This window comes from Euprymna scolopes, chromosome 2 (genome assembly GCF_053919585.1).
Source record: "Euprymna scolopes isolate OS-2025 chromosome 2, ASM5391958v1, whole genome shotgun sequence".
NCBI classification, from domain to species: domain Eukaryota; kingdom Metazoa; phylum Mollusca; class Cephalopoda; order Sepiida; family Sepiolidae; genus Euprymna; species Euprymna scolopes.
In genome coordinates this window covers 202,160,538-202,304,716 of record NC_136483.1, presented here as the reverse complement: position 1 = coordinate 202,304,716, position 144,179 = coordinate 202,160,538, and the positions used below count along the sequence as shown (strand labels likewise).

The 144,179-nt window shown below is 30.8% G+C and overlaps 3 protein-coding genes across 4 annotated transcripts in view; 2 read left to right on the top strand and 1 right to left on the bottom strand.

Annotated features, from left to right (window-relative positions):
- Positions 1-76,858, top strand: part of LOC145302159 (uncharacterized) — a 140,403-nt gene extending 63,545 nt beyond the window's left edge. For both annotated transcript variants that reach the window (XM_080144636.1, XM_080144635.1), the window contains exons 5-11: positions 2,948-3,095; positions 40,872-40,981; positions 52,228-52,341; positions 61,646-61,789; positions 66,699-66,810; positions 68,994-69,255; positions 74,659-76,858. In XM_080144636.1, the coding sequence (XP_080000762.1) occupies positions 2,948-3,095; positions 40,872-40,981; positions 52,228-52,341; positions 61,646-61,789; positions 66,699-66,810; positions 68,994-69,255; positions 74,659-76,536 (2,768 nt within the window). In that variant the 3' untranslated portion in view covers positions 76,537-76,858. The remainder of the gene's footprint in view (positions 1-2,947; positions 3,096-40,871; positions 40,982-52,227; positions 52,342-61,645; positions 61,790-66,698; positions 66,811-68,993; positions 69,256-74,658) is intronic.
- A 3,046-nt stretch (positions 76,859-79,904) lies between these two features.
- On the bottom strand, positions 79,905-117,404 carry LOC145302233 (N-alpha-acetyltransferase 38, NatC auxiliary subunit-like). Its single transcript, XM_080144641.1, has 4 exons — positions 117,276-117,404; positions 102,927-103,044; positions 87,378-87,449; positions 79,905-80,060 (listed from the first exon to the last, which is right to left on the bottom strand). Exons 1-4 carry the CDS (start codon positions 117,291-117,293, stop codon positions 79,948-79,950), a joined length of 321 nt encoding a protein of 106 aa, XP_080000767.1. The 5' UTR covers positions 117,294-117,404; the 3' UTR covers positions 79,905-79,947.
- Positions 117,405-117,523: 119 nt separating this feature from the next.
- On the top strand, positions 117,524-134,979 carry LOC145302217 (cytochrome b5 domain-containing protein 1-like). The gene is made up of 4 exons (XM_080144640.1): positions 117,524-117,772; positions 124,681-124,757; positions 127,022-127,240; positions 134,680-134,979. Exons 1-4 carry the CDS (start codon positions 117,652-117,654, stop codon positions 134,908-134,910), a joined length of 648 nt encoding a protein of 215 aa, XP_080000766.1. The 5' UTR covers positions 117,524-117,651; the 3' UTR covers positions 134,911-134,979.
- Positions 134,980-144,179: the final 9,200 nt, after the last annotated feature.

The window sequence follows — 144,179 nt, the reverse complement described above, 5'->3', positions numbered from 1 at the left end:
GTCATTTTCAAGCTTATCACATTTAATTACTGCCAAGAAAAGACCGAGACTAACAACATCTTATCTGTGAGGAGAAGAATTGCAAAAAGGTTCCTGTGCCCATCAAGATCTCTCTGATGAGACAGATCCATCAGACTCCATACATGGTTTGATATTAGATTTGTAGAGATAGAGAATAGCCTTGGATGTGAGAACGTGTTTAGAGAAAAACGACTTTACAAGAAGCAGAAAGAGCAATGGATCTATGTACTCCAAGAAAGATTTGAAAAGAAAGAAAAACCAAGAAATTTTAGAGTTGATTTTCATCAAGAGCAGAGCCATCCATGAGAATCTCAAGAAGAAAAAGGGACACACCTATGATTGAGAGACATGAGCTCTCTTCACAGGATTAAATGAAACAATTTTCTACCCAAATCTACAACTGAACACAAGTTAACTTCAAATTTCTGAAAAACTTGCGTTGAGAATTGTGGTGACTATGTAGAAAAATAAATTCTGGAGCACAAAAAGGTTTATTTTCATGGAACCGCTCCTGTCTTCATAGCTCTTCAACTTTTTTAGTTAAAACAAAAAAAGTTAGCATTTACCTTTGGAACGATCTTCATAGAACCGTCCTTATAAATAATTAAACTTTGTCTTGACAGTTATTCCATTTCATCAACCTTTGAGTGGCATCTGAATTCAAATGTTGATGCCTAACAATATTACCTTTACTAATATGAGCCGTTAAGCTTTGTGTTGCATTAATTTAGTGTGGAAAGAACTTTTACTTTAGAGCCATTTGTAACTAGTATAAAAGCATATGCCACAGGATGTGTGACAATATGTGTGCATATGTGATGCTTTTTCTGGTCACCTGATGAGTGCTCTACTGATATGATGCAATCCAATACTACCTACTGTAGTATATGATTTTAAATTCCTCTTGGGAGAATGTATCTCAAACAATAACATTTACATTGGCTACATATCTACTACACTTTCGTGAAGGCTTACAGTGCACCTTTCCTTTTCCAGTTCAACCTTTCAGCATTTAAAGGAACACAACTGCCTTCATAAGTGACTTTTCCAGGGTAGTTATCATCAAGCCCAAATATCAGCTGACATGATATTGTAAACAAACACAGATGGAATTTGATGAACGACATTATCATTATTATTTTTTTATTTTGAAAAAAATTTTTTTGCGAATTAGTCCACCGAACAAATTATTCCTCATAATAAATAATAATAATAATCAATAGAGAATTGATTCTATCATCATACATATGCAATCTGCATAAATTAAAATATATAAAATATCATACATAAAAAATATCATAAATAAAATATCATACATATGCAATCTGCATAAATTAAAATATCATGTTTAAATATATTGTATGACCGGGCAACGCTGGGATGCCAACTAGTTCCAAATAATGGCTATGCACCGACTTTTGCAAAGAATGGTACATGTTTTATTACTGACAGCACTTAGCTAGATACTCCATCAGGCCAGATTCAATTCAATTAATTAGTTTGGCAAAAAATAAAACATTTTTTAGTTGCCATATAGGGTGGATAAAGTAGCCAAATTTACTTTGAATTATTGCGTTGTTATTGTATTTAATACTTTTCTTGGAAATCTATTTCACAGTCTATTGATCCTGATTGAGAAAGTTGTTCAATTGAAATCTGTGGTGAAAAAGTTTCTTGTGTTTGTTTAGACCTTTTTTGATGCAGAAATAAATGATAGGTTCTGCAATATATCATAATGAATATTGAGGAGATTGTAGGTTGAATGAGATCATTGTGTAATCGCCTAAGCTCAAGGAAAAAAATTAGACCCTGTAGCATTTGAGCAGCCAATCTTTGAACTTTTTCCTGATTCTGGATATCAGCTATCGGATATGTAGCACACTAACAGCGGTCTAATAGGAGTGACATAAAATCGGAGAAATATTTCAAAAGTTGCAGAAGGAAAGTCAAATATGATTTTGTTTGCAGCTTAAATGCAATGTAAAAATGCAATGTAAAAATGCAATGTAAAGATGCAATGTAAAGATGCAATGTTAAGATGGAATGTTAAGATGGAATGTTAAGATGGAATGTTAAGATGGAAGGACGAAAGCCAAGATCTTTTTCGTTTTTTTTTTTTAACATAGGCATCACCACTTATTAAGGTCCAGAGGCCACTTGAAGATAAGGGTTAGAATATATAATAGTTAATTGGGCAATATAGTAATCATTAGTAATGGAAATTCAGAACGGCTCATCAAGAACTTGTTTACATTGGACTTGAAGACAACCATATTGTAGTCAGCTGGAAAGCAGGCAAACGGAAGGCAGTTCCACAGGCGTGCAGTTCTAAGAAAGAAACTTTGTTCATTGAATCTATGTTTAGGCTTAGGCACAGATAAAGAGTGGGAGGAATTATTGATAGTGTTTTCAGCTAGACGAGTGTTTCTCATGAAAGTTTGGCAAGGAGGGACGATAGATTGGAGCTCAGACGAGTATTTGCCATGAAAAGAGGTTGCAGAGAAGAGAAAAGAGCATCTTCTTTCTCATTCGTCTCCTTGAGCAGAGTTGTGTCACTGCCAAAAGTAAGAATTGAGAATTTATGTCATGAAATTCAGCAAGAACACAAGAAAGATAAATTATAAATTCAGCAAGAACACAAGAAAGATAATTTATAAATTCAGCAAGAACACAAGAAAGATAAATTATAAATTCAGCAAGAACACAAGAAAGATAGATTATAAAATAATAATTGGAAAAGGAAATTATTTGTCTTTGCTGCATTATTTCATTATAGATCTCTACTATTATATAAAAGGAACTTGGTGTCTGTAAGTTTGTTCCTTATGGACTCTAAAACGGGTGAGCTTATTTTTTATGAAATTTCACACAAAGGAACATCATGTGCCTGGCAGTAATAATTCTTTTTTCTTTTCTTTCTCTTTAGCGGACTCTTCACAAGAGGAAGCCCTGCAACTTTACAAGAAAGCCGAAGGAATTCTCCGGGAATTTAATCATTCGTACCAATTTATTATTCTACTCTATAACATGAGTAAAGTCTATTACCAAAGCGGTAAACTCCAGGAAGGTATCAGGTAAGTCATCATCATCGTTGTCATCCTCATCAACATCATCTTCCTCATCATCATTTTCCTCATTATCATCATCATCTTCCTCTTCCTCATCATCTTCCTCTTCCTCATCATCTTCCTCATCATCTTCCTCTTCCTCATCATCTTCCTCTTCCTCATCATCTTCCTCATCATCATCTTCCTCATCATCATCTTCCTCATCATCATCATCTTCCTCATCATCTTCCTCTTCCTCATCATCTTCCTCATCATCTTCCTCATCATCTTCCTCCTCATTATCATCATCATCCTCATCATCGCCATCTTTCTTATCTTCCTCATCATCATCATCACCTTCATTTTTTTCTTAATCTTCTGTTTTACATGCTGGCATGTGTTAAATTGCTTTAAAAAATTGACTTCCAAACTAAGCTATCTCTGACCAGGTCTTTATTTATCCCTCTTTCTCTCAAGTCCATTTTTATCACTTCTTTCCGTGTTTCCCTTAAGGGATGAACCCGCTCCCTTAACTATTCTACATCCACTCACCCAACAACTCTCACCTATTTATTCAACATGATTATACCATCAAAGTCTTTTGCACGCATCTCTCTATATTGCTCAGATCAATATCAAAATCATCAAAACTTGCATTACAAATCCATCAGTTTCTTTTTTTTTTTTTTAAGTCGAAATATTTTTGATATATTTCGGACCGTAACAAGTCCATCTTCAGAACGTGAAAGAAAGAAATTGAATTGTATTTTTCTTCCATCTTTTAATAAAATATTTTGCATTTTTAAGGTGTTTGAAAAACAGTTTTATCTGTTTATTCAATTTTTTAAAATTCTTGATGATGCTTACAAGAGCTTTAATACCAATTTCTATACCTTATGCACTAAAAAAGCTCACTAGAGAGTTTGTTTATACCTCGTGCGTTTTCAACTACTACAACAATAGCAGCAACAACAGCAAGCCTTGAACTTAACACCACAAGGATTTTACTTGCAAGGAAAAAAAAAATAGGCAATAGAACCCTTCCACTCTGAAGATGACCATGTTATGTTCTGAAATATATCAGAAATATTTCAACTATAAAAAAAAAGAAATTGAATCGGATTTTTCTTTCTTATGGACTTTGAAACAGTTCGGTCGATTTTTATGAAATTTCAAACAAATTTAATTTATGTATCTGGTAGTGTTCTTAAATAGGTTTTGTATCAAAATGTTTTTTATAATCATCGATAATCAAAAAAATCTTATGAACGATGGAACAGGCAATCTTGACCAAAGTAAACACCTTATACAGCCTAACATCAAAAGTGCATTTAAGAAGTTCTATTACCACACAAGCCAAAAGGCCCAGCATATAAAATCAGCAGTAGGTTCTTTGATATGACAGAGGCGTGTTCAAAATGAATGCTTCTGGTTAGAGCACAAGTGAACCATGATACTTGACTTTTATTCAAGCATTATATATAAAAATAATTTTATAAAATCAACAGTAGGTTCTCTACAGTGCAATGTAGACTACAATGTGTTGTGGACTAGGTCACTGTGGGGAGGTATGTGAAGCTTCCTCCCAGTGCACCACAATGTATCCCTAACTACAACAATCAAACGATTTGATTAAAAAATAGACAATTTCTCCAATTTCGATGGCAATAAAAATATGGGAGGGTGAAACATTTGTTAATCATCATTTAATTCCAGGCAACATCAGGTTTCCCTGCTAATAAATAAATAAATCATTGTTTGTGTGTCTGTCTTCATTATTTCAAAATGCATTTCCTCTTAATAACAGGGTCACAGTCACACAAGGCCGGTCAAATTATTGCATTTTTTGTTGTTATATAACAAGTAGTTAATAAAACATGTTAAAAATCACTTTGAAAAAGAGTTAAAAAACATATTTAATTTTAAAAAGGAAACACTAAATAAGTGGATAGTCCTTAATCCGCAGAGTTTCGAAGAAATACTTTCCTTCTCATCAGAGGGTAGGATTTAGCAAAATGCGGGATCAGATTTTGCTTGCAAAAGTATTAAATGAAAGTACACGTAAGTTATAGATCTTACTTGGTTAAAAAAGTGAAGCAGAGGGAATAGGGTGAATAAAAAAGTGCTTTCACGTGAATGGATAGTCTGGTGAAGGGTAAAATTTCCAATGATGTTAAAATCTAAAGATGCAGAATCCAAGAAAGTTAGTTAAATTTCCATTCACACAAGTAAAATCCAAGGGAATCGCATAATTGGAAGATATATATCTTATATATATATATACATATATATTGGTAAAAATAGCTGCTAAGGGGGTCAACATTTAAAAAAAACTGGAACTTGTCAAAATTTTTTAAACTTGTCAGGCATAAGTCAACTTAAAGTGCTCTTATACGCATGTGTAAATGTAAATTTATGCATATTTCACGTGAATGGATAGTCTGGTGAAGGGTAAAATTTCCAATGATGTTAAAATCTAAAGATGCAGAATCCAAGAAAGTTAGTTAAATTTCCATTCACACAAGTTGGTTCATTTTCAACTATTTCTTATCCGTCTGACAATAGCTCAAAAGGTTGCGCTTAAAGCTTAAATGTTTTGGTTTCGATTCTAGCTAATGGTACCCAAGTCATACCTTTTTTTTTTTTTTTTTTTTAAATCACTGTGGGGTACAATATAATAATCAATAGAGAACTGGCTCTATAACAATAAATACAAACTCTGCATAAATTAAAATATATATTCATGCAAATTAAAATATATTTATGCATATATTACAACCAGGCAACACCGGGTGGCCTGCTAGTATATATATATATATATATATATATATATATTTTTTTTTTTTTATTACATTTTATTACATATTATATATATATATATATATATATATATATAAAAATTTTTATATATATATTATATATATATATATATAATATATATATAAAAATTTTTATATATATATTATATATATATATATAATATATATATAAAAATTTTTATATATATATTATATATATATATATATATATATATATATAAAATTTTATATATATATTATATATATATATATATATATATATATAAAAATTTTTATATATATATTATATATAGATATATATATAAAAATTTTTATATATATATTATATATATATATAGATATATATATAAAAATTTTTATATATATATTATATATATATATAGATATATATATAAAAATTTTTATATATATATTATATATATATATAGATATATATATATAAAATTTTTTTACCCTTCACCGGACTATCCATTCATGTGAAATCTTTTTATCATTTTTCTTTTACCCTCTATTCCCCTTACCTCACCCCTTTTTTTAACCAAGTAAGATCTGTGACTTACTTGTAGTTTCATTAAATACTTTTATATGCAAAATCCGATCCCGCATTTTGCTAATTCCTGCCCTCTGATGAGAAGGAGAGTATTTCTTCGAAACTCCGCTGATTAAGGACTATCCACTTATCTTGTGCTTCCTTTTTTAAAATTAAATATGTTTTTAACTCTTTTTCAAGATGTCTTTTAACATGTTTTATTAATCATTTGTTCATATATATATATATATATATATATATGAGAGAGAGGAGGGAGAAGTTATAGATAAGTCTTAGAAAAAGTCATATATGAAAGTAACTATTTGTGTGTCATAGAAAGTTCAGTAAAAGTTGAATTTTTGCAAGAAATCTAAAAAAAAACATTATTGAAAAAATCCATTCGGGTTCAGTGTTGCTCATTGGAGGAACTTATTGGTTAGGTCTATGAATTAACTGAAATATATTAGAACATATAAGAAGTACAGTATCTTTTTTTAATGGATTTTCTTCATTTCCTAAAACAGAAATACAATCAAAGAATATATTTAAAAAAGGTTTAATAATTATTTTTAATCTATATGAGTAAAACAGTAGATGTATGTAAGTGTGTGTAAATATTTAACTGATAAACTCTGAAACTACTGGTCACGTAACACTGAAATAAACAGGAATGCATCTAGAGCATTAAATGCTTTGGTTTTGATTCTAAATGATAGCAATAAAGTCATTTTGTTTTTTTTAATTTCTTGAACTCACTACTATATATTATATAGTTATTTCCATGGCAGGTGCTCGTCTGAACTCCAATCTCTGGTCCCCCCTCGCCAATCTTTCATGATAACCACCCGTCTAGCTGAATCCACTGTGAAAAATTTCCCCCACTCTATATCTGTGCCTAAATCAAAACGTGGATTCCATGAACAAAGCTTCTTTCTTAGAACTGCACGCCTGTAGAACTCTGTTCCGTCTGTCTGCTTCCCACCGAACTACAACTTAGATGTCTTCAAGTCCAATGTTAACAAATTCCTAATGAACCGCCCCCTTAAGTAAACACTTCATCAAATCTCCACACTAATGTAATGTACTTGCAATAACCCTTATCCCTGAGTGGCTTCCGGGCCTTGATAAGTGGTGATCACTGGGTTAAAAAAAAAAAAAAAAAAAACTATATATTAGGTATAATATGAAATTCAATAGAGAATTGGACCTAATATGAAATTTGCATGAATTAAAATATATTTAAGCGTGTTTTATGATCGAGCAAGGTCAGGCACCACTGCTAGTATTTAAAATAAATTTGTTTTCATTAAATCCATTTGTCGTTTTACAATAAATATTTTTTTAAATTTATCAAAATATACATAATAAATAATATTAATATTTTTTAATATTTTATTGAATTTTTTGTAAATTTTATAAAATATGCATAAAAAAATATTAATGTTTAATGACACTAAAATAAAACACAAACAAAACATTTGAAACGAATTTTAAATCTTAAATTTATCTAATTTTCTGCCAAATTATTCCCACTGAAAACGGTCTTCCTGCGCACATTTGAACACACATCTGACAGTTAGAAAAGAGTTATATACCATATATTATGACCATTTAATCTCTACAGCCACCTACCTTTAAAATGCTGCTGTCAAGTCTGACATAGTTATATGGAATAAGTCAGAGAGAGTGGCAATCTTGGTTGAAGTGAGTGTCCCTAATAATGGCGGTCTGAACAGAGCTGAAAGAGAGAAACAGACCAAATATCAAGGTCTCATGTATGATATGAAAAGAAACTGAAATCTTAGGGAGATATTAATCATACCAGTTATTATAGGTGCCACAGGGCTTATGAAGAAGAACCTGAAGTCCTACCTAACTAATATTCCTGGTGAACCAAGTGCAAAAGAAATCCAGACAATTGCACTTAAGGAAACAGCAAGGATACTAAAAAGAGCTCTCGGTTGGTTTCAATGATAAGCAATGCAACGTCGGAAGCTGGTTTGGCTGCCTCATACCCAGCATTACAATCTTCAAAGAAAGAAAATGAAAAAAAAAAAAGAAAACTCTATCTACCAAGAGAAACAGGAGGTATCAACACGAAGCCACTATTGTGAGCACTGGGCAATACCTGATAAGCTCCCAGAATCCAAACCTTAAAATGGTATTTGAACACCAAGAAAAGAGAGCCAGTAGAACTACTTCCATCACAAAACTGGCCAAACATTTTGCACGTGACTGTCTTATAAATGAGACATATACAGAAAGCAAGCCTGCAACAGAAATAGCCCAAAAGAGTCAGCAAAAATACACTAAGACTTTCTATTGCAGAAAATTAGAAAAATAGGCCAACCAATAGCATGCCTAATATTTCCTGGATGAACTGACAAGAATATCTAGACAAAGAATATCTAGATAAAGAATATCTAGATAAAGAATATCTAGATAAAGAATATCTAGATAAAGAATATATAGATAAAGAATATATAGATAAAGAATATATAAATAAAGAATATATAGATAAAGAATATATAAATAAAGAATATATAAATAAAGAATATATAGATAAAGAATATATAAATAAAGAATATATAGATAAAGAATATATAAAAAAAGAATATATAGATAAAGAATATATATATAAAGAATATATTAATAAAGAATATATAAATAAAGAATACATAGATAAAGAATATATAAAGAATATATAAATAAGAATATATAAATAAGAATATATAAATAAGAATATATAGATAAAGAATGTATAGATAAAGAATGTATAGATAAAGAATGTATAGATAAAGAATGTATAGATAAAGAATGTATAGATAAAGAATATATAGATAAAGAATATATACATAAAGAATATATAAATAAAGAATATATAAATAAAGAATATATAAATAAAGAATATATAGATAAAGAATATATAAATAAGAATATATAAATAAGAATATATAAATAAAGAATACATAAATAAAGAATATATAAATAAGAATATATAAATACAGAATATATAAATAAAGAATGTATAAATACAGAATATATAAATAAAGAATGTATAAATAAAGAATATATAGATAAAGAATATATAGATAAAGAATATATAGATAAAGAATATATAGATAAAGAATATATAGATAAAGAATATATAAATAAAGAATATATAGATAAAGAATATATAGATAAAGAATATATAAATAAGAATATATAAATAAAGAATATATAAATAAAGAATATATAAAGAATATATAAATAAGAATATATAGATAAAGAATATATAGATAAAGAATATATAGATAAAGAATATATAGATAAAGAATATATAGATAAAGAATATATAGATAAAGAATATCTAAATAAAGAATATATAAATAAGAATATATAAATAAAGAATATATAAATAAAGAATATACAAATAAGAATATATAGATAAAGAATTTATAAAGAATATATAGATAAAGAATGTATAGATAAAGAATATATAGATAAAGAATATATAGATAAAGAATATATAGATAAAGAATATATAAATAAGAATATATAAATAAAGAATATATAAATAAAGAATATACAAATAAAGAATACATAAATAAAGAATACATAAATAAAGAATATATAAATAAAGAATATATAGATAAAGAATATATAAATAAAGAATATATAAAGAATATATAAATAAGAATATATAGATAAAGAATATATAAATAAAGAATATATAGATAAAGAATATATAAATAAAGAATATATAGATAAAGAATATATAGATAAAGAATATATAGATAAAGAATATATAGATAAAGAATATATAAATAAAGAATATATAGATAAAGAATATATGGATAAAGAATATATAAATAAAGAATATATAGATAAAGATTATATAAATAAAGAATACATAGATAAAGAATATACAAATAAAGAATATATAGATAAAGAATATATGAATAAAGAATATATAAATAAAGAATATATAGATAAAGAATATATAAATAAAGAATATATAAATAAGAATATACAGATAAAGAATATATAAATAAAGAATATATAAATAAAGAATATATAAATAAAGAATATATAAATAAAGAATATATAAATAAAGAATATATAAATAAAGAATATATAAATAAAGAATATATAGATAAAGAATATATAAATAAAGAATATATAAATAAAGAATATATAAATAAAGAATATATAAATAAAGAATATATAGATAAAGAATATATCAATAAAGAATATATAGATAAAGAATATATAAATAAAGAATATATAGATAAAGAATATATAGATAAAGAATATATAAATAAAGAATATATAGATAAAGAATATATAGATAAAGAATATATAAATAAAGAATATATAAATAAAGAATATATAGATAAAGAATATATAGATAAAGAATATATAGATAAAGAATTTATAGATAAAGAATATATAGATAAAGAATATATAGATAAAGAATTTATAGATAAAGAATATATAAATAAAGAATATATAAATAAAGAATATATACATAAAGAATATATAAATAAAGAATATATAAATAAAGAATATATAGATAAAGAATGTATAAATAAAGAATATATAAATAAAGAATATATAAATAAAGAATATATAGATAAAGAATATATAAATAAAGAATATATAAAAAAAGAATATATAAAGAATATATAGATAAAGAATATACAAATAAAGAATATATAGATAAAGAATATATAAATAAAGAATATATAGATAAAGAATATATAAATAAGAATATATAAATAGAGAATACATAAATAAAGAATATATAAAGAATATATAAATACAGAATATATAAATAAAGAATATATAGATAAAGAATATATAAATAAAGAATATATAAATAAAGAATATATAAATAAAGAATATATAGATAAAGAATATATAAATAAGAATATATAAATAAGAATATATAAATAAGAATATATAAATAAAGAATATATGAATAAAGAATATATAAATAAAGAATATATAAATAAAGAATGTATAGATAAAGAATATATAGATAAAGAATATATAGATAAAGAATATATAGATAAAGAATATATAGATAAAGAATATATAAATAAGAATATATAAATAAAGAATATATAAATAAAGAATATACAAATAAAGAATATATAGATAAAGAATATATAAATAAAGAATATATAGATAAAGAATATATAGATAAAGAATATATACATAAGAATATATAAATAAGAATATATAAATAAAGAATATATAAATAAAGAATATATATATAAAGAATATATATATAAAGAATACATATATAAATAATATATAGATAAAGAATGTATAGATAAAGAATGTATAGATAAAGAATATATAAATAAAGAATGTATAAATAAAGAATATATAAATAAAGAATATATAGATAAAGAATATATAAATAAAGAATATATAAATAAAGAATATATAAATAAAGAATATACAAATAAAGAATATATAGATAAAGAATATATAGATAAAGAATATATAAATAAAGAATATATAGATAAAGAATATATAGATAAAGCATATATAGATAAAGAATATATAGATAAAGAATATATAGATAAAGAATATATAGATAAAGAATATATAAAGAATATATAGATAAAGAATATATAGATAAAGAATATATACATAAGAATATATAAATAAAGAATATACAAATAAAGAATATATAGATTAAGAATATATAAATAAAGAATATATAGATAAAGAATATATAAATAAAGAATATATAAATAAAGAATATATAAATAAAGAATATACAAATAAAGAATATACAAATAAAGAATACATAGATAAAGAATATATAGATAAAGAATATATAAAGAAAGAATATATAGATAAAGAATATATAGATAAAGAATATATAAATAAAGAATATATAGATAAAGAATATATAGATAAAGAATATATACATAAAGAATATATAGATAAAGAATATATAGATAAAGAATATACAAATAAAGAATACATAGATAAAGAATATATGAATAAAGAATATACAAATAAAGAGTATATAAATAAGGAATATATAAATAAAGAATATATAAATAAAGAATATATAGATAAAGAATATATGAATAAAGAATATATAAATAAAGAATATATAGATAAAGAATATATAGATAAAGAATATATAAATAAAGAATATATAAATAAGAATATACAGATAAAGAATATATAAATAAAGAATATATAAATAAAGAATATATAAATAAGAATATACAGATAAAGAATATATAAATAAAGAATATATAAATACAGAATATATAAATAAAGAATATATAAATAAAGAATATATAAATACAGAATATATAGATAAAGAATATATAAATTAGAATATATAAATAAAGAATATATAGATAAAGAATATATTGATAAAGAATATATAAATAAAGAATATATAGATAAAGAATATAAAAATAAAGAATACATAGATAAAGAATATATAAATAAAGAATATACAAATAAAGAATATATAGATAAAGAATATATAAATAAAGAATATATAAATAAAGAATATATAGATAAAGAATATATAAATAAAGAAAATATGAATAAAGAATATATGAATAAAGAATATATAAATAAAGAATATACAAATAAAGAATACATTAATAAAGAATATATAGATAAAGAATATATAGATAAAGAATATATAAATAAAGAATATATAAATAAAGAATATATAGATAAAGAATATATAAATAAAGAATATATAGATAAAGAATATATAAATAAAGAATATATAGATAAAGAATATATAAATAAAGAATATATAGATAAAGAATATATAGATAAAGAATATATAAATAAAGAATATATAGATAAAGAATATATAGATAAAGAATATACAAATAAAGAATACATAGATAAAGAATATATGAATAAAGAATATACAAATAAAGAATATATGAATAAAGAATATATAAATAAAGAATATATAAATAAAGAATATATAAATAAAGAATATATAAATAAAGAATATATAAATAAAGAATATATAAATAAGAATATACAGATAAAGAATATATAAATAAAGAATATATAAATACAGAATATATAGATAAAGAATATATAGATAAAGAATATATAAATTAGAATGTATAAATAAAGAATATATAAATAAAGAATATATAGATAAAGAATATATTGATAAAGAATATATAGATAAAGAATATAAAGATAAAGAATACATAGATAAAGAATATATAAATAAAGAATATACAAATAAAGAATATATAGATAAAGAATATATAAAGAATACATATATAAATAATATATAAATAAAGAATATATAAAGAATATATAGAATGTATAGATAAAGAATGTATAGATAAAGAATGTATAGATAAAGAATATATAGATAAAGAATATATAGATAAAGAATATATAAATAAGAATATATAAATAAAGAATATATAAATAAGAATATATAAATAAGAATATATAGATAAAGAATATATAAATAAAGAATATATAAATAAAGAATATATAGATAAAGAATATATAAATAAAGAATATATAAATAAAGAATATATAAATAAAGAATATATAAATAAGAATATATAGATAAAGAATATATAAATAAAGAATATATAAATAAAGAATATATAAAGAATATATAAATAAAGAATATATAAATAAAGAATATATAAAGAATATATAAATAAAGAATATATAAATAAAGAATATATAAATAAAGAATATATAAATAAAGAATATATAGATAAAGAATATATAGATAAAGAATATATAGATAAAGAATATATAAATAAAGAATATATAGATAAAGAATATATAAATAAAGAATATATAAATAAGAATATATAGATAAAGAATATATAAATAAAGAATATATAAATAAGAATATATAGATAAAGAATATATAGATAAAGAATATATAGATAAAGAATATATAAATAAAGAATATATAAATAAAGAATATATAGATAAAGAATATATAGATAAAGAATATATAGATAAAGAATATATAGATAAAGAATATATAAATAAGAATATATAAATAAAGAATATATAAATAAGAATATATATATAAAGAATATATAAAGAATATATAGATAAAGAATATATAAATAAAGAATACATATATAAAGAATATATAAATAAAGAATATATAGATAAAGAATATATAAATAAAGAATAGATAAAGAATATATAAATAAAGAATATATAAATAAAGAATATATAAATAAAGAATATATAGATAAAGAATATATAAATAAAGAATATATAGATAAAGAATCTATAAATAAAGAATATATAGATAAAGAATATATAGATAAAGAATATATAGATAAAGAATACATAGATAAAGAATATATAAATAAAGAATATATAAATAAAGAATATATAGATAAAGAATATATAACTAAGAATATATAAATAAAGAATATATAAATAAAGAATATATAAATAAGAATATATAAATAAGAATATATAAATAAAGCATATATAGATAAAGAATATATAAAAAAAGAATATATAGATAAAGAATATATAGATAGGAATATATAAATAAGAATATATAGATAAAGAATATATCGATAAAGAATATATAAATAAAGAATATATAGATAAAGAATATATAAATAGGAATATATAAATAAAGAATATATAAATAAGAATATATAGATAAAGAATATATTGATAAAGAATATATAAATAAAGAATATATAGATAAAGAATATATCGATAAAGAATATATAAATAAAGAATATATAGATAAAGAATATATAAATAGGAATATATAAATAAAGAATATATAAATAAGAATATATAGATAAAGAATATATTGATAAAGAATATATAAATAAAGAATATATAGATAAAGAATATATAGATAAAGAATATATAGATAAGAATATATAAATAAAGAATATATAAATAAGAATATATAGATAAAGAATATATAGATAAAGAATATATAAGTAAAGAATATATAGATAAAGAATATATAGATAAAGAATATATAGATAAAGAATATATAAATAAAGAATATATAGATAAAGAATATATAAAGAATATATAAATAAAGAATATATAGATAAAGAATATATAAATAAAGAATATATAGATAAAGAATATATAAATAAAGAATATATAAATAAAGAATATATAAATAAAGAATATATAAATAAAGAATATATAGATAAAGAATATATAGATAAAGAATATATAAATAAGGAATATATAAATAAAGAATATATAAATAAAGAATACATAGATAAAGAATATATAAATAAAGAATATATAGATAAAGAATATATAGATAAAGAATATATAGATAAAGAATATATAGATAAAGAATATATAGATAAAGAATATATAAATAAGAATATATAAATAAGAATATATAAATAAAGAATATATAGATAAAGAATATATAGATAAAGAATATATAGATAAAGAATATATAGATAAAGAATATATATATAAAGAATATATAAATAAAGAATATATAAATAAAGAATATATAAATAAAGAATATAATGATAAAGAATATATATATAAAGAATATATAGATAAAGAATATATAGATAAAGAATATATAGATAAAGAATATATAGATAAAGAATATATAGATAAAGAATATATAGATAAAGAATATATAAATAAGAATATATAAATAAGAATATATAAATAAAGAATATATAGATAAAGAATATATAAATAAAGAATATATAGATAAAGAATATATAAATAAAGAATATATAGATAAAGAATATATAGATAAAGAATATATAAAGAATATATAAATAAAGAATATGCAAATAAAGAATATATAAATAAAGAATATATAGATAAAGAATATATAGATAAAGAATATATAAATAAAGAATATATAGATAAAGAATACATATATAAATAATATATAGATAAAGAATATATAGATAAAGAATATATAAAGAATATATAGATAAAGAATATATAAATAAAGAATATATAAATAAAGAATATATAGATAAAGAATATATAGATAAAGAATATATAGATAAAGAATATATAGATAAAGAATATATAGATAAAGAATATACAAAGAATATATAAATAAGAATATATAAATAAAGAATATATAGATAAAGAATATATAAATAAAGAATATATAAATAAAGAATATATAGATAAAGAATATATAGATAAAGAATATATAGATAAAGAATATATAAATAAAGAATATATAGATAAAGAATATATAGATAAAGAATATATAAATAAAGAATATATAGATAAAGAATATATAAAGAATATATAAATAAAGAATATATAGATAAAGAATATATAAATAAAGAATATATAGATAAAGAATATATAAATAAAGAATATATAGATAAAGAATATATAAATAAAGAATATATAGATAAAGAATATATAAAGAATATATAAATAAAGAATATATAGATAAAGAATATATAAATAAAGAATATATAGATAAAGAATATATAAATAAAGAATATATAGATAAAGAATATATAAATAAAGAATATATAAATAAAGAATATATAAATAAAGAATATATAAATAAAGAATATATAGATAAAGAATATATAGATAAAGAATATATAGATAAAGAATATATAGATAGAATATATAAATACACAATATATAGATAAAGAATATATAGATAAAGAATATATAGATAAAGAATATATAGGTGGAATATATAAATAAAGAATATATAGATAAAGAATATATAGATAAAGAATATATAGATAAAGAATATATAGATAAAGAATATATAAATAAAGAATATATAGATAAAGAATATATAAATAAAGAATATATAGATAAAGAATATATGAATAAAGAATATATAAATAAAGAATATATAGATAAAGAATATATAAATAAAGAATATATAAATAAAGAATATATAAATAAAGAATATATAGATAAAGAATATATAGATAAAGAATATATAAATAAAGAATATATAGATAAAGAATATATAAATAAGAATATATAAATAAGAATATATAGATAAAGAATATATGAATAAAGAATATATAAATAAAGAATATATAAATAAGAATATATAGATAAAGAATATATAGATAAAGAATATATAGATAGAATATATGAATAAAGAATATATAGATAAAGAATATATAAATAAGAATATATGAATAAAGAATATATAAATAAAGAATATATGAATAAAGAATATATAGATAAAGAATATATAGATAAAGAATATATAGATAAAGAATATATAGATAAAGAATATATAAATAAAGAATATATGAATAAAGAATATATAAATAAAGAATATATAAATAAAGAATATATGAATAAAGAATATATGAATAAAGAATATATAAATAAAGAATATATAGATAAAGAATATATAAATAAAGAATATATAGATAAAGAATATATAGATAAAGAATATATAAATAAAGAATATATAAATAAAGAATATATAAATAAGAATATATAGATAAAGAATATATAAATAAAGAATATATAGATAGAATATATAAATAAAGAATATATAGATAAAGAATATATAAATAAAGAATATATAGATAAAGAATATATGAATAAAGAATATATAAAGAATATATAAATAAAGAATATATAGATAAAGAATATATAAATAAGAATATATAAATAAGGAATATATAAATAAAGAATATATAAATAAGAATATATAGATAAAGAATATATGAATAAAGAATATATAAATAAAGAATATATAAATAAGAATATATAGATAAAGAATATATAGATAAAGAATATATAGATAGAATATATGAATAAAGAATATATAGATAAAGAATATATAAATAAGAATATATGAATAAAGAATATATAAATAAAGAATATATGAATAAAGAATATATAGATAAAGAATATATAGATAAAGAATATATAAATAAAGAATATATGAATAAAGAATATATAAATAAAGAATATATAGATAAAGAATATATAAATAAAGAATATATAGATAAAGAATATATAGATAAAGAATATATAGATAAAGAATATATAAATAAAGAATATATAAATAAAGAATATATAAATAAGAATATATAAATAAAGAATATATAAATAAGAATATATAGATAAAGAATATATAGATAAAGAATATATAGATAAAGAATATATAAATAAAGAATATATAGATAAAGAATATATAGATAAAGAATATATAAATAAAGAATATATAAATAAAGAATATATAAATAAGAATATATAAATAAAGAATATATAAATAAGAATATATAGATAAAGAATGTATAGATAAAGAATATATAAATAAAGAATATATAGATAAAGAATATATAGATAAAGAATATATAAATAAAGAATATATAGATAAAGAATATATAGATAAAGAATATATAGATAAAGAATATATAGATAAAGAATATATAGATAAAGAATATATAAATAAAGAATATATAAATAAGAATATATAAATAAAGAATATATAAATAAGAATATATAGATAAAGAATATATAGATAAAGAATATATAGATAAAGAATATATAGATAAAGAATATATAAATAAAGAATATATAAATAAAGAATATATAAATAAGAATATATAAATAAAGAATATATAAATAAGAATATATAGATAAAGAATATATAGATAAAGAATATATAAATAAAGAATATATAAATAAAGAATATATAAATAAGAATATATAAATAAAGAATATATAGATTAAGAATATATAGATAAAGAATATATAGATAAAGAATATATAGATAAAGAATATCTAGATAAAGAATATATTAAGAATATATAAATAAAGAATATATAAATAAGAATATATAGATAAAGAATATATAGATAAAGAATGTATAAATAAAGAATATATAGATAAAGAATATATAAAGAATATATAAATAAAGAATATATAGATAAAGAATACATATATAAATAATATATAAATAAAGAATATATAAAGAATATATAGATAAAGAATATATAGATAAAGAATATATAAAGAATATATAAAGAATATATAGATAAAGAATATATAAAGAATACATATATAAATAATATATAAATAAAGAATATATAAAGAATATATAGATAAAGAATATATAGATAAAGAATATATAGATAAAGAATATATAAATAAAGAATATATAGATAAAGAATATATAGATAAAGAATATATAAATAAAGAATAGAATATATAGATAAAGAAGGATCTGTAGATTGGCTTAAAAAAGGATCTCTTCACAATGATAAGGAGAGAATGATAATGGCCACTCAAGATTAAGGCTTGATGACAAATGCTTTTAAAAAGGTGAGTGGTCTCAGCAGTAACCACAAGTGCAGGTTCTGCCACACAGAAGTAGAAAGTGTGAGCTACCCAACATCCAGTTGTAAAGTCGTGTTGGGGGACAGCTACTATACAATGCAACAAAAACTTGAATATCCAATGTAGTAGCAAGTCTTGGGAACATGTTTACCAGCAAGAACAGTTGGAAATAAGTCATACACCATCCACTATGACTACAACATTCCTACACTTACATAACTTGAAAACAGTGTTATTAAGCCTGACATAGTGATATGGGACAAGAGGGAGAAAGTAGTAACCCTAGTTGAAGTAAGCGTCCCTAATGATGCTGGCCTTAACAGAGCTGAGAAAATAACAAAATACCAAGGACTTATGACATGAAAAGAAACTGGAATCTTAAGATGGTGTCAATCATACCAGTCATTATTGGAGCAACCAGGCTAATGAAAAAGAATTTTTAAAAAATCTGGCGAATATACCAGGTGAACCAAGTGCAAGAGAAATATAAACAATTGCACTTAAAGGGACGTTTAGAATCTTAAAAAGATCTCTTGGTTGGAGTAACTAAACTAATGAGAGAATGTTTGGCATCCAGTAGAATGCCCCATCCCCAGCAAAAACAAACTGATAAGAAAATGAAAACAAGAGAAACTGTTACAAATGAGACAGAATCAGAAAACAAGTCTGCTATCCGTCATATAACCCTTATCCCTGAGTGGCTTCCGGGCCTTGATAAGTGGTGATCCCCCATGTAAAAAAAAAAAAAAAAAAATTCCAAGTATTTGCCCAACTCTTCCAAGTACTTGTGGAAAAGGCATGCTTCCAGTTCCGGACCCGTATAAAGGCAGTGATTGAAGCTGAAGGTGGCTACATTGAATATATATCAGCTCTGCTACATAATAAAGTTACCTGAATTGATTTTTTTTTTTTTTTTTTTTTTCAATGAAAGTTTTAAAATAAAGCTGTAGTGTTGTTTTCTTTAAGGCGACAATTTTATTGTTTAACCTTGTAGAGATGTGATATGAAAATGCCACCTTAAGTGCTGACTTGAAAACTTGTTGCAAAAAAACTCTTCTGGCCTTCAGCTCAAATAAGTTTTGAATAATTAAAAACCGTTTTTATGAGTAAACAATTTATTGGAGGAAAAGCAAAAAGCTTTAAAATGTAACCGTCATATGATTGATCATATTAGTGGGACATTTTAGTCTCCAATTAAAAATACCCATAAAATACCAAATAAAGAGTGACCCTAAAAATTTATATTTTTATAATATGGCTATGTTCAGTTAACACCGAACGTGGTGATATTGCAAAGACAATATTTAAAAGACGATAAAGTACACAACTAAGAATCTATCTATAAAAGTGAGACTATGTGTGTGTGAAAGAATACTTCTCAACCTATATACTCAACAAAACTTTGATCTACAGACTTGAAATTTGGTATATAGGATATTCACACACGTGGAAAACTTTTTAATCGGTTTTCATCTGGAAAAAAATGTCTGCTAAGGAGTCAAAATTGAAAAATTGATATATGAGGTCGTCATATTTTTATCTATTTGTTAACTGCTTCATGAATGCGCATGCATGAATCATTCACATTGCAGATTACTTATGTTAAGAATAAGTCGGTTTGAAAACACTTTTTAAAGATTGCGTACAGCTGGTCTTATGGTTATCATACTTAACTCACTCTCTTTAGGTTTTCTTTTTAAGGAATTTAACATTACATTTAATATCTACAGTATTTCTGTTTATAATAAATAAGAATTCTGCACTAATTAAAATCTAATATTTATGCATATTTTATGACCGGGCAATGCCAAGCGGCCTTCTAGTATATCTATGAAAATGATAATGTGTGTGTGTGTGTGTGTGAGAGGACAATTCTCAATCTATCAGTACAGGCCAATAAGTCTCCTGTGCGTCATGAGTAAGTTGCTAGAATCTGTGTTAAATACAGAAGTAATCAAACATCTCAACAAAAATAACCTTCTTAGTGACACTCAATATGGTTTCCGTTCTGCTAGATCTACAGCAGATGTCCTTACAGTTATATCGCATAGGATTAGCAAATCTCTCGACGGTGGCAATCTTTCTAGGGCAATTGCTCTTGACATATCTAAAGCCTTTGATAGGGTATGGCATAAAGGTTTACTTCATAAGATCGCTAGCTATGGTATAGCTGGAAAAGTCTTCTCAATTATTAAATCATTTCTTTCTGATAGGTTCATAAGAGTAGTAGTTGAGGGGCAAAAATCAGAAGCTCACAGTATTAATGCCGGTGTCCCTCAGGGATCCATCCTGGGCCCAACTCTTTTCCTGATCTACATTAATGATCTTCCAAATCATATCCTTACATCATTTGTAGACATTTATGCTGACGACACTACCATTTATGGTACCACATCTAAGACAGTAAACGACCAAGTTCTCTCCAATTCGCTCTCCTCTGATCTTGAGCACGTAGTACAATGGGGAAAGGAGTGGCTGGTTACTTTTAATGCATCTAAAACCAAGCTTCTATCTTTACATCATCAACATTCTAATCCACATTTGTCATCAATTGAAATGAATGGCTCTCGTCTTCAGGAGGCCTCAAGTTTTGACAAGCTTCTGGGCTTGACCATTACTCCTGATCTTAAATGGAACACGTATATCAAATCTGTTGCCAAGGCCGCTGGAAAAATGGTGGGATCTTTCTATCGATCCAGTAGATATCTCACTGCTGATGCTATTCTCTATCTATATAAGAGCCAGGTACGTCCAAGGATGGAATACTGTTGCCACATCTGGGCAGGAGCTGCTAGAAAGGACTTGTCCTGCCTTGATAGAGTTCAAAATAGACTTCATAACCTCGTAGGAGATGTCCTTTTCTCCTCCTTGCAACCTCTATCTCACAGAAGAGATGTTGCGAGTTTGTCTCTGATGTATCGTTATTTTCATGGAAAGTGTTCAACTGAGCTTCAATCTATGGTCCCCCCTCGCCAAACTTTCACAAGAAACACTCGTCTAGCTGTAAACACTATCAATAATTTCCCCCACTCTTTATCTGTGCCTAAACCTAAACGTAGATTCCATGAACAAAGCTTCTTTCTTAGAACTGCACGCCTGTGGAATTGTCTTCCGTTTTCCTGCTTTCCGGCTGACTACAATATGGTTGTCTTCAAGTCTAAAGTAAATAAGTTCTTGATGAGCCGTTCCATATAAGTTATTAAATTTACCAAATTTTCATTACTAATGATTACTATATTGACCAATTTCTACTGTTCACTCTTTAACCCTTATCCTTGAGTTGCCTCTGGGCCTTGATAATGTGGTGATGCCTTTGTAAAAAAAAAAAAAAAAATATATATACTCAACAAATTTTTGATGTACAGACTTGAAATTTGGTATATAAGGTATTCAGACATGTGAAACCTAAAGACAGTGAGTCAAGTATGATAACCACTAGGCCAACTTGAGACAATCTTTAAAAAGTGTTTTCAAACTTACTTATTCTTAACGTAAGTAATCTGTCATGGGAACGATTCATGCATGCGCATTTGTGAAACAGTTGACAAACAGATAAAAATCCGATGACCTCCACAGACAATTTTTTTAATTTAGACCCATTTAGCAGCCCCCTTATTTTTTTAAAATAAAAAACCGATTTATAAGTTTTCCACATGTCTGAATATTCTATATATCAAATTTCAAGTCTGTAGATCAAAAATTTGTTGAGAAGTGTCCTCTCACGCACACACATTCTCACTTTTCTAGATATAATAGATGTAGAAACATCTAAACATAGATGGGCAAGTCATCTTTCGAGATATACAGACAACAGGTAGAGACTTAAAGCGGCAGAATGGACGCTGAGGCAATGGAAAATTCAATTGAATTAAGCAAAAAACAAAAATGCATAAAGTATTAATGTACACATAAGAGGACATGATAAGCCAGCATGAAATTCACCTTGAATTGTTACATCGTTAATGCATTTATTACTTAACTTTATTCCAAAATCCAGGAGTTCTGATTGGTTTAATTAAAGTTGAAAGTGAGATAGATTTTTTTTTTTTTTTTTGTAGCATCCACTTAGACTCTCTTACTGGTGCAGGAGAGAAAAATAGATCCTGAGGTTTATGATGATATTCATTGGGGAGATTGTAAGCCAAAATCATAACTCTGCATAAAGGCTAAGAACCAGATTTTCAGGGATACTGTGTAGGGAGTTGGGCAGTAAGATGTCTGTTCACATTAAATTTCTTGAGTTGCTTTTTTTTTTTTTTTTTTTTTTTACTGTTTATTCACCACAAATAAGGGACAGTGCCTAAGTTGCAATAATAAGAACGAGATTTGCAGGGATACTGTGTAAGGAGTTGGGCAGTAAGATGTCTGTTCACATTACACTCAAACTTCTGCATGTGTGTGCAGTTATGGAAGGAGGTACTCGAGAGGGAATTCCAAAAATCAATCAGTTCTTAGCTATTTGAGTAGAAAGCTTGGCATCTAGGGACATAAACTCTAATTTTATCTCTCTAATAATAATAAAGAATGATACGTCTTCATTAATATAAGTGTAATAAAAAAAAGTAAAATAAAAAAAATGTGATGAATTGTATAAAAGATTTATTATTTTTACTACAAAACAAATACCTGTGATATTAGATATGTTCTAGTGCAAAAAAAAAACACCTGATCGAATTGTGTCCGAGATGAGTATATTTGTTGACATGATGCGTTACTCTAAACATGTGGTCAAAACAATGCTTGAATCCTTAAAAAATGATCTTAAGTCTGTAGTGAAATTGAACTGTAAATGCATGGTAACATTAAATGCTACTAAGACAAAGCTTCTTTCTTTTAACAAACCAATCACCAATTGTCATGGCTAATAAAACTTACCTGAGAGTCCAATATTCAAACCCTTGGCTTATCATTGGGGCTAGGACAACAGCATATTCTTTTTATTGTGTGTATCCGTTGATATCTTATATGCTTTTATATAGTGATGTGGTTCTCGGTCGATTGTCTGTGTCGGATATATATTCGAGAGTCAAAACAATGAAAAGAATATGCTGTTGTCATAGCCATAGTTATCATTCACAGGTAACATGAATTAGAACAAATACATAGAAAATACTGCCAAGTCTGCTGCAAAGACGGTGGACTCCATCTATCCAAGGGAGATCTCTTTCTAATGCAGAAGTAAACAATAAATGTTGAACTATATGATAACGACAATCAATAAGATTGTAGGCCAAAATAAGATCAATGTGTAATCATCGGCACTCAATGGAGAAAAAGTTAAGCTTCTTGAGTCAGCTTGATAGACTCTGCATCATTCGAGTCGCTAATATTTGATGCTGGATTACATGTGGATGAAGAAAAGACTAAGATGAAAGTCAAAACCTTGTTGTATAGATGACTTTGACATCCAATTAGGTTCTACTGTTGTATAGTTTGTTCTCTTTGCGCGCTCTTTGTTCCCTTTGTTCGTTGGACCTCTTGCTTTGATTGGCAAATTCTTTCTTTGTTCTATCAGAGGTCAATATGTGTGTACAAGTTCGATCTGGTATTTTCTTTGTTCTACTAACATGGAATTTCTGTGTGTGCACGATCTCCAAATTCCTTTATCCAACACTACATGGTAACACCTAGCTTGGGACAAAGCAAGGTGGAAGGAAACCAGGAAGAGATACATCCATCAAGAGTCATCATAAAATCTTAATGATTATAATGAATTAAGCTGACTACGTTTCAAATTTAGTCACTCTTAACTCAAGGAACAAATGTTGTAAATATTGTCGTTTACTGATGTGTCGCTGCATTACCAATTTCTACATCATAAAAATATTCGATGAGTATGAGGAGTATTAAAGTGTACAAGAGTTACTCTCTCACATCATTCAGAAGTTACCCTTCAAGGTTTTTGGCTAACACTAACACTGTTTAATGTCACAATGTTTTATGCCAAAACTCATGCTTCTAGAACGTTCTTGATATTTGGTATAAAAATCAGAATTTAAATATTCAAGATAAATTGGCAAAATGTTTCGCACAACTCGCTTCTAAAATCCGCACCAAATGATCAAGACTTCTTCAAATGTCCAATCTGAGGATTAGTAATGATCGCACACCATGTTCATAAGTGTTATAACGGTTTCCAACATGGAAATCTGGATGCAACACAGGTTCGTCCTCCTCAACCCAGCTCTTTTAAAGAGTAGATAGAATTGGTTCAGCCAGGAGAGTTCATTCATGAAGCAATAACACCAAAATCACTCTGATTGACGAAAACGCCCAGGAGGCCAGGTGGAATCATGGTTACACATCAGCAAAGCATCCATTGAAATTACCTCTGGTTCACAAGTCGAAGATCAGCTGCCATATTTCTTAAATAAATTAAACAATACAAATCACCCAAATGTAAATATATACAATAGTATTACTAGATTCAAAATATCCAACATTTATTCAATGTAACCATCTTGTACATCAATAACCTACTACAAACGCTTGGTGAATGCTCTACACGAGTCACAAATTATTTTTTTGTGGGATTTTGGCTCATTCTTCACTTAATGTTTTCTTCAGAGCCTCCAAGTTTGTGTGGTGGGTAGCTGAAAAATTATTCTCTAAAATAGATTAAATATTTTGATCTCATCAGTTGATTTCAAACGTTTTAGTGCTCTCCACACTAACATTCGGTTCATATTGAAAGTCCTCGCAATGTCTCCTGCAGACTTTTCGGATTTGAATAGCTCTACAATGGCAATTCGTTTCATTAAATCATATGGCAGATTGTTAAAAGTAAACTTCAAGTTAAACTTTATCCATATTTAAACCAGGACCAAACTCAAAGAAAACCAACCTGCCTCCTCCCGTTAGGCTTGCATTTATGAATATCCATTTACGAATATCCAGTTAGAACTAACTTAGATGATGTTGAATCATTTCTCCTTGTAAACACCCCAGATATCTTAGCATTAAGTGAAACTAACCTTCACTCCTCCATTCCCTCTCACTTTAACATGCCTGGTTATCTCCCACTCTGCCGTAAGGACTCGGATAAACATATGCATGGGCTTGGAGTCTATATTCGCAACACCCTCCTCCTGACTAGAGAAATAAAACTAGAATCAGACGACCAGGCCTTTATGTGCTTAAGACTAAATATGCAACAAAATATTAGCTACTTGTATTTTCTCTACCACGCTCCAGGACTGTACCCTAATAGCATAGATATAGCACTCTCCCTCGATACTAGCGCACAAGTACATGTATTTGGTGGCTTCAATATCCACCACAGTAACTGGCTAGGATTCTCTAATTACACAGACATAGCTGGTAGAGCTGGTAGCACAACACATAGCTTCTCTATATCCCATTCCCTATCCCAGACGGTTACATTTCCGACACGTTTCCCAGACCAGCAAGATTAACATGCCTCACTTCTAGATCTCTTTCTGACAATCGTTCCCGATGATTGTACAACAAATGCCCACAGCCCACTCGTGAATGCTGATCATGCTGTGATAATGGTAGAAATCACCCTAAATTCTCACCCTAAAACTGAAGACCCACTACTCGAAACAGCCATGTATTACAAAAAGGCTGACTGGGAAGCCATCAGGGAACTTATCAGAGATGCCCCATGGCAAAATATCTTTTCTCTTCCAGTGGAACAGTGTGCAAATGAGACCACTGAATGGTTCAAAACTGCAATTGAAGCACATGTTCCCACACGGAAATTCTATAGCAAGCCCCACTCTCCCCAATGGTTTACTTCTGCTTGTGCAGCTGCCATTGCTCAAAGGCAGCATGCGTTCCACAGATTCAACCAACATAAGTCCAGTTCAAACAAACAGAAGTATATAGAAGCTAGAAATAATTGTAAGAAAGTGATAGCGACAGCTAAGACAGATTACTCTGAAACCACCAGAAAACGCATCGAAGCACAGAAATTAGGAACCCGGGATTTTTGGAAAATCTACAACAGTGTAGTAAATAATGGGCAGTCAACGATTCCCCCACTGTCAAACAATCATAAGGTAGCTTGCAACCGGCAAGGCTAATCTGCTTGCCAGTCGGTTTGCCTCAAACTCTACACTGAACCCGGCACACCACTCCCTCCCTGACTTTCCTTTGCGGACAGACACCACACTAGACGATTTGAAAATCACTCCTTCTCAGGTACATGGCATTATAAAAAACCTAGACACCTCAAAAGCATGTGGACCAGATCTCATCCCGGCTGTGCTATTAAAAAAATGCTCTGCCGAGGTTGCGCCAGTTCTCTCCAAACTTAAAATGTCTTAACGAATCTTGCTTTTCCGACTGCTGGAAAACTGCTTCTGTGGTACCAGTGTTTAAGAATTCTGGTGAAAGAACTGACCCACTAAATTATCGCCCCATTAGCCTCCTCCCACTTTTCGCCAAAATATTTGAGTCCTTAGTTAATCAAGCCCTAGTCCAGCACCTAACAGCTGCTAAACTACTGACTGACAAACAATATGGATTCAGGCAAGCCCGTTCAACAGCAGATATCTTAACTGCAGTCTCTGAACGTATATAGCATTCACTGGACAAAACAGGGGAGGGTAGAGCGGTAGCCCTTGATATATCTAAGGCTTTTGACAGGGTATGGCATGATGGTCTTCTAAGGAAAACTATATCATATGGTATCACTGGAAGAATACATAATGTAATTAAATCCTTCTTAAGTAAGAGAAAAATCCAAGTTGTCTTCGACGGTCGTACATCTAAACAATATGACATAAATGCGGGAGTACATCAGGGGTCTATCCTTGGACCTTTATTATTCCTGATATTCATAAATGACCTCCCTGATAAAATTGTTTTGGAGATGGGTATATTTGCCGATGACACCACTCTCTATAACAGATATGAGGGGAAAACAAATGAACACATATCTAAGGAAATGGCAGAAACACTAGAGGATGACCTCCAATCTGTAGTGGAATAGGGACAAAAATGGATGGTCACATTCAATGCTGCCAAGACTAAGCTTGTTTCCTTCAATAACTACAAGAAACCTTCTCTACAAACAATAACAATGACCAAGAACACATTGCCTGAAAGTACTTCTTTTAAACTCCTCGGCCTAACGTTTACGGGGAATATAAACGGGAATAGATACATTGAGAGCATTGCTAAGGCTGCTGCAAAGAAATGGGCTCTCTCTACCGTGCTAGAAAGTTACTTACGCCTGAAAGTATCCTGTATCTCTATAAGGCAACCATTCGCCCATGTATGGAGTACTGTTGTCACATCTGGGCTGGTGCATCTGCTGCTTGTCTCTCGCTCCCGGACAGGGTTCAAAAGAGAGTCGCCAACCTGATAGGTCCTGAACTGTCATCTAGGCTTCAGCCTCTGTCCCATCGACGAAATGTTGCATCCCTCTGCCTGTTCTACAAATACTTTAATGGTGAATGCTCTGACGAACTGCAAACACTTGTACCCCCTCGACGTAATTACTCCTGACAAACCCGACAAGCAACTAAGTTCCACCCCTTTACAGTAGCGATCCTTAGGTGTAAGAAAGCCTTTCACTCCAATAGTTTCTTCCCCAGAACTGCAAGTCTTTGGAACTCCCTGCTGGGATTCTTCTTTCCCAACTGTACTGATATGCAGAAATTCAAGTTTAATGTGAACAAACATCTTTCTACTCATCTCCCTTCATAATGCCCGCACAAATTATGTCCCTGATAGTAGCCCCCTACTTCAAAGTGGCACTGTGCCTTGTTTGGGATGAAAATTGAATTTAAAAAAAATATATATACTCTTGAAAAAGATAAACGTTTATGATAAATATAGACAATAATAAAAAGTTGCATTAATCTGGGATGCTGTGTGTTCTATTCGAAACTCCAGATTAACCCATCATAGATGAATGTCGCCACGTCAAGGCATAAATCATGAAAACACCAACGTATGTGTTAGTGATAGGGCAGTGCCAATATCTTTTCTGATTTCGATACAATACTGATTCCGATTCTTAATAAATCTCTAAATTATAAGGTAAAATTAAAAGCCAAGAACAATGCGAGATTTTTTTTTATATAGAGTAAAATTAAATGAAAACAAAAGAAATAAATTTCTTTTTTTTTGTTGTTTGTTTTTTCTTTTTCACACAAATTTTAACTCTAAACAACAGTAAATTTTTTTTTTCTGTTGTATTTAATGGTGTTATAAATCTCAATATATTTCAGACCTATTAGTCCTTTTTCAAGAGAAGACAACGGAAGAGTGTTCAAAATTTGAAAAGCAGCTACAGAGTTTGCCACGTGATACCGTGAAATATAGAACAAAAAATGACGTTAGGATAACGTTTAAATAAATCAGTTGGTGTTTAAAATACTTGTTGCGTCTGTGAATCAAGGGAGATGACTATTCAATCAAGGGTTGAAGGGAGGCAATTCTGTGAGATTTTATTAATCTTTTAATTATTTTAAAACAATAATTTTTTTTTTTTTATTATTTTAATTATTGTTTTTCTTATGTTTTAAACCTATATTATAAAAGCGGAGCTCAATTCCAGTCTATTGTTTAGTGTGGGAGTATTTTTGGAAATAATTAAAGATTCGAGAATACGAAGTTGACCTACGTTTCTTGAAATCTCTAAATATATAACTATAGAGTTGTTACTTTTCCTGATTACCATAAAAACCACTTGATAAATGTGCACATATTTTCTCAAACGTAAAAACACACTTGTGGGGAATAGTCTATCAATTTTAGTTTTACTGGTGGTTAAAAATAAACAAATATTCATTATTACCAGCAGTGGCAGATTTTGTTTTAAACACAATCAAATAAAAAAGACAATTATAAGAACCGTTTTTTTGCATTAAAAAATGGACACACATTTTTTTCGATTCCGATACCCTAAAAAGTTCTGATTTTTCCGATTCTGATTAATCATCTTAACATTAGTATGCATATAAAAAAAAGCAATTTCAACATTTTATCTTTTCAACGTGAACAATTCATCCCAAAACTAATCTGTCGTCCATCCGACATCATATCTGCATCCCTATATACAGACCCACTCTGATATTTAACATCATTTTATAAAGAACATGAAATAACCAAGTGAATTTCTTCTTTTAAAGTAGATATTATTTTATATGGACATTCGATAATCATGCTCTAAAGATAATAATCCATAATATTATTTTATATGGACATTCGATAATCATGCTCTAAAGATAATAATCAATAATATTATTTTATATGGACATTCGATAATCATGCTCTAAAGATAATAATCAATAATATTATTTTATATGGACATTCGATAATCATGCTCTAAAGATAATAATCAATAATATTATTTTATATGGACATTCGATAATCATGCTCTAAAGATAATAATCAATAATATTATTTTATATGGACATTCGATAATCATGCTCTAAAGATAATAATCAATAAATATTATTTTATATGGACATTCGATAATCATGCTCTAAAGATAATAATCAATAATATTATTTTATATGGACATTCGATAATCATGCTCTAAAGATAATAATCAATAATATTATTTTATATGGACATTCGATAATCATGCTCTAAAGATAATAATCAATAATATTATTTTATATGGACATTCGATAATCATGCTCTAAAGATAATAATCAATAATATTATTTTATATGGACATTCGATAATCATGCTCTAAAGATAATAATCAATAATATTATTTTATATGGACATTCGATAATCATGCTCTAAAGATAATAATCAATAATATTATTTTATATGGACATTCGATAATCATGCTCTAAAGATAATAATCAATAATATTATTTTATATGGACATTCGATAATCATGCTCTAAAGATAATAATCCATAATATTATTTTATATGGACATTCGATAATCATGCTCTAAAGATAATAATCAATAATATTATTTTATATGGACATTCGATAATCATGCTCTAAAGATAATAATCAATAATATTATTTTATATGGACATTCGATAATCATGCTCTAAAGATAATAATCCATAATATTATTTTATATGGACATTCGATAATCATGCTCTAAAGATAATAATCAATAATATTATTTTATATGGACATTCGATAATCATGCTCTAAAGATAATAATCAATAATATTATTTTATATGGACATTCGATAATCATGCTCTAAAGATAATAATCAATAATATTATTTATATGGATATTCGATAATCATGCTCTAAAGATAATAATCAATAATCTTATTTTATATGGACATTCGATAATCATGCTCTAAAGATAATAATCAATAATATTATTTTATATGGACATTCGATAATCATGCTCTAAAGATAATAATCAATAATATTATTTTATATGGATATTCGATAATCATGCTCTAAAGATAATAATCAATAATCTTATTTTATATGGACATTCAATAATCATGCTCTAAAGATAACAATCAATAATCTTATTTTATATGGACATTCAATAATCATGCTCTAAAGATAATAATCAATAATATTATTTTATATGGACATTTGATAATCGTGCTCTAAAGATAATAATCAATAATATCATTTTATATGGACATTCGATAATCATGCTCTAAAGATAATAATCAATAATATCATTTTATATGGACATTCGATAATCATGCTCTAAAGATAATAATCAATAATATCATTTTATATGGACATTAGATAATCATGCTCTAAAGATAATAATCAATAATATTATTTTATATGGACATTAGATAATCATGCTCTAAAGATAATAATCAATAATATTATTTTATATGGACATTAGATAATCATGCTCTAAAGATAATAATCAATAATATTATTTTATATGGACATTAGATAATCATGCTCTAAAGATAATAATCAATAATATTATTTTATATGGACATTAGATAATCATGCTCTAAAGATAATAATCAATAATATTATTTTATATGGACATTAGATAATCATGCTCTAAAGATAATAATCAATAATATTATTTTATATGGACATTAGATAATCATGCTCTAAAGATAATAATCAATAATATTATTTTATATGGACATTAGATAATCATGCTCTAAAGATAATAATCAATAATATTATTTTATATGGACATTAGATAATCATGCTCTAAAGATAATAATCAATAATATTATTTTATATGGACATTAGATAATCATGCTCTAAAGATAATAATCAATAATATTATTTTATATGGACATTAGATAATCATGCTCTAAAGATAATAATCAATAATATTATTTTATATGGACATTCGATAATCATGCTCTAAAGATAATAATCAATAATATTATTTTATATGGACATTAGATAATCATGCTCTAAAGATAATAATCAATAATATTATTTTATATGGACATTAGATAATCATGCTCTAAAGATAATAATCAATAATATTATTTTATATGGACATTCGATAATCATGCTCTAAAGATAATAATCAATAATATTATTTTATATGGACATTAGATAATCATGCTCTAAAGATAATAATCAATAATATTATTTTATATGGACATTTGATAATCGTGCTCTAAAGATAATAATCAATAATATCATTTTATATGGACATTAGATAATCATGCTCTAAAGATAATAATCAATAATATTATTTTATATGGACATTAGATAATCATGCTCTAAAGATAATAATCAATAATATTATTTTATATGGACATTAGATAATCATGCTCTAAAGATAATAATCAATAATATTATTTTATATGGACATTCGATAATCATGCTCTAAAGATAATAATCAATAATATTATTTTATATGGACATTAGATAATCATGCTCTAAAGATAATAATCAATAATATTATTTTATATGGACATTCGATAATCATGCTCTAAAGATAATAATCAATAATATCATTTTATATGGACATTCGATAATCATGCTCTAAAGATAATAATCAATAATATCATTTTATATGGACATTAGATAATCATGCTCTAAAGATAATAATCAATAATATTATTTTATATGGACATTAGATAATCATGCTTTAAAGATAATAATCAATAATATTATTTTATATGGACATTAGATAATCATGCTCTAAAGATAATAATCAATAATATTATTTTATATGGACATTAGATAATCATGCTCTAAAGATAATAATCAATAATATTATTTTATATGGACATTAGATAATCATGCTCTAAAGATAATAATCAATAATATTATTTTATATGGACATTAGATAATCATGCTCTAAAGATAATAATCAATAATATTATTTTATATGGACATTAGATAATCATGCTCTAAAGATAATAATCAATAATATTATTTTATATGGACATTAGATAATCATGCTCTAAAGATAATAATCAATAATATTATTTTATATGGACATTAGATAATCATGCTCTAAAGATAATAATCAATAATATTATTTTATATGGACATTAGATAATCATGCTCTAAAGATAATAATCAATAATATTATTTTATATGGACATTAGATAATCATGCTCTAAAGATAATAATCAATAATATTATTTTATATGGACATTCGATAATCATGCTCTAAAGATAATAATCAATAATATTATTTTATATGGACATTAGATAATCATGCTCTAAAGATAATAATCAATAATATTATTTTATATGGACATTAGATAATCATGCTCTAAAGATAATAATCAATAATATTATTTTATATGGACATTAGATAATCATGCTCTAAAGATAATAATCAATAATATTATTTTATATGGACATTAGATAATCATGCTCTAAAGATAATAATCAATAATATTATTTTATATGGACATTCGATAATCATGCTCTAAAGATAATAATCAATAATATTATTTTATATGGACATTAGATAATCATGCTCTAAAGATAATAATCAATAATATCATTTTATATGGACATTAGATAATCATGCTCTAAAGATAATAATCAATAATATTATTTTATATGGACATTCGATAATCATGCTCTAAAGATAATAATCAATAATATTATTTTATATGGACATTAGATAATCATGCTCTAAAGATAATAATCAATAATATTATTTTATATGGACATTAGATAATCATGCTCTAAAGATAATAATCAATAATATTATTTTATATGGACATTCGATAATCATGCTCTAAAGATAATAATCAATAATATTATTTTATATGGACATTCGATAATCATGCTCTAAAGATAATAATCAATAATATTATTTTATATGGACATTCGATAATCATGCTCTAAAGATAATAATCAATAATATTATTTTATATGGACATTCGATAATCATGCTCTAAAGATAATAATCAATAATATTATTTTATATGGACATTCGATAATCATGCTCTAAAGATAATAATCAATAATATTATTTTATATGGACATTTGATAATCGTGCTCTAAAGATAATAATCAATAATATTATTTTATATGGACATTCGATAATCATGCTGTAAAGATAATAATCAATAATATCATTTTATATGGACATTCGATAATCATGCTCTAAAGATAATAATCAATAATATCATTTTATATGGACATTCGATAATCATGCTCTAAAGATAATAATCAATAATATTATTTTATATGGACATTCGATAATCATGCTCTAAAGATAATAATCAATAATATCATTTTATATGGACATTCGATAATCATGCTCTAAAGATAATAATCAATAATATTATTTTATATGGACATTCGATAATCATGCTCTAAAGATAATAATCAATAATATCATTTTATATGGACATTCGATAATCATGCTCTAAAGATAATAATCAATAATATCATTTTATATGGACATTCGATAATCATGCTCTAAAGATAATAATCAATAATATTATTTTATATGGACATTCGATAATCATGCTCTAAAGATAATAATCAATAATATTATTTTATATGGACATTCGATAATCATGCTCTAAAGATAATAATCAATAATATTATTTTATATGGACATTTGATAATCGTGCTCTAAAGATAATAATCAATAATATTATTTTATATGGACATTCGATAATCATGCTCTAAAGATAATAATCAATAATATTATTTTATATGGACATTCGATAATCATGCTCTAAAGATAATAATCAATAATATTATTTTATATGGACATTCGATAATCATGCTCTAAAGATAATAATCAATAATATTATTTTATATGGACATTCGATAATCATGCTCTAAAGATAATAATCAATAATATTATTTTATATGGACATTCGATAATCATGCTCTAAAGATAATAATCAATAATATTATTTTATATGGACATTCGATAATCATGCTCTAAAGATAATAATTAATAATATTATTTTATATGGACATTTGATAATCGTGCTCTAAAGATAATAATCAATAATATTATTTTATATGGACATTCGATAATCATGCTGTAAAGATAATAATCAATAATATCATTTTATATGGACATTCGATAATCATGCTCTAAAGATAATAATCAATAATATTATTTTATATGGACATTCGATAATCATGCTCTAAAGATAATAATCAATAATATTATTTTATATGGACATTCGATAATCATGCTCTAAAGATAATAATCAATAATATTATTTTATATGGACATTCGATAATCATGCTCTAAAGATAATAATCAATAATATTATTTTATATGGACATTTGATAATCGTGCTCTAAAGATAATAATCAATAATATTATTTTATATGGACATTCGATAATCATGCTCTAAAGATAATAATCAATAATATTATTTTATATGGACATTCGATAATCATGCCTTAAAGATAATAATCAATAATATTATTTTATATGGACATTCGATAATCATGCTCTAAAGATAATAATCAATAATATTATTTTATATGGACATTCGATAATCATGCTCTAAAGATAATAATCAATAATATTATTTTATATGGACATTCGATAATCATGCTCTAAAGATAATAATCAATAATATTATTTTATATGGACATTCGATAATCATGCTCTAAAGATAATAATCAATAATATTATTTTATATGGACATTTGATAATCGTGCTCTAAAGATAATAATCAATAATATTATTTTATATGGACATTCGATAATCATGCTGTAAAGATAATAATCAATAATATCATTTTATATGGACATTCGATAATCATGCTCTAAAGATAATAATCAATAATATCATTTTATATGGACATTCGATAATCATGCTCTAAAGATAATAATCAATAATATCATTTTATATGGACATTCGATAATCATGCTCTAAAGATAATAATCAATAATATTATTTTATATGGACATTCGATAATCATGCTCTAAAGATAATAATCAATAATATTATTTTATATGGACATTCGATAATCATGCTCTAAAGATAATAATCAATAATATCATTTTATATGGACATTCGATAATCATGCTCTAAAGATAATAATCAATAATATCATTTTATATGGACATTCGATAATCATGCTCTAAAGATAATAATCAATAATATTATTTTATATGGACATTCGATAATCATGCTCTAAAGATAATAATCAATAATATCATTTTATATGGACATTCGATAATCATGCTCTAAAGATAATAATCAATAATATCATTTTATATGGACATTCGATAATCATGCTCTAAAGATAATAATCAATAATATTATTTTATATGGACATTCGATAATCATGCTCTAAAGATAATAATCAATAATATTATTTTATATGGACATTCGATAATCATGCTCTAAAGATAATAATCAATAATATCATTTTATATGGACATTCGATAATCATGCTCTAAAGATAATAATCAATAATATCATTTTATATGGACATTCGATAATCATGCTCTAAAGATAATAATCAATAATATTATTTTATATGGACATTCGATAATCATGCTCTAAAGATAATAATCAATAATATTATTTTATATGGACATTCGATAATCATGCTCTAAAGATAATAATCAATAATATTATTTTATATGGACATTCGATAATCATGCTCTAAAGATAATAATCAATAATATCATTTTATATGGACATTCGATAATCATGCTCTAAAGATAATAATCAATAATATTATTTTATATGGACATTCGATAATCATGCTCTAAAGATAATAATCAATAATATTATTTTATATGGACATTCGATAATCATGCTCTAAAGATAATAATCAATAATATCATTTTATATGGACATTCGATAATCATGCTCTAAAGATAATAATCAATAATATCATTTTATATGGACATTTGATAATCATGCTCTAAAGATAATAATCAATAATATTATTTTATATGGACATTCGATAATCATGCTCTAAAGATAATAATCAATAATATTATTTTATATGGACATTCGATAATCATGCTCTAAAGATAATAATCAATAATATCATTTTATATGGACATTCGATAATCATGCTCTAAAGATAATAATCAATAATATTATTTTATATGGACATTCGATAATCATGCTCTAAAGATAATAATCAATAATATCATTTTATATGGACATTCGATAATCATGCTCTAAAGATAATAATCAATAATATTATTTTATATGGACATTCGATAATCATGCTCTAAAGATAATAATCAATAATATTATTTTATATGGACATTCGATAATCATGCTCTAAAGATAATAATCAATAATATCATTTTATATGGACATTCGATAATCATGCTCTAAAGATAATAATCAATAATATCATTTTATATGGACATTTGATAATCATGCTCTAAAGATAATAATCAATAATATTATTTTATATGGACATTCGATAATCATGCTCTAAAGATAATAATCAATAATATCATTTTATATGGACATTCGATAATCATGCTCTAAAGATAATAATCAATAATATTATTTTATATGGACATTCGATAATCATGCTCTAAAGATAATAATCAATAATATTATTTTATATGGACATTCGATAATCATGCTCTAAAGATAATAATCAATAATATCATTTTATATGGACATTCGATAATCATGCTCTAAAGATAATAATCAATAATATTATTTTATATGGACATTCGATAATCAGGCTCTAAAGATAATAATCAATAATATCATTTTATATGGACATTCGATAATCATGCTCTAAAGATAATAATCAATAATATCATTTTATATGGACATTCGATAATCATGCTCTAAAGATAATAATCAATAATATCATTTTATATGGACATTCGATAATCATGCTCTAAAGATAATAATCAATAATATCATTTTATATGGACATTCGATAATCATGCTCTAAAGATAATAATCAATAATATTATTTTATATGGACATTCGATAATCATGCTCTAAAGATAATAATCAATAATATTATTTTATATGGACATTCGATAATCATGCTCTAAAGATAATAATCAATAATATCATTTTATATGGACATTCGATAATCATGCTCTAAAGATAATAATCAATAATATTATTTTATATGGACATTTGATAATCAGGCTCTAAAGATAATAATCAATAATATCATTTTATATGGACATTCGATAATCATGCTCTAAAGATAATAATCAATAATATCATTTTATATGGACATTCGATAATCATGCTCTAAAGATAATAATCAATAATATCATTTTATATGGACATTCGATAATCATGCTCTAAAGATAATAATCAATAATATCATTTTATATGGACATTCGATAATCATGCTCTAAAGATAATAATCAATAATATTATTTTATATGGACATTCGATAATCATGCTCTAAAGATAATAATCAATAATATTATTTTATATGGACATTCGATAATCATGCTCTAAAGATAATAATCAATAATATTATTTTATATGGACATTCGATAATCATGCTCTAAAGATAATAATCAATAATATTATTTTATATGGACATTTGATAATCGTGCTCTAAAGATAATAATCAATAATATTATTTTATATGGACATTCGATAATCATGCTCTAAAGATAATAATCAATAATATTATTTTATATGGACATTCGATAATCATGCTCTAAAGATAATAATCAATAATATTATTTTATATGGACATTTGATAATCGTGCTCTAAAGATAATAATCAATAATATTATTTTATATGGACATTCGATAATCATGCTGTAAAGATAATAATCAATAATATCATTTTATATTGACATTCGATAATCATGCTCTAAAGATAATAATCAATAATATCATTTTATATGGACATTCAATAATCATGCTCTAAAGATAATAATCAATAATATTATTTTATATGGACATTAGATAATCATGATCTTCAGATAATAATCAATAATATCATTTTATATGGATATTAGATAATGATGCTCTAAAGATAATAATCAATAATATTATTTTATATGGACATTCGATAATCATGCTCTAAAGATAATAATCAATAATATTATTTTATATGGACATTAGATAATCATGCTCTAAAGATAATAATCAATAATATTATTTTATATGGACATTAGATAATCATGCTCTAAAGATAATAATCAATAATATTATTTTATATGGACATTCGATAATCATGCTCTAAAGATAATAATCAATAATATTATTTTATATGGACATTAGATAATCATGCTCTAAAGATAATAATCAATAATATTATTTTATATGGACATTCGATAATCATGCTCTAAAGATAATAATCAATAATATTATTTTATATGGACATTCGATAATCATGCTCTAAAGATAATAATCAATAATATTATTTTATATGGGCATTCGATAATCATGCTCTAAAGATAATAATCAATAATATTATTTTATATGGACATTCGATAATCATGCTCTAAAGATAATAATCAATAATATTATTTTATATGGACATTCGATAATCATGCTCTAAAGATAATAATCAATAATAAGCTCCAATTTAAAAAAAAAAAATTTATATCTTTTATTCACTATTCGATACTCATACTCTAAATATAATAATCAGTGATTAGCTCCATTTTTTTTTTTTTTTTTTTTTATTCACCAAAAATACGAAGTGGCCTTTATCTTTTTTAGTTTGAGTAACGCCAGATGTATTTTGCTAGTGAAGTTGAAACGAGACAGTTTTTAGAAATGTTTGATGTATTTGTTTAATCCTTCTATTTCTAATTAGCCTATTCTCATTGACAGGTGTGCAGAAGAGGCCCTCAGTATCCAGGTGGCCGACCGTGATGCGGCCGACGTCCAACATGTGAAAACTTATGCTGCTTCGTATCTTGCCTACAATTTAATATTTGCAAGTAATTTCCATTTTTCTTTCTTTAAACTATTTTTCCTTCATGTGTGTTTTTCCTCCATTTTATGTGTCTTTTTCCTCCATTTTATGTGTGTCTTTTTCTCCATTTTTATGTGTCTTTTTCTCCATTTTTTCATTTTTTCTTTTTTTCTTTTTCTCCATTTTTATGTCTTCTGCTCCATTTTTGTGTGTCTTCTGCTCCATTTTTGTGTGTCTTTTTCTCCATTTTCATGTGTGTCTTTTTCTTCATTTCTACGGGATATTGACAAGTATCATGTGATCCCTTGCATGGTACACAATTCTAAAAAAAAATGTCATCTCTTGAATAAAAACATTATTTTTTATTGGAATCCTTTGAGATGAGTAATTTGTTATTTATTTATTTATCTGTGAACTGTTATTCTCATACATTTATATTTGATCTACCTCTGCATTCCATGTTTAAAAAGGATGTGTCCTCTATAGTATTAGACCTGACCAAATGGTTAATTGTAGGCATAGACCGATTCATTCCATCAAAAATAAATCCAACAAAAACCTAACAGCCAGCCATGCTTCTCCCCAGAATGTGTTGCTGCCATCGCGCACAGAAATCACTTTTTCCATAGCTACCAACGTAATAGATGTACTGAGCCTAAAGCTGCTTTCAGGACTGCCAGCAACCACTGTAAAAAAAGTAATAAAAAATGCAAGAGAGCTATATGCTCAGTCCAAAGTAGCTGAGCAGCGGCTTGGTTCCCACCAGTTTTGGCAAATAGCAAACGGGATCCTGAACAGAAGCGTGCGTTCAATCCCAACCATCATCAATAGACCTGACGAGATCTCGTCAGCATCAGACAAGGCCAAACTATTTGCCAAGAACTTTGCAGCTAATTCTACCCTATGTGACGAAGACCATCAACTCCCTGTATTTTCTTCTATAACAGACAACACGCTATGCAACATACAAATATCTGTTTGTGATGTCACCAAGCTAATCAAGAACCTCAATTCCAGTAAAGCAACTGGCCCTGACGGCATTCCAATTATAGTGTTGAAAAAGCTTCAATCAGAACTTGGCCCCATACTTACAAAACTGTTTAAACATTGTCTTAAGGAAAAGTGCTTTCCAACACCCTGGAAAACCTCATCAGTATGCCCTGTATTTAAGAATTAAGGTGATAAGTCATCTCCCTCTCAGTACAGACCAATAAGTCTCCTGTGTGTCATGAGTAAGTTGCTGGAATCCATATTAAATAAAGAAGTAGTCAATCACCTCAGCAGAAATAACCTTAGTGACATGCAATATGGTTTCCGTTCTGCCAGATCTACAGCAGATGTGCTAACGGTTATATCCCATAGGAGTAGTGAATCTCTCGAGAAAGGCTTCCTTTCTAGGGCAGTTGCTCTTGACATATCAAAGGCCTTCAATAAGGTATGGCATAAAGGCCTATTTCACAAGATTTCCAGCTACGGTATAACTGAAAATGGTCTCTCAATTATTAAATCATTTCTCTCTGATAGGCTCATAAGATGGGCAGAAATCAGAGGCCTGAAGTATTAATGCTGGAGCCCCTCAGGGGTCCATCCTGGGCCCAACTCTCTTCCTGATCTACATCAATGATCTCCCAAAACACATACTTAAATCATTCGTTGACATCTATGCTGATGACACGATCATCTATGGCAACACATCACAGGCCATAAATGACAAAGTTCTCTCTGATTCTCTCTCCTCTGATCTTGAGTGAATGGTACAGTGGGGGAAAAGGTGGCTGGTTACTTTTAATGCATCTAAAACCAAGCTCCTATCTTTACATCATCAATGCTCTAATCCTCATCTGGCATCAATTGAAATGGATGGCTCTCGTCTTGAGGAGGCTCCATGTTTTGACAAGCTCCTTGGATTGACCTTTACTCTTGATCTGAAATGGAACACGTACATCAAGTCTGTTGCCAAGGTTGCTGGAAAAATGGTAGGATCCTTCTATCACTCCAGAAGATATCTCACTGCTGATGCAATTCTGTATCTATATAAAAGCTAAGTATGTCTAAGGATGGATTACTGCTGCCACATGTGGGCAGGAGCTGCTAAAAACAGCCTATCCTGCCTTGACAGAGTACAAAATAGACTTTGTGGCTTAGTGGAGGATGCCCATTTCTCTTCCCTGCAACCTCTCTCCCACAGAAGAGACGTTGCGAGCCTGTCTTTGTTTTATCATTATTTCCATGGCAATTGCTCGTCTGAGCTCCAATCCCTGGTCTCCCCTTGCCAATCTTTCACGATAAACATCTGTCTAGCTTAAACCACTGTCAATAATTTTCCCTACTCTTTATCTGTGCCTAAATCAAAGCGTAGATTCCATGAACAAAGCTTCTTTCTCAGAAGTGCACGCCAGTGGAACTCTCTTCCATTTGCCTGTTTCCCACCTGACTACAACTTGGATGTCTTCAAGTCCAACATAAACAAATTCCTGATAAACCGCCCCCTTAAGTAAGACACTTTATCAAATCTCCATTACTAACGATTACTACGATATTATCCCATTGATTACTGTTGACGCAATAACCCTTATCCCCGAGTGGCTTCCGGGTCTTGATAAGTGGTGACTTCCATGTAAAAAAAAGAAAAAAATTGTTGTTTCACCACGTTTCAACCAACTATTCCTCTGGTCTTCTTCAGGTGGTTAACCACAACAGGATAGGAATGCTGAGTCTCTTAATTGTATCCCCAGTAATTACTGCCTTCCATAGTTGTTGTTGTCTCATTATGTTTTGGCCAACTAATCCTCTGGCCTACTTTTAAGTAGGATTGAAATCGCTATCTTCAGACAACAGGCTCATGGTGCAGTAGATGGAGGCAACAACTATGAAGATGAGGAAAACAGTCCGCAAATAAATAAATAACATCATAATTTGTTCATTTACACAAGAGGTTGGTCATGAGGACAAAGGTCTCACACGGGTTATATATCTCACCACTGCACAACACTAACTGCTACTTAAGCTTAACTATTTAAGACAAACTCTTTTTCCTATTGTGCCATAACCTAATCCAATCAGCATCGTTTGATATCTCTCAGATGCCTCCTTTTCCTGTAACATATATTTGTATTATTCGTAATGTGAAATGTTTTCTCAAAATTAACACCGCTGGTATATATAAAAAGGCTGGTATATAAAAAAAGGAAATGAGTCATTGTCAATTTTCTGAACAGAAGGTTAGAATTACTGAATTAATGTTGGAATTGATAGAAATAACTGACTTCACATGGATCACAGAGAGAGTGAGTGAGCGAAGTCATCAGTTTATTGGAGCATTACACGTGTGAAGCTGTTAATTTAAAATGTTCTGCTAAGATATAATTAAATATTAATAGCTATCATCAATCTCTCTCTACCTCCTCCTCCTCTTCCTCCTACACCACTGGTCAGTGATTTGGAACAAAGACCAATGCGAATAAACCTCCTCTGTCTTCAACCGTTTTGTTTTGACAATGTAATTTCTTGACGTATGAAAAAACTGGAAAGATTGCAGAAAGGATGTGTATAGTATCAAACAACTAACAAACGTTTGATTATGAATTTTCATGAGTTACACACGCGCGGTTGAAAGGTGAAGTTTACGTTTGGCATGTCATTTTAAAGTTTGGTCAAAAGCTGTGAAATCGAGCAATTACTTTAATATTACAAGTTTATGAAAAAAAATTATTGCAAGAAGGATTAAAGCAGAATAGTTTTGAAAAAAAAATGGCTTGGACACTTAAACGGATTAATTAGTAAGAGTAGGTTAAGGAAAACATTGGAAGAAATAATGACAATGGACTTTACAGAAAAGCGGGATAACTAAAGACCTGGTCAGAGATAGTTTTTGTTTTTACTTTAGTTTGCCCCAAATAAAGTACATTGCCACTTAGTTATGAGGGTGCACGGTGAATATTATAGACCATATGGAACATAGTGTGGATGTGCGTATGTGCATGCATGCGAAATCGAAATGTTGTCACTGGTGGCGGAAAAAAAGGATTATAAAAAAAGAGAAAAAGAACGATCGCGGGAGATAAGATAATGTTCAAGATCACGTGAGATGTGGAGAACATTCTAGATCACGTGGGTGACGTCACGGCTTTAACAATGATGAAATAAAAAAACGAGTGAGTTGGGGTTATTTCCTATTCTTTGTCTTGGTCTCGTTTTGTAACTGAAACTGCGTACAAATGTGTGTTGGTCCGCAAACACCGTTACACATGTCCATAGGGATATCTGAAACAGGAAGTTGTGCAGTGAGGTGTTTATTCACATTACATTTAAATTTCTGCATGTTGATACAGTCAGATGGAAGAGAGCAGCGAGGGAATTCCAAAGGCTGACAGTATAACCCTAACGCCCTCTCTCATCCGGGGGTCGGGCACATCTGTTGCTAACCTGGTTCACGGGAGCATACTTAACTGTTTGCTCTTATATATATACTATCGAGGGATACCTGGTGTTGCCCGGGTGTTTGTAGGTGTGTGTTAAAAAAACCCGAAATGTGAAAAAAAACAGGTGCCCGTGAAAAAAAAACAAAGCCTTGACGACGCGCAGTTGGAAAATAGTAAAGTGTGAAAAAAAAACAGGTGCGCATTTTTTATTGATGTGACGGCGATAGCTATTCAGCAGTTAGCATTTTGTGCGGGACAGTTTTTAATGAGGTCAATAAATCGGTTTGTTTGTTTTTAAAAACCCGCTTCCTCGTCTCGAAATGAAAGCTACCGTCTGATATGACGAAGTTGACATTGACCAAACTTATTATATATTCTTCATTATTCAATTGAGAATATCCATCTCAATAAATCTCATCCTCGAATGGTTTTGGCCTTGATGAGTGCCGGTTCATTAATAAATAAATAAAAAATTTAACACTCATAGATAAAGGGTACAATTCTTGGGGTGGTTCCTGTGAACTTCATAGTCTGCCATCTTGGTGTTATGTGCTACGACTGTAGCTCTTTTTCTGTTTTGTTTCAATACAATTTACCTTTTCTAACCATATCTGTGTCTGTGTTTTTCTTTAGTGACTCTTCCAGGCCACAACACATATTTAAGTGTATTTTATGACCGGCAATGCTGGCCGGCCTGCTAGTAAATAATATATAAGATATTTTATTTTGCTAACAAGTATTTATTGAAATATATATATATATATATATATATATATATATATAAAGTAATCTTGTGTGTGTATGAAATAGCGTCTACCAAACTACTGTCAATTTTTGATCTACAAACTAAAAACGATATATAGAGGATTCGGACTTGTGAAACAAATTCGATTTGATTTTTAGCCTGTAAAAATAACTACTAAGGGTTAAAACTAACCGACACTCATAGACTCGACTCTATTTTACTAGGATTTCTTATTCATTTTTTATTCTTTTTCAATCCAAAAGAGGTGTATTGCCTTTTGGATATGAGGATTTACTAATTGGAATCATGCAGGAACTATGTGAGGAGTTGAGCCCCAAAATGTTTGTTCACATTACATTTAAACTGTACAGGTTAGTACAATCAGGGGAAACTAGAAATAGGGAGGGAATTCTAAAGTCTAGGAGTTCATGAGTAGAAATTATTAGAATAGAAGGCTTTCCAGCATCTAGCGACCTCAACAGTAGGGGTTAGGCCTTCGGGACAAGATCAAAGTGTACCATCTGTTCCGGCAGATACTGCACTTAAGATAATTTGTACCAGTCAATGGAGGGGAAACCCTCTATACTGGGACAATCATTATTTTTGGTAACCAGAGTGCCCCCTTTTTGCCTACTTTTAGGGGAGCTGGTTTTTACCTCACATTAAAAACGGCCTTGTGCCTAATTTGCTCAGTGGGGGAGCAAATAAATACCATCTGTTCTTCAGATCTACACTTCAATTTCTTGTTCTCTGTCAGTGGAGAAGAAATCCTTCACGACTGAGACGATTTTTATTTTTGATCCTTTACTCCACATTAAAAAACGACCCTGGTGTCTAACTCTGTCCCGTGGGGAGGCATTGTAAATAGGAACAGTAGGGGTTAGGGGGTTTGTTGCTTGCTGGTTCGTTGAGAATATGTACGTTGAGGAGGCATAAGTGCTACTGCACTATGGGCTAATCTGCTCTCACGTTCCAATGTTTTGCACTGTGACTTTGTTTGGTTTTATTTTTATTTTTTTGTTCAAACCAACTAAAAGAGTGTGAACATCTTAATTATAGCATTTGTATGATTAGAACAGGAAGTGAAATGGCTGAAGTGTGAGAGGAAGACGAGCAAATGCGAGAACAGGCAACAGAAGAATTAGGTTGAGTTTAATCGCTCAAGTTATAAACGGCGAGTTTGTTTTTTGCTAGTCAACCGGAAGTAATTCATCCTCTGCAGAATTAAAAAACTATTCTTTCAAAACCTTCATTTTGTCCCCAAATAAGGCATATTGTCACTGACACGTGTAAGGGACTACTGTAATGGGGGTCATATTAGAAACGGGGGGGGTCAACTTAAGGAGATGCAGAGTTGGGCAATTACATTTTTAGATTATCAATTATTAATTGATTTTAATATGTTTAATATTTATTCATTAACCCTTTATGACCTGAATTATTATGTAGATGATAAAAAAAATATTTATTGTTCATTTTAGTTAGTTTAAAGAGTAATGATACTATGATTATCTTCAAACTGGAAAAATTATGAAGTTCAATAGTTAAACTACCACCGAGGATTTTTATATATGAGAATTTATATATATATATATATATAAACTTACCTTGATTATTATCCATAGTGTTTGAAAAAAGTGTTTATGTCAAACGAAATCTTCCACCCTCTGAGACAGATGGCAGCATACTGAATGCAATCTGGAGGTATTTCACATCTACCCAGATACTGAACTAATATGTACCAGGCGTGTTTGAATCAATTTCCACTTTATTTATGCCGTTATATTCATTTATTTACGATTGAATGAATTAGTTCAACCAGATCATAAAGGGTTAAGCGAGTGTACAACCACCTATCAAAAATGATGGGGGGGGGGGGCAAGCGTTTGTACTGATATTTACTATCCTATAAATAATTATATTATATTGTAATTTATGATCTTTTTTGCCAGGTTTTTAAATGATGTTTCCTTTTTTGAAAAGTGTCGGCTGAAAGACGTCTTAGGAGAGTGTTCTTTTAATCTCTCTGCTCCTCTCTTTTTGTGTGTGATTTTTATTTACTTAAACATTGAATTAGAGTGAAAAAAATTTTTTTGAAGTGTCTTTTAGTTTTCACACTTTTTCCTTTGATGTTGAAATCAGGGATGTGCAGAGGAGGGGGGTGCTAGGGGTGTCCAAGAACCTGCCCCTTTTACTCCGATTTTAAAAGTGTCCTTTTCAGAGGAATATATTATTGGTCTATGCCCTATGTAGTTACCGTTTTTTTTTTTTTTACTTGAGCACCTGCCCTTAAAATGTTCTCTGTAGGTCATTGAATGAAACTAAAAAAAATACCTCAACATTTAATAATAATGGCATGTATTATTCAAATATTTAATAAACTTATAATAACCCTAACCCATAAAATCTTTTCATATAGAATAACGTTTCAACAAGTGAAGTTAGAACAAAAAGAAGACAGAAATAAGAAAGAGAAAGTGGAAATTTTTTAAAAAGAGAGCAAAATGTATCAACCATGTCGGCTTAAATGTCACAAATTTACACATGCTAACTTGCATAATTGGACATACCCCTATGCGTTGTCCTGTTGTTTGTTTTTATTAACAATACCATGTGTACATTTGTAACGTCGGATTTTTTTAACAATACCATGTGTACATGTGTAACGTCATATTTTATTAACAATACCATGTGTAGATTTATAACGTCATATTTTTTCAACAATACCATGTGTACATGTGTAACGTTGGATTTTTTTAACAATAGCATGTGTAGATTTGTAACATAGTATTTTATTAACAATACCATGTGTAACATCGGATTTTTTTAACAATAGCATGCGTAGATTTGTAACGTCAGATTTTATTAACAATACCATGTTTACATTTTGTAACGTCGAATTTTTTTAACAATAGCATGTGTAGATTTCTAGGATCGTATTTTATTAACAATACCATGTGTACATTTGTAACGTTGAATTTTTTTAACAATAGCATGTGTGAATTTGTAACATATTTTATTAACAATACCATGTGTGCATTTGTAACAGCGGATTTTTTTTACAATAGCATGTGTAGATTTGTAACGTCGTATTTTATTAACAAAACGTATACGTATTTGTAATGTCATATTTTATTAATACATTAATAATAAAATTTGTAACATCGTATTTTATTAACAATACAATGTGTACATTTGTAACGTCATATTTTATTAACCATACAATGGGTACACATGTAACATTGTATTTTATTAACAATACCACCATATATTTGTAACGTCGTATTTTGTCAACAATACCATGTGTATATTTGTAACGTCGTATTTTGTCAACAATACCATGTGTACATTTGTGACGGAGTATTTTATTAACAATACCATGTGTACATTTGTAACGTCGTATTTTATTAACAATACCATGGGTACATTTGTAACGTCGTATTTTATTAATAATACCATGTGTATATTTGTAACGTCATATTTTATTAACAATACCACGTGTACATTTGTAACATATTTTATTAACAATACGATGGGTACATTTGTAACGTCATATTTTATTAATAATACCATGTGTATATATGTAACGTCGTATTTTATTAACAATACCATGTGTACATTTGTAACGTCGTATTTTATTAACAACACCATGTGTATATTTGTAACGTCATATTTTATTAACAATACCATGGGTACATTTGTAACGTATTTTATTAATACCACGTGTACATTTGTAACGTATTTTATTAATACCACGTGTACATTTGTAACGTATTTTATTAATACCACGTGTACATTTGTAACGTTGTATTTTATTAATACCATGTGTACATTTTAACGTTGTATTTTATTAATACCATGCGTACATTTGTAACGTCGTATTATATTAACAATACCATGTGTACATTTGTAACGTCGTATTTTATTAATACCATGTGTACATTTGTAACGTCGTATTTTATTAATAATACCATGTGTACATTTGTAACGTTGTATTTTATTAACAATACCATGTGTACATTTGTAACGTTTTATTTTATTAACAATACCATGTGTGCATTTGTAACGTTGTATTTTATTAACAATACCACGTGTGCATTTGTAACGTAATATTTTATTAACAATACCACGTGTGCATTTGTACCGTCATATTTTATTAACAATACCATGTGTACATTTGTAACATCGTATTTTATTAACAATACCATGTGTACATTTGTAACGTCGTATTTTATTATTAATACCATGTGTACATTTGTAACGTATTTTATTAACAATACCATGTGTACATTTGTAACGTTGTATTTTATTAACAATACCATGTGTACATTTGTAACGTATTTTATTAACAATACCATGTGTACATTTGTAACGTTGTATTTTATTGACAATACCATGTGTACATTTGTAACGTTTTATTTTATTAACAATACCATGTGTACATTTGTAACGTTGCATTTTATTAACAATACCATGTGTACATTTGTAACGTTGTATTTTATTAACAATACCATGTGTACATTTGTAACGTTGCATTTTATTAACAATACCATGTGTACATTTGTAACGTTGTATTTTATTAACAATACCATGTGTACATTTGTAACGTTGTATTTTAGTAACAATACCATGTGTACATTTGTAACGTTGCATTTTATTAACAATACCATGTGTACATTTGTAACGTTGCATTTTATTAACAATACCATGTGTACATTTGTAACGTTGCATTTTATTAACAATACCATGTGTACATTTGTAACGTTGCATTTTATTAACAATACCATGTGTACATTTGTAACGTTGTATTTTATGAACAATACCATGTGTACATTTGTAACGTTGCATTTTATTAACAATACCATGTGTACATTTGTAACGTTGTATTTTATTAACAATACCATGTGTACATTTGTAACGTTGCATTTTATTAACAATACCATGTGTACATTTGTAACGTTGCATTTTATTAACAATAACATGTGTACATTTGTAACGTTGTATTTTATTGACAATACCATGTGTAAATTTGTAACGTTGTATTTTATTGACAATACCATGTGTACATTTGTAACGTTGTATTTTATTGACAATACCATGTGTACATTTGTAGCGTATTTTATTAATAATACCATGTGTACATTTGTAACGTTGTATTTTATTAACAATACCATGTGTACATTTGTAACGTTGTATTTTATTAACAATACCATGTGTACATTTGTAACGTTGCATTTTATTAACAATACCATGTGTACATTTGTAACGTTGTATTTTATTAACAATACCATGTGTACATTTGTAACGTTGTATTTTAGTAACAATACCATGTGTACATTTGTAACGTTGCATTTTATTAACAATACCATGTGTACATTTGTAACGTTGCATTTTATTAACAATGCCATGTGTACATTTGTAACGTTGTATTTTATTAACAATACCATGTGTACATTTGTAACGTTGTATTTTATGAACAATACCATGTGTACATTTGTAACGTTGCATTTTATTAACAATACCATGTGTACATTTGTAACGTTGCATTTTATTAACAATACCATGTGTACATTTGTAACGTTGCATTTTATTAACAATACCATGTGTACATTTGTAACGTTGTATTTTATTAACAATACCATGTGTACATTTGTAACGTTGCATTTTATTGACAATAACATGTGTACATTTGTAACGTTGTATTTTATTGACAATACCATGTGTACATTTGTAACGTTGTATTTTATTGACAATACCATGTGTACATTTGTAACGTTGTATTTTATTAACAATACCATGTGTACATTTGTAACGTTGTATTTTATTAACAATACCATGTGTACATTTGTAACGTTGTATTTTATTAACAATACCATGTGTACATTTGTAACGTTGTATTTTATTAACAATACCATGTGTACATTTGTAACGTTGTATTTTATTAACAATACCATGTGTACATTTGTAACGTTTTTTTTTCTTTCCATCTTGACACCAGGCTTTATTGTAAAACAATGGTTGACCAAACGGGTCACATATGTTTTCTAATCAAAATTTGTATTCCAAAAAAAACAAACTCATTTCAGTCCAAACTTTATTTTGCAGCTGAATATAATAAAGCCGAAACAATTCTCAAACGGACACTACAAGAAGTTGGCGAGTCCGGACACCCGACCGTTCCGACCATGTTAAACAGCCTCGGTCTGAAAGAGGAAAGATGTAAGTAAATGCTTTTGCTTTTAATTTTATTTACTGTTTTGCCTCCTTTTATAAATATGTTTTTTTGTTTTTTTTCTTATCATTTTTTGACTGGGGATGGGGCATCCTACCAGATTCCAGACATTCATCTGTTATTCCAGACACTCCAATTGACAGATCATTTTAGAATTCTAACAATCTCTTTATGTGCAATTGTTTGGATTTCCCTTGCGCTTGGTTCACCAAATATATTCGCCAGGTAGTTTTTTAAATTCTTTTTCATGAGTCTGGTTGTTTCTGGAATAAAGGGGATCTTCCTAAGATTCCAGTTTCTTTTCATGTCGTACATAAGACGTTAGTAATTCGTTATCTTCTCAATCTCAGTTCTGTTTAATCCAGCATCATTGGGGACACTGACTTCAACTAGGGTTGCTACTTTTTCTCTCTTGTCTCGTATCACTATGCCAGGTTTAATAACTCTGTTTTCTAGTTACATAGCTGTATGGATTGCATAGTCATAGTTGGTGTATAACTTGTTTCCAACTGTTGTTTCTGGTAAACATGTTCCCATGACTTGCTGTTAAACTGGAAATTCAATTTTTACAGTTGATCTAATCGATAGATTTACACACTCTCTCACATTGTATAGTTGTTGTACTCGAGCAAAGTCTTAATCATCATCAAGCCTCGAGTTTTGGGCAGCCATTATCATCTTTTGATCATAGTGGAGTGATCCTCTTTTCAGACCATTCACAGGATCTTCCTTATCTATATACTTTTGGAATAGTTCATTAGCCCCTATTTAGTTGTAATAGAAAGTCTTGTATTTCTGGCAGCTTTTCTGGCCAATTTCTGTGGCAGGCTTGTTTGCTGTTTGTCTCATAGATGATACCAGTTGTTCTACTGCTTGTTTCTTGATGCTGATTTATGATCTGGATTCTGGAAATCCATCTAACTGGTGCTAACAATAGATGCACTCTGTTAATGGTCAATTTCTAAGAGACCCATACCTTCTGCTTCTCTGGGTAAAATACAACCATGATAGACCTTCATTTCTATACATTACTCTGAAGAGGGTCAAATTTTTTTGTTTTTAATATCTTAGCTGGTTAATAATGCCAAAGAATCTTAGCTGTTCTTTCTTTGACGCTGCCCTATTCAATTTTTTACAAATGGTGGAGATATTTATACATTCTATTGCTTGTTTGTATTTTTTTGTTTCTTGTTTGTTTTATTTTTTGCTTTCCATCTTTTCTTTACTTTTTAGCTAAACTATTATTTTCAGTGTTTGCATGTGTCAAGAGACGTCTTTTTCTTTTCTTTACTTTTTAGCTAAACTATTATTTTCAGTGTTTGCATGTGTCAAGAGACGTTTTTTTCTTTTTTTTACTTTTTAGCTAAACTATTATTTTCAGTGTTTGCATGTGTCAAGAGACGTTTTTTTCTTTTTTTTACTTTTTAGCTAAACTATTATTTTCAGTGTTTGCATGTGTCAAGAGACGTCTTTTTCTTTTTTTTACTTTGGGGTAACATAAAATGCTTCAACAACAAAAGATGAATTTTCGGTTCTTTAAAGATGACGGCAATATATGTAGGGCAAAAAGATGACGTCGCGATAAGTGATTTCAAATCCCGTGCACCATCTGTCGACAGAAATAAAAAAACTTGAATGTGTTTTTTAATAGAGAACGTTGATTCTGTGTTCGTTCATAACTAATTGCTTTAAGTGAGCTTTTATGTAGCTGATAAAAAAATAAAAGCAATCGATCACGAAAATAAGGAGGAAAAACTTTATCTGATATATAAATATTGATAACCGCAACACTCTCTATGAATGGAATAAGCTCGATGGAAGTCCTCTTTCTCTCTTTCTCCCCTGCCTCTCTGTGTCTTCATCTTTTTCTCCGCCAAATGTTGTCATCTGGTTGCTATTTTTGTGGATTCTTTGCAGCTAAAAATTGTTGGGAAGTGCGGAAGTGAAAAAGGAGTATGACAAAAGAGAAGAGAAAATAAGTTCATCAGAAAAAAAGGTATATGAAATAGGGTTTATCAGCAGAACAATGGAGAGAAAGTTGTTCACCAGGGTAGAAAAAAGAAGGCTGAGATGAGATTGTAAGCAAGGTATGGCAATGTTGATAATAAAAGGATCGAACAATAGATGTGGATATATTTAGAGTTGGTTAGCAGACACTTTCGGGAGTGGCTTTTTTTAAATTATTATTACTCGCGTTCACTCCTAACAAAGCATATCACCACTTGGACATAAGGGCTACTATTTGGGACCATGCCTAGAAAAGATTAACAAGATGTTGGTTTACATTACATTTAAACTACTGCATATCAGTACAGTCAGGAGAGCAGGTAGCAAGAAAGGAATTCCAAAGTTTATCTGTTCAAGGAAAGGAACTATTAGAGTAGAAAGCTTTCTAGCATTTAGAGATCTCAATAGTGAAGGGGTAAGATTTTGTTGCTAAGCAGGTTTGTCGGGGATATATACATCGAGCGGCACAATTACAATGAGTTCATCAGAACACATTCCATTAAAATATTTGTAAAACAAGCACAGGGATGCAATATTGCAGCGATGGGACAGGGGTTGGAGCTTAGGGAATTATTAGATTGAAGACTCTTTTTTGGACCAAGAGGCTAGAGTTTTCAACAGTAGAAACAGTTTATAGATGATTTGGAGTTTACAACAGTTTAAACAGTGTCCAGTAGACAACAGCAGTTGCAAGTTTGACACAGTCAAATGCAGGTTGTGGCTTGGGTCAGATCAGGAGAGCCTTGGGAGATCAAAATGAGTTGACATCAACTGATGAAGTAAAATATCAATGTTAGCTTTTAGAGTTTCCCACAATGGTATCACACACACACCCAAAGTGCAATTAAGTTTTACAGAAAATGTTGTGTTTTTCTTTGGAGTTGTGTCTTGTATCTTTTATGCACTTGTGAACTATGCACACTCCCTCGACAGCCAGCAATGTGAGAGATGATGACATGGCCATAAGAAAAGAAATCCACAGAAACAACATTGGGGTTAATGTTGTCCAGCAGAGTTAACATGTGGTCTGTCACAAAAGTATATTGTGGTCATTTTGTTTTATGGCATATCAACCTTTCTGTTACAATTGCTTATTTCCTTCTTTATCGCATTTAACACATATCTAAGGAAATGGTTAAAACTCTAGAGGAAGACTTCCAGTCTGTAGTGAATCATCATCATGACGGGCTTCTTGCCCGGACCAATGTGACTCTTCCTCTCCAGAGTTTCCTGTCTTCCATTAGTTGCTTCAGATCTTCAGGTTCACAGTTGGTGCCGTGTGCTATATGTTGAATGTACGTGGATCTAGGTCATCCTCTGCTTGCGCGTCCGTGTCGTGGAGTTCATAACAATACATCACTCACCAATTCATACTTGCTCCTCAGACAATGACCGGCAAATCGTAGGCGTCTTTCTCTTATGGTATTAGATATGGCAGGTAGATTGCCATAAAGTTGCTGCTTCATGGGATGATTTTGCCAAGATATATTTAATATTGTTCTTAGCATACGGGTGTATGTGCCGTCTAGTTTTCTTTCCAGTCTTTTGGTGAGTGTCCAGGTTGTAGCACCGTAAACAAGGACAGACTCTACCACTGCCCTGAAGAACTGCCTTTTAAGTTTGTCAGTTAGCCTCTAAGTCCATACTGAATGTAGCCCATCCAATGCGGTCCATGCTTTTGAGATGCAAATTCCGATATCTCTCTCTATGGAAACTATGTTGCTGCTCAGATACGTAAACTCAGCAACTTCTTTCAGTGTTGATCCAACCAAAGCCCTGATCTCTCCCTTCACATTGAAAGTCATAAACTTTGTCTTATCCGCATTTATGTAGAGACCAATGTCATTTGCAGACTTTTCTAGCTTACGTAACAGTGTTTGCGCATCAGCAGTGTTGTTCGCAAACAAAGCAATATCGTCTGCGTAATCTGCATCAGTTATGATTGATGACGTCTGTTTCTGGATTCATTTAGGGTGAAGCCTAGCATGTTGTGTATATCAACAGAGGTGCGAAGTACAAAGTCAAGACAAACAATGAAAAGAAAAGAGACAAGAGTATCTCCTTGTAGAACCCTATTGCGGATGTCAAAAAATTCAGCCTCCCCATCTGGGGACCTGACCATTGCTTGAGTGTGCTCATATAGCATCATGATAACATTAATGACTTCATTTGGAATGCCATATGCTTTTAATATGCTGGCCATTTTTCCTCTATGTACAGAGTCGAATGCTTTGGAGATCATGACTGCCTCAATGTTTTTTGCTTTGACTCCTTCAATCAGTCTCCTAACAGTAAGTATTTGACTAGTAGTAGAGCGATTCTTTCTAAATCCATTTTGGTTCTTCCTGAGCACTTCTTCGATTTTTGGTTGGATACAGTTGAGAAGCATGGCATTGTAGATTTTTGCTGCAATTGGAGTGAGTGTTATTCCTCTTTAGTTGCTTGGTATGCTTAGTTCCTCCTTCTTGGGAAAGGGAAGTATGCATCCTTCCCTCCATATATTAATAATTTTTGATTATATACAGAATTGCATGAATTAAGAAGTATGTCATTGAAACCACCTGTCTTCCATACTTCACGAGGTATGTTATCTAAACCTGCAGCTTTACGATTCTTGGTCTTCTTTAGTACATTTAGAAGTTCCTCCATTGTAAAATCACCCTTCTCAATATCGAGTTCCTGTACAACAATCGGCTGAATTGGTTGGTCTGTTACTTCTGGTTTGTTTCCGAGTAGCTTTGCAAAATGTTCTTTCCATTTCGAACACGCATTTTCCGGAGTGTTTGCCTTTAACTTAGCTTTGGCAGATCGTTTGCGCCCAGATATCTCATTTACTACTTGCCTAGCCAGATAGGATTGTTTGTTATCTGCTGCATTCTGGATTTGATCTATTTGTTCTTGAACATACTTCTGTTGTTCTGATATGCCTATCATACTAAGCTCTTGAAGCGCCTGCTTCCTTAATTTTGTATTCTGTCGAGTGGGGTATTTATGTTGCTTTTTGATTATGTTTTAACTTTTCTCCTTTTTAATATTATTTTATCATTTTCCCATGGTACTTTTTGCTTTACCTTGGGTTCCAGAGGTACACATTTCTTTGTTGCTTCTTGGTGCGACCTAACGAAGTTTTCATAGGTGGTATTAGCAGTTGGTTCCTGCTCTTGTGCTTGTAAATTATCAAATCTGTTTCGCAGTTCGAAGATGAATCTCTGTTTCATCTGATTGTCATGTGACAACGTTGACCAGTAGTTGTAAGGCTGTCTAGATGATTTTTTAGTTTTGTTCACTCGTAGGCTTAACTTCAACTTAGAGGTTACAATCCTATGATCAGTAGACACACCATAGAAACTGCTATGAGCTTCACAGTTATGACAGCTATTGATCCACTTCTTATTCATAAAAAGATAGTCCAGTTGTGCCGTGTCTCCATTTTGGGGATTGATGGGTCCAGAGCTTACCGGGTCTTTTCTGAAAACGGGTATTCATGCATTGTACGTCGTTTTCAAGGAGAAAAGTTAATAGATACTCTCCATTTCAGTTTATTCCATCATGGAAAAAGAACTTATGTTTGTTGTCTTCCTGTCCTATACGTGCATTCATGTCACCCCCGATAACCAATAAATTATGTTTGGGGATTGATCGCACTATTGCTGACAGTTCATCGTAGAAATTCAGGATCTCTTGCTTGTCACTGACGTTGGTAGGATTGTAGGAACAAATAACAATAGTAGCAGGATTACCACTGAAGGTAGCAAGAATTATTATCTTCTCAGCACTTTTCAATGATTTCAATGCTCGAGGGCTAAGCAGAAGTCTTACTCCCCCAATGGTACTATTTGTCGAATTTTTCCATGCTGACGCTGATACTAGTGTCCAACTGTTACCAATTTCATGGTACTTTATCTCCATGTCATTGTGGAAGAGACGGTGCTCTTGAATACACACAATATCGATATCGTGTTCTTTGGATGAAGCAACAAGTTCTGATATTTGAGATGTGGGTTGAAGTGTCCGTACATCAAAGGTGGATATTTTGATGGTATGTCTACATTTTGCTAGCTTGGGTTTTGGTGCTGTAGTAAACTTGTCGATAGCTGTGGTCAAGTAGCGACCTTGGTTACCCATGTGGTGGTCGATGCAGTATGGAATTCTGGGTTGATTGAATCTTTCGATAGCTCGGATAATATCACCTGTGTGAGCTACGTCTACAGGTGAATCGCATTGTAGTGAAATGTGGCCATAAATCGATAACATTCAATGCTGCCAAGACTAAGCTTCTTTCCTTTTAATAATTACAAGAAATCGTCTCAACCACTGATTGCCATAATTAATGATCCACTACCTGAAAGTACTTTGTTCAAGTTCCTTGGCTTAATGTTTACAGGGAACATGAATTGGAACAAATACATTGACGTCATTGCCAAGGCTACTGCGAAGAAGGTGGTTTCTCTCTACCGTGCTAGAAGATTATACACATGAGAATACCCTGTGCCTCTAAAAAGCCACTATTCCTTCATGCATGGAATATTGTTGCCATATCTGAGCTGGTGCATCTGCTACTAGTCTCTTGCTCTTAGACAGGTTAAAAAAAAAAAAAGAGTTGCCAACCTAATAGATTCCACACTTACAACCAAACTCCAACCCCTGTCCCATCGCCTCAATGTTGCATCCTGTGCCTGTTCTATAAGGATTTTAATGGAATGTGTTTCGACAAACTCCAAGCATTTTTACCCCTTTGACATAATACCTCCAACTAACCTGACAAGCAGCAAAATTCCACCCCTACACTAGAGAGATCCTGCCTTGACAGAGTTCAAAATAGATTTCGTAGCCTCGTAGGAGAAGTCCTTTTTTCTTCCCTGCAACCTCTTCCTCACAGAAGAGATGTAGCGAGTTTGTTTTTGCTTTATCGTTATTTTCATGGCAAGTGCCCGACTGAACTTCAATCTATCGTCCCCCCCTCGCCAAACTATCACCAGAAATACTCGTCTAGCTGAAAACACTATCAATAATTCCCCTCACTCTTTATCTGTGCCTAAACCTAAATGTAGATTCCATGAACAAAGTTTCCTTCTTAGAACTGCACGCCTGTGGAACTGTCTTCCGTTTTCCTGCTTTCCAGCTGACTACAATATGGTTGTCTTCAAGTCCAATGGAAACAAGTTCTTGCTAAGCCGTTCCCCTTAAGTTAACAAATTTACTGAATTTCCATTACTGACAATTACAATATTGTCCAATTGACTACTGTACACTCTTTAATCCTTATCCTCAAGTGGCCCCTGGGCCTTGATAACTGGTGATGCCTATGTAAAAAAAAAACAAAAAAAAACTCAAATAGTTTCTCCCCTCAAATTGTTAGACTTTAGAATTCTTTCTCAGGTCCCGACTTCCTGTGCTGACATGCAGAAGTTCAAGTGTAATGTGAGTAGATATTTCAATGTTTGACTCCCTGCATAGTATATATAGTACTCCTATATAATTTTGGTCCCAATTAGTAGCCTCTTACGTCCAAGTGGTACTGTGCCTTGTTTAGGATGAAATAACAGAAAAAAAATTAGGAATTCAAAATATATATAGGTGTGTTTCTTTTAGTTAGGATAACGGTTAATGAGTGTACAGTAGTCAATGGGACAAAATCGTAGTAATCGTTAGTAGTTGAAATTTGGTAAATTGGATTACTTAAGGAGATGGCTCATCAAAAACTTGTTTATGTTAAACATGACCATATTGTAGTCAACTGGAAAGTGGGCATGCAGTTATAAAGAAGAAACTTTGTTTAGGTTGAGGCACAGATAAAGAGTGGGGGAAATTATTGATAGTGGTTTCAGATAGATGAGTGTTTTTCATGAAAGTTTGCCATGAAAATAATGATAGAGCAGAGACGGCTCGCAATGTAGTTTCTGTGGGAAAAAGGTTGCAAGGAAGAGAAAAGAGCATCACCAGGATATGAAGTCTATTTTCAACTCTGTCAAGGCAGGATAGGGTGTTCTGAGCAGTTCCCGCCCAGATGTGGCAACAGTACTCCATTCTTGGTTGATCGAGGTGAAAAGACTGCCCCATTTACTAAAACAATCAGTTTTATAAGATCTGTAATCCTGACCCTCATCTCCGTTGTTTTGAAAATTAACATTATTTCTTCCTTTCTTTTTTCTTCTTTTGAATCTCTTTTCTTTCTCTCTCTTTTAATCCATATCTTTTTAATTCTCTTTTCTTTCTCTCTCTTTTAATCCATATCTTTTTAATTCTCTTTTCTTTCTCTCTCTTTTAATCCATATCTTTTTAATTCTCTTTTCTTTCTCTCTCTTTTAATCCATATCTTTTTAATTCTCTTTTCTTTCTCTCTCTTTTAATCCATATCTTTTTAATTCTCTTTTCTTTCTCTCTCTTTTAATCCATATCTTTTTAATTCTCTTTTCTTTCTCTCTCTTTTAATCCATATCTTTTTAATTCTCTTTTCTCTCCTAAATCTTTGTTTTCTTTCTTTTTCTTTCCCCTGAGATATTTTTATTTCTTTATCGCATTGGTATATTTCAATTCCCTTCTAATGTTAAGGTTTTTTTTTTTTCATATCACTAACATCATGGGAGATCTTGCGTTCACATAAAACACATAAGATTTTTCTGGTCACGCTAGACTATTTGTCACCAAAAATGTCTATTTTACTTTGTTGAGAAATTAATCTTTCCCAACAAAAACATACCCTATCCTCCCTCTGAGCATGTGGAACATCTTTGGCTGTGTCAGCACCCCCAGACCACACCTAACCCTTAGCCTGTAAGCAAGATGATTTGGTGCTGTCCGGGTGCATAAAAATGCTGTTACCTTTTTACTGGATCATTGTACATGCGACTGGGGACCACTTGTGAATTTCATACTCCCATGGAACTTCCTCCTTTGGAGTAAACCGGTTTAACCTGCCTAGGGTTAGTGCCGTTTCCTGCATCATTAAATTAAAAGTTCGCTAATCTAAACAGGTATTGATCCAGGATAAAGTGCAAGCCAGGGAAGAATTTGGCTCAACCCGACGAGGATAAACACCATTGCAACAACGGTCTGAACTAAAAAGCAAAAATCGTTTCAATATAATAAACAACACAATTTTGAATGTTGTATTAAATATAATTTTTGTTTTAGTTTTTGTTTTAATTTTTGTTTCGTTCCGAACTTTTGTCCTTATCACCATTTCTATTTCTACAAAGTTTTGACCGGTATGTTCTCCGGTCTTCTGCGGACATATTGTATATTTATAATGATGCTTGATTTTTTTCTTCCTCTTTTTTGTAGCTAAAGGAGACCTCAACAGAGCATTAACATTTTATTTTGCTTCTCTCTCGAAGAAACGGAAAATTGCTAAATTTCAAGAACCTTTGTTGGTGACAACACTCTGCAATGTTGCCGGACAATTGTCAAAGACGAAATACAAACATGGTGAGTTCGACACGATATTGTGCATGCGGATAAGCAAAAAATATATCAACAAGTACATGCATGTATGCACGACAAAACCATCAGCTTATGATCAACGTGTAGTATCTGTTTGTTCATTTTCTCAATCCTTCTGTAAAAATGTGCAGTGCAGCATAATTTTTTGCTAGTATATTTGACATTGCAGATGGAACAGTTATAGATGCTTGACCAGAAGAAGGGGTTGCAGAGAACTGAAAATATCTCTGCCCAGAGTCAGACTACCCAAGAGATGTTCTCTTTGTTTAGAAAATAAATACTTCAGTGAATAAAAAAAAGTTCTGCTGGGATCGTCTTTGTGAGAAAAACGATATCTAGGAATGGAGATAACCCTAGATGTTATCTTAAATGAATGTGTGGAGCAGCTAAACCGGTGCGAACTTCATGAAATCCGCGTTTTGATTTAGGCACAGATATAGAGTGGGGGAAATTTTTAGTAGGGGTCTACGCTGGAAGATGGGGTTCTAGGTTTAATCGAGTTTTTATTCTGGAGATATTTCATGTTGAGGTTTGGGGATTTGTGGAATAGGTCGGCATACTTGGTTAGAGCAGTACAGAGAGGGAAAGTAAGAGAGAAGAAGACAGGAAGATTTTTTTTTATTTGTAGCACACGAAAAGGTAAAGCCGTAACAATTACCCACTAGTATGGCATCGAGAGGCCCCACCAGAGACTACTGCATGGTCCAGATCCACTCACCAAATGGCAATACAGCAGTCCCAGTACTTTGCGCCTGCTGATAGGACAGCCTCCTTAGTGGTTAATCCAAGGTTCGGGTCCCTGACTATCAGGCGGATAACGTCAGCCCAGACAAAACGTTTACCTCCAGCACCCTTACTAGTGACATGGCAACAAGGACAGACAAAGACAGAAAAATATCCGACATCTCAGACTACTGGTCACCAAGTAGTACCGACCTTTAAGCAGCTTTTTCTTCACCCTTTGTCAGAAACATCACTCATTGAATGAGGACTGAATGACAAAATAGGAGAAGCGAGAGTTACTGGAGCTGCCGATAACACATCCACTGTATTATCTACTCTCCATTTAAAAAAAAAAAAAAAAGGGGGGGGGGGCGAGAAAGGGGAATGGGTACAAGTGACTTAAACTGATGAGGTCTTCCAGGGGGTCGGAAAGCACTTCTCCTTAAGGCAGCGCTTAAATAGTTTCGTAATTGGGATGCCATCAGGGCCAGTTGCTTTACTGGAATTTTTGGTGCTCCTTTCAAGCTAAACTGATGTGTTTCAGTTGGTTGGGATCGAAAGGAAAGCATCTCATTTCTGCAGGTCAACCTTGAAGTGAGTCCTGCTTATCCAGAATAATAAACATTATCGATATAAATTTTTAAATTTTTAAGATGAGGAGTGATTATTCGTATAATTTAGATTCTTTCGACTACTGTTCTTGAGTGTTATTTTCACAATGTTTTGATCGGTGTATCTTGTCAAACTCGGGAATTTGAACATAATTTCCAACGGAACCCTTTATTTACTTGACGGGGATAACATGCTTTCGTCCCATCAATCATGGATAGAAGTCCTAAATAATTCGTAATTGTATTTTTCAGTTACCCACACTGAAAATTCAACCTTCAGGAGAATATCACTTTTACAATAAATTTTTCCTAGTACTCTAACCACTACGCGACGAGTCTTTAGATTAGAGTACTTTGAAGAATCAATTGGATTAAATAAAGGGTTCCATGCAAAATTCCATATAGAATCCTGAGTTCATCAAGATGTACTTGAAGAAGGCCAGGGGTTACATTGACTGAAGCACTGTGAGAATAAGAAATAAGATCAGTAGATGCAAATATTACAAATTATCAGTAGATGCAAATATTACAAATTATCAGTAGATGCAAATATTACAAATTATCAATAGATGCAAATATTACAAATTATCAATAGATGCAAATATTACAAATTATCAATAGATGCAAATATTACAAATTATCAATAGATGCAAATATTACAAATTATCAATAGATGCAAATATTACAAATTATCAATAGATGCAAATATTGCAAATTATCAGTAGATGCAAATTATCAATAGATGCAAATATTACAAATTATCAATAGATGAAAATATTACAAATTATCAATAGATGCAAATATTACAAATTATCAGTAGATGCAAATATTACAAATTATCAGTAGATGCAAATATTGCAAATTATCAGTAGATGCAAATATTACAAATTATCAATAGATGCAAATATTACAAATTATCAATAGATGCAAATATTGCAAATTATCAGTAGATGCAAATATTGCAAATTATCAGTAGATGCAAATATTACAAATTATCAGTTGATGCAAATATTACAAATTATCAATAGATGCAAATATTACAAATTATCAATAGATGCAAATATTACAAATTATCAATAGATGCAAATATTGCAAATTATCAGTAGATGCAAATTATCAATAGATGCAAATATTACAAATTATCAGTAGATGCAAATATTACAAATTATCAATAGATGCAAATATTACAAATTATCAATAGATGCAAATATTGCAAATTATCAGTAGATGCAAATATTGCAAATTATCAGTAGATGCAAATATTACAAATTATCAGTAGATGCAAATATTACAAATTATCAGTTGATGCAAATATTACAAATTATCAGTTGATGCAAATATTACAAATTATCAGTTGATGCAAATATTACAAATTATCAGTTGATGCAAATATTACAAATTATCAGTTGATGCAAATATTACAAATTATCAGTTGATGCAAATATTACAAATTATCAGTTGATGCAAATATTACAAATTATCAGTTGATGCAAATATTACAAATTATCAGTTGATGCAAATATTACAAATTATCAGTTGATGCAAATATTACAAATTATCAGTGGATTCAAATATTACAAATTATCCTCATCTCAAAATTCTTATTGAGTCAATCTTTATTTTTGTTCCAAGCCAGAATGCCCTTTTTTAGGGGAGCTAGATTTTCCCTACATTAAAAACCGACTTTCTGTTTCACTTTTCCCTTGTGGTATGGGTAGTTGTATGTCAGTGGACACTAGAACAAGTAACTGGATGTCAGAGGTAACTGAGATAGGTAGATAGATGTCAGTGGAGACTGCAGGAGGTGCTAGAAGCTGCAAGAGATACTGGAAGCCGCAGGAAGATACTGGAGTTCCCTGGTTGTAGGGAGTAGTCTCAGAAAGCAGGCAAGCAGTAGTAGTAGTTTGTATGCAGGTAGTTTGTGGTAGAGTAGATTTAAAAACGGCTGTTTAAACTACTTCTGTAGTGATGCTGAGACCTTTCGACTGCTTGACTGGGTGCGTCAAAGTTACATTTCTGGAGGCTTCCGGCCCCCTAGCCGAGTTGTTGGTATTTATTTGCTTCCCCACGAGAGCAAATTTGTACAGCACAATCACGTTGACACACCGGTTCTCGCCAGATCACCGAAGTTAAGCAACATTGAGCCTGGCCAGTACCAGATGAATGACCATTTGGGAAGCTAGGCACTGTATGTACCTTCTTGGAAGGTTGGGCGTGGGGCCAGCACCCTTACCTTGTAAAAAGAACTGCTCGCTACAAAAACATCTACAAAAACTTGTAGATGGCCTATGCCCCTCCCCCAGGGGCTCAAGGGCTATGGATGGTTGGATGGAGAGCAAATTAGACATAAGGTCGTTTTTTAACGTTGAGCTCCCCTGAGGGTCAAAATTGTCTGGTATGAAGGGTTTCCCCGACATTGACCAAACACTAATTGCTTCAATAGCAATGGTCTGATATGTGGAATTGCTCCGACATATTACTTTCATTGCAGCATCTGCAGAACAAATACTCCCTAGCTCAGTTGTTTTTGTGTTTTTCTTGTGTTTTTCTTCTTTTTTTTTTTTTTTTTTTTTTTTTTTTTTTGGTGAGGAAGTGCTTTCTTTATAAAAGAGTATGATATAACAGGCACACTCTTGGTAAATGACTAAGATTAATTCTCATCGAAATTATCACAATCAAAAGAATTTTAGATGTATATTTTTTTTTTTTTTTTTTTTTTTTTTACATAGGCATCACCACATTATCAAGGCCCAGAGGCCACTCAAGGATAAGGGTTAAAGAGTGTACAGTAGGAATTGGACAATATAGTAATCATTAGTAATGAAAATTTGGTAAATTTGATAACTTATATGGAACGGCTCATCAAGAACTTATTTACTTTAGACTTGAACACAACCATATTGTAGTCAGCCGGAAAGCAGGAAAACGGAAGACAATTCCACAGGCGTGCAGTTCTAAGAAAGAAGCTTTGTTCATGGAATCTACGTTTAGGTTTAGGCACAGATAAAGAGTGGGGGAAATTATTGATTGTGTTTATATTAAGTTGAACCTGAAATCCAAATTATAATTGTTTATTTGGAAAAAGTCAAGTTTTATGTATTTCTTCCTCTCATTTGTGTTGAGACAAAAAGATAGTCATTAGTATGTGTCAGTCATGTGTACTGATTTGTTTTTGTTTGAATCAGTGATTCAATTCACACCACGACACAGTATTTACTTTGATAGAAAATATATATGCCAATTACACTACACAAAATTTTCTGTGTTTCAACCTTGTGAAGATTCGTCAGGTTATTGCCATGAGGATGAAATGCATAAAATTCTGTGTAGCTTAATTGCCATATATATTTTCAAAACTTGCTACCTTGCTTTACTTATGTATTGAGCACTGTTGAAGTAAATACTGAATTAGATTAAATTTTATATAGATACATGGAATAATAAATTCTTATATAATAAATTTAAATGAATATATATATATATATATAATAAATTTTAATTAATATATATATATATATATATATATATATAAAAAGAACAAATATTTTTTTTTCTTTCAGCTTTTGCTTTAAGTTTTTTGTATGAAGCTGAAGGTATTCGCAAACGGGCAGGCTGGGTTCATTCCTATTCTGCTTTGGTTGTCTGGAATATTGGCATGGTTTACATGAGAAAGTAAGTGACTCTCATTTCGGTTTCTATTCTTAAATTCACTTCAGTTTGTTATTATATGTTCATTGCAAAACAGACCCTGTCTTTGTAACCGGTGTAACTTTTTGAAAAGAAACATTGTAAATGATAAGACCGACTACAATGACCCCCCCACCCCCTCCACTGCATAACATTTTGCTTATTTACCAGTAAGAAAACCCCAACATAAAATTACAAATTACTTAGGATTTTTACCCAGTCAGAAGGAACAAGAGATTTCCTACATCTGTGGATTAAATTCCTTGCAGATTCCCGAATTTGATAGAAAGATTCCTGAGTTCAATAAGATACTATGTTGACTTGGTTGATGAGGATACAGTCCTGCGTCGAGTGAGAGCGCTAGAGAAATGCTAAGCAGCTAACACTATGTTGCAGCTTAAGTCTACAGCACATGAAGACCTGGTCATCTGATTCTAATTTTGATTCTCTAATCAAGGGGAAGGTGTTTCGAATATAGACTCCAAGTCTGTGCATATGTTTGTCTGAGTCCTTACGGCAAACTAGGAGATAACCAAACATGTTAAAGTGGTTAGAGAGGATGGGGGAGTGTAGGTTAGTTTCACTTAGCGCCAAGACATCTGGGGTGTTTGTTGTACTATTAAAAAAATGCTCCACTGAGGTTTCTCCAGTCCTCTCCAACATTTGCAACAAATGCCTTCACAAATCTTGCTTTCCTAACTGCTGGAAAACTTGTTTACAAGAATTCTGGCAAAAGAACTGACCCATGAAATTATTGCGCCATTAGCCTCCTCCCTCTTTTTGCCAAAATATTTGAATCCATAATTAATCAAGCTGTAGTCGATAACCTTACATTTGCTAAACTTCTGTCTAACCAACAATATGGATTTCGGCAAGCCCGCTTTACGGCAGATATCCTAACTGTAATCTCTGAATGTATATACCATACACTGGACAAAGCAGGGGAGGGGAGGGCAGTAACCCTAGATATATCTAAGACTTTTGGCAGGGAATGGCATGATGGTCTTCTCAGGAAAATCAGATCATATGGTATCATTGGATGAATACTTAACATAATTAAATCCTTCTTAAATAAGAAAAGAATCCAGGTTGCCTTTGATGGCCGTACATCTAAACAATATGATATAAATGCGGGAGTGCCTCAGGAGTCTATCCTAGGACCTCTTTTATTCTTAATATTCATAAATGACCTCCCTGACAAAATTGCCTGTGAGATGGGTATATTTGCTGATGACACCACGCTCTATAACAGGCATGAGGGGAAAAACAAATGAACACATATCTAAAGAAATGGCAGAAACACTAGAGGAAGACCTCCAATCTGTAGTTGAATGGAGACAAAAATGGATGGTCACATTCAATGCTGCCAAGACTAAACTTGTTTCCTTTAATAATTACAAGAAACCTTCTTTGCCACCAACAGCCATGGCTAAAGATACATTACCTGAAAGTACTTCGTTCAAACTCCTCAGCTTAACGTTCACAGAGAACATGAGTTGGAACAGATACTTTGAGTGCATTGCAACGGCTGCTGCGAGGAAGGTGGGCTTTCTCTATCATGCCAGAAAGTTACTTATGCCTGAAAGTATTCTGTACCTCTACAAGGCCACTATTCGATCATGTTGGAGTATTGTTGTCACATTTGGGCTGCTGCACCTGCTACTAGTCTCTCACTTCTGGGCAGGGTTTAAAGAGAGTCACTAGCCTAATTGGTCCTGAACTGTCAGCTGGGCTTCAGCTTCTGTCCCATTGACGAAATGTTGCATCCCTCTGCCTGTTCTACAAGTATTTTATGGTAGATGCTCCAAAGAACTACAAGCCCTTGTACCCCCTCAACATAAATACCCCCGACAAACCTGACAAGCACAAAATCCTACTCCTACACAGTAGAGATCGCCAGATGCCAGAAATCCTTCTAATCTAATAGTTTCTTCCCCAGAACAGCTAGACCTTGGAATTCCCTTCCGGATTCCTGTTTCCCAATCTGTACTGACATGCAGAAATTCAAGTATAATGTGAATAGACATCTTGCCACAAAACTTCCTAAATAGTGTCTCTGCAATTATGTCCCAGATAGCAGCCATCAGCCATCCTACATCAAATTGGCACTGTGCCTTGTTTGGGGTGAAGATGCAAAAAAAAAATGTAATTTTTCTTTCTTTTTCAAGACGGATGCAAGTTGAAGCTCTCATGAAAATTACGGAAGCTGAACAATTGTATGGTGCCGTGAATCGTGAACATTACGTAAATGCGGAAGTGAAAATCTGGCTTGCCCACTGTCACCTTCTTTTGGATAATGCGGAAGAGGCGAAACGCTTATTTCTGGAAATTATCCGAAATCGTGAGATGTATCAGAAAAACAGGCCACAAGGAGAATTTGTTTTAAACGCCTTCGAACATTTGATTCGACTCAGCATTCAAGACTCAAGCGTAAGTAAAAATTGTGAACGACTGCAGAAGAGAAAGAAATGGCACCTATGCGACAGATTTTGATAATTGTAAATCAAATTAAAATAATCAAACGTGTAAATTACGATAAACAGCTGTCATAAACATAAAAAATATTTTTATTTAAAATTATTGATATTGTGAGGTATCTGTTAGTTGCATTTCATTTTACTTTAATTGAAGTTTTCAGAAATTCGAGGCACTTGGAGCTAAGACTTGATTTTTATACAATATATTTCTATATAGATCAGTGTTTTTCAACCTTTTCGCTGGAGCTGAACCCGATAGAAACCTCCCACTGGCTCATGGAACATCTATGCAATAATTTAGTTGTTTTATGCAAAATAACAGCATTTAAAAAAATAAACAGATTTTTTATGTGAATCTTTTGGTGTTGATTGTATAAGAAGATATAAAAACAAATTTAATAGAAAGACAAATTAATTTTTTTAATGTAATGAGTTTAATTATGTAAAATTTAGTATATTTTGATAAAAAAAAGTTTTTTAAAAAATATGTAATAAAATAGATTTTCAAAATGGAATTTAAAATTCTGTTTATTTGTTCCTCGTTTGAATTTAGAAATTGCGGAACACCTAAATTGTACCGGTGAAACCCTAAGTTAATGTGGAACCCTGGTTGAAAAGCACTAGTATAGATATTTGCGTGTTCCACTAAATTCTACGTTTCAAATGTTGAGTTTTTAAAGAAGTAAAAAATATTAATTTTCACGAATTGACCAGTCAATTGTTTTATACTTTCGTGTGATCTCTTGGTCTTCCATCCATCCTATAGACTCGAGCCCCTGGGGGGGGAGGGGCATAGGCCATCAACAACTTTGTAGATGTTTTTGTCGTGAGGAGTTCTTTTTACGAGGTGAGGGTGCTGGCCTCATGCCCAACCTTCCCAGAAGGTATATACAGCACCTAGCCTTCCCAAATGGTCACCCATCTGGTATTGGCCAGGCTCAACATTGCTTAACTTTAGTGATCTGGTGAGAACGGGTGTGTCAATGTGATCGTGTTATACAATCTTGGTCTTATTGGATTCCAAAGCAAGAATTCATCTAGTCTGGTGGAGTATCCAGTTTTGTGCTGTTATTTGGGCTAACATCACTTGGAGGAGGTGCACCATTCCTCGTATGAGCCAGTGTATAGCTATGTTATAGTATCATATCAAAGAGCCTACTGTTGATTTTATATATATGACGGGCCTTTCTGCTTGTGCAAAAAAAAATTATCAAATACAATTGTAATGGGAATTCGCGCATACACACACACCAAAAAAGTTCCTTTTATATAATAGTAGAGATATTTCCTGTGGTTTCTTTATCTTTGCAGATTTTAAAAGAATTTATCTAGTCTGGTAGTTAACATTTTGCGATTTTGTTTTTTTATTTTCTGTGGATGTGCTCTGTTTGTTTTCCATTGCAATATTCAAGTTACTTGTTAGTTTTCGCATCCTAGAATTTTATTTAAAATTTCAGCTATATCTTTTCAACCTTCCCCCTAATTCCAATTTCTCCCAGTCTTCTTTTTTTATATAGTTTTTGAGGAATGTTCCTAGTGCACCTACGATTATTGGTGTTATCTTTTTTAGTTTTCGAGTTAGTTCTGTATATTTGCTTCACTTCATCTTCTTGATGTTCACCCTGTGGTGTGCTGGGATGATGAAATCTATGATCTCGCAGGACTTTTCTGTAGCTTAATAGTGTTTATGTTACTAAAATTAATAAATGTCCTAAATTTTACATTAAAAAGTCATCATCCGTACATTAAATATATTTACATATAATGTGTTTATGGAATAGTTGATAAGCATGGTAATATGTTAATAAAAATAAGGACACAAACGCAGCATTAAAACTGCATTAGTTACCTGGGTGTTCCAAACATGGTTAGTACCGTGGCGTGTTTCTACACCCCCATACAAAAATGCTTATAGTGTTATTATTTTGTAAAATAAAGTTATCATGCTGGTTCAGGATATATCGACAGCTTGAATCACTTGTACTTTGTTTCTATTAAAATAATAAAATAAATAATAAAACTAAGGAAAAATTAAAAAATCTTTGATTTAGATCACATGTATTTTTAAAAAATACCCACTATGTAGAATAATATTACTTTACATTAATTTATTACTTGTGACTAATTAGTTCCATTAAATTTATTTGATTACTATATTGATATTACAGCGAAAAAATATTTTTGTGATGTTAATAAACACTTATTTGATGTATTTTATTTCTCATCCAGTTTGTTATTTTTTAATATCTATGATGAACACAAAAATGTTTCAATAAATTGAAATAGCAAGAAAAATGAATACGAGTTCATTACATAAACATTACCTTTGAATCTGATTCACTTTCAAGGAAAACTGAGATACAACTGCGCCATACCATGTGTGCTATACCCTCACTGAGTCCAGAAACTACTGGGAGGGAGGAAAAGAAATAAGTTACCAACTAGGAATTATGAGTAAAATTGGGGTGACAAAATACCTCATGGGTCTAATGCAGGGTTAAAATTGAGCCACGATATTTCAGTCAAATGGTCCGACTATATTATTTGATATAGTATACTAATATGCTTCCTTGCTTATCCATTATTCCATAAACTAATTTTCCATTTTCTTTGAAATTATTTCATATTTACTCCCTTTATATATAGAGGGTTCGAGAGTATTTTGCCACTTAAACTCCAGTCTTGCCAGAAAGAGAAGGTTTGCACACTCCTCTAGTAGAGATATTAACAATTTAAATTTTGTGATGCTAGAATTAGCAACACACGTTAAAATTGTATTACATTAAGCATTTAAAAATATTATTACTGGTTTCATAGGTAATATTATTAATTGTTGGTTGTTGAGTTTTAATGAAGATAGCTTGGAGTATTTTTATAGATTTTTAATAAGAAAAATTGAAAAAAGAAAAAGTATAATTAAGCATATGTTTTCTGTTATTTTCAACGATGTTTGCTAAAATGAAAATTACTACCTAACTATACACATACACAATGTAGATATGTTTCATTGAATAGCAAGGATAATTACTCTTTATTTCTCTTGTAATCCGTTTTTTTCCATTTGGCGAGCCAAAGTTCAAACGTTCTGTGCAAGTATAAAAAGAAATTTGCGAAAGTCTCAAACATTTTCGACTTCCATGTCGTCATTCGTATGTCTTCAGGTGAGTGATGAATTAAAAAATTGCGTTTAGTCAATTTATTGAAAAAGTCAATTAAAATCGTTTAAAGCACTTGAGTGTGCCCTCCTCATGAAATTTGCAAAAGTCGCGAACATTTTCGACTTCCAGGAGTCATTTTCAGGCGAGTGATGAATTAAGAACTGTGTTTAGTGAATTTATTAAAGAAGTCAATTAAAATCGCTAAAAGCACTTGAGCGTGCCCACCTCCTCGTATTGAGCCTGATTAATGGTCGGGTTGTTTATTCGAATGAGTAGGGCTTCCATGATTCTCAGGCACAGGTTACAATATGAGACGGCTAAGATGGCGGTGTCTTTTATTAATATGTTCCTCAATTTATTTTTTGGCTTGTCATGTGCTGCAAGGTGTTGGTAAATGGAGTTAAGGGAAGGGGGGTGACACGTTAACCAGTGAGATATACATTGACACAATTAGAATAAATTGTTTTTGGCGACACATTCTCCTATAGGACATTTAAAAAATATGCAGCATTGCTAGTTTTTAGTAAATTGTCGTCAGGTGTCGAGTTATTGCTTATTAGTAAATGAGTTATTTTTAATTTTTATAGTAAATGATGAATCGAAGTTTAGTAGTTTTGTTTTTTTTTCAACGGTGGAAATGTGTTTATGTACGATATTAATTTTTTTTTGTTAATTTTATAATTAGCATGCATCTGGTTACAGTAAAATATGTTAATATTATTATTACTACTACTAACCGGACTCATTAACCAACGTTGTCCGGTGGTAACATGATTCCCCCCACCATCCCTCTCTGTGTAAGAAATTAAAGCATGGCTGTTGTTGTTGTAGCCCAACCATCAAACTCCTCATGTTAAGAACAGCTTTCGGAATGGACCCCCCCCCCCAACCTCCCTATGTTAAGAACGGTTTTCCGAATAGACACCCCATTTTGTGAGTGGGGGTGTGGTTGTCAAAACCTTTGGCCGAAATGTAACTTTGATAATTGCTGTCAGGATTCCTACACGTAAATACGATGAACTAACAAAAAAAATTTGGTGGTTGCTGTGTCGGTCGGCCCGTGTCTGTCAGGCACGGTATAGTTCAGGTTATGGTATTTATGTTGGCAAGGCTGGAGTTTAAGTGGCAAAATACTCTCGAACCCTCTATCACTTAAAACAAACTAAATTCCTGTAATCACCTGTATGTTACCAAACATATAAACAATATTATATAAAAGAAACAATATAAACAGAATGTTTTCTTTAAATAATAAACAATTATTATTTATTTTAAACAATATATACAGAATTTTGTTTATATTATAAAGAATATAAATAGAACAGTTTATAATTTGAAACGACGTAAACCTTTTTAAATTTTAATCTTAGACTACAGAAACAGAAATGTTATTTGTGTAAGGAATATATAACGAAGAATGATTGAATAGGAAAATAATTACAAATAAAAATAGAATTTATCTGGTTTTCTCATGTTTTAATTCGAAAGAGTTGTGTAACTAATTCACTACGACAAACTGACTTATTTCCCTTGGTTTTAATTGCCTTAAATTAAAAGTTCTCCATTTTTTAACAGAACATACTTGTGGATGGGTTTTTGTTTAAATATACACTAGCACATCTACTGCATCGTTTTTTGTAATTGTTTTGGAATTTATACTAATTTCGACATGACATGTAAGTACTAGTGTTGGGACGATAAATCAGAATCAGAAAAATTGGGGGTATCGAAAAAATTGTTGCCTATTTTCCGATGCCAAAAACGATTCTTTCAATTGTCTTTTTTTATTTGATTTTGTTTAAAGTAAAATCTTCCATTGCTGGCAATAATGATAAAATAATATTTATTGATTTTAAATTACCAGTAAAACTAAAATCGATAGATCATTCTTCACAAGTGCATTTTGACGTTTAGGAAAATGGAAAATATCTGCATATTTAACACGTGTTTTTACGAAAATCTGCGAAAATAACAATCTTATAATTAGAGATTTATAAAGAATCGGAATCAGTAATTGTATTGGAATTGGGAAAAATATTGTAATCGTCTCATCACTAATACATACCTATGTATATGCGTGTGTATTTATGTATGTATGTATGTGTGTGAAGTGTTTTTTTTTGTTTTTGGTTTTTTTTTTTTTTTTGTCACATTAAAACGTGATATCTGTTTATAGAGTGTATTTATTTTCTTTTTAGGAGCAACAAAGTTATCTTCAAGAAGTTTTAAAAGAACTTCCTCGGTTAAACAAGAGCCCAGGTGTGTCACCCATCAGTTCAAAGATTTATCGTCAGCTCCTTATTGAATACATGGAACTACTTTTGAAAATTGCAGACAACAATGAAAAGTCCGAACCTCGTTCAGGATTGTTTTTAGAAAGAATCCCACAAACTTGTCTCGCATGTCAAGAAGTTCGTAATTATGCCATGTGTCCAAGAGACATTTATTTGCAGAAACTTAGTTCCCTCACAACACCATGTGAACTGTTTGACCAAAGCGATAACAGCATCACTACGAGTGTTTCCTGCCAATCAGAGACTTTTCAACTGCAACAAAATGAAATGTCCTCACCTGTAAGTATTTGTCACATTCCAAATGCTGTCAACAGTTTGACATCTTCAGCATCTGATGAAAGCTTAAATTCACTTAATCTTCCTTTGCCAGTCAAAGAACTTTGTAAATCGCAAGCAAATTTGGTATCGGTCTATAATGATGCCATGCGCACAGAAGACATTTATTTCCAAAAACAGAATTTACCCACGCTAATTCATAGACCTTTTGACAACAACGATATTGAAAAGTCTCTGATTGGAAGAGGACAAATGCCAAAACTGGAACTTCTTATGTCGTCTTGTAAACCATTTGACCAGGCCAACGACACAGTAAGAGTTGTGGCCTGTGAACAAAAAATGTTTCAGCAAAACCAAAGTGAATGGCTCTCACCTCCAAATATTCCCAACACATCAAATCAATCTAAGAATAATGTTGGTCCTTTGAAATTTGGATGTTCTGATGAAAGTCTTAATTCAATGAATCTTCCTTTGCCAGTCAAAGAACTTTGTAAATCGCAAGCAAATTTGGAATCTGTTAATCATCACAAAGACGTGTCTCAGAAGCTTCCAGACTTTTCTGCCTTATTATCGTTAGAAGGAACTGATGTTGACCATGAAAATAATAGAATTGAGACAAAAAAAGTAGCTGTAACAAAAGTACAACGCAACATCTCAGAAATAATTTCTAAAGACAACCAAACGAAAGATTTCCATAAAACAATTTTTACCAATTCTGCAGAGAAATCTGTAAAATTGCTTGAAAGAAATGGAAACATTTTTGAAAATAAACAATCCTGGCAGATGAAGAATTTGATTAAAGAGCCACAAAATGGCAAGTATCAAGAATTTTATTTCGAAGATAAGCCAGGCAATACTCAAAACATGAATACGAACACTAATATGTTCGGCTTTTCTCTTACCATTAATGATACAGGAATTAACAAGTCGCCAAAAACTCAAAGAGATATTTCTGGTTGTGAGAGAAAACCGAAAGAAATTTTTTCATCCAAACAAACATCAAAAATATGTCAACAGAATGAATTTAAAGAAAACAATTCCAAATTTCCGTTTCAAAACATTTCTGCTGCTGATATGTTACGTACGCGTGATTCTTTCAACAATTTCTATCAACAAAACGGACACTGCTTCCACAGCAATCAGCACAGCAACATCCATACACCGATACAAATGTCGAAATATTCAAAACAATTTTTGGAAAATGATCAAAGTTCTCAACATCTTGACCATTTCAAAAACAATAACTCACTTTCAAAATTCACAGATGTTCATCCAAAACTTTTAACGTCATCTTCACAACAGAATCAGTTGAATGCCGATTCTTATCGGCAGCAAATTTTCCCAAATCGTTGTTCTGCTAATCTAAACATCAATAATAATTCTTCGATAAACCAAAACATTATTTCAGACTCAGGGTTCGCTATGAACAATTTATCTCAAAGTCTTCAAATTTCTGGCAGATTCAGGTCAAGAGAACCTGTACAGCATGAAGAAAAAAATGATTAAAATTTCACAATTTTTTTTATGGCTACTCAAATCATCGAATTTTCATCTCGATTGAAATTTTTTTTTAACGACTTGTGTTCCCTTGCCATCAAAAATCATGGCATACTTTTTCAAATTATTTTCCAACTTGGAAAATATCATGTCTTGTCTGTAAATAATACTAATACTTCAGTCAGCTGCTGCTTATGCTAATGCTCGCTTGAATATATACTGAATTACTTCCCTTAGTTTTACACAACTATTTGAACACTATAAACGCATTTATCGAAACCAATACTCTTTTTGGAGAAGCGTGATTCACATTAAAATCTGATCTCATGTCTAACGTTGTCCTCACCTGTGGTATTTATCATTCTCTGTCAATTATCCAAACTTGTAGAGCATGAAAAAAAATTGATCAAAACTTTGTAGAGCATGAAAAAAAAATTGATCAAAACTTGTAGAGCATAAAAAAAAATTGATCCAAACTTGTAGAGCATGAAAAAAAAATGATCAAAACTTTGTAGAGCATGAAAAAAAATTGATCAAAACTTGTAGAGCATGAAAAAAAAATTGATCAAAACTTTGTAGAGCATGAAAAAAAAATTGATCAAAACTTGTAGAGCATGAAAAAAAATTGATCAAAACTTGTAGAGCATGAAAAAAAAATTGATCAAAACTTTGTAGAGCATGAAAAAAAAATTGATCAAAACTTTGTAGAGCATGAAAAAAAAATTGATCAAAACTTGTAGAGCATGAAAAAAAAATTGATCAAAACTTGTAGAGCATGAAAAAAAATTGATCAAAACTTTGTAGAGCATGAAAAAAAATTGATCAAAACTTGTAGAGCATGAAAAAAAATTGATCCAAACTTGTAGAGCATGAAAAAAAATTGATCAAAACTTTGTAGAGCATGAAAAAAAATTGATCAAAACTTGTAGAGCATGAAAAAAAATTGATCAAAACTTGTAGAGCATGAAAAAAAAATGATCAAAGCTTGTAGAGCATGAAAAAAAATTGATCAAAACTTGTAGAGCATGAAAAAAAATTGATCCAAACTTGTAGAGCATGAAAAAAAAATTGATCCAAACTTGTAGAGCATGAAAAAAAATTGATCCAAACTTTGTAGAGCATGAAAAAAAATTGATCAAAACTTGTAGAGCATGAAAAAAAATTGATCAAAACTTTGTAGAGCATGAAAAAAAAATTGATCAAAACTTTGTAGAGCATGAAAAAAAAATTGATCCAAACTTGTAGAGCATGAAAAAAAATTGATCCAAACTTGTAGAGCATGAAAAAAAATTGATCAAAACTTTGTAGAGCATGAAAAAAAAATTGATCAAAACTTGTAGAGCATGAAAAAAAATTGATCAAAACTTTGTAGAGCATAAAAAAAATTGATCAAAACTTTGTAGAGCATGAAAAAAAATTGATCAAAACTTGTAGAGCATGAAAAAAAATTGATCAAAACTTGTAGAGCATGAAAAAAAATTGATCCAAACTTGTAGAGCATGAAAAAAAATTGATCAAAACTTTGTAGAGCATGAAAAAAAATTGATCAAAACTTGTAGAGCATGAAAAAAAATTGATCCAAACTTGTAGAGCATGAAAAAAAATTGATCAAAACTTGTAGAGCATGAAAAAAAATTGATCAAAACTTTGTAGAGCATGAAAAAAAAATTGATCCAAACTTGTAGAGCATGAAAAAAAATTGATCAAAACTTTGTAGAGCATAAAAAAAATTGATCAAAACTTTGTAGAGCATGAAAAAAAATTGATCAAAACTTGTAGAGCATGAAAAAAAATTGATCAAAACTTGTAGAGCATGAAAAAAAAATTGATCAAAACTTTGTAGAGCATGAAAAAAAATTGATCAAAACTTGTAGAGCATGAAAAAAAAATTGATCAAAACTTGTAGAGCATGAAAAAAAAATTGATCAAAACTTGTAGAGCATGAAAAAAAAATTGATCAAAACTTTGTAGAGCATGAAAAAAAATTGATCAAAACTTTGTAGAGCATAAAAAAAAATTGATCAAAACTTTGTAGAGCATGAAAAAAAATTGATCAAAACTTGTAGAGCATGAAAAAAAAATTGATCAAAACTTTGTAGAGCATGAAAAAAAATTGATCAAAACTTGTAGAGCATGAAAAAAAATTGATCAAAACTTGTAGAGCATGAAAAAAAATTGATCCAAACTTGTAGAGCATGAAAAAAAAATTGATCCAAACTTGTAGAGCATGAAAAAAAATTGATCAAAACTTGTAGAGCATGTAAAAAAAATTGATCCAAACCTGTAGAGCATAAAAAAAATTGATCAAAACTTTGTAGAGCATGAAAAAAAATTGATCAAAACTTGTAGAGCATGAAAAAAAATTGATCCAAACTTGTAGAGCATGAAAAAAAATTGATCCAAACTTGTAGAGCATGAAAAAAAAATTGATCCAAACTTCTCAAATTTTGATGCCTACCTCCTTTTCCAACTCGATCAAATTTTTTTTTTAACTACTTATGTGTCCTTGCCATCAGAAATGATGGCATACTTTTTCACATTCTTTTCCAACTTTTATAATTAAAATCACTTGGAAAATATCATTTGTCTGGTTTACAAATACTTCAGTCAGTTGCTGCTTATGCTAACGTTTGCTTATATATATACTGAATTACTTCCGTTAACTTTTTGTTTCTATGTAAAGCTATTTATACATGATTCACATTAAACTTTATTTTTTTTATTTCTTTGGCGAAATATATCGACGATTCCTTATTAATGTTGGTCTTCAAATTGAAAAGGGGTTGCATCAAAAAATGAAGTTGAAAACAAAAAAAGTTTAATTTATGAAACTTACAATTGCATATAGAATGTTCGTTTTAGCACCCCCTGCTTGTGGTTACAATTATCTTGCTGATCCCAGTTGAGGGGAGCAAAACGTGAAACATCTGCTCATTTTGATTGTTGAATTCTCATGCTTTTATTCTTTGCCAATCTGTAATTGATAATCTTCATTCAACATTTTTTTCGATTCAGCAGCGCACAGAGCCACTAAAACATAAGAGGCCACTCTGAATTAGGATGCCCCTATTAATCTGGCCCCTAAGTGAGGAATTGTGCAGCGAGATGTTTGTTCACATTACATTTATGCATGTTGGTATAGTCGATAGTTTTACACTTTTCGCAAGATTTGCTAATGTTGGCTGGGGGACTGGGCAAAAGTCCATCATATAATAAAAAATTTGAATGGCCAACCAACAATTAAGACCGTGCGACTAACAGACAAAGCCTCTTACAAAAATAAGTGGTTCATCTGAAAAAGAAAAAAAAGGATTCTTCTCTTTGCAATTTACGTAAGAAAAGAAAATCAGGGTTGAGGAACAAGAACAAAAAACAAATTAATTGACAAATATTTTAATACAAAAAAATTTTTTTTTTAATTTAAATAACTTGAGGTGATGGTGGTTTTCCTTCATCAACGTGGAGGCTGACAATATGATGGCCTGGAACCATTGCCAAACCCAAAATACGAGGTTCTTCATGTTCATCGGAATCTGAAACGACAAGTGATTGTTTTTTTTCGATGAATTATCAAAACTGATTTTATGTTCTCATTTAACAAATGAAATAAAATTTGTTCGTTTGAAAAATTGACTACGTTTATGATCCATTGTTTAGCTGATGGGAAAACACTTAAAAAGGAGATTTTGCCAATTGTGCGATAAGTTTTCAAGCTTGTTACAGGGAGCTTGCCTACCTTTGTGGCAGAGTTCACAACATGTTCCATATATTTCTTCCAATTCATGTTGCCTAAAAATGTCAGGCCAAGAAGTTTTGACGTTGAACACAGGAAGAGTACTATTGGTCATGACAGTGTTTATTTTATTTTTTTTTTAAAGAAAGGAGTCACTAGTTAACAAGGCCTAAAAGCCATTCGAAGATAAGGGTTAATATGTACAGTAGTTAATGGGTCAATATCATAGTAATCTGGATTACTTAAGGAGATGGCTCATCAAGAATTTGTTTACATTGGACTTGAAGTCAGCTGGGGAAACAGGCGTGCAGTTCTAAGAAAGAGGTTTTGTTCATAGAATCCACGTTTAGGTTTAGGCACAGATAAAGACTGGGGGAAATTATTGATAGTGATTTCAACTAGACGAGTGTTTTTTGTGAAAGTTTGGTAAGGGGCGGGGGGGGACTATAAATTGGAGCTCACACAAGCACTTGCCATGAAAATAATGATAAAGCAAAGACAGACTTGCAACGTCTCTTCTGTGAGAAAGAGGTTGCAAGGAAGAGAAAAAAGGGCATCCTCCATTAGGTTACAAAGTCTATTTTGAACTCTGTCAAAGCAGCATAAGTCTTTCTAGCAACTCCTGCCCAGATGTGACAACAGTACTCCATTCTTGGACGTACTTGGCTCTTATTTAGGAAGAGAATTGAATCGGGAGTGAGATATCTACTGGAGCAGTAGAATGATCCCACCATTTTCCCAGCGACCTTGGCATGTTGTTCTCCCCACCTTGGCATGTGATTTGATGTACGTGTTCTATTTCAGATCAAAAGTAAAGGTCAGACTCAGAAGCTTGTCAAAACATGAAAATCTTATAGTTGTCAAAGGAAAGGAGCAGAGGTAGAATTAAATGTCACCATTTTTGGTCACAATTCTACAACAAACTGGAAGCCATTTTCCAGGAATTCAGCATTTTATTTGTCTGTCGTGTATAATGATGTTATCAGCATAGAAATCCATCTCTGATGCAATTGCATCAAGGAAATCATTTCTGAAGATTAGCAATAACATGGGTCAAAGTATCAAACACTCACTGATATCATATTGTTTGGTTATATTGCTATTATTTTAGCTAAGAAAGATCTGATCATTTATATAATATTTTGCTTGTTCTTTCCTTAGTTAATCCATACGTTATGTTTTGAAAAAGATCAAATACAATTTTTGAACACCAAACTGCTTCATAAAAGGCTAAATTCGCAAGATTTTTAGCTTTAAAAAGGCTAATCTGACAACTCTGGACAAGGAGTGATCTCCCTCTGATATAGTCTCGTTTTCAAATATCATCATAATAATATAAGATCATTGTTGTAACGGTATGAAAAAGGAACTTGCATTAATTTCCACACGCAGCAGTTCTTTTGCTAAGAAAGAAGTCAGCGAAATATTATGCAAAAAAAGAGAATGTTCGAAAGAAACGGGGGGAGAACAACATTGTCTACCAAGAGATGCTGTATTGAAGAAGTAAGTTCAAGATTTTCTCTTACAATGTGATTTTATTATTTGTATTGAACTATGTAGCACAATATTATTTTGGAGATATTTATTAGTACGTATTATTTACTCGTTGGGGGGCTTTGCCCAGGCATAAAATACGCTTAAATATGATATTTTAATTTGTCCAGACTTCGTATATATTATCGAGTCATGATTTCAAAAGTGAAAAAAAAAGTATTTGAGTGCCATCAGCTAGAATCGAAATCGAAAGCAAAACTTTAGCATTCAAAGCTGGTGATGTTACCACTGTACCAACGTGACACGTATATAAAGTAATTAAAAGATTTTTTAAAAATCAGATGAATGTACAAAATGTTAAACGATTTTTTTAAATTTTGACGCATTAAAATCAATTTTAACTGCTAAAAACCTATAAAAGAACAGTCCATAAAAAATCCAATCATTTGAGCCCCCTCGTACTGCTTTGCCCCTTTCAGTTTCGGAAGAGATAGAGTTTGAAAATATGGAGACAGACAGACATATAGCAGTTTATATATTAGACTAGCAGGGGTACCCAGCATTGCCTAGGTGTGGTGAGGGGGGGGAGTTAAATCAAAACAAAATGGAAAATAAGCGAACGTAATAATCCTGTTTAAATATTATAACAAAAAAAAAAAAAAAAAAAAAAAAACAGCGAACAATTTTAAAACTTCTTTAAAAAAAAAAAAAAAATCGGAAAAACAAAAAAAAACAGTGAACGTGATTAAAAAAAGAAAACAAACAAAAAATGGCATAAATAACCCGTTTCAATATTAAAACTTTAAAAATCGAAAAAAAAAAAATGTCTGACATCTTGGCTCGAACCTGCAATTTTAAGATGACAACGCCACTACTATAACGACTGGTCTATGACCGCGTGAGCGAAATTAGGTAGTTTTTTTTTTTTTTTATTTAAACTAATTCAAGGACATTTTTTTTCGCATGCATGTATGGCTAAATTGTCGTGATGGAATGATTTTTTGTTACCCTCCCTGTAGAAAAGTGCCCTATTGAGGATGAAGGAATTAATGTTTTTAGCCAATTTTTCGTCCGAAGAGTCAAGCTTCAAAATGATACCGATCTCATGAAAATCCGTCGCCTCTGTCGAAAGTTTTTGAGACATGCATACACTTAGACAGGTGAGATTTATATATTAGATTAGTACTTTTTATTTTATTAGTATTTACGTATTAATTTATCTCATTTGGGTCAGTTCTATATTTAAAATACAAGCAACATTATTTAAAATACAAGCAACATTATTTTCAACAAAATGTTCATAAACTAATAGTTGCTGCATGTTATTGGTTTTTTGGGGCAGAAAAACCAATAATTTTTTACGCTACCAAAAAAATATCAGCTTCATTAAAACATTTGTTGATTAAATATATTTCTCATTCCGTGAAATTTCCACAGGTCCTGCTAGTTTTAAATATCTGTCCAGTAATTCAAGAGAAACCATCATTTTATTACAACTAATCTAGTTAGTTTAGAATTATTGTATGTTCACATTTTTTAATAAAAAATTAAGAATCATCCTTTAACATTTATCAGAAATAAATTTTTTTTTAAAAATCAATTTGTTTTTGTCTTCCTTCTCAACACAGGGTTTGGACAAAATCATAGAAACATGAATTTCACATCAATATTAAAACAGGTAAAAAAATTACCAAAATGTTGGTTCCATTTTATTTTTTTTTTATTTTTAAATGGTCATTACTGTCTTGAATTGGTTAAAATTATTTTTTTATATCACATTATGCATATTGGTAAGAAAACGTAAAATGACTGATCGATCAAATTTCAAAAGAAAGCAGATTGTTGGTGCCTGTATGGCAGATGTTGATGTAACGGTAGTGGCTGAGATGGTGGTCGTATCAAGAGGAACTGTCTCGAAGATATGTACGAAAAAGAAAAACATCCTCCTTTAAAACAAAATTCGGACAAAAAAGCCGACTTTGTCTGAAAGAGATCATAGCTGTTTTGTAAGAATTGGGAAGAAAGAACCATGTCATCCAGAAAAAACACCCGTGATTATTTTCTATTATTTTGTCCAATCTGTGTATTTCCATTCTTGCATTGATATAGCCATGACTCCTTTATATACAAGTCAAACAATTTTTATTCATTAAAAAACATTTGAAATTTTTTATCATTTTACAATCGAGAATGAAATGAAATATGTATGTTATATGTTTAAAAGCCAAATTACAACACAAAGATTTTGTAAAACAAACAAACATTTAAAATCTGGGTAGTTTTTTTTGGGGTTTTTTTTTTTTATCTATTAGAAGCGTTGACTGAAATTTGAAATATAAAAAACGTATTGAATACGTTTGAAGCCAAAATTGCAACGCGAAATAACTAAAACAAAAAAGTGTTTATTTTTTAAGAAATATATTTCGGAGTAAAACTTCTTTGTCAATCTTTTATATTTTTTTTTTTACTTAACATCATGGCGAAGAAAAACAAGCTGCGCGTGTGTGGCCCCCTCTCGTGCTGCATGTGAGATGACGCCACAAAAAATAGTGAAGAAATGATGACTGTGAGAAGGGCCAACAGTTTCAGAAAAATCTAATGGATAGGGCAAAAGTTATGGGGTAAAAAGTGTCAGTTTTTGCAATTTTAGGGCATTTGTGACCCCTTTTGAGCCCCTGGGAACGCCGAATCCCAGTGAAAATAGACAAATGATGCAGTTTCACACCTTAAAACATGTATATTTGAATTCAGCACCATGGAAAACTACTATATAGACATACATGTCAAGTTTTTGAGTAATATGAAAAAAGCTCCGAAAAGGCATGTTTTTTTAGCCCTAAAAGTCCCAGAGGGATGCGAACCAGAATTTTGCCAGGGTCACCCATACTGAATTTATATTAAGAACAATAGCCTCCACATTTTGGCCAAGTTTCAGAAAAATCTAATGGATGGATCAAACGCTATGAGTCAAAAAGTGTCATTTTTTACCTCTTTTGAGCTCCTAGGAAAGCCGAATCCCAGTGTAAATGAATAACAGTACAGTTTCAAGCCTTAACACATGTATATTTGAGTTGACCACTGTGAAAAGACATTATATAGTCAGACATATCAAGTTTTTGTTGAAAAATATGAAAAAAGAGCTGCAAAAAGAGGCGTTTTAAACACTAAAATCCCCGGGATGCGAACCAGAATTTTGCCAAAGTCACCCATACTGGATTTATATTAAGAACAATGGGCTCCAACTTTGGCCAAGTTTCAGAAAAATCTAATGGATGGAACAAACGTTATGGGGCAAAATGTGTCATTTTGGGGCATTTTTGACCTCTTTTGAGCCCTTAGGGGCGCAACGGGAATTTTTGCAAAAAAAAATTTTTTTACTGTGCACATCTATTTAATGAAATAGAATTTGAGCCAAAATTTCAGGAAAAACTAATGGACGATTATCTGGCAATAGTCGGGACTAACAGACGCACGGAAGTCACTGAAAACATAGGTCCCACTCTGATAAATCGGGGGGACCAAAAAATATAAAAGATTAACAAGGGTGTGTTACTCCGAAATATATTAAAAATAAACACTTTTTTATTGTAGTAATTTCGCGTTGCAATTTTGGCTTCAAACATATTCAATATGTATTTTATTTTTCAAACATTTGTTTAAAATTAATAATTTTGACACACTTCCTCAGAACATATATATTTTTTTTCCATGCCATGATGTTATTAAAACAGAATTTAGAAGTAGAAAATTGAGTTGATGTGTGTGGAATGGTTAGGTTGTGTTTTCCGTGATAAAAGTGTCAAAATTATTAATTTTAAACAAACGTTATAATTTGACATTTAAACGTTTAACATCCATATTTCATTTGAAAATTTAAACGCTTATATTATGGAGAACACAATTTAACCTATCAAGGATGAATTATTGTTTTTTATTTAAAAATTTTTTTTATGGTTTTGTAATTTTTTTTTTTACATCTTAGTCATCATTTATCAAGGCCCTGAAGCCACTCGGCTATAAGTGTTATAGCGTGTACAATGTAATGTAATCAATGGAATAATATTGTAGTAATCGTTAGTAATGGAGATTTGATAAAGTGTCTTACTTAAGGCGCGGTTTATCAGGAATTTGTTTATGTTGGATTTGAAGACATTGAGGTTGTCGTCAGGTGGAAACCAGGCAAACAGAAGAGAGTTCCACAGGCATGCACTTTGTTTTTTTTGTTTTTTTTTTTTTTACACAGTGATCACCACTTATCAAGGCCCGGAAGCCACTCAGGGATAAGGGTTATTACAAGTACATTACGTTAGTGTGGAGATTTGATGAAGTGTTTAATTAAGGGGGCGGTTCATTATTATCTTCTAAGAAAGAAGCTTTGTTCATTAAATTTACGTTTTGATTTAGGCACAGATAAAGAATGGGGAAAATTTTTGACAGTGGTTTCAGCTAGACGGGCGTTTTTCGTGAAAGATCGGCGAGGGGAGACCAGAGATTGGAGCTCAGTCGAGCACTTGCCATGGAAATAACGATAAAACAAAGACAAGCTTGCATTCCCTACTAAGCTACAAAGTCTATTTTGTACTCTGTCTGTACTCTGGCTGTTTCTAGCAGTATTTTCTTTAAAATGAACTTTGCATTTAAATGGTAAAAATTGTTTTTTTTACAAAATTGAAACGATGGTGTGGTAATTACATTTGGATTGTCCAAAAAGTAATTGGAAGCTGATTTAGGATAAAATGGATGAGAATACTGTAGAATATTCACAAGTTGTTTGCATTAATTTTTATTTTTTTTTGTGCTTTTTTAAACATTTTCCCTTTATTCCTAACAAAGGGAAATAACTGTGTATAGACAAATAGTTTTGTTTTATATTTTTATATATCTCTATTAATAATAATACAGTTATGTTGTTTTTATATTCAAAAATCATTTTTTTCTTTGCATCGAATTGCATTTTATTCTTAACAACATACTGCAACGACATGCATAAAAAAGTTAACTAGAATCAAATATTGATTTTGTGAGAAGAAAGCTATCGATGACAAAGAAATGATAGAGAGACTTAATCCTCTGACTTGTTTTGAGTAGGATTGAAACCGCTATCTTCAGACAATGCTCACCTGGATTCAACACCTCTACCCACTGCGCTATGGATCCCAAATATATAATACCATTCGGTACGGGCCCAACAATAGAAGACCAACTATTCAGGGCTGATGCCGCAGTGGATAGAGACGTTGAATCTCTACGGTTCCAGGTAAGCATTGTCTGAAGATAGCGGTTTCAATCCTACCCAAAGTAGGCCAAAGGATTAGTTGGCCAAAACATGGTGAGACAACAACTATGGAAGGCAGTAATTACTGGGGATAGTTACAAGACTTAGCATTCCTATACTGTTGCGGTGAATCACCTGATGAAAGCCAGAGAAATAGTTGGCCGAAACGTGGTGAAACAACAACCACCATGAGGACAACAGTCCCCAAATAAATAAATAAACAAACAAATTACTCATCTCAAAGGATTCCAATAAAAAAATAATATATAAGACTAACTTTACTTTATTAAATAATCCAACATGATTGTAAGATTCATAGTTTTGTGGGGAAAAAACAGATGAACCTACCAGGAGAATTCAGATATTCCTCACAAGAACCAAGAATGACATTTCTGTCTTTGTCGGTGCAAACAAAAATACCTGTGCAAAGGAGAAAAAAAAAAAGCATTTCTTTCAGAAAAAAATAAAATGATTAAAAAAATTTTTTTCTTCATTCAAATAATCAATATTTTGTTTTTAATCTATAAAAAAGAAAATAATTTTGTATTGTCAACTACTTGGAATATTAAATCTTGAAAGAGGAGACTTTGGTTGTTTGGTCACATTAAAAGTAGATATACAATAGATAGCAGCATAAATTGTCAGGGGAAGGCCAAAGCAAACATGATATGGATGAATTTGAGAAAAAAAAAATGTATATCTGGTCAAAGATGCATTAATTTGAAAGTTCATTTCTAAAAACCACCCAACACACGCAAGTATGAAAAAAAAAACAATTATATCCGAAGTGAACATACAAGTGATGCCGATTTAAAAAATGAAATTGATTAACGCCACCTTTACTCTCACCATAATCACAATCATGTAATATTTTTTGTTTTACACAAAGGAATCATATACGGCAAAGGGATATTTATGTTGAGGAGGTGTTTATGTTGAGGAGGTACAAGTGTTTTGAGTTCGTCAGAACACTTCCCATTAAAATCCTTGTGAAACAGACACAGAGATGCAATATTTTGTTGATGGGACGGAAGTTGAAGTTTGCTTAACAGTGCAACACCTATTAAGTTGGTGACTCTTTTTTAACTTATTTTTTTAACAAATATTCCATTTTTATACAAGCTTGACGAAAAAATGATTCAAGTTATGAATGAAAAAAAAATGCATTCAAGTTATGAATGAAAAAAAAATGCATTCAACTTATGAATGAAAAAAAAATGCATTCAAGTTATGAATGAAAAAAAAAAATGCATTCAAGTTATGAATGAAAAAAAAATGCATTCAAGTTATGAATGAAAAAAAAAATGCATTCAAGTTATGAATGAAAAAAAAAATGCATTCAAGTTATGAATGAAAAAAAAAATGCATTCAAGTTATGAATGAAAAAAAAATGCATTCAAGTTATGAATGAAAAAAAAATGCATTCAAGTTATGAATGAAAAAAAAATGCATTCAAGTTATGAATGAAAAAAAAAATGCATTCAAGTTATGAATGAAAAAAAAATGCATTCAACTTATGAATGAAAAAAAAAATGCATTCAAGTTATGAATGAAAAAAAAAATGCATTCAAGTTATGAATGAAAAAAAAAATGCATTCAAGTTATGAATGAAAAAAAAATGCATTCAAGTTATGAATGAAAAAAAAAAACAGCAATAAGTTTGTGCGTAAAGGAAACAAATGCCGATGTGAAAGCTTTATCTACTAAATCATGTTCATTTAATAACTTTCAACAATGACCATGATTTAGTAGATAAAGTACTTAGTAAAATTCGGTTGTGAAGTTACACTCTTCTTGAGGTTGAAGGTTCAATCCTCAGCGTGGGCGACACTTAAAATATAATTGTGAATTATTTAGGACTTCTACCCAGTCATGCCTGATGGAACAAGAACATACTACCCTCATGGATTAAATAAAGTATTCTGTTCGAAATTCAGTGCAGAATTCTGAGTTCAACAAGATACACCTGAAGAAGGTCAAAAGTTACATCGATTGAACGTCGTGAAAATAACACTCAAGATGAGAATAATAGAAGAATCCAAATCATATGAATTTCAATTTTGTATTTGTGAATTTTCCAGTTGTATTTATTATAAATAAATTATAAATATATTCAACGCAGCTAGTTAATATGATAAATTATAGTTAATATGATAAATTATAAATATATTCAATGCAGCTAGTTAATATGATAAAACTCTGATAAAAAATCCGGTTTGGAGTCCGAATCGGCATATGATGAAGCACTGCAACACCTTTCCTGCAGCTGTGTTGGCTCCAACCATATTGGCTTGCCTTTCTGTCAGATTTTGCCTGCAAGGCCGAGAGGGGGACCCTGGTAACTGGTCAAAACTGGGTCCTCTTATCACCAGCCCAGGCCTGCATCAGGAAAGGCAACTCCAGTTTCAACTTTGGTTGTTTGGTCACATTAAAAGTAGATGTACAATAGATAGCAGCATAAATTGTCAGCAAACATGATATGGATGAATTTGAGAAAAAAAAAAATGTATATCTGGTCAAAGATGCATTAATTTCAAAGTTCATTTCTAAAAGCCACCCAACACACGCAAGCATGAAAAAAAAAAAAAATACAAATTACTTTTTTTTTTTTTGTTAAAGCAGACACTGCTGTGCACTAGACTAGATGCAGAATACCATTGTCACATTAGACAGAAGGTTGCCATCAGAATGGAAATCATTAATTATAAATAGATAATTCTAAAATTTAAAAGAAAAATAAATAAATATGTAGTAATCTGAAGTAATAATTAGTGATAAAATTCTACATGTCGAAATACGAAACGAATAAATATTGGAAGCAGAAAATCTTCATTCAAAATATAAAAACTAAAGTGTGGAGTTCAAACATTTAACTGCATTTCCAAATTTCCAATTCCTGGAATTTTAAAAAGAATTGACTCAAGCTTGGACTCCTAAATAAATTTGCACTTGTATATTGCTGACAATTTCCACCTCAACACTTCATCTCAGATCACAAGTTCGTATACTGAGAAAATTTTTTTTTTTTTTAATCATTAATTTAACACGTGGAAGTATAAAAATTGGATTTTTCTGGTCACATTTTTTGGAATGCATACTTTTCCAAAACACTTTCCAATCAACAACCCCCCCCTTTATTTTCTAAACACATAAGGGTGAAACTTTGGTTAATTAGCTTGAAAATTCTATGAACAAAAAAACACAAATAGAATATATTGTAACTGCAGAGATAAAAAAGCTAGTGATATGTGTTGAATCAAGAATATAGTAAACAAAGTTACGATCAACGAAGAAAGTATTAATGAAAACATGTTTTTCAACACATCATATTAACTAGCTGCGTTGGATATTATAAATACAACTGGAAAATTCACAAATACAAAATTGAAATTCATATGATTTGGATTCTTCTATTATTCTCATCTTGAGTGTTATTTTCACGACGTTCAATCGATGTAACTTTTGACCTTCTTCAGGTGTATCTTGTTGAACTCAGAATTCTGCACTGAATTTCGAACAGAATACTTTATTTAATCCATGAGGGTAGAATGTTCTTGTTCCATCAGGCATCTACTAAATCATGGTCATTGTTGAAAGTTATTAAATGACCATGATTTAGTAGATAAAGCTTTCACATCGGCATTTGTTTCTTTTACGCACAAACTTATTGCTGTTTTTTTTTTTCATTCATAACTTGAATGCATTTTTTTTTCATTCATAACTTGAATGCATTTTTTTTTCATTCATAACTTGAATGCATTTTTTTTTCATTCATAACTTGAATGCATTTTTTTTTCATTCATAACTTGAATGCATTTTTTTTTTCATTCATAACTTGAATGCATTTTTTTTTCATTCATAACTTGAATGCATTTTTTTTTCATTCATAACTTGAATGCATTTTTTTTTCATTCATAACTTGAATGCATTTTTTTTTTCATTCATAACTTGAATGCATTTTTTTTCATTCATAACTTGAATGCATTTTTTTTTCATTCATAACTTGAATGCATTTTTTTTTTCATTCATAACTTGAATGCATTTTTTTTTCATTCATAACTTGAATGCATTTTTTTTTTCATTCATAAGTTGAATGCATTTTTTTTTCATTCATAACTTGAATGCATTTTTTTTTCATTCATAACTTGAATGCATTTTTTTTTCATTCATAACTTGAATCATTTTTTCGTCAAGCTTGTATAAAAATGGAATATTTGTTAAAAAATAAAAGTTAAAAAAGAGTCACCAACTTAATAGGTGTTGCACTGTTAAGCAAACTCCAACTTCCGTCCCATCAACAAAATATTGCATCTCTGTGTCTGTTTCACAAAGATTTTAATGGGAAGTGTTCTGACGAACTCAAAACACTTGTACCTCCTCAACATAAACACCTCCTCAACATAAATACCCCCTCAACATAAATACCTCCTCAACATAAATACCCCCTCAACATAAATACCCCCTCAACATAAACACCCCCTCAACATAAATACCTCCTCAACATAAACACCTCCTCAACATAAATACCCCCTCAACATAAACACCTCCTCAACATAAATACCCCCTCAACATAAATACCTCCTCAACATAAATACCCCCTCAACATAAACACCTCCTCAACATAAATACCTCCTCAACATAAATATCCCCTCAGCATAAATATCCTCTCAACATAAATATCCTCTCAACATAAATACCCCCTCAACATAAATACCTCCTCAATATAAATACCCTGTCAGCATAAATACCTCCTCAACATAAATACCTCCTCAACATAAATACCCCCTCAACATAAATACCTCCTCAACATAAATATCCCCTCAACATAAATATCCCAAGTAAATCAACAAACAGCAAAATCCCACCCCTACACCATAGAGATCCTTCGGTGCTGGAAAACTTTCTACTCAAATAGTTACTTTCCTCAAACTGCAAGACTTTGGGATTTCAAACTGCAACGACATGCAAAAGTTCAAATGTAATGCGAACAAATCTTGCTGCTCAATTCCCTATATAGTATCACTGTAAATTATGTCCCAAATGGTAACCCTTACGTCAAAGTGATACTGTGTTTGGTTTGAGTGAAATGACAGTAAAAAAAAGAAACCAGGAATATGATATTTGGTTGAATTTGAACATATTTCTGCGAGTGAAAAATTTATCAAAATACAAAGAAACAAAATAATGCAAGACATATTTTTAACTGATATACAACAAACTCAATAAAGTGATATAACTTTTAAAACATGCGAATACAAAAATGGAAGTTGTTAAGAGATCACCAGTTCATAAAGGAATTATGTTTTCAAGTTATGACTGTAAGAAAAACTTGCTATACTATTAGTGATGGGACGATTTTAATATTTTTTCGATCCTGATACGATTATTGATTTTGATTCTTATAAGTCTTTAAATATTTAACTATAACGTTCTATATTTTTCTTGATTACTGTCAAACACACATTTTAAATGTGCAGATTTTAGTTTTACTACTAGTTTAAAATCAATAAATATTGATTATTTTACTAACAGGCCACCTAGCATTGCCTAATCATAAAATGCACTTAAATATGATATTTTTGATTAATGCAGATTTTGTATTTATTATTATATTATATTGGACCCAATGTATAGTAATGATTTAAAAAGTTAAAAAAAAATAACTCGTGTGCCACCACCAAGAATCGAAGCCAAAATGTTTAGCTTACAATTTACTTTTTCTTTTGACATTAATGCCTCAGCTATGAAGACATCTTTGCTGCAAGGCTAAAAATTAAAACATGAGCTATTACGTTACGCATGCATATTCGTAATGCCGTCATTCGACCTTCACCTAGCAAATTCCATTTTTTTAAATTTCATATTTCTGCACCAATTTTTCCCGGCTAAAAGCCAAATATAAAGTTTTACATGTGTTCAAATACCCTATATATTAAGTTCCATATCTGTAGACCAAAAATTGACAGAAGAGTTTGGCAGGCAAAATTTTTTAAACAAATATATATACACATACATAAATATATAGAAAGAGGTTTGTGTTTACAATAAACTTTTTACGCAAATATTATGCAAGTATAAATCATGTAGAATATCTGCATGAATATAATTACACATAATAGTTAACTAAAGATGATCATCTCATAAGAAAATCGATAAAAACTAATAGGGAATTAATTAAAATGAATGTTTAAAAGAATATGCAAATTAGCTAGATCTTTTGCAGATGAATGCAATTCCACAACCCATATATAAGAAAATTGTATTTTCTTTTTAAATAAATAGAAAAGAGGGTTTTTAATATAAATATCAATGCACACAAAAAAAAAAAAAATTCATAGATTATTACTATCAGAGTAATAATCTATGAATTTTTTTTTTTTTTTGTGTGCAATGGAAGATTTTGCTTGAAACCAAATCAAAAAGATAATTAAAGAAATCATTTTTGGCATCGGAAAATAGGCACAATTTTTTCTGATTTCAATACGGATTCCTGAAAATGTTCTGATTTTACAGATTCCCAATTCCAATTAATCGTCTGAACACTGTATATTACTATGTTTTCATATTGAACTTGCCTCAAAATGGTGTTTATGCAGCAGTAAAACGTAAAAATACAAAATAAAAAATTAAAATAATTTCTTATCAATTGCATTTCATGTTTTGTTCATTTGAAAAAGGGATGTTAGTTTCGAAAGATTAGGATGAACATGCATAAATAAAAATATTAAAATATCGTCTTATCTAATACGCGATATTCAAAAGCTATCTACTCGAATAGTATAGGGTCTATCAGATCTGTGCTATGAAAACTAACTTCAAAAAAAAAAAACTTAACCTTTTCTTCGGACAATTACACACTGATCTCATTTTGGCCTACAATTTCTTCAATGGGCATTATAATCGTTGTGACGGAACTAACCTGTGTTACCTACTCATAGACTATTCCACACTCAATAAATACCAGAAGACCAAGACGTAAGGTGGAAGTCGATATCCAGTGGATTACCCTAGTCGTTTGTCAGTTAGATGAACTACCCATCTTTTTGTATGTTTTTGTAATACATGTTGTTACCGTATTCCGCAATTCTGTTTTCCTTAAAACTAGGCACCGCCAAAAATGGCCGCAAAATCAAGTTGTTGTTGTTTTTTAAAACTAAATTACATTTATTAAAATCCATTATTTCTGAGTAACTTTTTTTTTTCCAGGAAGATAAAACCCTGAATTTTATCATATAGAAAACAGAATAATATAAAACTTTTTCTACTATTTTTAATTCAATTTTAAATGTTAAATTTTCCCAAAAAGTTAACAATTGACATTTTTTGTCTTGCACAAAAAACGTACTTATATATTAAAAAAAAAGGGTTTTTGAAATAATTAATTAATTTATTTATTTATTGTCTAACTAAGATTTAGGATGATTTTCTAAGAGAATATGCAAAAATATTATAATATAAGTACCTGAATTTTAAATAATTCCACTTATTCATATAGGTAACCAAATATTTCGCGTCGACGTAGAGTTCAGATCGACTCTGTTTACGTTTTCTTTTGATGATAAGAAAACTATGGAAGACCAAACAGGCCAAAAAAACTTATTTTTCAGTGACGAAAATTTCAATGTATTATTAAGCTGAGGCTGGCCAGTACCAGATGGGTGACCATTTGTATGAGTTTGGTTTTTAATGTGTATGTGTGTGGGGGCCAGGCTCCCCAAAATGGGGGGGGGCAATTTAAAGCAGAATAAAAAAAAATTATTTCAGCGCGTTTGGTCCACCGTAGTCGAAAGGCGGCAAACGTTTTCAAATGAGATCGAAAAAAATGATGCTATTTTTAACACAAAGGGCACAATATTTATCGAATTTTTTTTTTTGTATCGATTATTCAAAGCATGCCCTGTTTAATAATGGTCATGCATTATTCGGCTCGCTAAAAAAAAATTGTTAATTTATTTATCAAAAATTTTAAAATGGCTTTTTTCGTATAAATATTAAAAAAATCTTTTTTTTGTTTTGCTTAACTTAAATTAATTATTTTACTTAACATATTCACCGAATTTCACACTTCAAAACTCAAAAGCGGGATAATTAAACACAATCGAAGTTCTGATATTCAGACGTCAAAATAAGGTATGCAAACAATTTTTTTTTTTTTTTTTTTTTAATCTATAATTCTGTCCCTTACAACAACACAATGTTTTTTTCAGTTTCAGATGATTATTTTAAGCATATTTGTTCCCACTTCAAAACAAGGGGGGGTTTTGTAAGCAAAAAAATATATGTATATAAATATCGTTTATGAAAAATAAGTACACTGTTATAAAGTTCATTCTTCTCCTAATAATCGCTGAAAATTTCGTATTGATCGGATAATTACCTGATTTTTGGTAGATTTTTAAAAAGACAGTCCGTCAAAAAGTACTGACCTGCCCCCCCAGTTTTGGCGGTGCCTACTTAAAACTCTTTAACAGGACTATACCAATAATATACGTCAGGATCTATTATTTTGAGTACAAGAAAGAGATGCACACGGACACTACAAGAAACTATTTCACCATCAATTTTGATTGAATCAGAGGAGGGCCGGTTTCTTAATCAAGATCCCTAACGTTAAAATACACTTCCAAGGGAGGTAATAAATGTGCCAACAATGCAGCAGTTTAAGAAAATTTGGACAAGTGCTGCATTATTATATCGACTTCTTTCCTTACAATTGAAGTTCATTTTTTTTTTGCGAATTTGAATTTAATATTTTTTCATTTCTTTATAAACAATTAGAAGTTCTTAGATTTACTGTCTATCAAGCATTGCACAATTTTTAATGCAGCTTTTTTTTAAGTTACAATTTGTGTTTACTTTAGGTTAATTAAAAGCAACCCAAGCAAACAGACATAAAATGACGATCAGAAGTTGAAATGCAATCAACTGGATATTACCCGGCATAGAAAGACAGCCAGACTAATCAACATATTCACATCAGCGGATAAGTACATCATCAAAACTGAGGAGAATGAATACAAGAAATTAACATTTTAAAAATAGGACAGCGATACCTATTATCATTGGTGTACAGTAGCATCCAAAACTAAGGGACAAAATTTTAAAACCTAATATTTGTTAGAAATAACAAATGTGAAAAGCTGAAAATTTGACAACTGGTAGTCGTTATCATCCATAATAACATACTAAAATCTGAATCATTTGCAAAGGATAGAAAAAGAATTATAACAATTATTTATTTTCAAAATAGAAACGTCCAAAAGTAAGGGACAAAGTTGAGAAAAACAATCTAAACAGTATGTTATATTCAATTTTTTTGATTTCCTTTAAAGAATAAGTTTTACTGAGTCATTTGTTAACGTTACATCAGCTAGCACCATGGCGAAACGCCAAAACCTTGATTACTCTGTGAGACAAGCTATTGTGAAGCTACACAAGAAAAAGCACACCATTAGAGAGATTTCAGAGAAAGTGGGGAGAATTGAATGCCTACTAGGCACCAACCTCGGGTGTCTTCGGTCTCTCTGTACAGGGGTTTACCAGGGACTCTGGTATGAGGATACTTTCAATTTTAATTTAAAGTAAACTCTGACCAAATATTCGAAATAAAATAAAAATGAAAAATAAAACTAAATCATCAAACTAGCAGGATGTCGCCCAGGATAAAAAGATCCCCTCAGCATGGCTAAGCACTGGGTCATATGAGGAAAATAACGGTGCACCTTCTCCTTGTGATGTTCCCACAAATGAAAACACTAAGCTGGACACTCCACCAGACCAGTCAAATTCTAGTCCTGAAACCCGGCAAGACCAAACGAGAACCACTAAGAAAAGACTCTATAACCAAGTCAAGTGGTCTCTTGGGGAGAAAAAATTATTCTTCACTGTTTCGCATACTCCAGGTATGAGAAATGGGGAGGAAAAAAAACACAGTATTCGAGGCTCAAATAAAAACTTCACCCTTACCAAAAGAAAAAACAACGACAACCACAACTAAGAACTTACTTTCAATTGTATCGCAAATACATAAATATCTCCCAAAAGATGTTAGAGTGTCAATTGAGAAGAAAGCTTTTAGTGAAGCAGCGATTGATTTTACCAAATCTAACACTGCTGAATATGCCGAAACTCAGTGGAATAGGGAGGAAAAATGGACATTGATTTGGCCAATGGAATACGTAAAAATAAAATACCAAAAACTCACAGACAGTTGTAAGCAATGGCAAAAGATTTTTAAGCACCACTGCCCAAACAAGAAGGGGATTGAGAAGGAAAAGTTAATATGCCAGAAATCTAATTTTCTGAGAAACAATGTTTTTTCTGGTGAGCAAATATCCCAGCTAAAAAAAGATGTCCATGAAATGGCTAAAAACAACATCTGCCCAATCAGCAATCCCCTCCCTATACCCAAGATCTGCCAAACCAAACAAGAAGACACTACAACAAATTCTCGCCTGACACAGCTCCCTGAGACAATGCCAACAAGTCCAAGTCTTAAATATCTACCAAAAACAAACCAGAAATATACCCGACATGCCACTCCATCAAATAATGCAATATCTCCCCAGGAATCACTCCCAACAGACCCAACACAATTTAAACATGGGCAGACATACCAACAGTATGTCCCACTTAAACATGTGACATTTGATGCGGACCAGTTGGAACTAGAGGAAGAGCTGGCAAACAAGATAGAAAGAGCACGATGTCTAGCTGTTGAAGATCGGCCCAGACTGGTAAAAATTAGTATGAATAAAGCCTTCAAGGTGCTTGTATCAAAAGTCAACGATGCCCTCGAAAGAATCACTCCGATTAATGCATCATTGAGTGAAATAAATCATACAACATACGAGGCAGCATGGTTTATTCGATTAAAACTCTTACCCAAACACCAGGAGAGCAAAAGAGGAAACATGAAGGCTAAATCATATAACCCAGACTGGAAACGTAAACTCCAACAGAAAATAGACAGACACCGAAAGGAAACTGCCCAGATATATGCATTCCTATCCTGTGAAAACCCAGGCAAAAAAACTAAATAAGAAGGTGAATAAGTTGAAAACTTATTATTCCCTCCAAGACCAAACACAGCTAAGAGCTAAGTTGGCAGAACATCAGGCTGAGATAAAAGCCTTAGTTGCACAAATAAAAAATAAAACCAAAAACTTTGAAGCAAAAAGGATAAATAAACTTTTTTGCAATAAACCCAAGAATTGTCTATAGGAGCCTCGTTAAAGATGAAATAAAGGTGAGCTCCCCACCAACACAAGAAGTTGAAAACTTCTGGAGGCCACTCTATGAGGACACTAAAGTACATAAAGAAAACAACTGGATAAATACCATCAAAGAAGAGAACAAGGAGAAAGAAAAGCTGCCAGCTCTAAAAATTACCAAGGAGGTTGTCTGCAGGAAGGTAGCTCAATGCAGCAACTTCAAGATCCCAGGAATAGACCAAATACCAAATTTCTGGCTGAAAAAACTGAGCGCACTTCATCATCACTATGCCAAGGCATTCAATAGAATCATCAGTGGAGATGAAGAGCCGCCTGAGTGGCTTACTGTAGGCAGTACATCACTTATTCCCAAAAATGAGACCCACATGGCTAACAAATCTCGACCAATCTGCTGCCTCACAACAATCTACAAGCTCCTAACAGGGATAATCGCCGATGCAACATATGACCATCTGATTGCTGGTGATTACCTTGAAAGTGAGAAGAGGGGGTGTATGAGGAAAAAGCTAGGCACAAAAGACCAACTTCTTGTAAACAGAACCATATTAGAAGACTGCAGGAGACGACAAAGAAATCTGTCAATGACATGGATTGATTACAAAAAGGCCTTTGACAGTATACCTCATTCCTGGATACTTCGCTGTTTGGAGCTGTACAATGTGCACACTGCTATTACATGATTTCTTCAAAATCAAATGACCAGATGGTGCACATCAATTACATTACAGCACACGAAAGGAAGGATACAGTCCCAAACAAAGATCAAGCGAGGAATATTCTAGGGAGACAGCCTCTCACCGCTCCTTTTCTGCCTCACAATGGATCCACTAAGTAAGCTATTTAAGCGATCCAATGCTGGATACAATCTCAGCATGGGCAGAAAGAAGGGAGAAAATAAAAGAGTAAACCATCTACTCTTTATGGATACCTGAAACTCTATGCAGAATCCGAGAAACAACTTGTCTCTCTGATAGGCATTGTTAAAAATTATACAGAGGACATCTGCATGGAATTTGGATTCGACAAATGCGCTAAGTGCACCATAAAGAAAGGAAGAAAGACAGCATCAGAACATCTTAATCTTGACAATGGCTCTATTGAAGACCTTAAAGAGGATGCTGTATATAAATACCTGGGAGTGGAGGAGAATGAGACACTTGAACATGGAAAGATGAGAGAAAAAGTGCAGGGAGAATACTTCAAGCGACTTTTAAAAAATTCTCTCATCAGAACTATCACCAAAAAACAAAATTACTGCCATCAATCACTCGTTGTCTCTTATGGATTTGGCATAATTAATTGGCCACAAAACTGCATCAATAGCCTTGACGTAAAAACTCGGAAAATGCTGGCCCTTCATAAAGTCATTTACAAACATAAGTGCATGGACAGGCTGTACTTACCACGGAGAGAAGGTGGTTTAGGCCTCACTGAAATAAACCACGCATACCGAGCTTGAGTGGTAAGCATAGGCCAATGTATCAAATGTTCTTCTGACCCCAAAATAAAAATGGTGAATGAACATCACACTAAATGTTTGCCCCAGCAGACGTTAACTACAAAGCTTGGCGAAAATTTCAGTGGTAACACACTGGATAACACAATAGAAGAATATGACAACCCAGCAACCCTAATCGCCTGAAAGAAGATAAAGGAGTATACAAAAAGGGAACTGAAGACAAGACTAGAAGGATGGCAACAATATAAGAGAGCAGGCAGGTTCATGGAAAAACTGAATCAGAACTACATTGGCAAGGAGGCTTCACTACAATGGCTTAAAAGTGACAAATTTTCATTTGATGAAGAACGATTAATTATAGCTGCACAAGACCAAGGCTTACTTACAAATGGATTTAAGAAAATGGCTGGTCTACAAAAAACCGACCAATGCAGATTCTGTCACTCAGCCCAAGCCACCTAATGTCTGGATTGGTTGGTTGGTTGTTTTTGTTTTACGGCATATCAATCTTTTTCAGGTTATTTAATGCTGAATCCAGTGATTTTGAAGAAAAATTTTTTAATAGAATATATTTGTTTTTTCAAGCCGGTTTCTATTTAACCCATAGTTGGGACCCTAACAGGTACTACCACTCCGGGTCAGAGTGGACCTGGGAGCAATGGCAATTAAAGGGTGGCTCCACACTCCCCAAAGCCCCAAGCTGGGGCCTCAGCATCGGATATAGTTTAAGGTCATATCCAGGACCTAATGTCTGGATGCAAGATCCTTCTAGCCGATGGTCATTACACTGCTCGCCATAACAAAGTATGTAGATACTTACATTGGAAGATCTGTGGAGAGATGCAACTAGATAGGTCGTCGAACATCTGGGAACATGAACCACCACCGATAACATCAAATGGAAAAGTGACAGTGTTCTACGACAAAGACATACAGACATGCAGATACATAAAAGACAAGGCCATCAACCCAGATATAGTAATATGGAACAAGCCCGAAAGGACTGCACTCATTATCGACGTCACAGTTCCAAACGTCTTTGGCCTTAATAGAGCAGAACGGGAAAAGATAACAAAATATCAGGACCTTAAAAATGATCTAAAAACAACATGGTCTCTGAAAGAAATAAACATTATACCAGTTGTGACAGGAGCAACTGGCCTAATAAAAAAGAATCATCAAAAATACTTAGAAGCAATCCCTGGAAGACCAAGCTGTAATGAAATACAGATAGCAGCCATAAAGGGAACAGTGTCTATTCTTAAAAGAGCCCTCGGATATAAATTTAAATCGTAACAGAATCAAGTGTTAGCCCCAGGAAGGAGCCCCTTGATCTCTTCAAACTAACAAAAGTAAAATAAAAAATTAGAGAGATTTTAGAGAAAGTGAAACGTTCCAAGGTGTTGTAGGCAGGGTTGTTAAATCCTACAATGATACTGGCAAAATAGTGCTTTTAAAACCGGCAAACCCCGCAAAACTTTGGCAAGAGAAGATCGAATAATGCAACATATGTCATTAAAGGACCGTTTTAAGTCTTGCACAGAAATTAAAACGGTTATGAATAGTACCTCATGTGTTAATGTGTCAAGACAGACTGTTTCTAGACGACTGCAAGAAATAGGGCTGTTAAATCGAACTCCAGGGAAGAAACCATTTGTTAGTTCGAAGAATAATAAGAGATTAGAGTTTGCAAACAGGTATGTAATTTGGACATATGAAAATTGGGCAAAAATATTTTTCAGTGATGAAAGGAAGTTTAATTTATTTGGAAATGATGGAAAAAACAATGTAAAGAGACGTATTGGTGAAAGATTAAGTGCAAAGTGTACTAAGAAAACTGTCAAGTTTGGGAGCAGATGCGTCATGGTATTTGGAATGTTTTCTAGCCAAGGTACGTCTCTTGTCTGGTTACAAACTCGTGTAAATGTGCAGATCTATAAAAACATTGTTCAAGATCATGTTGTGCCAATCATACAGAATTCAGATTTCGCTAGGGCTACCTTTATGCAAGATAATGCCCCATATCACAAGGCAAAGGTGGTAATGAGTTACCTTAGCGAGCAAGATTTTGAAATTATGGTTTGGCCACCGCAAAGTCCTGACTTAAATCCAATAAAAAATCTTTGGAAGACCTTAAGAGTGAAAGTTATGGAAAGAAATCCCACTAACATGGAGGATTTGTGGGTGAAGCTTCAAGAAAAATGGTCTAAGATTAGTATTGAGGATTGTCAAGAACCGATTCGTTCTTGTAGTCGAAGATGTGCAGCTGTCATTGAGAACAAGAACTCATTTACTAAATATTGATTGTACATGAATTTTTATTGTTTTTTGGCTGTTTACATTGTTTTTCTCAATTTTGTCCCTTACTTTTGGACATTCCTATTTTGAAAATAAATAAATTGTTATAATTCTTTTTCTATCCTTTGCAAATGATTCAAATTTTAGTATGTTATTATGGATGATAACGACTACCAGTTGTAAAATTTTCAGCTTTTCACAATTGTTATTTCTAACAAATATTAGGTTTTAAAATTTTGTCCCTTAGTTTTGGACGCTACTGTATTTGCATCAAATAAAGTTTTTAATTAAAAAAAAACAAAAAAAAACACACAAACACCTGATATGGAAAATTAGATTTACCTAATTACATTGTAAATGCAATCCTCAGCCATCTGTGAAACAGCTGAAATACTGTGGAAACTGATGTGTCTTTAAACTGTGAGTAGCAGTACAAACATGACTTAGAAAACCTGGTAGAGCATCAATGAATTTAAAACAAAAAAAAAATCACACAACAGTCTATGTATATAAAGTAGTAGCGTTCGTGTGAGTGTGTGTGTGTGCGTACAACTGTCTTATAGTCAACATTACTGGACTGATCATAACCAAACCCGGCATGACAATGGTCTCCCACCTAAGGATGATGGGCACCATTTTTCAAGGTCAATAATTAAGGTCATGTTTGGTAAATACCTTAAGCAATAGTTGCTCTTACAACTTCCACTTACTGCAAGGGTGCCCGCAAAGCAGGTACCCGAGCGAACAGCAAAGTCCCACGCAAAGCACAAGTATCTTTGCTAGTAATAAATAAATAAAGAAAGAAAATTGAAAAAAAAAAATTATAATAAAAAAGTAATAAAATAAAAAAAAACTTTAAAAAAATAAGTAAATAGCAAAAATAGTTTCAGTGTTGGCAATTATTACCGATAAGTGTCCTTCCATCAGTCATTTTGATTTTCATACTTTTGTTCAACCATTTTTCCAATTTCCGTCGGCCACTCGCAGTCACATTTAAGTCACTTGGCTCTTTAGAATCAGGATCCTTAAAAAAAAATATATGACATCGCTTAGAATTCTTTTCATAACAATTAAGAACATCATTTCTTAAGATGGGATGATTGTCTTATTTTTATTTTTTTCATAAAAATTGCTCCATAGAACGGGTCACAGGTAGGAGAAAAACAGTCAACAAGAATAGACTTCCACAATCCTGTGGTTCTTAGAAAAAAACTACTGGATTAAGAAGCTGTATTGCAATGAGACATCAAAACAGTGATTTGATGGAGACCACTAGATCAACGAGCTGGAACAAAGGAAGCAGAAAATAGATCAGGCAATTCTGATAACCATAGGCCATAACAGTATTTATAAAAAAAGACTGAGACTAGCAATATCACGTCAGTGTAAGAAAGGTTGCAGTGAAGAAGAAAAGTGTGCGGCCAATCAAACTACAGATACGTTTCTGCAATTCATCAAGAACCTCAAATTTACTGAATTAATAAAAACTACAAGTATCTCCCCTCCACTTCAATTCTGTCAAAAAAAAAAATGTTTCTTCTTGGTTTCCTTGTTTTTACGTATCAATCTTTTCCAGTGAAAGATTTTATGCTGCAAGTTCTTGCATGTTTATTCATGTTGTAAATAAATATTTCGTTGACAAAACTGGTTTGTCGATTCATAGACGTATCTTTTGTAGTTTCTTCTTAACTTAATGGCCGTTCAGGGATGACTTTGCACTTTCCAAGGATTCCAAATTGAAACATGGATAACTGCCAAATATTTTGTATTTCTAATTTTATGTCTTCATTTTAATTAAAAAAAAAAAAAAAAATGAATACTGCTGATTGAAAAAATAAAAAATCTACGAAAATTCAAAAAATTATCTGAACTTAATAAAATTTTCAGTATTTATTAAGTATCATAAATGTATTTTATTTTTAAAAAAATAAAAACAGAATTTTAAATTACTGAAATACTTTGACTCCTTTTCCTCATTTCAAGGATGAAATTCTCAATATTTATGTAAAATAAGAACCCTGTTATTGTCCAAGCAGTTTACGTGAAACACTGGAAGGTGCCGAACAAAAGTTTTGTGATTTTCTTTTTCACACAAATGCTGACGAATTTAATAAATGAAAAATATATTAGTGCTGTTATTACAAAGATGATTCAATGAAAATTAAAAAAAAAAAAATGAAAATAATATTCATTTAGTTGTTACAAAGAAATAAAAAACATAATTATTGGAAAATTTTTATGAAATTTTACAGAAATTAAAATCAAGAAAGAAAAACACTCATTGTAAATTAAGTTTCATGAAACAATTTTTTTTTTTTTTTTGAATACCAAACATCATTTTTTAGTTTTCATATGATTTTTTTGTTCAAATCAAAATTAATATTTAGCTTTTTTAAATAATAAATTGATGATAGCAAATGTTTCCTTAAATGATGTTGGCTGCTGTGATTTTATTGGCTAAACGCTTCAATGTTTTATGTAAATTGCCTGAAAATTCCAACAATAGCACAGCCCCTATTTTGCATAAGTATCAACTTCTTTTGTATCCATAGTCAAACTCAATGACCACATTTATAGAGATACCACCCTGTGATTTTGTGTGTGTGTGTGTGTGTGTGAGACAAGGAAAACTAAACGGAGAACAGAGGCTGGGAAATTGGAATAAGCTTATATACAAAATATTAAAAGGCGAAGAACAGTTAATAAAGCTTCACCTCTTGTATTACTAAAAAAGCATCCACAATTGCATTCTAACATTTTGTGTTAAAAAATGGCAAACCCTTAATTAAAAATCAAGGGAGATAAGTCAGTTTGTCATAAAGAATTGTTGGCACAACTCTTTGACAATAAAATTTGATCATTCAATAAATTTCATTTTTACTTGTAATTTTTTCCCTACTTTATCATTTTTTGTAAGTTTTTTTTTTTTTTAATTTATATTAATTTTGATATGACACACAAGTATGTAATAATGTTTTCACCTGAAATGCATTGATTTATCATCAATCTACACAAACACCAAAATCATTTATGTTCAATTACGCCACCAAAAAAAAGTTTTGGTTTAAGGTAAAAAAATAAGTACTTGTAGCAAATATACTTAAAAATAAAATAAAGGAAAATTTTAGGAATAATTTATTTTTTATGGTAAAAAATTAGCATTCAAAAAAAATTAAATTTTAGTTTAATAAATTAAAAAAAAACAAAAAAACTTTTCCATTTATCTCCTTTTAAAAAGAAAAGAATTGGTTTTCCATTGAACATCAAAACAATGATTAAAAATTGAATATTTTAAATAATTAAACAAAAAATACTGGATTGTTTTCCATAAATTTTGGTGAACTCTAATTTTTGACCATCACAAGTATTTCCTAAAATTTACCAGTTATTTTAACTTGCATATTTAATAATTTAATACTTATTTATAAAAGTACCGAGAAATGCACCAATCTTTTGAGAAAAAAAAACAAAAGGAGCGCATGTGTTACCTAATCAAGTTGTCATTTTTGCTACTTGAGACTTACACCTTTTCTTTTACCATCATGAAATATGGTTAAGGTACACACTGGATTTTGGTTTAATTGTATGTTTTTTGTTTAACTAATATTCAACCCAAAACAAGACACTAACACATAAGCGACTGTTAATTAGGGACTATGCCTATAGGGACACTCTATGTACAGACTTGAAGCAGCAAGTTATTTGTTCACATTACATTTAAATTTATGTATCCAGAAATTTGTAATCATGATGTAAGAAGTTCGAACGACAAACGGAAAAAGTTGAATTAAGTTGCTTGCTTCTACACAAGATGAAGCAAACTAAGCTGACTTTACAAAGAGAAACTAATGATTTTTCAGAATAACCAACAAAACAAAAAAAGGGGGACAAAAAACAAATATACAATAAATATTACCAAAGGCAAAACAAATTACTCTTCTACCTACCAGGATAAGTTTTGCATTTTAACTTATTTTAAAGTGTTTTTTCTTACTTAAAAATAAAAGTAGTTTAAAGCCTGTTGAATCAGAACAAAAAACATGCTGATGGTCTCATTTAAGCCAATGTTGAGCCTCGATAATCACTCAAAAATCAAACAAACTTTTTTTTATTTTTGAGTGATTATCAAGGCTTTGGTAACATTTACAGGGTGGAATGATAAAATTGTCACACTGAAAAAACAACATGATTCCATTTCCGTTTGATGAAAACTGGTTTTCTTTTTTTTGTTGTAGACCATCTACTAGTTGGCCAGTTGTGTACAAATTTCAAGAGCGATAGCAGCCTTCTATCATGTCTGAAAATGACGCAGTGTTCAACGAGCGAGATCGGAGATTTGCCGCTGTACAATTCTTTACTGATCCAAGTTATGACAACAAGACCATTGCCAGCATCCTCAAAATCCATCACTGGATTGCCACGAATAACGGGGCCATCCACAGGATGGCGAAAACAAAGTTTCCAGTCACAGAGTCTTTGGTGTCGTTTCAAGTGAGTGCGACATCATGCCACCTTACATCTTCAAAGTCGGCTTGAAAGTCAATACAAAAGTGTACCTGGATGTGCTGAAACCTGGTGTAATCAGAAGTCCAAAGATGGCCAGGTTTGACTTCAGGAGTGCTACGACTTTGTACATTTCTCTCACTGAAAATATTGCAGCATTAAGAATTGATTATATAATGTTATAAATTGAATCTTTTTTTTTTATTCTTAATGCTGCAATATTTTAAGTTATAAATTTATATTTTTTACTAAAATATCATGTTCTTTTCTTTTCCAGTTTTAACAACTAGTCCTTTACTTTTCCATAAGCTTAACCATATTACTTTTCATGCTCGCATTTTTCTATTGTAATCCATGATTTTTCCAGGTTTCCAATAAATTCACTTGTTCTTTGTTTTTTTTCAATCTTATTATTTGGCCCCCATAAACATAACATACCCATATGTAATAACAATGTATGGCACTCGTCTGCTTTCAATAAAATCCTCCCAATTATCTCTCTTTCATTCTCTGTTTCACTTGTTATTTCTCTTTTTGCAAGAGCAGTGAATTGGTAGCAACAGTAGTCACTGAAGCGACATGGTTGCTATGGAAACCAGTCATAAAAAATGTCGCTCAGCTCCTTACGTTTTTTTTTTTTTTTACATGGAGGTCTACACTTATCAAGGCCCGGAAGCCACTCGGGGATAAGGGTTAATTTGTGTACAATAATCAATGGGATAATATCGTAGTAATAGTTGGTATTGGAGATTTGATAAAGTGTCTTACTTAAGGGGACGATTAATCAGGAATTTGTTTATGTTGGACTTGAAGACATCCAAGTTGTAGTCAGGTGGGAAACAAGCAAACAGAAGAGAATTCCACAGTCGTGCACTTCTGAGAAAGAAACTTTGTTCATGGAATTTACGTTTGGATTTAGGCACAGATAAAGAGTGGGGAAAATTATTGATAGTAGTTTCAGACAGACGGGTGTTTCTCGTAAAAGATTGGCGAGGGAGGACGAGAGATTGGAGCTCAGACGAGCACTTGCCATGAAAATAACAATAAAAAAAAAGACATGCTCGCAACGTCTCTTCTGTGGGAGAGAGGTTGCAGGGAAGAGAAAAGGGCATCCCCACTAAACTACGAAGTCTATTTTGTACTTTGTCAAGGCAGGATAGGCTGTTTTTAGAAGCTTCAGATGTGGCAGCAGTACTCCATCCTTGGATGTACCTGGCTCTTATAGAGATAGAGAATTGCATCAGGGGTGAGATATCTTCTGGAGCGGTAGAAGGATCCCACCATTTTCCCAACAGCCCAGGCAACAGACTTGACATACGTGTTCCATTTCAGATCAGGAGTAAAGGTCAAACCCAGGAGCTTGTCAAAACATGAATCCTCCTTGGGGACAAGAACCATCCATTTCAATTGATGTTAGATAAGGAACAGAGCGTTTATGATGTAAAGATAGAAACTTGGTTTTGGATGAATTAAAAGTAACCAGCCATCTCTTCCCCCACTGAACCACGCGCTCTAGATCAGAGGAGAGGGAATCAGAGAGAGCTTTGTCATTTGATGTGTTGCCATAGATGGTTGTGTCATCAGCATAGATGTCAACGAATGATTTAAGTATGTGTTTTGGGAGATCATTGATGTAGATCAGGAAGAGAGTTGGGCCCAGGATGGACCCCTGAGGGACTCCAGCATTAATACTGTGGGCCTCTTATTGCTGCCCATCAACCACTACTCTTATGAACCTATCAGAGAGAAATGATTTAATTATTGAGAAAACATTTCCAGTTATACCATAGCTGGAAATCTTGTGAAGTAGGCCCTTATGCCAAACCTTATCGAAGGCCTTTGATATGTCAAGAGCAATTGCCCTAGAAAGGAAGCCTTTGTCGAGAGATTCACTAATCCTATGTGATATAACTGTTAGCACATCAGCTGTAGATCTAGCAGAACGGAAACCATATTGCATGTCACTAAGGTTATTTCTGCTGAGGTTGTTAACTACTTCTTTATTTAATATGGATTCCAGTAACTTACTCATGACACACAAGAGACTTATTAGTCTGTACTGAGAGGGAGAAGACTTATCACCTGAGTTCTTAAATACAGGGCATACTGACAAGGTTTTCCAGCGTGTTGGAAAGCACTTCTCCTTAAGGCAACGCTTAAACAGTTTTGTAAGTATGGGGGCAAGTTCTGGTTGGAGCTTTTTCAACACTATAATTGGAATGTCGTCTGGGCTAGTTGCTTTACTGGAATCAAGGATCTTGATTAGTTTGGCGACCTCGTGCACAGATATTTGTATGTTGGATAGGGTGTTGTCTGTTGTAGGATGAAATACGGGGAGTTGATGACCTTCGTCGGAGAGGGTAGAGTTAGCTGCAAAGTTCTTAACAAATAGTTTGGCCTTGTCTGATGCTGATGAGATGACTTCAGGTCCATTGATGATGGTTGGGATAGAACGCATGCATCTGTTCAGGATCCTGTTTGCTATTTGCCAAAACTGGTGGGAACCAAGCCACTGCTCAGCTATTTTAGATTTGATGGACTGAGCATATAGCTCTCTTGCATTTTTTTTTACAATTTTGAACACCAGTAAATTCATCATAACTTTTGTTTTACTAAACGAAAATTAACATTTCTTTTTTTTTTCAATATAGCTGAGATAATGATCTATAACCTGTAATAATTGTTTGAAATTTGGTCGAAAAATGAGTGAGCAGTGAAGCTTTAAAGCCGTTCTAAATGGCTAAAATTGCCACTTCACCATATATTCAAACACTACTGTGTTTGAATGGTATATATTATAAAGTCTCTTTAATATATTTTTTTTATTCTTCAATAGAATGGTTATCTAAGAATAAAAAAACATATTAAAGAAACTTTATCTCTAAATAGAATCTCTTCTCTATATAAATAGAATGAACTCATTTTTTCCCCTCCAAGTTTGACCTTAATAGGATTGAAAATCTAGAGATTTTATGCAGATGTACTGTACACAAACTGCATTGCACTATCTGAGGTGTGTTATAAGCATATTACCTATCCACTACCTCGCTGATCATAGCTTCCTATATTTTATCTGGTGAGAGTTCACAGCCAAAACCGGTTATGATCAATGGAAGTAGTAAATTCTTCTCTCTAATAAATTCATACTTTCACCACCACCCATTTACATCGGCCGTGACCGTTCACAGGAGACAATTACGGATGAACACCAGGTTAGGTTTCTATAAAAACTGGACTGCAATTTAGGTGAAACGCACCACGCTTACTTTTACGTTGGTTCAAAATAAAAACAAAAAACTTTACATTTTCTTTCCTTAAAATAAAAATTATTTTTTACTTCAATTCCGTTTTATTTCACGTTCTGTGCCATCTATAAAATCGTTTCTTTTGATTTTTTTTATTGTATTTTATTTGGGTTTTTTTTATGTTTCTTTTCTCTGTTTTTCGTTTCGCTGCTCTTTCCATTTTACAAATTCATTTCTTCTCTTTCCGTTTCTTCTCTTTTTCGCAAAATTTACCATCATTTCTTTTTATTTTTATTTATTTTATTTTACTTTCCTCTGTTTCTGTTTCCACAATCTTTCCATTTTCTTTTGTTATTTCTTCTCTCTTTCCGTTTTTCCTCTTCTTTCGGCAAGTTTAACATCATTTCTTTATTTGTAAAACAGCCGAATTTCTTTTTTTCACTAAAAAAAAAAATAATTTACAACGAATCTTTCCTTCTTCCGTTTCTTTGCTCTTTGTTTGATGTCTTTCTAATCTCTTTTCTTATTTTTATTTATTTTTTTTTAAATAAAAATATCAGAAATCATTTTAAATAAAAATATCAGAAATCATTTCCATTAAATTTCACTTTCTTCTATGCCTTTCTCTCTATTTTCATCGTTTATTTCTTTTTTTTTTTTTTTTTCTTTTTTAAGTACTTTCCTTAGAGGTGGCAATACGAACCCATTTTTTTTTCCATTCTTCTTCCTTTTCTTCTTTTTTTTGGGTTGGAAACGTCCGTCTCACATTCGTACATAACAAAATATTGCTTTGGTAGATTTCGGGGTGCTAAAATCGCGGTGATGGGGATTCTTCCATTACACCAAATCGAGCCACAGCAAAGCATGCCAGGGTACAGATAGTAATATATAATTTATGATTAAATAATTGTTTGTTTTTTGTGTTAAAACAAGCGTTAAAACTAAAGTAAGTTTTTTTTAAATGAATATGTGTTTCCGTTTTTCATGTCTTGACTCGTGACTTCGTTCTGTTTTATAATCAATCATATCCACTTCTGGTAGCTTGATTTCCACTGATCTTGAACTGAACATGACCAAAAAATCAATGTCGCCTTTCTTTGTACAAGCACAAGCTTCTCTCTTTACATCATCAACATTTTAATCCACATTTGTCATCAATTGAAATGAATGGCTCTCGTCTTCAGGAGGCCTCAAGTTTTGACAAGCTTCTGGGCTTGACCATTACTCCTGATCTTAAATGGAACACGTATATCAAATCTGTTGCCAAGGCCGCTGGAAAAATGGTGGGATCTTTCTATCGATCCAGTAGATATCTCACTGCTGATGCTATTCTCTATCTATATAAGAGCCAGGTACGTCCAAGGATGGAATACTGTTGCCACATCTGGGCAGGAGCTGCTAGAAAGGACTTGTCCTGCCTTGATAGAGTTCAAAATAGACTTCGTAGCCTCGTAGGAGATGTCCTTTTCTCCTCCTTACAACCTCTATCTCACAGAAGAGATGTTGCGAGTTTGTCTCTGATGTATCGTTATTTTCATGGAAAGTGTTCAACTGAGCTTCAATCTATGGTCCCCCCTCGCCAAACTTTCACAAGAAACACTCGTCTAGCTGTAAACACTATCAATAATTTCCCCCACTCTTTATCTGTGCCTAAACCTAAACATAGATTCCATGAACAAAGCTTCTTTCTTAGAACTGCACGCCTGTGGAATTGTCTTCCGTTTTCCTGCTTTCCGGCTGACTACAATATGGTTGTGTTCAAGTCTAAGGTAAATAAGTTCTTGATGAGCCGTTCCATATAAGTTATTAAATTTACCAAATTTTCATTACTAATGATTACTATATTGACCAAATTCTACTGTACACTCTTTAACCCTTATCCTTGAGTGGCCTCTGGGCCTTGATAATGTGGTGATGCCTTTGTAAAAAAAAAAAAAAAAAAAAAAAAAGCACCTTTTTTTTTTTTTTATCGTATGCGATGAATTTTGTTATTTTCTGTTTCCAATTTACAAAAATTATCATATGCGATGAATTTTGTTATTTTCTGTTTCCAATTTACAAAAATTATCATATGCGATGAATTTTGTTATTTTCTGTTTCCAATTTACAAAAATTATCATATGCGATGAATTTTGTTATTTTCTGTTTCCAATTTACAAAAATTATCATATGCGATGAATATTGTTATTTTCTGTTTCCAATTTACAAAAATTATCATATGCGATGAATTTTGTTATTTTCTGTTTCCAATTTACAAAAATTATCATATGCGATGAATTTTGTTATTTTCTGTTTCCAATTTACAAAAATTCAGTTCGTAATATGACCTTATTGATTTTGTACTTATGCACTTTTGTTACCGCACTATTTTTTTTTTTTTAATAATATTTTCAAGTTAAATTCAAGTTTTATTATATCTTATTATTGATTTTGTAGTTATGCACTTTTGTTACCGCACTATTTTTTTTTTTTTAATAATATTTTCAAGTTAAATTCAAGTTTTATTATATCTTATTATTGATTTTGTACTTATGCACTTTTGTTACCGCACTATTTTTTTTTTTTTTTTTAATAATATTTTCAAGTTAAATTCAAGTTTTATTATATCTTATTATTGATTTTGTACTTATGCACTTTTGTTACCGCACTATTTTTTTTTTTTTTTTTAATAATATTTTCAAGTTAAATTCAAGTTTTATTATATCTTATTATTGATTTTGTACTTATGCACTTTTGTTACCGCACTATTTTTTTTTTATTTTTAATAATATTTTCAAGTTAAATTCAAGTTTTATTTTGTTTTTATTAAATTAAATGTTACTTTTAACTGTAACAAAACGCCGACAATTCTAGTTTGTGTTTTTAGGGGTTTTCGAGATTGCTTAAAACTAATCTGACATTTAAAACCGTCGCAAATTTACCGTTCTGTTTTAAGACCTGTTTCTAGGGAATATTTTCTTATGGATAACCTTTATTTTGTAACTGTTGCAGATGCGTCCTCTCCCTACCAAAACACAGAGATGAAAAGGCATACGTCGTTATTGGAATACTCTGGCCAAATAACCGTTAAAAAAAATCGTCCGTGCATATAAAACTTAAAAATCGAATCAGAAACTCAAAAACAAAATGAAACGAACTTTATTTGTTATTATTACCAGAAAAGATGTATTTTCCCTGCAATTTGGAATTTTTAAAATGAGTTGTGAATGCTTACGTTATGTTGATTAATCGTACTATTATTCTCATCTTACTAATAACACCTAAGATGAGGATAATAGTGCGATTAATCAACATAATACAAGCATGTATTTTCCCAGTTATTATTTTAGAAGAAATTGGATTTTTTTTCGTTATTTTACGTGAAAAAGAATCAGAAAAAAGAATAATTATATTTTAGTAAGAAAGGTAACGAAGTAGTCGTTCGTTTTTACTAAAATAATAATAGATACGTATGAGAAAAGTTAGTTTCATTTCGTTTTCAAATTTCCGATTCGAATTTTAAGTTTAACATGCATGCTGATTTGACCAGGGTATTCCGAAATCGACGTATGTCATTAACGTTATTAGGTAAAATCCCTTGAGAGCGTATTGTGGTTGTATGAGAAAATAAAGCTGTGTACGCATTATAAATGTTTCTTTTCTGTGTCTTATGTTATACATTAGTAAATTAGGGGTCATTTCGAGTTAAAAGTTTATTTACTGCACCCATCTGAACTAAAAGAGAAAATCATGATTAAAATGTTTATGTCTCGTCTAAATAACTAACGATGAATATGTAATATGGTTGACCAGACGGGTGATCAAAAAGTCAGATCGAGCGTACTGGAAAACGAAATGAGACCAAATTGACAACTGGCCTTTTTTTCTTTTTTCTTTGCTTGCACTTTGCGCTTTTCAGATTATTTTGTTATGTTTTATTTTCTTGGTGGATTTTTTTTGGCCGTTTTTTTTTTTTGGGGGGGGGGCAGAGATTATAGTTATAGGTAAAAAGTAAAAACACTTCAAACATTTGAGAAGACACTTAAACCATAAAAAATAATGGTAACATAAGTGCATAAGCACCAAAATTGTTTTTGTTTTGTTTTCTTTGTTAGTTAAATCCGGCTAAAAAAAACATTAATAAAAATAAAAAATAAGGTAAATGTTTACTTTAACTACAACAAAACACCAACCAATAAAATTTGTTTTTTTATAGGTTCTCGGGGTCAGTGACAACGAATCTGATATTCAAACCCGTCGCAAATTTACCGTTTGCATGGTATTAACCCCTGAACCCTTGCACTATTTTGTGCCAACTCACCGCCATTGTTTATGCTATTCTTACATGATGCGTTCGCGCATGGACACGCGTAGTAAGGTGACTTGATTTTTAAGAAGACATTTGAAATAAGTTTTCAAAAACAACAAAATGTGGTTGATTTTTCTGTGTTACGTAGTTTTTAATACTTTTTTAATTGCTATAAAAAATTTAGTTTTCACGAGCGGTCTACAAAAGCATTTTTGGGTTTGTATTACTGTACACATAGATTCAAAAAAGTTGTCAAAAAACAAATATATAACAAATAAATGTTATCAAAGGCAAGATAAGTTACTTTTCTACCAAACTGGATATATTTTTCGTGTTTTTATTTAATGTAACATGTTTATTCAGCTCGAAAAACATACAGTCTTTACCGATGTATTGGAAAATTCAAGATGGCGACTGATTCTCTCTTTAACACGGTAAGTTTTGGAAAAGGTGTTATAAATAAAAAACCGGATAAAATACTATTAAAAACTCGCTCAATATATCTTACTGTGACATAGGTTGACATATATTCGGCGGGTTTTAATAGTATTTTGTATAGTTTTTTATTTATAACACCTTTTTCAAAACTTACCGTGTTAAAGAGGGTGTGAGACGCCATCTTGAATTTTCGAATACATCGGTAAACATTGTATGTTTTTCGAGCTGAATAAATATGTTACATTGAATAAAAACACAAAAAATATATCTAGTTTGGCAGAAAAGTAACTTATCTTGCCTTTGATAACATTTATTTGTTATGTATTTGTTTTTTGACAACTTTTTCGAATCTATGTGTACAGTAATACAAACCCGCATTTTTATTTTTCGTTTTTTAATTTTTTTGCAGGGAGGGGATTTATTCAATTATAAAACTTGTAAAACATTTAAGAGGTGCTTCTACAGTTTAATTTACCGTTTTACCGTAAGTAACACGCCGACACACCGAGCAGAAGAACTGTTTAATTTTTCACAAAAATTCTGTTTACATTGGGGGGTAGGGCGGTGGAGGGGCAGCGGCAGGGGGGGGGGTGTAACTGTTTAATTTTTCACAAAAATTCTGTTTACATTGGGGGGTAGGGCGGTGGAGGGGCAGCGGCAGGGGGGGTCGCACAACACCCCTCTGCCGCTGCCCCTCCACCGCCCTACCCCCAATATAAACAGATTTTTTGTGAAAAATTAAACAGTTCTTCTGCTCAAACTGCAGAAGCAATGTTGTACAAGTTTTATAATTGAATAACCCCCTGCAAAAAAATAAAAAAACGAAAAATAAAAATGCTTTTGTAGACCGCTCGTGAAAACTTCATTTTTTTAGATCAAATAAAAAGCATCAAAAACTACGCAACACAGAAAAATCAACCACATGTTGTTCTTTTTGAAAACTTTGTTATTTCAAATGTCTGACAAGTCACCTTACTACGCAGTCCATGCGCGAACGCATCATATAAGAATAGCATAAACAATGGCGGTGAGTTGGCACAAAATAGTGCGAGGGTTCAGGGGTTAATACCATGCAAACGGTAAATTTGCGACGGATTTGAATATCAGATTCGTTGTCACCGACCCCGAAAACGTACAAAAAACAAATTTTATTGGTTGGTGTTCTGTTGTAGTTAAAGTAAACATTTACCAAAAATAATCCGAAAACCACAAAGTTCAAGCCAAATTGAAATTTTTATTTGTTAGGTTTGAATAAAAAAATAATTATTAAAGCAAAAACAGTCGTGTTCTCGTCGATTAAGTTTTGTTTTTTGTTTTTTTTTATTCAAGAAAATAAAATGTACTAATTTTTGTTTACAAGTGCTAATCTGGACTTGCACCAATTTTTTTTTAATAATTACCTATAACTATTTTATAAATATAATCTCTGGCAAAAAAACTCCCCCCCCCCCTAAAAAAAAAAACGGCAACAAAAAAATTACATAAATAAATAATATATCCACCAAGAAAATAAAACATAAAATAATCCGAAAAGCGCAAAGTTCAAGCAAAAAAAAAAGACCAGTTGTCAATTTGGTCTCATTTCGTTTTCCGGTACGCTCGATCTGACTTTTTGATCACCCGTCGTCTGGTCGGCCATATTAGATATTCGGTAAAATCCATTGAAAGCAGTCGGTGGTTGTTCTATGAGAAAATAAAGCTGTGTACGCATTATAAATGTTTCTTTTCTGTGTCTTACGTTATACATTAGTAAATTAAGGGTCATTTCGAGTTAAAAGTTTATTTACTGCACCCATCTGGACTAGAGAAAATCATGATTTAAATGGGTATGTCTCGTCTAAATAACTAACGATAATTCTCTGATATGGCCGACCAGACGGGTGATCAAAAAGTCAGATCGAGCGTACCGGAAAACGAAATGAGATCAAATTGACAATTGGCTTTTTTTATTTATTTGGGGGGGGGGGGCTTGAACTTTGCGCTTTTCAGATTAATTTATTATGTTTTATTTTCTTGGTAGATAATTTGTTTTTTGGCCGTGTTTTTTTTTTTTTTTTTTTTTGCCCGTTTTTTTTTTTGGGGGGGGGGTTCTTGAATAAAAAAAAATAACTCGACTGTCTTTTATTCAAACGTAAATAAAATTCAATTTCGATTTGGCTCATTTCGTAAGTCTCATTTCGGTACGCGGTACCGGTACGGGTACGCTCGATCTGACTTTTTGATCACCCGTCTGGTCAATCATATTACATATTCATCGTTAGTTATTTAGACGAGACATACACATTTAAATCATGATTTTCTCTAGTTCATATGGGTGCAGTAAATAAACTTTTAACTCGAAATGACCCCTAATGTACTAACGTATAACATAAGACACAGAAAAGAAACATTTATAATGCGTACACAGCGTACACAGCTTTATTTTCTCATATAACCACCATACGCTCTCAAGGGATTTTACCCTTAATTATTTCATCACGGTAAGTAAAGTGAATAAGTACCATTCCCACACACACACATATATATATATTATTTATTTATTTTTGAAAGTGTTTTTCTTCAGATTTCATGCGTAATAATAACTAAATTGGTATTAATTCTAAAACATTCAGCATATCAATCTTTTTTCTTAAATACAATTTTTATCGCCAATACAGAATCTCAAATTGCATTTTGAAAAATATCAACCGTCGTCTAATCTTCCTGTTTATCTAAATCTTTATTTAATACACAAGAGTACATTTAAGAAAACGTCAAACAAAATCAAATGTTTTCACTTACCAAAACTTCGCCCGCCATGTTGGATTTTTTAATAACAAATTCGACAGAGTTGTTATCAATTTATTCGTATTTACACAAATTACCGATTTTTTTAAATCAAACAAATATTTTACATTTTTATCATTTAAATTAAATTTAAAAAATATCTTGAAATATTTTTAGTTTATTTTAATGTTAGGAATAAAAAAAAATGTTGTTATTTTAATACGCACCTAAAGCTAGGGTGAATATTAATTGGTTGCTAATAGCAACGACATTTAACAAAGAAAAAAACAAAAATATAATAAATATTATTTCTTTGCTCTTTTTTTTTTGTCGCCGTCTGTCTACGTTTAAGTATTTGACAAAAAAAAATATTATTTTGTCTACGATAGAAATGTCGTTAAAGAAATATTTCACGCCGAGGGAGGTTTCCATGCACAATACAGAAGGCGACTTATGGGTTTCGTTTTTGGGCAAAGTTTATGATCTCTCCAAACTTTGTGAACGTGAACGAGGTAAAAGATTATTTATTTGTAGTCTGGCACATGGCCATCATGAAAATTAGTAGTTTGACAAGTTATTTTGGTACTCTTGCATAATTTGACCCGAATTCTCGTGAATTCCCGTCAAGCATGGATCGGGCGAGACCAGCAGCAATCGGTGTCAACCGAACGAGAGTCGTAACAGATGCAAGATTGCAAGACTAATGAAAAAAAAAAAAAAAAAACAAACGGGAAAAAATACAAATGCAAATAAAAAAAATAAAAAAAAAAACGGGAAAAAATACAAATGCAAAAAAAAAAAAAAAAAAAAAACTACCTTGAAAAATGAAAATATATTTGTTTCATTTTAGTATTTAATTTTTTTTTTTTTTTTTCAAAATATTTATCAACAGAAAGTTTTTTTCAAGACTTGTTGTTCAGTGAAGTTCTTTTGGTGGCACTGTCCATTTGTACATCTCCAGGAGAAACCATCCTTTACACACGATCTTTTTTTAAGTAAACATTTGTGTTTACAATTGTTGCACTTCATTTTTGTGGGACAGCAATTTCTTCTCCTGACAATATGAGATTGTCTGCATCGATGTTTTAATTTTTTTCTAACATGTATAGATTTATTATCTTGCCTTGTCATTTTTCTGTTTGGTGAGTTTGAAAATATATTTGTTTGTCAGCTTTTCTTTTTCTTTCTTTTTTTTTTGTTGGTTTAGTCACTTTCTTCCAATTCGAATGTCGTCTGCTTCCATTTAGATAGTGCTTTTTCATTGGCTAATCAAACTCCCAAAATTAAAAAAATAAATAAATAATAAATAACTAATCAGAAAATAAAAAGACCCCCCCTTAATATCACTTTAAAAATTACTAAAAACATAACAGAAAAAAAAAATTAAATAAATAAAATAAAAAGTAGAGTTAGTGTTTCAACATTTGAACCACGCTCGGCTGACACCGATGATTGCCGGTCTCGCCCGATCCATGCTTGACGGGAATTCACGAGAATTTGGGTCAAATTATGCAAGCGTATCGTTTTTTTTAATTATTTTAAGCCTTCAAAATGACTGTCATGTAATGTTTTCGAAAAAGAAAAGAGAAAAAAGGTGGGTAAATGCGTAGTTTAGCGGCGTAAATTATTTGACATACAAAAATTAATTCTGGTAGTTACAAAAACTCAACCAACTATGCATTTTTTTTTTTTATGCAATTGTTGATCCAAGATGGAGATATTCATCTTGTATAAAGTTGTTAAGAACCGCCGTTTGAGGGTGTATTGTTTAATTATCTTATTGATTTTTTGGTACTCATGCAGAGAGTGATCCAGACATAACTCAGCAGACGTCCGGCTTTCCTCAGAACATAATGTCAACAGCCAGAGTAAGCCAAGCGTCACCGAAGAAATTAAGCCATCTGACGTAGCATAAAGCTGAATCAATGATACCACACTCTATAACAGGCACGAGGGAAAAACAAAGGAAATAGCAGAAACACTAGAGGAAGACCTCCAATCTGTAGTGGAATGGGGAAAAAAAATGGATGATCACATTCAATGCTGCCAAGACTAAGCTTGTGTCCTTCAATAACACGATGGCTTTCAACGCGACGCGCATTTGCTCGTCGCGTTGAAAATGCAAAGCAGCAGACAACAATTTGGAAGAGGAAGAAAAGAAAACAAATTAGTAAAAAAAAAAAAATAAAGGGCATACCATTTCGTACTTTTATGTCAGAAAAAAAAAATACCATGAATTTTACAGCCTTAAGTGAGCAGCTGAAAACACCAGCCGGAGTCCTCAACTTTTGTTGAGAAAAAAAATTACTGGCATGGACGAAAACTTGTGCATCATGTGAACATAGGTGCAATCTTATTATAAAAGGAAAGGTAAGTGATGGCTATGCCTGGAGGTGTCAGGCTACCAAATGCCGAACCTTTACATCATCTGGACTGGTACCTTTTTTTTTTTGCCAAGTCTACGCTGACAATTACCATCATAATTAAAATAATCTACTTGTGGCGTTCAAGCAAGCAACAAAGAAAGACCTCCAGCATGAATGCGGAATACGATCTACACAAAAACCATTGATAAAACAACGGTCTGAGGAAACAACAGCAATATCTGTTTTAATAAAAAAAAAAAAAAAAAACTATTCCACCCAGTTTTGTTTCAATTTTTCTAGTTTTCAGGTTTTTCCTTGAAAAAACATCCAAAAAACAAACAAAAAATAGCACCCCAAAAACAAAAGTAATTTTTTTTTTCAATTTTTTTGAAAAATAAAACAAACTTTAAAAAAAAATTCCTTGAAAGTATTTATTTGACTTACCTTTTAGCCTTTTCTCGAACAAAAAAATCTTTAATATTATTTATTTAAAAATATATATAGCAAAAAAAAAATATTGTTATAACATTTTTCTTTACAGGTAATAAAACTTAAAATTTAAGGTAGGTTTTCTTTTCTTGTTATGCTTTCATCGGCGAGGCTCAGCTTAATTTCCTTGGCAACACTCGGCTTACGCCGACTGTTGACGTCATGTTTTGGGAAAGCTGAGCAGACTCTGAGTTACATCTGGATCACTCTCTGCATGAGTACCGACTTTTTTTTTTTCAATATTTCCTCCAAAGATCGTCTACTCCTTTGCCGTGCATTGATTAACTGATCGACGTCTTACGTCAGATTACAGTAAAACCTGAGCACATGACGTCATGTTTAGAACAGCCTGTTAGTTACATCTGGTTTAAATTCTGCATAATTACCTTTTTTTAGCAAAACTTTTCAATAAACCAACATAGAGATGGTGTCAATCGATTAATTTCTCGCTTTAAATTTCATTCTGTACGATTTTTCAATTTCGTTTTTTTCCTTTTTTTTTTTTTATTTAAGAAAAAAGGACGAATCTAGAAATTCAGTTCACAAAGTTAAGACGCCGGAAGAGGATTCGGTTTAGCTAAATATGAATCATAAGTCACTAAGCATGAAACGAAATATGAAACCATATGGAAACACTTTTCTTTTTTTTTTTTCTTTTTTTTTATTAAATTTTCACCCCAGACAAGGCACAGTGCCACTTTGAAGTAGGGGGCTACAATCAGGGACATAAGTTGCAGGGATACTATGAAGGGAGTTGAGCAGCGAGATGTCTTTTCACATTACACTTGAATTTCTGCATGTAAGTAATGTGAACAAACATCTTGCTGCTCATCTCCCTTCATAATATCCCTGCAACTTATGTCCTTGATAGACATCCGGGAGTCTGCTTTTCCAACTGTATACAGTGGCATATTTATGTCAAGAGATTACAAATGTTTGAAGTTTGTCAGAACATTCACCATTAAAATACTTGTAAAACAGACAGAGTGATGCAAAATTTCGATGGTGAGACAAAGGCTGAAGCTTAGATGTCAATTCAAGACCTATCAGGTTGGTGAATTTTTTTAACCCTGTCCAGGGGTGAGAGACTAATAGCAGATGCACCAGCCAGAATGTGAGAACAATACTCCATACATAGGCGAATGGTGGCCTTATAGAGGTACAGGATACTCTTGAGCATAAGTAGCTTTCTAACATGGTAGAGAGAGCCTACCTTCTTTGCAGCGGTCCTGGCAATGCTCTCAATGTAATTGTTCCAACTCAAGTTTCCTGTGAACGTTAGGCCAAGGAGTTTAAAAGAAATACTTTCAGATAATGAATCTTTGGCCATTGCTATTGGTGGTAGAGAAGGTTTGCAAGTTGATTTTGTTTGAACCTAAGCCGTAATTATTTTTTTATTGTACTGTCATTTTCTTTTTTGTAAAAAGTTTCAGTTTAGGTAGGGGGTGCTGAACAAGTGGTTATGCCGAATACCAGACATGCAACACAAGTAGACCATCAGCTGACCTTTCATCAACTAGAATTGTGGCCTAAGGAAAGCCCATATATATAATAAAACCCATTTAATAATAAAATGATTATATATATATATATATATATATATATATATATATATATATACATATATATATAGTCATTTTATCATTAAATGCTATCCATTTATCTAGTGTTTCCTTTTCAGATTAAATATGTTTTTAACTCATTTCAAAGTGTTTTTTAACATATTTTATTAACTGTTTGCTCATATTATAAGCTCTATTTCCTATTTGGTTTTATCGAGCTTTTACATCTGGCTGAGATAATTTTATAAATATTAATTCTTTAATATTTATAATATACTTTAATTTTACCATTTTGGATCATTTTGGTAAATTTAATTGTAATTTTTATTTTATATATATATATATATATATATATATATATATATATATATACATTCAAGTTTTGCGATATCTTGTTTGTTTAAAATACCCCCTCAGTTCGGTAACATAAGTGCATAATACCAAGAAAGTGATTTTTAATATGGTATTCAGCTAAATCCATAACAAGCGGCACTTGAATGAATAGTTTATTTTATTGTCACTACATCGTAATCACATGATTAAAATTTTAGCAGACAAAAAATTGGGAGGCAAAAGGGTAAGGCGAACCATGATTTGAATGAATAAATATCGTTCGATCGACAGTCGAAACTTATGAGATGCAAATATGAACAAATCTCCAGAGAATTGTTTCCGAAATTGACACCCCCCATCTCCCATCTAAATTCCACAATTTACACTTTATTCATGTTAATCTCATCAATTACAAACTTACCTTTCAGATTATGAAATTTTCTATGACTTTTCTCCTCGGAAATCAGTTTTCAATAATAACGTTCTACTAAATTGAATGCATACTTTGTGACCATCAGTGAGAAAAGTTTTATCTCAATATGTGTTCAAGTTAGTAACGTTATAATTGAAAACTGATCTCCCGACGATAAAAGTCATAAAAATGTTTTTCTTTTTTCCTCATTTTTACTTTTTTTTTTTTATCTGAAAGTTAACTTTGTAATTGATGAGATTGACGTGACAAAAGAAAAAAAAATGAAAATTGTGGAATTTGCAGGGGGGGGGGCTTTCATAAACGTCCACCAAATCTCTTAATAAAAGAGAGTTGTAGTAGTTCCCTACATCAAAGTAGCATTGATTGGGCGATTGGGCAAAAAAAATATATATATATATTTTTCACTTTCGAAATCATAAAAACTATTTCTTTTTATATAAAACACATTTTCACACTCGAAACCTGAATTACATCAAAATAAATTATCATTTTATTACTTTGTATTTGACTGCATTTACACCAGTTGTTTTTTCTTTTTCTGTCAAATAATTTATGCCGCTAAAGTACAAATTTCCTCTTTATTACATTGCCTATGGATATACTTATTTGTTATTTTCTTTTTTTATATACTATAGTTGTTTTTTGTTTAGTTCTCTTTTCAGGACTTATTTCCACACTGCTCATACATTAACTTTTTTTGCTTTGTTTTTTTTAGGTATTTTTTTACCTTACCACCAACTACAATATTTCCTTTAAACTGACGACTTCTATAGGTTTTAGAGTTTGCTGAATAAGACAATCTATTTTAACTTTGTCAGAGATAAGTAGTTTTTGCGATATAATGACATGCAATATGCACTGTAATTCACTGTTCTATGCACGCGTGATAAAAAAGTGTACTTCTCTCCACATGACACTGACACCCACCCCAAATTCTTTTTTGGTTTATAGTCAAACAGTGGTTGGACTAGAAAAAAGGTTTGTTTACTATTACAGAAACTAGAGACGGCCAAGCATAACAAGTTTGTGGATTTTATTTTACGGCGAAAAACAGTAGTTTAACTTTTGCCAAGACGATGGAACTTCTTAAAGAACTATTTAGTCTGAAAGTCACTGTATTCCATAAGCACTGATCATGTCTGAATTTGCAGAATAATGATGAAGATGATTTCACAATGTATGCAGCTATGGTAAATAAACATTGCAATGAATTAAATCTTGCAGACCTTAGTGCAGACAATTTTAAATGTTATGTATTTGCACGAGGATTGACTTCTGACAAGATGTGGAAATTAGGAGGCATATTCTAACGAAATCTGAAAATGAACCAAACTTAGCCCTACAAAAGTTAATGGAAGACTGCCAGAAAATAGGAATTATTAATGTTTGATATCGAAGCTGGAGTTACGCAGGTAGAAAATGTAGACAAACAATTTAAAAACCACATAAAAAATAAAACATAAGTTAGGGAAAAAAGACACATAACTAAGAAAGAATTTAAAGAAAAATTCTATCTCTGTGCATTTGGGTTAACGACTGTCCATAGTTATAAAGAAAATATTTAATGTGTAAAAATCTTAGGACACAAAGGTACTTATTGCAGAAATACAATTAAATACAAAACCGAGTGTGCTTGGCGGAGACTGAAAATAACGAAGAAGGGTTGCAAAAATATGTGACTATAAAAATTCATGATAAAGAAATAAAAAATGCAACTCGATTCGTGTTTAGACATTTCAATAGTAAATTTAAATATCTTACAGAAATTGAATAACCCCACAATGCTGAGAACACGCAAAACAGCAAAGGCCGTTAACGGTACGCAAATTTACTTCGAATGTGAATTTTTAGCGAACCTCACATTATTGGGAAAGATGAAAAATTAAAAGCTTATGTATTAAGGAATACCAATAAATTACTCAGCTCGGACTGGATTCATGAATTTTAATTATGGAATCAGCTGGTCAATAATTTTGCAAAACAAAAATAAAAAGTCCATGCCTTGAGTGCACTCTCTTGTTGCTTAGTATAATTCAGGGGAAATAATCGCAGTATAATTCACAAGAAATAACAACTATAACATTTTAGTGAATAATGTCAAACCTTAAGAAAGAATATTGGCCTTCACCAAATAACTAAAAGATTATATGATTCAATCGAACTTAAAACTAACATTAACAATGTATTATTTGAGAATAAACTTTTTTTTTTCTTTCATATTTTTTTGTGTTTTCTAGGCAATGTTCTTCTAAAGCCAATATTATTGGCAGGTGGCACCGATATTTCTCACTGGTTTAATCCAAAAACTCATGACGTAAGTAAAAAGCAAAATATTTCATCAATTAGAGCTTACATGTTTTTTTTTTATATGACAAAATTCATGTTTTTATTTATGTGCACAAATGAACCATTATAATTGACTTTTTCTATTTAAACGTTAATTCAAACCATAAAGTGCTTTCAGTTTAAATGCTTCACTTTTGAATTTAAAATGACCAGTGCGTGTGTATATATATATATCTATATATATATATCTATATATATATATATATATATATATATATATATATATATATATATATATATATATATATATATATATCATGGAACATTTTAAGTCGTTATTATATGTTTTACATTTAGAGAATTTGAAATTTGAAAGTGATTTTGAAGCCTTTAAATGACAAATAGAAAATCAGTTTTTGTTTTGATTAAAGTTTAAAAGCAAAAGTCAAGTATTATGGGTTTTTTTGTGCTCTTAAAATGAAAACATGAATTTATTTGTAGTAAGTAATCACACAGATTTATTATCACCAGAATTGACAAGAAAAAAATGTTTTGTAACTTTGAAGTTACGCTGTTGGAAAAAAAAAATTCAAGTTCAAAATGTAAAAAAACAGGTGCGCGTTTTTGATTGACGTGACGGCGATAGGTATTCAGCAGTAAGCATTTTGTGCGGGACAGTTTTGAATAAGGTGAATAAATCGGTTTGTTTGTTTTTAAAAACCCGCTCCCTGTTTATTAGGAGGAGCGAAATGAAAGCTACAGTCTGATATGACGAAGTCGACATTGAACAAACGTTACTTATCTCTCTTGAGACAACTGGCTTTCGGCCTGTGATTAGAGTCGAGTTTCGCTTTTTTTTATACCGAAAACCGAATGTAACGCGTGCCGATGCAGGAAATGTCGAATAATTAACGTTTGAAAGTCAATAAAATTAAATAGACAGGCGAGCTCCGTGGATAACTCTGAGATATTACAATTTATAGATGATATAAAAAGTTTTAAGAAGTTGTGAACCGAGCAAGCGCTTCTCTGAAAGAAGCCTTTTGTGGACATCGAGGAAAAGCGTACATACATACATACATACATTTTCGCTTTTATATATATAGATAAAGAATAAACAAAACAATATTTACAAATATTAAATATGCTTCCTTTTGAACTACCAGAGATTTGAAAGCATTTGACAAGGTCTAAGGGAGATAATCAATTTAACTTCAGTCTCGTTCTCAAGTAATTTACACATGTTTCTCCTTCACTAATAGTCGATTATTTATTAAAATAAAAAAAAACATAAATTAAAACAAAATTTTAAAAAAGTACTTAATTTAATTACTGGCAAGACCAATGTTATCTCGCTTGTAGAGAAATCCGTCCCTTGGTTAGAAATTTTCCTTAGGAGGAAAATAGCTGAGACTCAAATCATGCATGCAAAGCAGATTATGTTAAGTACTCTCTTGCCACCATGTAGTCGACAATGAAATTTCGTCCAAATTATACCTATGAACAGGATGGAGCTTTTCAAGCCCATTATCAAAAATGAGGAATGTAAGTCTTCATTTCATATTTTCTTTTTAAGTGAATAACATTATATGAATATTCTTGATTGTTACAGGAACAAATGTATAGATGTCTTTTTATCATCTCTTAATGTTTGTTGTAGACAAACTATTAATAAATGAAATGTCTTTGAAAATCAATTCTTATTTTTTCAGATTTCTCAATCATCTTTCAGTTTCTTACTCACATGCTACACCTGTTGTTATAGCGATGACACACATTTGTAAAATCAGTGACGATAAAACACAGCAAATATTAGTGGCACATGTGTATAGAGAATAGACATAATTTCTCAGCACATGTTGCGAAATTTGAAGTGGAATATCAAATATTCTAATTCATAATTATGGAATTAAATCTATCTGAATGCATTTCCCTTTTTTCATAAAATCTTAGCCATTTTAATCTTCTGTTAATACCAGTTTGCTCTGAGTCGCAAACTATAACAAACTGATGCAAACTCGTCGATTCCCCGAAACTAACTCCGTCTCCTAAATATATTGACAAAGGACTGGAAATCTTAAGTGTCTTGTCTTTGTCTTAGTGGAAAATGATTTGCTGTCTCAGCCACTCCAAGTTGACTATTCATTTTCCAATTGGCTTTATGTTCCTTGGTAACTCATTTCCTCATATTATCCTGGGGTTCTGGCTGGGAGGGGGTAAAGTGCATAGTATCACAATAGGACAGGGACTTATTTTTAAAAATATTTCTCTCAAATTCTTGTAACCTTGCAGGTGCGCACCTACATAGATCCAGAGACGAGCTGTGTCATTCCTCACTGCCCAAACGGTCGTTATATTCACATTCCTCCACCTTACCCGGATTCCAGGTGGGCAAATAATTTTGGATGTCCCTGGTGGAAAGACATTAACTACATCATCGGCGATCTCTCACAAAAAACACGCTTCATCAAAATTGTCAATACACTTGCGTCACAGGAACACATAATCGAGGTAAGCAAACCTGAAAGTAGAGGAGCATATCGATTAACTGAAACAAACCAATGGTATCAGTTTCACAATATCAATTTCTTTTTGTGGTGTTAAAAGATGACTTTTTTTTTTCAAATTATCTTTATCTAAATCTCTATAAAAAAATTTAATCTTGCATGGACTGTTGTTGCTTTGTTGCCAACCTTTAATTTGTAATAAAATCGCTTAACACTCACAGGCAACATGAATTTGAACAAATACATTGAGGACATTGCCAAGACTGCTGCAAAGAAGGTGGTCTTTTTTTTTAATGAAATTGATGCTCTTTTTAGTTTATTTTTTAAAATATCTTTTCTATTTTTTTTATAAACTTTTTTCAAATTTTTTGTTTTCTATCAGTCGTTATTGAAAAAAAAATATTTATTCAAAAACTTACCTTACAATGAGTTTTTTTTTTTTTCTTGATTTGAAATTTAATTTCCTTAAAGTTTCTTCAAAAAATTGTCCAATAATTATTTGCAGTATTTTCATTGTAACAACAAAACAATATTGTTTTCATTTTTTAATTGATTTTGCATTAAATTAACTTTGTAATGACAAAAATAATACATTTTTTATTGAAAAAATTGTCCAACATTTGTGTGGAAAAAAATATTACAAAACTTTCATTCAGCACCTTCTGGTGTTTTACATAAATTGCTTGGAAAATTCTGCCGATAATTAATAATGTAAGGATTTTATTAATATTCAATATTTCTGTGTGTTTATAACTTAATTTGCATTTTTGTTTAAGTTTTAATTTATTTTCTTCATTCTTGCTAATGTTGAAATTGAACTGTTTAAAGGGAGACAACTTTGGTGGAATGATTAATATAGGCACCGCCAAAACTGGGGGGGCAGGTCAGTACTTTTTGACGGACCGTCTTTTTAAAAATCTACCAAAAATCAGGTAATTATCCGATCAATACGAAATTTTCAGCGATTATTAGGAGAAGAATGAACTTTATAACAGTGTACTTATTTTTCATAAACGATATTTATATATATATATTTTTTTGCTTACAAACCCCCCCCTTGTTTTGAAGTGGGAACAAATATGCTTAAAATAATCATCTGAAACTGAACAAAACATATTGTGTTGTTGTAAGGGACAGAATTATAGATTAAAAAAAAAAAAAAAAAAAAAATTGTTTGCATACCTTATTTTGACGTCTGAATATCAGAACTTCGATTGTGTTTAATTATCCCGCTTTTGAGTTTTGAAGTGTGAAATTCGGTGAATATGTTAAGTAAAATAATTAATTTAAGTTAAGCAAAACAAAAAAAAATTTTTTTTAATATTTATACGAAAAAAGCCATTTTAAAATTTTTGATAAATAAATTAACAATTTTTTTTTAGCGAGCCGAATAATGCATGACCATTATTAAACAGGGCATGCTTTGAATAATCGATACAAAAAAAAAATATTCCATAAATATTGTGCCCTTTGTGTTAAAAATAGCATCATTTTTTTCGATCTCGTTTGAAAACGTTTGCCGCTTTTCGACTACGGTGGACCAAACGCGCTGAAATAATTTTTTTTTATTCTGCTTTAAATTGCCCCCCCCCCCCATTTTGGGGAGCCTGGCCCCCACACACATACACATTAAAAACCAAACTCATACAAAAATGGTCATCCATCTGGTACTGGCCAGCCTCAGCTTAATAATACATTGAAATTTTCGTCACTGAAAAATAAGTTTTTTTGGCCTGTTTGGTCTTCCATAGTTTTCTTCTTATCAAAAGAAAACGTAAACAGAGTCGATCTGAACTCTACGTCGACGCGAAATATCTGGTTAACTATATGAATAAGTGGAATTATTTGAAATTCAGGTACTTATATTATAATATTTTTGCATATTCTCTTAGAAAATTATCCTAAATCTTAGACAATAAATAAATAAATTAATTATTTCAAAACCCCTTTTTTTTTAATATTTAAGTACGTTTTTTATGCAAGACAAAAAATGTCAATTGTTAACTTTTTGGGAAAATTTAACATTTAAAATTGAATTAAAAATAGTAGAAAAAGTTTTACATTATTCTGTTTTCTATATGATAAAATTCAGGGTTTTATCTTTCTGGGAAAAAAAAAGTTACTCAGAAATAATGGATTTTAATAAATGTAATTTAGTTTTAAAAAACAACAACAACTTGATTTTGCGGCCATTTTTGGTGGTGCCTAGATTAATATATATATATATATATATAAATATATGCAGTGGTCCTATCCTCCCTCCTCTATGGATGTGAGACGTGGACACTGTACCATAAACACATAAAAAAAAATTGAGAAATTCCATATGCATGCTCTATGTTATGTCCTTAGAATCTGTTGGTAGAACCGCATTGCTAATCTTGAAGTTGTAGACGAAGCCAAATCAAAAATAGAGTGTATACTCAGCAGGACCCAACTATGATGGGTAGGTCATGTCAACCGCATGGAAGAATACTGCATGCCAAGGCACTTGTTGTATGGAGAACTTCAGAAAGGAAAGAGAAACCATGATCGTCCCAAAAAACACTGCAATGACACAATCAAGACCAATGTACAGTAGTGTAAACTTGAACTAAAGCAATTGGACGACCAAACCAGTGATTGATCAAACTTCCACCATTCACAAAGCTATTGTCACCTTTGCGGATGTTTGTTGCTATATGTTTATTGCTGCCAGAGATCAGCGCCACAGAGCATCAACAGCAATGATACAAACTACAGTTTTTGGTGCCCCTACTGTGCCAGATCCTGTGTCTCCAGCCTGAGGTTGTGCAGCCACCCCCAAAAACACTGATAAGTTGCCAAAATGAAGAGTCTTCGATGGACTACCAACACATATACATGCATGCACATACCCCCCTCCCACATGTATCCAAAGGTGTTCCAATGCTTTTTATTTTTTATTCCATCCACATACAATCTCTCTAATTAATAAAATTAACATAAACAACAGCAAAAAAAAAAAAAAAAAAAAAAAAAATGCTGCTTCCCTGATTCAATTAAAGCAACTAGCAGCTTCCATAAAAAGTAAGCACAATTATAAGATAAACACAAAATGATGACGTGGCTGATAGTGCGTAAAATGTTGGTGATTTTACACAAAAATTAAGACATCTCTATTGTTCAGTGTAAATATTTTAATAAAGGTTAAATATTTTCTTGTAAGTTTAACAAATTTTAATTTTTGTTATAATTTTATATTATGTGGATTTAGAATTGATTTTATTTTGAAGTTAATCTTATTTACTCTGTCTAAGTATCCTTTTTGTCAGCTATGTCAAAAAATGCAGTATGCAAAGTTAAGATGCTGAAAGCGGACTTGGTTTACGTAAATATGGAATGGAAGTCACTAAGCATGAAACGAAATACTGTTGCATAGGAGACAATATTAGAGAGAGAGAGAGACGGATGGTGACATTCATATTGATGAGGGGAAGATACATTTATTACAGATATATCAGAAGGGGGGGAGAAGAGAAAAAACATTCATACCTTTTACAGTTCTGTGGATGTTCTTTCTTTTAACATATATTAGAGTGGAGAGAGATTGATCAGTTCTTTAACACCGCAGGGGACAGTCATTACTTAGATGGAGAGGGGGACACATTTTTTAGATGAGTTATACACAAAGTTCATCATAAAGATGAGTTCATATAAATGATTTCACATTACCTTCAATTTGGTAGAAAGGTGACACGAAGACGGCAGTTACAAAAATATGAAATGTTCTTTTATTCCATTTGACCGGTCAAAATGATGATCACATCCAGGAATTCAAAGTTGTTTCTACATGTTCAAAACTTTCCCCTTCGCTTCTAAAGGGGAACCCTCCTCTGATTCGATCCGGACTCGACTCTGGACTTCATCTCTCTCTGTCTAACTCATCTTCGACTCTATCCTATATTGAGAATTCATTTCTGCCATGATGTCATACGTGTATCCAAAAACGTGATCGACCCACGTGGCCTGAACATGCATGGTTCGCACATGTTCCCAAACCATTTCTGCAGGCAAAGAATTCTTACTAACCTATTTTTCAATATGTTTTTAATTTGCTATTGTTCATTATTTTCTAAATTACCTTATTTTAATTCAGTTTTCATAAAAAGAATTGAACAATCAAAATTCCTTTTACAACAACATATCTAAACTATTTTATGTGAAACTGAACAATGCGAAATTCCTTTCTGAATCTATTTCTGAACCTTGCTTACAAGGTTCGAATCTCAGTCTATCCTAATCTCATTTTTACTTATCTAGTAGCTAATATTATGTTGCATATTTAGTCAGAAGTACATAAAGGCCTGGTCGTCTGATTCTAGTTTTATTTCTCTAGTCGGGGGGAGAGTGTTATGAATATAGACTCCAAGCCCATGCATATGTCTGTCCGAGTCCTTACGGTCTGATTCCCAAACAAGCAGATTTCAACACTGTAAAAGAAGGAATCACGAACCCACCCATCCTTACGTACTACAACCTCCACAAGAAACTGACTCTCGAGAATGATGCATATGAGTATGGGTTAGGAGCAGCGCTAACACATGTTGACAAACCAGTTGCATTTACAAGTAGATCCCTATCAGATGCCAAAGATATGCACAAATTGAGGAGATGCGCGCAGTTGTATATGGCGTAGACAAATTTCATCACTAAAACGAAGTGATAGTTTTGACTGATCACAAGCCCCTCGTCTCAATCAGCAAAAAGCCCCTGTCAAAGACACCAAAACAGCTACCAAACCTCCTGCTACAGACCCAGCAATACAACTACACACTCCAATATAAGCCAGGGAAAGATATCCCATTGGCAGATACACTGTCACAAGCACTAACAGGCAAGCCAGAGTTGGAAGAAATAACATTGGTGAATAATCTGACCATGCAACTGATACAAGACCATGGGCTCACAGAGATTCACCAAAAGACAGTTGAGGACTCCAACATGAGACAAGTAAATGACTGACACAAGTAAATGTTAAAGGATGGCCAGGTGATAAGGAAAGCCTGCCTAACTTGATCAAACTATTCTTCGGTTACAGAGATGAACTCACTGTACAAGATGGACTACTACTGCGAGGACAGAGAATAGTCATACTGTATGCTATGCGGACCAAGATGAAACAAAAAGCACATTCTAGCCACCTAGGCAGAAGAGAAGAGTGAGGGACCTCATATTTTTGCCAGGAATGTCTAAAGAGATTAGAAAATACGGTCTGAATAGGTTGCATAGATGTCTGTGGCACCAATGCAGACTGTCAGCCAACAAAAGCACAAATCATAGCACCAGTACTGGAAAGACCTTGGCAACAAGTAGCAGCGAACCTCCTATCACAGTGGACAGACATTCTGATGTGAGCGTATTCAGTTTGTCAATTTTAAAGAAATTGCTATGATTGAATGCAAGAAAGTGCATTTCACACACCATGGAATTCCAGAGGTACTGACATCCGACAATGGTCCTCAATTTTCGTCATACACGTTCAGAAGGACACGGCTGTTCAACCACGAAAAAATATCACCAGGCAACAGCCAACCAAAAGATGCTGCCAAAGCAGCAGTAAAAATCACCAAACACCTCTTCTTCACCAGCCCAGCACAAAGACTCTTTGGTAGAAGTACAAGATCAACAGTGCCAACTGTCGAATTAAAACTTACACCCATCTACCCACACTCAACTGATGGAGCATGGAAAAAAGCAGGAGAGGAGGCTTATACACCATGAGACAGGGAAAGAACTGAAAGGCCTCAATGTCATGACAATGTTCGAGTCCAGCCATCTAATCCCTATACAAGAGAGTAGAGAAAAGCAACAGTCTGAAAATGGTAGGTGAAATATGAAATAGAAGCAAGAGACGGACATCTATACTGCCGAAACAGGCGATTCCTCCACAAAACGCCCAAATCAAAACAATCCTTCCTAGGACACCATCAGACTACACGCACAGCTGATGCTCAACCTCAGCCACAAATACAGCCTGACAAGCTCATGCTACAAAGAGAAAGGATTGCACAGGAAAATGAGTCGGCTGAAGAAAGCATTTATGAAAGGAATGACAGTCAACAGCTGACTACACGTTCAGGATGCGTTATTCGAAAGCTTGCATGCTACGATGAATGAAAAATCCACCTTCCATCATGTTGCCATTTGAAACCCTTCCCTACCCCTTCTACCTAAGAAGAAAACAAAATGAACACCCTCTCTGATGGAGGGGGTATGTTACATATAACCAAACTCCCACCACTACCCTCTCTAGCCCTCTCCTCTTTCTACATAACTCTCCTATAAAAAGAGAACTTCTCATTGTAAGATGGCCACTCAATAAAGCTGCAATTACACTTACTTCTGTGTCGTCTTCATTCTGATACTAACCCATGAGCATAACGACAAGTTTTATCACATTTTTGTCATAAATAATGTATGTTATCAAAAAATGAATAATTTAAAACATTAAAATGAAGAAAGTTTCAGTTTCGTAATTCAATTGAAAATAACATTGTTTTATGATACATCATTTGTGCTAAAATTTGTTAAAACTTTTAACTATTTCCATATGAAAATATTTTAAATATTTAGAAAATTATTTATAGAAATGTAAACCATGAAAGTTTAAATTACTTTTTTGAAATAAAATATTTCTAAATTTTAGATATAAAAAATATTTATAGAAATGTAAAAAATAAAACTTTTTTTTTATTGTTTCATAAACCAACAAGTGGTTTCATATATTTTCATATTTCGTTTCATGTTTACTGACTTCCATTCCATATTTAGGTAAAAGGGAAATATTGAAAAAAATTATATCGTATGTACTCATTATTATTAAAGTTTGCATAAAAAATAATCACTTCATTTAATCAAGTTTTTTTTTACAGAGGAAAATAAAATTTAAATGAGATTGATCATGCACGGACATCTTGCTTATTTCACAAACGAGTAAGGGCTGCCTTTAAATAAAAAATTGACTAACAAAGGACAAAATAAAAAAGGGATTAAAAAAGAACAAAGAAAATCTGTAAAATAAGCGAAACAAAAAAAATTATCTAGGTATTTTTTCTGCCCGTGTTTCCAAATAATCTCATCAAATTTTGACAAACTTTAAGTAGTAATGGAGTTATCTTCCTTGGTGTCTCTTCCCCTTTGTTCGCAAAATAGGCAAGATGGCCAGGACATAATCGATCTCATAAATTTGATTTTCCTCTGTAAAAAAAAAGTATATGTATACTTAAATCAAATTAAAGTGAAATTTTTTTATGAGAACTTAATTCCATAACGAGTACGTACAATATATTTTTTTTTTTAATGTTTTCATTTTTTAATGTCTTGATTAAACTAAGCAAGTACCTTATTTTTTCTTATGAGACCAAATTAAATATACACCTCGTTTCTCCTTTCATAATGAAGATACCGTTCTTTCTGTGACAGGTTTGCACTGAGGAACGGCTCCACGCAATTCTGGACCGTTATCTGATGTACAACAAACATGCGGCCAGTTACACGTGGAAGTACAACAATGTCAATCTGAACATGTACCTTACGCTTGACGAAAACGGCATCCGAGATGAAGATGAAGATTTCTACAAACTACGAATGAAAGACAATGAATTCCTTCAAACGATTCATCTTTATCTTAATGATGATCTCACCGAAAAATGATGAACGGAACCGAAAGGGAGAAAGGGGCTGATGGATTAAAATAATCTTTAAAAAATAATAAAAAGAAAATGAATTTGTTGTTCACTTGATTCAAAAGTAAAAATTTCCTTAAAAAAAAAAAAAAAAAAAAAAAAAGAAAATGAATTTGTTGTTCACTTGATTCAAAAGTAAAAATTTCCTTAAAAAAAAAAGAAACACAAAAAGAAAATGAATTGTTGTTCACTTGATTCAAAAGTAAAAATTTCCTTAAAAAAAAAAAAAAGAAAAAAAACAGAAAAAATTGGAAATAAATTTGGAAAAACAAAATTAGTTATGACGCTTTACAATCTTTTTTTGAAGACATTACGTTCTTGCTAAGGTTTGTTACTTTTCATATTTCTCTTATTTTTTTATGGAAAGTGCTCCAGACAAGGCATGAAACTAATTGCTGTCAATAAAAAAAATACTACGTCAAGGTTAACTTACCAATAATAAGTGTTAGACGGAATAGATTGAACCCAGAAAGTAGTAATTCTTCCCTCTTTGTCAGAAACATTACTCATGGAATGTGAGGACTAAAGGACAAAATAAGGGAAGCGAGAGTTACAGAGATGCTGAAAATAAACTGAAGAGCCACATGCATATATATACATATACTAGCATTTCAGCCAGGCGTTGCCCGGGTGTTTGGATGTGTATGTTGAGCAAAAAAAAAAAAAGTGGTAGTAGGAAGGCAGGCTCGAACCCATACCGCAAAGGAGGAAAAGAACGGAGTAAAACCTAACGTTTATGCTGTTACGACAATCGCCAAACCGGAAGCAACATTTTTTCAAATTAAGGCTAGACAATCTAAAGGAGAGGATTACTTTTTAAAATATCAGCGAAAAAAGTGACCCCCCCCTGTAGAAAAGTGCCTAGTTGAAGGAGAAGATATTAATGTTTTTAGCCAATTTTTCGATATTTGTCGTATGAAAGGTCCAACTTTAAAACGATACTGATCTTGGTAAAATCCGTCGCCTCTATTGAAAGTTTAAGGCAGACATGCAAACAGACATACATACATACATTTATATATTAGTAACTAAAAATTTTCGACCCAAACTGATGAAAAAGCTTGCCCTATCTCTGAATACCCATTATGTAAAATTTCAAATATTTAAACCAGAAATTGAGTAATTTGGAAGAGACCGCAGAGGTCAATTTTTTTAAAAACTTTGACCCCTTAAATTTTATTGTTTTGGGCTCAAATCAAGTTATTAAGTTAGATCCATGTCCAAGGAACCTATATCTAAAATTTCAAGTGCGTAGACCCAAAATTGTCGGAGGAGTTTGGTAGAGTTCTCAACGGTCAAATTGTTGAACTTTGACCCCTTAATTGCCAAATTTCTGGCCAAAAAACCTATTGCATCGATTTTCCCAAATCTGAGTACCCTGTATATCAAATTTCGAGTCTGTAGACTAAAAATTGACAGAGTTATTGCGTAGGGAAATGTACACAGACATGTTCACCTTTATATATATATATATATATATATATATAAATAAACTGTGTATCGTTTTATTGCAGGTCAATATTTTTTAAATTTTCAAATTGCTATGAAACGCAGAGAAGTGAAATTTGGTACACTAAGAGCATAACAAGGTGCCTTATTCTTCTGATTTTGGTGGAATTTGACCAAATATTTTTTAAGTTATGCTAGTTTTTCTATTTTCTGATATTTTTAAGTGTGTATCACTTTATTGCAGGTCTCCCAATAAATAATCGATTGACATTCGTTCAGATTCTCTCAACATTCGTTCAGATGCACATTGTTTCCGTCGCTTTCTGGCTCCTCAAAACACTGGATCACTTCGATCTAATCATTCGACACCTGACTTTCTTGCATGTTTTGTCTCGGAAGACAATCTTTTGAACCCTTTTCTCAATCACGCTAGCTGCACAGGATTTATTTCCGTGTGTCGCTAGGTTATCCTAACCCTTGCAGAAATTCATGAGTTAACATAATTTGTACTTATTAGCATAGGCTATCAATATACAAGATATGTACATTTTCACAGCTCTCCTTAATATTAGCCCAGTCTAATAATTATTGAATCAGCAACAACACCTAAACATGAATACTTTTAATGTTCCAAGTCTTGTTTATATGCTCCTTTTGATTTTCTTGTCTGTTCCATCTTCTGCTGATGGCTTTTCATCACTCACGGTTCATATCAGTTTCTTTTCATAAATTTACAGACTCCTCTTTTGGCAGCACATATTTAAATACTTACCATTCTCAAAGTGGATGTTGTTTGAAGAGTCTGAAATATTTGATATGCTATGCCTATATCTCCATTGTCACTGTTTATTATTACTAAATTCTGTTAATGATTGAAAATGTTCAAGAAATATGGAGAAAAAAATGATAGATTTCTTGATAATCTATAAATTTAATATTTATTAACTTTTTGCCATCAAGAAAATAAAGTGGATATTATTTTGTACATATTTTCATTTAAATGCAGCGAATTATGAAATAACACTTGGGAGAATGGCACAAAGCAATCTTCTTTTTGTATTGCACAGAGTAATTGAGAGATCAGTGTTATTTTCTTGTAAAGAAAAAAAATGTTCTTTTTGCAAGAGTTATTCCCCTTGACAAAATGTAGCTCCCAACTCTTGGTAATGAATTAAGAACAAAATGTGTCATTATTTGTTGACTCAGACATTTTATTAGTAATATTGTTTTTTGGTTAGTTGTATCTAAAAAGAATAGACACGACAAGAAAATGTAATTAAATGTCATTGTGCAAGTTTAATCTTATTTTGCTGTTTTGTGAACAATGTATTTAATTGTAGACATATCTCCTTTATTACTTTTATAGATTGTTGTAGATTGTTGTTGTTTATTCCTTTTATAGATTGTTGTAGATTGTTGTTGTTTATTACTTTTATAGATTGTTGTAGACAAACTTTTAATATGAAATTTCTCCCCTTTTTTAATGGTCTTATTTTCAGTTGCATACATTATTGCAAAAATAATATACAGCCATTCTTAGCAACATCACACATTCTCAAAGTGTTGTGTTGTTGAATGTATATATAATTCATGATATATACACAGTGACAATTCTTTTGTCGCTATTTTCAAAATCAACACAGAGACGAATTTCAAAGTATAAGTTTTATTTACAGTTAAGCTTTTTGTTCATTGACAGAGTCAGAGAGAGAGAGAGAGAGAGAGAGAGAGAGAGAAGTTAGTTGTAAGGGGTTGTTTAGTGTGTGGCTCGATGACGGAAAGGTGTCAAGACGTCAAATCATTATCACGGCTGTGTTTGCTCTCTCTTTCTTTCTGTTTATTTTTCTCTTATATAGTTGCAAATTGACATTCTTGGAAGTGTAAACATTCTTTTCTATTTTGCATTGCGCAATTCATAACTTCTGATTTCGAAATGTAAACAGTTCTTTATTTTCATGATGATTACAATTCTGGTCATTTTTATGGGACACAAAAATGTAGATCAACTTCATCTTGAATGTGTGTGTCTGCACACCTCTGCTTTCAAATGTGTGTCGCTATGTCTATATCGAACAAGAGAATTAATTTCAATCTTCAATTAGAATCAAGATTTTTTGCACTTGTTGACATCCATTTGGCTGGATAGTTAAGCAAACAAGAAAGCCGTTTTTAACATGGTGAAAGTGGGGGTGATCACAGTTCAACCACCCATCATTTGACAATGTTGTAATTAAATCTCTTTCAAGTTCCGATTATACAAAAAAAAAAACTCTAAAAACAAAATCTTCTTTCTATTCTAGTGTTAACACTTCATAATCCGAAAATTAAAAAAACAATTCTATAACTAAATATCTAGAAAAAGAATCAGAATTGGTAATTGTATTGGAATTGAGAAAAATGTTAGAATCATCTCATTGTTGAACCAAACCTTCCCCAACTTTTTATGCAACTGTTAGATCTTGCTGCTTTAGGTGTTGAAAGTAAAAACCTACAATTTTCCAAGTATAATAAAGAGCTACAGCGAATACGCAGGACTTCATGCAGATCAGACAGCCATGAGGCACAATTTTAGTGGGCAGAATGCAAAAGTCAGATTCAATGATTATCATCAATTCAATTTTCAAGATCAAGGTGTAGTATCAGTTCTTGCTCAACTAAAGCTTTACTCTTAACACCTCATCAACATTATTATTTTTGACAGTCATGCAATTTATAAATACGACACAAAAAAATAAATAATAAAAATCAAAGAAACTCAAAAATATTAATTTTTCATTTTTTTTTAATTTCTGAAGCTTTTATGAAAATAAAAAGCAAAAATAAAACTTCATTGGACACGGTGTCATAAAAACAAAAGTTCTTTGTATCATCCAAATTTTTTTTTTTTTAATCGTCTTTCAGTTGTTTTCCTTTTATAGAATTATTTTCTATTTTTTGCGTGGATCCTACAAAAACTGAAAAAAAAAAAAAAAAACCAGCCGGAGGCGGTATTGAAACAATGATTTTAAACATAAAAAGAAAAAAATTTTAATAAAACTGATAAAACTTATTTTGAAGCAGGTTTAATGGAGGGGGTAACAATCTTTTATTAATTTATATTTTTTTTTAATTTATAGGTTTTAAAAATTATAAGTGTAAAAAAAAAATAAATAAATAATGAAAATAGTTTAGAAACCAATTAATTTTACAAAATATGAAAATAAAAATTTTTTCATGCAAAAAAAAAAATTTTTTTAATTAATATTGGCAGAATAACATTAACAGTTGCATCGTTTCTGAAACAGCCAATTCATCATGGACGACCTTTGTGTTGCTGAGCAACAGAAAATCAATGGTGGCTTTCATTTCATTTTTTAATTCATCTGATTTGTTGGTTTTGTCGGATATCATGAATGTTTTGATGTCTTATCAATTTAGAATTGGCAAAATGACAGTTGAGATAACCAATGTTTAGAGCCGGAAAAATAATATTCTTGTGTGGCACTTGTGTGGCAATTTTGGTGAAAGCTAGGGAAAAAAAAATTGACTTCACCTTTTTTTTTTTTAAATCAAGAATTTAAATAAAATTAAGCAGTACAAGAAAAAAAACATTTTTTCAATTGATAAAAAAAAAAATACAAAGATTAAATTATTTGTTTAATTGTGTAAGAACACAAAGCTTCTGTACTGCTTACTTTCTTGGCGGTTTCATTAAGACATTAAGTTTATACATGTGTTAAACACTCAAAAAATATCAGCGTTTAAATAATGAGTTATAATAAGTAATAATAAAATTCCTCCCTCAAATGGAACTGCTCGTAGACTTGATGCTTAACTGTTGTCTTAAAGCATTAAGTGGAACAGATAGCTGGAACCATCCCTTTGTTATCAGTTATATGTTCCCAGCATGGCTGGTACCCACATATATATATGGGTGAAAAGTTTTTTGGTTTTTTTTACAGCACCTGGTATTCTCAAATGGTTACCCACCTAAGTACTAACCAGGCTCAACATTTCATAATATAGTAATAATAATAATAATAATAATTGTTAGGAAACAAAAATTTTCAAACTAATGAAATATTAATGAAACTTGTGATAAGAAAACAACTGGTAGGATATTTGGGTTCTCTTTTCATTTTTTTTTTTTTTTCCTGGATCATCCCTAAGTTTTGAATATGCATATTATTACAGTTCAGTTGCCATTTTTGTTGTCAATGCTTGAATCCGCTTGGCGTTACAATGTTTACACAAAATATGGTCATCCAGGGGGTAACATCCTCGACCCTCAGCTTCGGACGATAGTAACATGCCGCAATCCTTTCAAATAAAAAAAAAAAACGGAAGTTAATTTTGTTCGTTGGATATTTAGAAAAGAAAAAAAAAACATGGCAAAATTATATGTGAACGTGTGAAAATAATGTTAAAATGGTATTTTCGAACAGGAGGTTAGAATAATGGAAAATTCCATTAACCCAACATATCAGGAATATTGTTTGTCATAGAGAAGTCACATGAAATTCATGGCAGTTAAACAAAAAATAAGTTTACTCTTTTTTTCTTCTGAACTACAGGAGAGAACATAAAATTCCACACGTTTATGGATATTATGTACTAGACTTCGTAACTTGTAACAAAACGGGAAAAAAATTAAAGTCTGTTGCGTTAGAACGAGTTCTTTATACAAACTTGATGGCTGAATAGGATAGGAGTGCTCATTTTTGTATTAAATACTAATTTCTATTAATATATAACTCTGCATTGAACGAATACCATAATACTTATTACAAAGGTCCATACAAAATTCAATTAAATTAGCTGAGTAGTTTCAGAGAAAAAGTGACTAAAAATTGTCGTAACTAATCCCTATTAATCCAGAGTTGCGCGTAGAACAAACAGCATAATACTTTGTTCACTATAAGTCAATTCCATGTCAAATCAAGAAATTTAGAATTTTGACACTAATATCCACAGATTTTGTTGAAACTTGCATTGTAGATGGACATCATAAAAATGAAGAAATCCTGAAAATTTGAACATGTAACTCCAAGCGGTTGCCAATTTAGAGCATTTTTTGTTTTGCAGAAATTTCATGAGATGTCGCCCGGATGACATTATAACAATTACATTTTTTTTTCATATTTTCAGTTTGAAACATGATATGACCCTAAAAATTAATTTATTTTATTAAATCAAGTTATTATTTTACTTATTACTTCATATGGAATAATAGTATATGATTGTACAGTGACCATCTAGTTATGCATACTCAAGTTTTTTGATACAAGAAATCTGAAAATGGCATCAGATTTACTCAGAAACGAAATCTTCAACATGATTTGATCAGATTTTGAAATTTTTCATATGTACCCCAAAATGATGTGACTGATAGGGTACCGTTTTTTTTTGTTTTTGAACATTCATGCAGACACTATGAAGCATGTGTGGATCAAAAATGATAAACAGCTTTTGTTTTGTTCATTAATAATTAATAATGTCGATTCAAGGTTAGGTCCCTTTTCCGAAGATTCGGATCTACCCTATTCGGGGAATCAACTTGTTTGGGTATGTGTAATGAAGTTGTGGGGGTGGGGGGTGACCATCTAAATTTATATAAAATTCATATTGAAATAAAATTTTGAAAGTAAAGTTCTATTATTCACTCAAAAAGTTTATTCAAAGTTAAGTCTTTTTTTCAAGTGTTCAGAAATGGAGAGAAGCAACTGGTACATACAAAATTCCAGTTAGATCAGCCCAGTAGTTTTAGAGAAAAAGTGGAATAGACAGACTAAGAGAAATATATAGATCATGAAGAAAAAAAGAAAAAGAAAAAACTGAAATCATTGTTAAAGAGGTGCAGTGGTTAGAGTACTTGGAAAAATCAATTGTAAAAAGTGATTTTCTCTTGAACGTTGAAGATTCATTTGTCAGTGTGGACGACTGAAAAATACAATTGCGAATTACTTAGTCATGACTAGATAGAGATCTTAACAGAACAAGAGCTACTCCCCCACCCCGGAAGTAAATAAAGGGTTTTGTTCGAAATTCAATCCAAATTCCCTAATTTGACAGAAACATTCATTCTTAATGATGATCTCACCGAAAAATGATGAACGGAACCGAAAGGGAGAAAGGGGCTGATGGATTAAAATAATCTTTAAAAAATAATAAAAAGAAAATGAATTTGTTGTTCACTTGATTCAAAAGTAAAAATTTCCTTAAAAAAAAAAAAAAAAAAAAAAGAAAATGAATTTGTTGTTCACTTGATTCAAAAGTAAAAATTTCCTTAAAAAAAAAGAAACACAAAAAGAAAATGAATTGTTGTTCACTTGATTCAAAAGTAAAAATTTCCTTAAAAAAAAAAGAAACACAAAAAGAAAATGAATTGTTGTTCACTTGATTCAAAAGTAAAAATTTCCTTAAAAAAAAAAAAAAGAAAAAAAACAGAAAAAAATTGGAAATAAATTTGGAAAAACAAAATTAGTTATGACGCTTTACAATCTTTTTTTGAAGACATTACGTTCTTGCTAAGGTTTGTTACTTTTCATATTTCTCTTATTTTTTATGGAAAGTGCTCCAGACAAGGCATGAAACTAATTGCTGTCAATAAAAAAAAATACTACGTCAAGGTTAACTTACCAATAATAAGTGTTAGACGGAATAGATTGAACCCAGAAAGTAGTAATTCTTCCCTCTTTGTCAGAAACATTACTCATGGAATGTGAGGACTAAAGGACAAAATAAGGGAAGCGAGAGTTACAGAGATGCTGAAAATAAACTGAAGAGCCACATGCATATATATACATATACTAGCATTTCAGCCAGGCGTTGCCCGGGTGTTTGGATGTGTATGTTGAGCAAAAAAAAAAAAAGTGGTAGTAGGAAGGCAGGCTTGAACCCGTACCGCAAAGGAGGAAAAGAACGGAGTAAAACCTAACGTTTATGCTGTTACGACAATCGCCAAACCGGAAGCAACATTTTTTCAAATTAAGGCTAGACAATCTAAAGGAGAGGATTACTTTTAAAAATATCAGCGAAAAAAGTGACCCCCTCCCCTGTAGAAAAGTGCCTAGTTGAAGGAGAAGATATTAATGTTTTTAGCCAATTTTTCGATATTTGTCGTATGAAAGGTCCAACTTTAAAACGATACTGATCTTGGTAAAATCCATCGCCTCTATTGAAAGTTTAAGGCAGACATGCAAACAGACATACATACATACATTTATATATTAGTAACTAAATATTTTCGACCCAAACTGATGAAAAAGCTCTGAATACCCATTATGTAAAATTTCAAATATTTAAACCAGAAATTGAGTAATTTGGAAGAGACCGCAGAGGTCAATTTTTTTTAAAACTTTGACCCCTTAAATTTTATTGTTTTGGGCTCAAATCAAGTTATTAAGTTAGATCCATGTCCAAGGAACCTATATCTAAAATTTCAAGTGCGTAGACCCAAAATTGTCGGAGGAGTTTGGTAGAGTTCTCAACGGTCAAATTGTTGAACTTTGACCCCTTAATCGCCAAATTTCTGGCCAAAAAACCTATTGCATCGATTTTCCCAAATCTGAGTACCCTGTATATCAAATTTCGAGTCTGTAGACTAAAAATTGACAGAGTTATTGCGTAGGGAAATGTACACAGACACACACAGACACGTTCACTTTTATATATATATATATATATATATATATATATATATATATATATAAACTGTGTATCGCTTTATTGCAGGTCAATATTTTTTAAATTTTCAAATTGCTATGAAACGCAGAGAAGTGAAATTTGGTACACTAAGAGCATAACAAG

Excerpts from the sequence above, each read along its gene's own strand:
- LOC145302217 (XM_080144640.1), top strand. The coding sequence starts at position 117,652 with ATGTCGTTAAAGAAATATTTCACGCCGAGGGAGGTTTCCATGCACAAT. Across the intron at positions 117,773-124,680 it reads ACTTTGTGAACGTGAACGAG|GCAATGTTCTTCTAAAGCCA; the intron begins GTAAAAGATTAT and ends TGTGTTTTCTAG. Across the intron at positions 124,758-127,021 it reads TTAATCCAAAAACTCATGAC|GTGCGCACCTACATAGATCC; the intron begins GTAAGTAAAAAG and ends GTAACCTTGCAG.
- LOC145302233 (XM_080144641.1), bottom strand. Across the intron at positions 87,450-102,926 it reads TGATGGAAGGACACTTATCG|GTATTTTTGTTTGCACCGAC; the intron begins GTAATAATTGCC and ends TCCTTTGCACAG. Across the intron at positions 80,061-87,377 it reads GGAATATCTGAATTCTCCTG|ATTCCGATGAACATGAAGAA; the intron begins GTAGGTTCATCT and ends TTGTCGTTTCAG.